The sequence below is a fragment of the Prinia subflava genome, chromosome W, assembly GCF_021018805.1.
Source record: "Prinia subflava isolate CZ2003 ecotype Zambia chromosome W, Cam_Psub_1.2, whole genome shotgun sequence".
In the NCBI taxonomy this organism is placed as follows: domain Eukaryota; kingdom Metazoa; phylum Chordata; class Aves; order Passeriformes; family Cisticolidae; genus Prinia; species Prinia subflava.
The window spans coordinates 5,011,894-5,156,072 of record NC_086282.1 but is presented as its reverse complement, the minus strand read 5'-3'; the positions used below and the strand labels follow the sequence as shown (position 1 = coordinate 5,156,072).

General features: G+C 42.6%; 1 protein-coding gene across 1 annotated transcript; it reads right to left on the bottom strand.

The window, feature by feature from the left end:
- Positions 1-134,991: 134,991 nt before the first annotated feature.
- On the bottom strand, positions 134,992-140,493 carry LOC134563468 (uncharacterized). The gene is made up of 2 exons (XM_063421387.1): positions 140,068-140,493; positions 134,992-136,722 (listed from the first exon to the last, which is right to left on the bottom strand). The coding sequence occupies exons 1-2, from the start codon at positions 140,132-140,134 to the stop codon at positions 135,353-135,355; spliced, it is 1,437 nt and encodes a 478-aa protein (XP_063277457.1). The 5' UTR covers positions 140,135-140,493; the 3' UTR covers positions 134,992-135,352.
- Between the last annotated feature and the right edge of the window lie 3,686 nt (positions 140,494-144,179).

Sequence of the window (144,179 nt, the reverse complement as noted above, 5' to 3'; positions counted from 1 at the left end):
CTCCTTTAATATGAACGCTCAGCAAACCAGGAAAATTCATGGCAACATCTCACCCTTTTAAGTATATTAAAAAGAAAACAAAAAAAGAAAAATGAACAATTCTATGACAGGAAAAAAGAAAGAAAAAAAACCTGTATAAAGTTCATCGACCTTCATTTAGGTAACGGTGTGAGGGCTACATGTTGGTCTGATTCTGCCTTTGCTACCCAGGGTTTCACCCTGAACCCCTTGCAATAACCTGCTCAAAATATCTCGAGCATAGTCTAACATAATTCAACCAACACCCTCATATTTTTAAATTTTTATAAGATACAAGGGAATATACGGTGCAAAAGGCAGGAGCATTCCAAGAAAAATCTTTCCACTCATTTGAAAATTCTGAACCTCAAAAGTTCTGTCCCAAAACCACAACCCCCAAAGAACGTGCACTTTCCCCACAGAGGTCACAATGGCTACCATACATAAAACTGAACCATAGCAATTCCTCTGAGTCCATGATTAACAGTTCGCTGGCTCTCAGCATCACACTGCTTCAGTCAGTCCTTGTCCAGCAGCTCCACAGGATCCAAAGTCTCTATGGAGGCCATATAGGAAATGAGAGGATGCCAGTCCGTGTCCATGTCAATCAGATCTCGAAGAGGCTTCTGTGATGGGTGGCACTAGGGTGGCACAGGGTGCACAAAGTTTCAGGATCAAACAGGATCAGTCCAATCCACCTGAGGCAGCTCAGCAGACTTTCAACGGCCACCTTCTTAGCATGGATCGCAGAACCTGAGGATAGAGAACTTAGAAAACACAAATTGAGCAATTGACTTTTTCTCAAAGAATGCATGCAACATAGGATGTGGACGTAGAAACCCACTGCAAGGTCCAAGGAAAACTGACCATAGCTATGTGGCAACATCAACACTTCCTACACTTGAGATGATGGCTGTACACCAGCCAGAGAATTTTGCTCTTGTTCTAGAGCTTGGGAAACTGTTTCGTCCCCCTGACGTCTTCGTCTTTTTCTTCGCCTCCGAGTTTTCGGGCTTGGCGTGGGCTCATCATGACCCACTGCTTTACAAGTTTCTGCAGTATGGTCTGGACCCCCACATTGTGCGCAGAAAAACAAGGGAGTCACTTTCTGTGCCTCCTTTTCCTGTTCTCCACTAGGCTGAATATCTGCCTGTGTCTCATGTCCATCATTCTGCCTCTTTTCTGCCGGCTGTGAAGCAGCTGTTGGGGTAATCACCATACAATCACAGGTGTTTAGAACTGCACAGGTCTGGACCATCTCCAGGACAGTAGAAGTCTCTGGAATGGTTTCCAGGAGCCTCTGGCAAGCAGAATTAGCATGGCTTCTTGCTAATTGCTCCAAAATTATCATTCTTATAGTGCTATCCTGGACTCTCATCTCTAAAAAATCCATCAGACGCACTATAAATTTAGGAAAAGCTTCCTCTGGCTTCTGTGCTATGTCTAAGAAGTCTTCCTTTGGGGAGAAGGATAACTTGGTTTTTATCAATGCAGATATCCCTATGTATCTGCACGAATCTAAAACCATGAAAGAAAGGCCAGCTTGCACATCAGGGCAAGCATATTGACTCCTCCCCATAAGTAGGTCAACTCCGACCCCAAACAAGGGATCATCTCGAGGCAGGTGGCTATTTTCGACAGCCATTTGTCCAGCTAGGAATTTCCAATTTCTTTCAAAGGTAAAAACCTGTTGAGGTTCAAGCATCATTGTTGCAAGACCTCTTATTACATAAGGAAAGATCAGATTCTCAAATTCTGCACTGATCCATTGAATTGCCTCAGTGAAGCTTGTATTATCTTCTGCCACGTCCCTTGATAAGGGAAGCGGGACTGCCCATGATGGGTCATCATGGCTATGATGCTGTGGACCCAAGCCCACAGGTCCCTGGACTGGCTCGGGCAAAGCTGCATCTTCAGGCAGCAGCTCTCTTAGGTCAGCAGCCTGGTTCACCTGGGATGCCGGACTAAAAGCCTCATCCGATTTCACGACAGGGAAAGCGTGCACATCAGACAACGCTTTTGCCCCGTTATCATCTCCCACAGCCGACCCGGCCCCGTAGGGGGGGCGGGCGGGGGACAGTGACTCGCTCTGACTCCTCTCTGAGCAGGGGGGCGATTGTCGCGCTGGGCAGGGGGGCGTGGCCGATCGGCCACAGCCTTCAGCTCCTGCCCGGCCAGACGATGGGTCGGTGGCCGGGGCCAGAGCCGGCGGCAGCTCTGCGGCGTCAGTGCTCGGCCCCGTCCCCTCTGAACGGAGGGGGCATGCGGCGGGGCCGCGCGGCGGCGCGGGGGGGCTGTCCAGTGCGGGGGGGCTGTCCAGCGCGGGTGGCCCCGCAGCAGCGGGCAGCGTTGCGCCCAGCCCTCCCCCCGCGGCGCCGGACCGGCACCGGACGCGTGGGGCGGGGCGCGGCGCGGTGGGCGGCGGCGGCGGCTCCGCTGCGGGCACCGCACGGACCGCCGGCGGCGGCGACCCCGCGCACAGCATTTGGCGCGGCGGGGGGACGGGGCAAGGAGGGGCCGTCCCCGCCGCTCTCGCCTGCCGAATCCTGCGCGGAGCAGGTCGCGGCTGGGCGGGGCGGGCCGGGGAGGCGGCGGCAGGGGGCGGCGCCGGCAGCGCCGGGGGCGGCGTGCACGGCGGCCCCCCCGGCTCCCCGCAGGGGGCCCGAGGCGGCGCGGCTCCGCGCGGCAGCTGCAGGGCGGACCCCGCAGCGGTGGCGGGCAGCGGGGGGGGTCGCCGCGGCACGGCGGCCCGGGGCGGCGCGGGCGATCCCCCGCGCTCGGCGTGGGACCCGAGGCCGAGCGCTCCGCCCCCTCGGCACCCCAGCTCCCCGCCCGGCAAACCGCGCGGGGAGCGGACCGAAAAAAGCTTCCCCGCGCTTCCAAAAACCCCGCTGGGCGCGCCCAACCCCCGACATGGGGGTGGGGGTCTCCTGCATCGGCTCTAACCTTGCATCAGAGCAATCCTCGTCAGAAGCGACGGAGCTCGCAGGGGAGCTTCTGCTCTGTGTCGAAAACCCAGAATCAACTTCAAAGTCCTCCCCAGCCTCTTTTAGAAGTGGGAAGACTGTTCCCCAGGTCCTTAAGAGAGCGCTAGCTCTCATATTTCCGTTCAGAACGGATAGAAAAAGTTTTTCCCCCAGGGTTTTCCATGGGTCGATTGAGAGTGCTTTTTCAGCACTATAAAAAATTCCAAGTTTCTTTCCCCAGCTAAATAGTTCTCTCACGTGTTTCCTGGTCAAGTCAGCGTCACAGGACAACAAAAAGGAGTGGAGCAGTTCCATCATCAATCGTTCCTCTGAGAACATCGTGGGTTTCTTCTTTTTGCAGCTGTAGAAGGCAGATTTTTTTTTTCTTTCTTCTTTTTTCTTTCCTCACTAGCTTGCAACTTGACCACGTATAGGCGCCAGTTATCACCGTGGAGGCCCAACCAGGAACACAGACCGGGGACACAGATCTGGATGCAACAACAGCAGCAGGGCAGAAGACCCTGCCCTTAGTTTATTTTTCCATTATATATCTGTGGCAAGGTGACCATGGATTGGAGAAGGGTATCGCCACCTCTCCTGTCACATTGGTCCAGGAGGCTGTCATTCAACCTCCCCTTGTCTTGGAGAAAGTATTCATAACATTGCCAATATTTACAAAACATGGTCCTGTGTTTACAATTCACCAGCGTGAGAAACTGCACGTTTCTCCTTTAATATGAACGCTCAGCAAACCAGGAAAATTCATGGCAACATTTGACCTACATGACCTACATATCAAATGTTTTGGTATTTTTTTAATGGCTGCCAAATTGTGGATTTTTTTTGAGACAGGAAGCACAGCCTGAAAGACTCGGCCAGATCCAGAGGGATTCATTGCAGCAAAAGGCTGCTCTGTGATCCTGAGTTACTTTCTTAGCAGCATGGCAGAAAAAGAAAACACACACATTCTTGTATGTGTCCAGATCTTCATGCAAAACAAATCCAGCAAGCAGAGGGAAAATTGAATCACCCTGATAAGGCATTTAGGAACATTCTTGTCAATATAAATGCTGATGGTGATGGTCTTTTCTTTTGGGCTTTAAAAACCAGGTGATTTTTATGAGACAAATCATCTATTTAACCGTAGTTTCTAATGACTGCACAGCAATTATGTTTTTCTACTTTAGCTTTTGGAAAAGCTTTATGTTCAAAGAGGAAATTAATACTTTTTGCATAAGTTAGAAGTTTAGAGGTAAGTTTTCACATAATTGAAGATGTGTTGAAAATGGATAGAACATATTTCTCTTTTTTTCTTTTCTTTTTCTTTTGTTTCATTTTCCTTGGTGGCCAGTGAAAGAAATTTGTTGAATGTGCAAAGACCTTAAACTTTTGTGCCTAGCTACTTAAGTGAAAAAAGGACGTCCTGATCCTCTCTTTTCTTTAACACCTGGTGTTTTTAGTGTTTTGTACCTCCTTATAATGAATATAGAGAAGCCCTTGGAGTTACCTTTAGATAATTTTCTATATGCACTAAAGAGTTAAAAAGATTCTAGGTTTATGTTCTTGCAGGTAAATGTTTCCTATCCAATTTATCTAAAATTTTAATAAGAATAGCAAAGAAAGACAAAAATTTTTAGAAGGTTGCTTTAGATGGCCAATGAAACACCTTTAAACAGAAGTATTTGGTTATTTTGGGGGATGGGGAGCACTACTGCTGTGCTGCTGTTGTTTTTTCCATTACTAAAAAAATAGAGAAGAATTTATTACATACTTTCAGTATGAAATGTGTCTTCTTTGTACTCTGCAAGTTATGGAGGTATGAAGGGAACATCCACAGAGGTTTCACAGTTAGCACTGGTTGTAAAAGCTTTGTTTCAAGCATCAAGCTGCCCAAATGTCACTCCTGGTAAAACCTGTAAAAATAAGACATGATTTGAAATCACCGATTCATGCAGAATATTAGCTAACTGGCTTTTTTGTTGAAGTTCTTTAACTGTCGTTGGCATAGACAAATGATTTTATTTCTTTTGTTTTCAAAGTCTAAATAAGGCATCTGCTATGTAAATACTTGTATATAAATACCATATATTTGTCTCAAATAATGATCTCGTATTCAGAGGTCTAATATTGAGGCCAACAGACTAAGATGGCACAGAGGCGCAGGGAAAATAATTTGCGATACACTGGAAGAATGTCGAAAGCCCCTTTCCCCTCCTCCTCCGCAAAAGGAAAGTGGTGGTTCGGTTTGGTTTGTTTCGTTGGGGTTTTTTTCCCGCTTGTGTAGGTCTGAAAACAAAAGGAACAGCAGAGGTCGCCCCTGCATGGCGTAACTCGCAGGGCTGGAGGAGCGCGCGGCAGCGATGGCAGAGGGTGACGCACCTTGGACGGAGCCTCCCGCCCCGCCAGGCGCCGGGCGGTGCTGCTGTGCCGGACACGCGGCAGCATCACCGCAGCTCGGGGCTCTTGCGCATCACCAGGTCACTTGTTTAATTAGCCTTCGAAACAGATTTGGAATTAGGAATGGGCTACCCGGGGAGCTGGTGGAGTCACTGACCATGGAGGTGTTTAAGACTGGATGTGGCACTTGGTGCAGTGGTCTGGTTGACAAGGTGATGTTTCAATCATAGGTTGGACTCAATGATCTCAGTGATCTTTTCCAACCTAATGGATTCTTTGACTTGAATGAGTCATATACTAAGCAAGTATTTCTCACAGATACCGTTATATATCTTTATATGTAACTTGCTAAGGAAGTATTACCCTATGCATATCAATACATAAAATCCTGTCTTTTAGATATCTGTCTCCTATCAGCATCTCTCAAGGTTATTGTTTCCCTGAGATTCTCCTTGGGGTTGCTGACCCCCAAGGTAATAAGGGTTCTCCCAAGGTTGCTGTTCCCTGGGAGTCTCCCCTGGGTTGCTGTTCCCAGAGGTAATAAGGTTTTCAGTCTTCTCTTTGCCCTAAGTGTTACACACCAGAGGTAGAGACGACAAGCTGAGTCTGCCGGTGCACATTTCCAAGGTTGTTTATTCTTCATTATCTCAGTCCTTTTTCAACTCTGCCAGGCCTCCCTGGCAAGGTACCTTATCTTAGTTCTTTCTCAGCTCTGTGAGGCATCCCCAGCAGAGCAGGACATGTGGCAGACCGGGCGGATCAGAGAGCCCCACACCTTAAGTACGGTACCCTTGACCCAACCACTGTCCGAGACGTATTTTTTATTTACAAAATTTTACCAATACCTACTACTTATACTAACATGTCAGTTCTGCTCTAAGCCAATCTCTAAAACCCAACTCAGCACAAAATGGGGGACGAGAGCAAGAACAAGGAAGACAGGGGCCACTCCCCAATTCCTCCATCTTGTCTCTTCAGCCCCATATGCTAAGAATCCTAATTTCTATATTTATATTCTATAATAAACCATCCACTACTTATTTTAAATTCTTAGGATTTGTGATTCTTCCTGCATGTGAGTGTTCACTCCCATGGACAGGAATCAGAGTCAGTGTCCTCCTGGGATCTGTGTGGGTCTAACTGACCCCCCTGTACAGATCCCAGACCCCCCTGTCCGGTCTCCAAACCCTCCAGGGCGGCCAGAGGAATATCCTGGACTCCAACAAGCATCAATTGCAGAGTTATTCAATATCTTCCACCAGTGTTATGTTGCACAGAATGCTCACCCTTGTTGCACAAGTTGCTTCACCTTTGGATGAATTTTGACATCCCAGAGTGTCAGTCTTTAAAGATGTGTTGGAACAGCCTTAATTTTTTAATTCCAGTTCATTAAAAAAAATACAGTGTACTGTTCAAAAGACCATGATACACTTGAGACTGGTCAGTTATTGATTGATAAAGCTTTTCTATACAGAATAGGTCATTAGTCTGTATACTCATCTGAATGTATTTATTTTGAGATGGTTTGATACATGTTCTGTTTAGTGTTGGACACCTGAAATAGCAAGTTTCTTAGCGGGGATTCCATATGTTTGTAACAGAAACAGAATCCAAATGTGCCAACAAATAACACTGGACTACTACTTTGGTCTTTACCTTTCCCCCTCCTAAAATTTTTGAAAATTTTTGACTTATTCTTGCTGTAGGGGAAATTGTTAAAGTATGAAAAATTTTCTAAGATGGGAATACTACTGCTTCTCCCATGAATATGTAATGATAATGAAAGATCATATGCAACCAGCCACCAGTATTGCCTCTCTTTAATCAGGATGATAAAACATGGGGGTCTCAAAGGCCATAAAAGAGTAGGTTCCAGAGTATGATGAGATTCCTACACTTGTACTTGCATTTGGTACCTGTTTGGACAGAAACATAGGAGAATTTTTTTGTGTGTACAGGTGAGCTTGTTATTTATGCAGAGGACTATGTGCAGATCAATCTCGAGGCTGTTCCCTGCAGGCAGGTGCATTCCTTCACCAAGCTCCACAAGTCTTACTACATCTTTCCATTTAACAATTTTCATTGCTGTGTGAGCACAGGATTTGCCAGGATCAGCGGTTACTAGCACACTGCCTTTACTGCTATTTCACTGTGGCCTGAGTGAGCCAGTCTTGAAATCTGTCTTTTATTTCTCTTTTGTGTTATTGTTGGTGGGAGATTTATTTCTATCCTGTTCCTGCTGTCATTATTTTATATAGGCTCTTGTTAGTCTTTTGTGTTTTTCATTTTCAGCCTCAGGTCAATTTTAGTCCTGTGACTTTAAATCCTCCTTGCTTCAAATGTAAGATTGTTCCCCTCTATGTCTGTCCTAAAACTGTAATTACATCAGAGAAATTGTGTAATAATGTAACTGGCATTGGTTGGAGACAGATGTATTCAATGTCCTTATTTTCTTTTAGTGTTACTAGCTTAATTTGGTAGTGTTCTAATCCCTTCTACCTCTTTTCCCTCTGATGGATTTAGTAGTAGAAATTTATTGTAAGAGTCCAAAATTATCTGCTCATCTTTACATTTCCATTAGTAATTTGTCTGGTTTTGCTTTGAAATTTGCCTGACTGTTGATTGATTTAGGGCGTCTCATCTCATTTATCTTTGTATGTTGTAATTTGTACTTTTTATTGAGTAATACAAATTATCTAAGGAATGCTGATTCCCAAACTGAGCTGATGGTCCATTCTTTAGTCTTATTTAATGCAAGAACCTGTGCCTTCAGCAGGTCTGGGAATTAACCTGTCTGAACTTGTTCCTGTGCTGTATCAGCACCCAGCAGGTCACAGCAGCTGTCAACTCTCAACTCCACCATGTAATAAGGCAGTCACTCTCTGTCTATCCTTATACCATGCAGTCACATGTCCTATAGAGATCTAAAGAAATAGGTTTCTGTATTTTGTATAATAGTATCTGATCCAATTCTAGCTCAGCCCTCTGATGTGCTACAGCCATGCTACATGAATCTAATGTACCATGCTTCTCTCCTTCATTGGAAAGCATCATCAGCTGGGAGCAAACCCACACAAAGATCTTGTGTTGATTTTGCACATTTGTAAAATGATAGGGATTTGTGCGTGTGCTTAGCTTTTGGTATATGAGTAGTTCCACTGAAGCCAGTGTAACTCTTTGTGTGTTTGACTTCAAGCAAGTTTGAAAGATTAGATCCCTGGTGGCCAATTCTGTTCCTGATGAACAAGCAGAAACAAAATACAGCCTTCCTGTCAGAGCTGCAGGACTAGTTAAATGCATATTATTTTCACTGAAGTTGGTATGCTTGATACCTTGGAGTGATTTTTTTAAAAAGTACCTTTTATGCAGACCAGCTTTATGAGTAAGTTTAAATATTAAGTTGATTTACACAACAATTGCAAACTTATTGGTGGAAATATTAAATAAAATTACAAGTCCTGAAACTTCTCAGCTATATGATTTAATTTCTGAAGCTTTGTCAATCAACTCACTTCTGTCTGTGGAAGCACTGAGAAGACCAAAAAAATTAAAAAGCCTGTGAATTAATATAATGCATTTTCATAGCTCATAAGAGAGAAGTTAACCAAATTGGTTTTCAGGTATGTATTTCCTTACAGTTAATTCCTTTTTGTTTGGTGAATTTCTACTATGCTTTAGATGTACTTTATGGTACTCAATGCTCTTAATTTCCTGGTGTCTTTTTTTTTTTTGTAATAGCCACTTCACTTTCAGTGTGAATGTGGCAGCTGTCAGAATTTCATTCATTCTATGAACTTTCTAGTAAAATGCTTCTGGTTTATCACAAAAAGTGTATATGAAGATCTATGAAGAGGTGCGTCTGTTCAAAAGAACCTGAATGGAGATTGTAGTGAGGTGGGAGTCATCTCCCAAGGAAAAAGCAGTAGGACAAGATGAAATGGCCTCGAGTTGTGCCATTAGTGACATTTAGATTGGATAGTAGGAAAAATTTCTTCACAGAAAAGGTTGTCAAGCATTTGAGCAGGCTGCCTGGGGAATTGGTGGCATGGCCATCTGTCACGAGCCAAAGGATGGTGGTGATGGTTCGTTTTGATTTCAAAGTGCAAAAAGAGGCAATGAGAACTTAGTTCAAGTAAAATCAATGTATCTTTATTGATACACACAATTATGCTATAGAAGAGAAGGGAGAGAGAGAGAGAGAAAAGAGGAAAAGGGGGTCATAGCTACCGACTAAACAGACGAGAGTCCTCGTGACACTGGAAACCAAGACCACCTTTGCAGTCCTCGTAGCGTGCGCCAATAGATCTGTCTTGTCCATTGGGGAGATCTCGAAGAGTCTCCTCTCTGGGGGTGATTATTATAGTTCTTTTTCAAGGTGAAGGGCAAGGTACCAGGAAGGGGGAGAGATCTCGTGGGCACTGCAGGTGTTCTCTCACAATGGAGGAGCACAGCAGGTACGGTCAGTACAGAACAGCAAACACGGCCTCCGCAAACATGGCTCAGGAACCGTAACAGCGTCCATTCTTCATCTCTGAGAAGGGCGTCTCGGTCTAAAGGGTGCACCTGCAGGGAGAGGCCCTGGATCCCACCTTAATCAGGCCAGAACTCCTGTGCTGCGGCCCAGGTCCCTGGGGTCTCTTCTGACAGTCATGAGGCAGATGAGGGACCTTTGGATCGACTGTTACACCATCCCTGAAAATTTTCAAAAGCCTTGTAGATATGTGCTTGGAAACATGGCTTAGTGGTGGACTTGGCAGTTCTGTGTTAATTATTGAACTTTCTGATCCTGGAGGTATTTTCCAATCTTAGGGATCTAAGATTTTATGAAAAAGATTATTTTAAAAACTTGTCTATTTCAACAACAATGGCATAGCTTGTCTTAAAGCTCAGACATCAGAACACAAATTATGCAAGTTTGCACTGGAAGCATATGAACTTGATATGTTGTCTTAATGAGTGAGATTTTTTTCCTTTTTAAATTTCCTAAAAATTCAAAGTGCATGTTACCCATAATGTTTTGATGCTAACATTCCTTTGCTATTTGATGACAGATTGGTGCAATTCTATGCACAATGTACCATGTAACATCTCCGATGATGAAATTAACATTTTTCTGATCATCTGCCATACAGAGAATGCATTGATGATGACTTGATAAATACACCTCATCATGTTATATTATTTTCATTTCCTTAACAGTAAGCTTTACAATTTACACGTCTCATCTGAACGTAAAGGACAAGCATATAAAATGCCAGTATCCTAGCTCAAGGGTAACATGGAAATGAGTTGTTCCAGCTACTGACCTGTTGGTTGTTGTGGCAGTGTGTTAATTTAATCGGTTAGGCTTTCTATACTTTTGTACTTGTTGGGTTCCCTGTATCCCACCCCTCGATTGTTCCTTTGTTTAACTCACATGACTCCGGCACCTGCCATGCGGCACACGGTTAGCTGCCTGTCATGTCTCCCGCCTTTGTAAACCCCTCCTATTTTTCCCCTGATTAGTCCAAGCGATGTTCTATTACACCTGTATCCCCTGGCAACCTGCCCCGGTTGGCTAGCAGCGGCTGGCCACCCCCTTTGTCCCCCCTCCAAATCCTTTGGACAAAAACCCCCCACACCCCTCTCCCCCCGAGCAGTTTCGGGCTGAGGAGGTGTTTGCAATAAACCCTCTGTTCGTCTGAAATTGTTTCCTCCTTTCTTCCCACTGCCCGTCGGATCTCCATCGCTCGCATAAGCCCCTGCCAGGCAAAGAACCCACGGGAGTCAGTACTGCTTGTGAGCCTGCAGACTGACCCCATACCACTCTGTCGCTGTGTCTGGGCCAGCGGTGACAGAGCCCGTTGGCTCTCTGTGAGCACACCGACGGAGGTTGTATGTCTCATTTCATGTCTTGTCTTGCTAGCTTTGTATTAATATGCGTATAAATTATGTATAATGTAAATTTATTCATAGTTATTCCTTGAGGATAACAAAACAATTACTTGTATTGATATTTCTGACATATATGCACTGGGAATGTGCAAAGTTCTGTTTCATGATGCAACACTGGAAGTTTTCTCTTAAATTGTAGCCAGCAAAAATGGGACTTGATGTGGAATGAATATGTGGAGATCCATGTTTCTCTCAAAGTATAATCCACAGTCAAAATACCAAGTTCATAAGCAAACCAGTATTTTTTTTTTCTAACTGTTGGTTTTAAGGGTTCAGTCACTTTTCTGTCCTGTAATATCACTAGTAACAATGATTCACCAGGAAAAACTTTCTTTGCTTGAATCCATGCAACCCTGATTTTATTCTGCATCCACCCTATAAGAGTCCATTTCTCTGCCACAATGGATGACAGATGAGATATAAAATATTAGAAATAAAGGCATGATTTTCTCAATACCCACCAGCTCTATAGTTTTCAGGAAATATTACTTAATACATCAGAAGAATTCCTGGGGCAAGTGTTCTGATCACAGTGTGGCACAAGAAGCCCCTTTAAGGTTGTTCTAACTCATATTTACTCATCTTTCTCCATCTTGTCACAATTCCAGAAACAAGAAAATTGCAACCAACACAAGCCTGTTTTGTTGTGTGCACTTTTGGTCACCACTATATAAGAAAGATATTAAACTATTAGAGAGCATCCAAAGGAGGCCAGTGAAGATGGTGAAGGGCCTTGAGGGGAAGCCGTATGAGGAGTGTCTGAGGTCACTTGATCTGTTCAGCCTGGAGGAGACTAAAGGGAAACTTCATTGCAGTCTACAACTTCCTTGTGAGGGGAAGAGGAGGGGAAGGCATTGATCTCTGTGATGACCAGTGACATTACCTGAGGGAAGGGAATGAAATTGTGACAAGGAGGTTTAGGCTGGAAAAATGTTTTTCACCTACAGAGTGGTTGGGGACTTGAACAGGCTCCCCAGGGAAGTGGTCACAGCAGCAAGTCTGAGAGACTTCAAGAAGCATTTGGAGAATGCTCTCAGGCACGTGGTGTGACTCTTGGAGCTGTCACGTGCAGGGACAGTGGGTGGACTCAATGATCCTTGTGGTTCCTTTCCAGCTTAGCATATTGTGTGATTCTGTACTGAATACACCCTTGGAAGGCAAGGCAAAATGAACCCACATGAGCTGGTCTCATAGGACTTAAAACCAGCACAGTTCTGAAAATATGTTTTTGTCCTAGCTGAGTGTGTAAAAATGTATTGGTACTCCCAAATAAAAGTTCCAAAGTGCTGCCATTTGTTTTGGGTACATTTCATATGCTATATATTTTTCCACAAATAAAAATCCCATTTAATTTTTTCCCACTAGTTTAGCTTTACTATGGAAAACATTCTATTTCATAAATATACTGATAATAATTTATTGAGCTGAGATTCAATTTTATCAAGCTAAACTACCCCTAAAAAATAATAAATAGTACTTAATCATTTAAGCTGAAGCCTTTGAACTACTACATTTGTGATAGAAGGTCCAATCTGATGTATTGAGTGAAAGTTTGAATTTCTACATCTTGTCTGCTAAATCAGGAAACATAATCTCAATCTTATGATTCAGAAAATCTGAAAATATGAAGCTTCAGAAAAACCACCCCCCCCACACAAAACATTAGAACAGGTCTTAGATATCTATTTTGCATTATAGCTACTTCTATTTGTTTGAGTTTTTCACTAGAAGAAAATGCTATTTGTTGTGGTGTGGGTTTTTGCTTTGAGTCTCCAGGCTAGCTTTCTATTTAATTTGTGTGTTGTTGTTGTTTAAATTTATGGGGGGGGCCCCGGGGAGTGCCCCCCGGAGACCCCCGGGGGTCCTTGGGTTCGTGGGTGTTCCCGTGCTGGCAGGCAAAGAGACTCAGATGCCGGTGGGATGCTGATGAGGTGAGGGTTTATTCACTGAGGGAGAGGGGAAGGGAAAGGGGGGGAAGGGAAGAGAGGGAAAAAGGGAGCATCAGGAGGCCTCCAGGGGTAGAGGGGCAAGAGGGGCAGAGCCTTCTGCCTTAGCATTCTTATCACAGAGGTTCAAAGGGGCGCGGTAACATTCTCCAGCCAATGAGGTTACAGATACAGGATACTGCAGGGAGGATACAGACTTGGGATAAACCATACATTTTCCAGGGGTGAACCAGAGCAAACCATTTCCATAAAATGCAATCCCACAGTGTGTTATGATTTAAATTATACATGCCGTTATGTGTCAATTCTCTGTATCCCTGCCTCTGTTTCTAGAACCTTCCTTGCCAATCTTCCCTTGCTCGATATATCATTTGCTGTTTTATATCATTACACTGCTTCTGCTATTCCCATTGGATCTAGTTCTGTATTCCCTGCCCTAGACTCCTCCCTGAGTGCATTCTCATTGGTTGTTTGCTTTGTATCGCCCTGTCTATAAAACCCACGGCGGGACATGTGCTCCCAGTCTTTGGGGTCCAGCTTTTAGTTGTTATGCTTCAGTTATACCTGTAATAAATCTCCTTAGTTTACCCCAAGACTCATCTCGCCTCTGATACATCTCTGCGCCCCAAAAGCAACTGCCGAGACCACCGAAGTCCAGAGAGGGGAGGAAAAGTCTCCCCCGGGGGGATGTGTCGCTCCCTGATGCTGCTGTGTGCATCCTGGGAAAAGCACACCGTAACAGCTATTCATATACACTTTGTAACCACTGTAAAATAAATACCACAGTTTGCAAGTACTTATATTTTCCTTCCTGGATCTAAGAACTGATGGGAACTTCTCCCAGGCTTTCTTGGCAAATGGTTACTTGGGCCCCAGTGTCAAAGATTAGATTGACAGCCAGAGAGCTAGGGCCAGTAAGCTGTGAAATTCTCAGAGCCCCTTGGTTTCATTTTGATTGCAAAAGATCTGTCCTCATGCCTACTGCAGTGCAAACTGGATCAGTGTATATGTTGTTTCTTACCATTTCCTGTGTAAACATAAACTACTTAGTCTGTTCAAAGATGCTTTGTAGAGTCATGAAAACCTCCCTATTCTGTATCTAGATAGGGCAACAAAATTCCTGGTTTACTCCAAATTTCAAGATTTTTTGTCTCTTATTCTAACTCATTTGCCATTTGACTCATTGTCATTTTCTAGGACAAGGTGTCATGGGTTAGCACTGGCCAGATGTTAGTGCACCCATGAATATATGTTTTTTCTCTAACAACTCCTGTGGGATGTGATCAGGAACAGAGCAGAGCAGGCTTAAATCTTGAAAACAAAAAAACCCACCAAAACTTTATTAATTACATAAGAACAGGGACAGAAATACTCTTAAACACACACAGAGACAGAAATAAAAACTTCTTAGAACATTTCTTCTCCCAGTTTCTACCTCCCCACCCATCACTCTTCAAAGACCAACTCTTGGGTTTTAGATCAAACAATCACCACTCAAAAACAAACTAATCTTCAATTCAGCAAGGGAGAGAGGAGTCTCTCTCGCACCACAGACTGTTCCTCAGAAAACACGGGTCCACCCCTTATGTGTTTCCATGTCACCCATAGCACCGCCCGGAGAAGTCTGCTAAGGTGACACTCTCTTTTTCCTATGTCCAGCGCTCTCACCGCTGTCTCATAGGCCACAACTACATACAGGGCTTTTTAAGGATGCTGCATGCCAAGCTCTCCCCTTTTCACCCAGGGGCCGGGGTTCCAGGAGCAGGTCTGCCCTGAGGGCAGAGGGCACCACCTCACCCTCCCCCTCTTTTCTCTGCTCGCTCCACTCTTCAAGTGCCAGTCACTGTAGCAAAAGCAAGGGGCAGCTGCATCCACCCAAAAATGCAGTTTATGTTCAAAAGAGACTCAAGTTCAGTCCATGGCTGACATTATGCAAGAAAAGTCCAGCTCCAAGGCTACTCCTCTCATTCTTCCATCGAGTTCCTTCCAATCATGCTTTATCATCTCGGTCCCAGGCCGCTTCCCTCTCTCCGAAAACCACCAGTCATGAGAATCAATGTCTAAGAAAAGTTTCTTTCTGCCAAGCAAGGGTTAACAGTTTCTTCTCGGCAGGGTGCAGGCTGAGGCACTCCCAGGCTCGGCAAACCCCCACATGGCTGGGCAACTTCTCCCGGAGTTTGGGGGGGAGGAGGGGGGTGAGCACACACAGAAGGCACTTCTACAGTTTTCCACCCCTCCATCCTGGACGGGGCAGCTCAGTTCCAGTCCTGTCCCCTCTCTTCTCCCCCCCCGGGGGCTCCGGCTTACCTGAGCCGACCACGTGTTTCCCCTCCCCCACCCAGCCTCGTGGCCCGGGCAGGGGAAGGAGGCCTGACACGTCCCTCTGCTAGAACCAGGATCCAAAAAAGAGGCCGAGCTCCCCAGACTCTTGCTTTTAACTCTTTGTGTCCTCAGAGGCGTGTCCAAACCTCCGAGTGACCAATCCAGGTGTTAGCAGAAAAGCTGATCACTGATTGGACTGCCCACATCTCCCTGGAAAATTTCACCTCCCCCCCAACCACGACACAAGGTCAGATAGATGACTTTGCCAGATGCTATAAATTGCTTAGATTCTAATATTAATTTTACTGCTTTGCAAAGTCTCTTCAGTATTGGCAGGAAAAAAACTGAAAACACCAGGTTGTAAATCTCATTTGTGCCTTTCTTTCCTGCCAGATACTCTAATGGAAGCCACAATTCTTCACATACTGATATTGAGATGTACTAAAAAACAAATCGATAATATTTTGTCCTATTGAATTTTGCCATTGATCTAGCTTATTCATACTTTGTCTGTATATTTTTATTCCATATTTCCCTTTCCCTCTCTGAATCACAGATGGTCTACCATCAGCTGTAGTGCTTCTGTAAATCACTGCAGCTCAGCAGATCTATTCCTGGGACAGGTGGTGTCAAAGCATTCTTCCTAATAGGCTGAATTTTAGTTTAATTCCATCATCATATATTTCCAAGTGATTTACTGTTTGGGTTGAATGTACATGAAACTCAGTTTAATTGTGTAGAGCCTGATTAGCAAGAGAGGTTAGCAAATGTGATACTGATCTACAAGAAGGGTTGGATGGACAATCTGGTAAATTACAGGTCTGTCAGTTTGACGAGGAAGGAACAGATCACCCTGAGAGCCATCACATGGCACATGCAGGACCACCAGGGGATCAGGCCCAGGCTACATGGATTCATGAAAGACAGGTCCTGCTTGAACAATCTGATCTGCTTTTATGGAAAGGTGTTGGTTGGTTGGTGGGTGAGGGAAAGTCTGTGGATGTGTCCACCTGGACAGTAGTAAAGGCTTTGATAGTTTCCCACAGCATTTTCCTGAAGAAAGTGTCTGCTCATGGCTTGGATGCCTACACTGCTGGGTAGAAAACTGGCTTGATGGGCAGGCCCAGAGTTGGTGAATGGAGTTACATCCAGTTGGTGGCCAGTCACTAGTGGGGTTCCCCTGGGGTTCTCTATGTTGGAGCCAGTTGTGTATATCTTGATTGATTATCTGGATGAGGGGATCAAGTGCACCTTTACTGAGTTCACAGATGGCCCTAAGTTGGTTGAGAGTGTTGACATGCTGAAGGGTAAGAAGGGTCAGCAGAGGGATCTGGACAGGCTAGATCTGTGGACCATGGATCCAGCCTTATGAGGTTCAATAAGGCAAAGTACCTTACGTTTGCTTAGGTGCTTTTAGAGTGCTGGCTGCCATGGTAGTAGTCAGTAACAGCCCAGTCCTCCCACATGGGCCAGTTTTTGGACAGAATAGCAAGGTGTCTGTCAGCCAGAATCTACATTTGCTTTGCCTTTTTGTAAAGGTATGATTTACAAATAAAATACTCCTCTCTGAGATGAGCTCATTTTGGTTTAGGAATGTACTACTCCTTTGAGGGTGGGTTTGTTCCCATTAAAATTTGATTATGGCCCTAATCCATCACTGTCAGATGCCATGCTCTCACTCAAATCCTATAAGGCTTTATTTTACAAGCTACTTCTGCAGACTTGCAGTTGTCCTCTTTTACAAATGAAAAAATAAGAGTTTAGAGAAAAGTGCCCTTTTTTTGTCTTTCTAAGAAGCAATTAAAAAGTCTAAAACAGAAAGTGAACTTCCCCCAATAGAGTGGTGAAATGCCTACCCTAAGTGACAGGGTAGTTGAACCTCCCAAAGAGCTTTTGAGACCCCGAGATAGGGGCTCCAGCTTCTGCGTGGGTTTCTAATTAGTCATAAAAACCTACGATGGGTACCAACTGAAATTATCCCCCTGCAGCCTCCCAGAGTTCCTAGGCTAGCTCAGATCTTAGAGGGCTCTGGAGGAATGTTTCAGGGACAAGGCAAAAGATTCCAAAAGAGGCTCTAACCCCCAGATGTAGTACAAGATGTTTATTCTCAATGGTTTCCAGGGGGGGAAAGAGGATGAATGAGGAAGAACAGGGCCTTATCTAGGCTCCTGCCAAGGAAGAGATAGTTGGAACTCAGCCAATAGGGTCAGAAAGGGGAGGAAGGGTTAAACTACATGGTTACAGACTCCAGGGGTCTCTGGGGAGGGAAAAACCATTCCCCAGAGAAATACAACAGAGGATTTATTTATTTATAGCTCTGTTGCTATGGTTTTCGGACGGCACAGAAATAACAACATGACTCTCCATGATGGTAAAGATGAGAGCAAACTTTATTCTTCTAAATTCTAGTTTTATAGAGTAGTTCGGTACAAAGAACAGGATTGGTTATTTCTCAAGGTTGCTTTTTCCCTGAGATTTTTCCTTGGGGTTGCTGTTCCCCAAGGTAATAAGGGTCGTCCCAGGGTTGCTGTTCCCTGGGAGTTTCCCCTGGGTTGCTGTTCCCAGAGGTAATACGGTTTTCTGTCTTCTCTTTGCCCTGGGTGTTACACACTGAAGCCAGAGGCAGAGACGACAAACTGAGTCCGCCGGTATCCATTTCCAAGGCTGTTTATTTTTCATTATCTCAGTCTTTTTACAGCTCTGCCAGTCCTCCCTGGCAGGGTACCTTATCTTAGTTCTTTCTCAGCTCTGCAAGGCATCTTCAGCAGAGCAGGACACGCGGCAGACTGGGCGGATCAGAGAGCCCCACACCTTATGTACAGTTCCCTTGACCCAACCACTGTCCGAGACGTATTTTTTATTTACAAAATTTTGCCAATGCCTATTACCTATACTAACATGTCAGTTCTACTCTAAACCAATCTCTAAAACCCAACTCAGCACAAGATGGGGGACGAGAACAAGAACAAGGAAGACAGGGGCCACTCCCCAATTCCTCCATCTTGTCTCTTCAGCCCCATATGCTAAGAATCCTAATTTCTATATTTACATTCTACAACAAACCATCCACTACTTATTTCAAATTCTTAGGATTTGTGATTCTTTCTTCATGTGAGCATTCACTTCCATGGATAGAAGCTCGAATCAGAGTCCTTCTGGGCTCTGTGGGAGGCTGGCTGACCCCCCTGTACAGATCCCAGACCCCCCTGTACAGCCCCCTTATTCTCCAGGGCTGTCAGAGGGATCCTCTGGACTCCAACATCTCCCCCTCCTGTTTGCACCAAAAACACCCTTCTGGCAGCTCCATCCATGGCGCGCCGCATGCACTGAAGCAAACACGGCACATACATCAGAAGAATCACAAGCTTCAATAGGGAATACACACATACTCTCAAAAGTTCCCTCTACCATGATAAAAGGTTAAACACATTGAACATTCCATCCATCCAAGGCTCAGTTCTCATAATAAGTTGGTTCACAGCCTTTTTCCAATTGTCTTATGTTCTCATAATATCTTTTCAAACTTATCTACTCGTGTCACAGCATCAGCAATAAATAATCAATTGCTGTTCTGTTTTCGTCTTACACTGTCAATATCAGTTAACAAATCATTCAGTGTAAGAGAAATGGCATGGGCATACTTGTTCTAACAACAGCCCCTTTGATCCAATAGTATTAAAATCATCCCTGATACTGTCTGCATTACCATCACAACTTGGATCATATTGTTCAACAGATCTTTCCTCTCTTGCTCTTTTATCAATGTCATGCTGGGTGTTAACAAAAAACATCTCTTGTTGCTGCATGGACCATCCTTGACATCTGCAGGGAGTACAGACCGAATCCTATCTTCACAAATGAAAAAGATTCATTTCGGGAATAACATTGAAACCTGGTTTGCTAGTTTATCTGACATCTCAGTGTAGTTACACCAAGGTGATGCACTTTTACAAATCATATGATTTGGAGTGACTTCTACGATATTATCTTTTTTGTGTCACTCCAGGAAGGACCAAATCTTTTGCAAAAATTCTCTTCTGCTGAGCCAAAAGTTTTCATTCCCGAGGTTCACAAAGAACCATAGAAAAGAATTTCATTTGAACATCCCATTTGTCCACTAGGTTGAAAATGAACTGTGAAATTGCTGGAGGGATGTTCTCTGGGATCGACTATTTGTTCAATCACCTGCCTACTAACAAACTCATAAAGCATGATGAAAAGAATTTCCCTGATCTTAAGTATATCAAATGAAAGATGTTCAACTCTGATGCATTGGCCAGAGTTTCCCAACCATTCTCCCCTGACTGAATCATGGGCAAAACTATCCCACTGCCCAAGACAATCGGTGAGAACACAAGGCACAGGTATAACACTTAATTGAACTGCTTGTTCAAAGGCCTCACTCTCTGTGGGAATCTCTGAAATGCAACACCACTCAAGTCCCAAGAGAAATCCCAAGTCCCAAAATCTTTTGCATTCCGAACGAAGAAATGTCCGCAGTCTTGACAGCCACGTCTGCGTGCCTGCTTTTCCATTTCTGGACCGACGCCTGATGCTGTTGACTTTGGCAGAGATTCTCATGCCTTGCTGATGCTCATTTTCGGCTCCTGTGAAAACACAAGCACAATCCCTGCCCCAAACCTTAAATTTAAATGATTTTCCAATCCATCCTGTCTCTGGATTTCTGCTCAAGACTAAAGGATTCTCTTCACATTTCTCTTCCCGTTCCACTTGCTGCTTGGTGAAGTAGACTCTACAAAAGAACTTATCAAAAGTTTAAAACGTACTATTTTTTTCCTCAACATTCTGCTTAAATTTACACTCAGCATTCCTCCCCTCTCCTTTTGCATCATGAAGGTTATTTCAATTTTTTGGAGATATAAAACATGACATGAGTACTATAAAGCATAACAAAAGACTTCTATAAAGAAATGCTCAACACAAAGGAAAAATTCGGTATACCAATGAAAATGAAAGTGATTATCAAATCATTTGTGCCATCACCTCAGAGACTGCAAACGGCTGAAACACTTTCCTTCAACGGAGATCCCGATGTTCTTTCCCGGGCAAGACATCAGGTCGCACGTCAAAGTTGATTCAGCTGTTATATTAATAAGATCAAATTGCCAAGTCAAAATAACTTGTATATTATTTTTTGGAGCAGAAATCTCTGGGCTTTGTTGGCAAACAGCATCCGTCCAAGTTAAAATCAGAGTTTGGCCAGAACTCAAACTTCAAGTTGGAGTGATGCTCTTTAGCACATTCTCCAAATAAATCCTCTAACAACAATGAGCATCAAATGCCTAAAATACAACAAACTGTTATAACATTTTTACATAAAAGAGACATTTAAAATTTAAGATTAAAAATTGATCAGATCACTCAGGAACTCATCTTTTCTGGAACTTTTCTTGAAAACGGTTGAATACCAATTGGAACAATTACAGGATCAACAGCTGATGGAAAAATCATCAATGATGCTTCAGGTATCTCTCTTCAAGACCTTCTGAAAAACACTTAAAGGTTTAACAAACTGAAATGCAATGTCTCTGCTCACACAAGAGGTACCAAAACAAGCCTAAAATTTCATTTCAAGCGAATGCATAACACAGTTAAAAGAATCAAATGAAACTTCAAAAGGACATGCTAAAATATTGCATAAAACATACAAAATCGATTACAAAAGAGACAAACTATATACTTAAAATGAAACTTAAGAAAAAATTCTGACTTGCACTTAATAATACAACTACATTTTTCAACAACAGCATTTACAAAATACTTAAATGTTTAAAAAACAAATGGAAAAAATTCAAAATTACAAATGTCTTTTGAAAAATCCTATAAATAAATGACAAAGCATAAAAGCTTAACTGTAATATCAACTTACAAGTACTATCAATTTTTATATATATTTTCATACTATATAATCAATGTATCAATACTTAACATGTTAAACCGCATTTCAAAGCTCTTATACCCTTGTTAATTTAAAATGAAACACAAAAGACTGAAACAATTCACAACCAACAATAAAATCAGGAATCTAACAAATTGTATCTTCTCCTCAAATCTTATTTATCAACGTTCCATCATCGTCATTTCAGTTGAAACTGTTTCTTTGTTGAAGAAAAACAAATAACTAAACTTTGCAAATTAAACAAACATGTCTTCTATAAACTGTAAATCACTTTTTAAATCAACCAACACTTGAATTCAACACAAATAAATCTTGATAAAAAATCTACAACTTGCAGTAACCTTATAAAATCCATATATAATAAATCAATAAAATATAAATTAATTACTAATTAAACCTCATGAAACTCAAATACAAACTTAATGTAAACTCATCAGGGCCCAAACCTGAAATAAACTTTAGAATTATATATTTAAAAATATGTAACTTAAACTCAAACCAAACTACACAAGAATTTCAACAACAGTGAAATGTGGAAACATAACTCAAATTAACACACAATGAATAATTCTGGCTAAAAGCTCATTTCCATTTCATTTTCTATTTTTCTTCTTTATGATAGGATGTCCCTTTCTCACATTTTGTCTTTCTCACACAATGACGGATTGCTTCACAACAAAGGGACAAATGATTGTATTTTCTTCTTCTGATCTTTTTTTACAATGTTCACATGCTGTTCTGTTGAATCACTTGTTGAAGTGCTGTGAGAATTCCTTCATCCCGGACTTGGAGGATCCTTTCAAGCTGGTTTCTTCAGATGCCTGCCTGCACTGATGTGCCGTGCTGAGGTGTGTCCACTTCACTGCATGCCTCTACCGTCTCTGCCTTCACTGTCTCTGCCTTCACCATCTCTGCCTGAGACGATCGACCAGGCATTGCATTGATGATGCATCTGCATTCTGCGTTGGCATTTCCAAACGCAAGGAATTGAAGCAGGTGTAGCTTTGCTATTTCATTGTTTACTTGCCTGTTCATTGTCTTGGTGAAACAACCAGGGAATGACATGAAAGACTCTGAAGGTCCTTGCTGGATTATTATATATGTATATATATATATATGTGTACAAATGTTTTCAGGTGTCTCAATCAATGGAACTTACAAAATTGTTTTTTGTGATGTATTTCTGATGTCTGCCTGCACCTGTTGTGGCAAATCCCTGGCTTGGATTTTGGCTCTGTCATGTGATATGTCCCCTGCCACCTGCAACATGGTGAGGGTTGCATTCACTCCTTGCTATTTGTTCTTTAGTTCATCAAGGGCTTTCCTCCATTTAGCATTCCTTCAAAAACTGTTTGAAGTACAGAAATTTCAAACTATTTTCTCGCATCTCTTTCTTTCAGTCTCTGAGCACCTCGTGATTCAATTGCCCCTATCTCGAGTTTGCATCCTGTAGATCATAAGTAGTTGGTAACACAATACTTTCCATGTCTCACTATATCACAGTTCTTCTCTTTCAATGTTCTCTTCTTGATTTCTTTACAGTCTGTTATAATTCTTTCATTCTGTAAATTTGCAGGAATGTGATTCAGCTGCTGTTACCATGATGCTCTTTCTTCCATTTTGGAGCTTGCTAACATTTCTAACTTTTCTCCTTCTCCTGGATGAGGAGTGGATATTGTGAATCATTTTCCCCCTCCTATATGAGGACTGGGGAATTACTTTCTCTGTACTGCACATTATACCTGTGTAGCACGGTGAAGGGAAATCACGGCTGAACTTGCCGCTGACCCAGCAGGTAGCCTTGATATAAATGTGTAGAAATTGTCTGCAGAGGATTCAGAAAGGGTGTGACTACCTTATGCTGGAAGGGGTAACTGAGGGAAATGCATTGCTAAATTCGGATAAAATTCCAGAGCACAGTCTTTCAACTGAAGAAATAATTGCTTTTTCTTATATAAAAAAAATCTTTTGAAAATAAAGATGATTGTGATTGAGTGGCAAAAGAAGCTTGAGCTACAGTCCAAAAATCATGTGGAGTTTGAACTGACTTGCTGTCACCAACGGTGAATATTTGCTGCTGTTTCTGAGCTAGCATATTTTGAACTTTGTTGTCTTCAGGAGTTAATGGAAGCTTCCTTTGCTACTATTTTTGTTGTTGAAGCTGTGCAATCTGCTTAGAAATTGTTGCAATGCTTCTGTTCCACCATGCATGGTGGTGATGCTGAACCGGCTGGGTTCAGTTTCAGCTTGTCCGGCTGGCCAGGCCGTTCTGACTGAGCTGAGGGATTTGGGCTTGATAAAAAAAAACATTGAGGGGTCCCTGGCACGGCCAATCCGTGCCAATGTTGTGATACAACGGGCATATTTATGAAAAATTCTTTGCCCTGATAACTGCAGCTTTTGCGTGTTGCTGCGTGTTTCTTATAAATCTTAAATGTGATACGTTGCCATCATGCAACATCATCTTCCCCCTCTCCTTTCTGAGGATGGGGACTTACAATTCTTGTGAAGCATGCTTTAAAAAGCTGCACTTTCACAATTTTGTCACTTGCGAAGCACCGGCTGGGTGCTGCCAGCATATTTGCTGTGTAGTTTTAATAATTTCAATGCCTTGGCATTGCTGCATAATTGCTTTTAATTTTGGTTGTGCACCGGGGTTGCTGCGAGAGCTCCCGCTGCCTGAGCACTGCTGCTGTGGGAGGGAATGGGCCGAACGCTGCTTGCAGTTGCTGCAAGGGGGTGGGGCAGGGGGAGGGTGCCTAGAGGGAAATCCCACCCTGGCCCCGCCTTGCCCCTGTCTGCACCGGCATGGGGGCGTGGAACGAAACGCCTCCGACGTGGCCATGCCCCTCCTCTGCCTGACTTGGCGTGGCAAAGCCCGAAAAGACGCACTCTTCCTGCTCTCTCCCGGGGTCCGCCCCGCCCTGATCTGCGCTGGCGGCCCTTACAAATGCCGCCGGCGCCCGTGCTTCCTGCATCCCCGCAGCTTGTGCTGGAGTGGTGCCCCCAGTCACTGCTCGATTTTCACCGTCCGCGACATCAGCGTGCGCCCTGCCCGCGTTTCCGCATCCCCGCGCTCGGTGACCGCTGCCTGCGATCTCTGTACTTTTTCCCCTTCGTCTCTCCCTGTTCCGCTGTGTGGGGGGGGAACGGGGGGGGGGGCAGTGCTTCGTCCCTCCGTGTTCGATGTTTGGAGGGAGGGAGCTTTGGGGACATGGAGGCGGGGTCTGTGTTGGACTCCCCGCGCCTCCTTCCCGGGGAACGCGGGTCGTGGCTGGGGGGGAGAGGGGACCAGCCTCCTTTTGCTCGCGCGGTGCCATGGGTCTGTTTCCGTCCCTCCACGCGCGCTGCCGCGGCACTGCCCCGTCTCCGCCTCCCTGCTGGGGAGGCAGCAGCTTCTGCCACCTGTCCCGTCTTCCCCCTGCACGGCGGCACCGCCCACCGCCACTTTCGCTCCAGCTCTGAGTTGTGCGAGCAAGCACGGCCACTAAACCTGCCCTGTTTCCAACCCCTCTTCTCGGCTGTTTCCTTCCCAGCGCGGGGCGTCTGCGGGCCGCCCTCCCCCGCGCGTTCTGTTCTCCCCCCGCCTTGGCGGCACGGCTGGCATTCCTTGTGCCCTTTCCCCTCTTTCCCGTGCTGTTTTGCAGTGGGGGATGGGGGAACTGCACCGCACGGCCGCGCGCCGCCCGCCTCAGTGTCCTTCCCGGGGTGCGGGGTAGGGTGCGGAGTGGGGGATGCCCGAGGAGCTGTTAGGGAATGCTTTTGAGCGTCCCCTCCCTTTCTGGGGTTGCGGTCGACATGTGGGCTTACTTGCTCAGAGGGCTGGGAATCTAATTCCCCTTTGCCTCTCTGTTGCCGTGGGAGTTTTAATTCTTCCCCGGAATTTTGTGTAATATCATTTGCAGCAGTGCTCTTGCCAATAATTTGAGAGCTTCTTTATCTCTCCTTATTGCTTTTTGATATAGTTTTTTTGTTCTTTGTTCACCTCTTTCCAAAATTCTGTCTGGAACTTTAGTTCCGATCTGCATTTGGGATCTCGAGGCAAACTGATTATTAGAGAGCTGCTGGCTCTTTGTTAATTAAAGCTGCAAGTTATGCAGCAGTGATGCTTTGCCAAGCTGATAAGATACGTAGCTATTTCTGGAATGCATTCCCCCCGTGTTCTGGGTTTTTGACCGGTCTCACCTAGGTGAAGTCTTTGCTGGCTGTGGAACTTGAACCGATGTTGTCCCTGCTGTCCTGCAGCTGTAGGGTGACGCTGGCCCTGGGCCCTGGGTCCTCGTCTGTCCGGCTGACGTTTCAAAGTCGGCAACTGCTGAGTCTGTTCTTATCTTCTAAGGGTAGAGTTTTTGTCTTCTTCTGAGGGTTCGTGGCTGTTCGGATAAGTTCGGGCGCCACTTCTCAAGGTTGCTTTTTCCCTGAGATTTTTCCTTGGGGTTGCTGTTCCCCAAGGTAATAAGGGTCGTCCCAGGGTTGCTGTTCCCTGGGAGTTTCCCCTGGGTTGCTGTTCCCAGAGGTAATACGGTTTTCTGTCTTCTCTTTGCCCTGGGTGTTACACACTGAAGCCAGAGGCAGAGACGACAAACTGAGTCCGCCGGTATCCATTTCCAAGGCTGTTTATTTTTCATTATCTCAGTCTTTTTACAGCTCTGCCAGTCCTCCCTGGCAGGGTACCTTATCTTAGTTCTTTCTCAGCTCTGCAAGGCATCTTCAGCAGAGCAGGACACGCGGCAGACTGGGCGGATCAGAGAGCCCCACACCTTATGTACAGTTCCCTTGACCCAACCACTGTCCGAGACGTATTTTTTATTTACAAAATTTTGCCAATGCCTATTACCTATACTAACATGTCAGTTCTACTCTAAACCAATCTCTAAAACCCAACTCAGCACAAGATGGGGGACGAGAACAAGAACAAGGAAGACAGGGGCCACTCCCCAATTCCTCCATCTTGTCTCTTCAGCCCCATATGCTAAGAATCCTAATTTCTATATTTACATTCTACAACAAACCATCCACTACTTATTTCAAATTCTTAGGATTTGTGATTCTTTCTTCATGTGAGCATTCACTTCCATGGATAGAAGCTCGAATCAGAGTCCTTCTGGGCTCTGTGGGAGGCTGGCTGACCCCCCTGTACAGATCCCAGACCCCCCTGTACAGCCCCCTTATTCTCCAGGGCTGTCAGAGGGATCCTCTGGACTCCAACAGTTATTCAGCATCTACACCCTTTAGTAAACATTTCTTTCCAGTAAACACGTTGGAAAAACACCACCTGCGGATGGTTTCTCACTTCCCAAGGTTTGTTTGAATTCCTCCTTTAGATTTCTCAGGCTAACATGAGAAAGTTGTTCGCCTGCCTTTCACACAGACACTGGAAGAGCCCGAAGCCTAAGTTCAGACCAATGTCAGGCCCACATCTCCCCCTTTTAGTTTTTGCTGAGGGTGGCGTCTGTGTCTGTGTCCTCTCCTGCAGGGCCCTTGCAAGAGAAAAAAAGACAAACATGACACCAGAAGTCCCATTAGTAATCAACCAATTACTAAATAGAACTTCCATTGGGCACCAACTTAAATGGTCAGGGAAGTTCTGTGGCATTTGGTGTTGACCCTTCATAACCATGTCCATGCACCAGCGTCAAGCTTAGCTATTTACTAATTCTAATACAGAAAAAAACAAAACATCATTAGCCTGCTCAAAAATGGCAGTCTAATTTGTCAAGATCCATCACTCTAGGAATCATCCTTTCAGATAACAAGGGCTTTTTCTGCCTTTTAGCAAAGGACAGTGGTCCTTGCATTACACCTGCAACAGCAAACTGATTTAATTTTCCAATTATTTGGACAACCTGAGTTGACCTTTTTTTTTTTTTTTTTTTTTTTTTTTTTTAATGCAAAAATGCATGCGATGTTTGAAAGGGCAGAGACCCATTGCAGGATGTGCAGTATTGGACCATCGTTCACTCAATCGGCCCATGATACCTGTAGGATGTCACCTAGAAAGAAAGAATAAGAATAATAAAATTAATAAAAATATCAATAAAAAGATATCTGACTCCAAAAATATCTATGTGATCCCAATGACCAGAAAGGCACAAACCACAAAGTGAAATAACAGCCCTTAATAATTATAAAACATACACCGAAGGCACGTGAAATATTACCTAAAATACAACTACATTTATGTAGGAAAACCTTAATAAAACAACATCTACTATAAAATTAAAACACATGAAAAGAAAAAGTCCATTGAGACAAGATGTTGATCCTTAGCATCACTGGATGTCTTCTTGAAGTCTGGAGCAGGGAGTGACTCGAGGATGATCGATGAAAACAGGACCATGCTGCTGACACAGGACTTCTGTTGTCTCCATAACTTCCAACCACATGGTCATCTTTGCAGTCTATGTGACAGCCACTAAGGCTATGCAATGTCCCTTTTCACTCCTCAAAGGTGATGGGTAACACGACTGCTGAACCTGCTAATGATAAAACACAGGCACATCTTCTCCTTAAGTTAACAAACTTGTCAGGCTCCATTGTCTAAATTCAACATCCAGGTTTCATAATTACTTTTTCTTCAGGTTCATAACATAAATGTTATATTGTTGCATGTTATCTTTTTGATAATAATTTAGATCAGCCCAGGAACTGCAAAAGCTGAAGTGCTTCTTTTCCAGTGACAACCTGTTCATCCTTCCCGGGCAGGAATTCCAGGTTCACCTCAAAGATCAATTCAACTATTATATTTAAAGGTCAAATTGTTGAGTCAAATAACTCATATGTAATTTTTTGCTAAAACATCTGGGCAAACAGGCAATTCCCATCCAGAGAGAGCCAAGGCATGGCCAGTGCCCAGCTCTAACTGCAGAGGAATCCCTTACACCAATTTTAAAAACAAGCTTCTTAAAAATCTTATAATAAGAAACTAATATGGTAATTGACACCTCCTAAATTTGTCAGGGTAGAGATGCTCTGAGCTCAGCAGGCTCCTGAGATGGTCTGTGACCAGGATTGGAACTGCATCCCAAACCGTCAGGACAGAGGAGGCATTCTTACAAACTCAGATAACCTTGTCTGGAAATCTGAAAATATTTAGAAAATCATGAATGCAAAACTAGCATAGACAGCTAGAAAACAAGGAAAAATTCTTGGGTGACACGTGTCTTACAGGCAATTATAGACAAATAGCAAAGTACATGAGAAGAAGAAGCAGAAGCAGCAGCAGTAGCAGCCGGCTGTAGAACTGTGATAACTTTATCATATCAATGAATTCACATCAAATATCTTAAAAACTGAGATAACACTTAAAACTCATAACTGATGGTTATACTGTAGAATTATTAATAATACTTGTGTTATCTGCGAAAGGCAACAGAGGTTGCTTATTTGTTTTTTGTATTTCTTGTCATTTTTCTTCTATTATGAACAGGCATTTAAGGCTCCAATTCTGTTCACAGAGACGCCTTGAGAAGAAATGTTTTGAGGGAGGGGGAGAGGGAAAAAACCCAAACAAAAATCAACCGTCCCTCTAAAAGGAAAAGCTTCTGCTCACCTCAAAGGCGGCGAAGCTATTTGGCCCTCCCTGACTGGGGCTTTGGGGGCTCAAGGGCCCCAGGGCCGCCCCGCGGAGCTGGGGGAAATGCAAACAAACGTGGCCCCCATTTCTATGTAAAAAAAAAAAAAAAAAAAAAAATTCAAGCGAAGCAACTCCTACAGCATTATAAGCTGTCTAGAGGAACGGCAAGTTCCTCATGCCCTATTCGCAGTCGCCGCTCGGCCCGCAGGGAAGGAGTGGGGGAGCGAACCCCGCCGCTCATGGCAGGGAGAAGGGGGGAAAGGAGCGAGGAGACCGCTCCTCCGTTCCTATGACGACTTGCTGTGCAAATTCACGCGGGAAGGAAATGAAAACAGCGATGAAGTGTGTGCCGGCGGGGCAGTGGCCGGTGGCCCCTGCTCTCATCGCCACTGCACACGGCGGGAGAAAACCTCCGCCGGGGGGGAAACGGGGAGGGGACAACGGAGATGTGCTCGGCGGAGCTCAGCCCGCCGCCGCCCTGCCGCCGCCTGTCTCAAGCGGAGAGCCGGTGGCCCCCCTCACCGCCCTGGGGGGAAGGGGGGGGGGGGACGAAGAGGCAAAGCTGCTCCAAGCCGCCCGTCTCAGCGGCACCGCGCGGGGAAGGGACCTGCGCGCCCGCCCGACCCGCGCGCCTGTGGGGAGGGGGGGAAACCGAGTACGGAAAAACGAGAGAGAGAGAGATTTTGCAGCCGCTGCAGCGCCCTGGAGCAGGGCGGGAGAAAAACCGAGCGAGAGAGAGAGAAGGCAGGGAGATCGCATCCGTGCTGCCATGCCTGTCTCACCGCACCCCCCACCCCCACACAAGGGAAAGAACAAAGTTAAAACACAGAGACACAAAGAAAGACAAGCCCTAAACTCACACAGGCAATCATAAAAACAAGCACAGGTAACGTTAAAAGCATAAAACACTCATAAAGTGAACTTTTCGCCCTGAACACACAGAAGGCTACAGAGGGATCAAAGGTTTTCGATCCCGGTCCCGTCCGCAGGCCAGATGCTGGGCCACGCCGATGAGGAAAGGATCGTTGTGTCACACTCCGGGTCGGAATCTGACCAGCTGTATCTTGGACGGGCTAGCATCTTTTAAAGTCACGGTACAGACTAGTCGCAGTGGATGATAACGCAGGAACCACTGCCAGCCATCCGTGGTATGAAGAAAGGAGAAGGAAAAGCCAAGGATGCGCCGTCTCTGCCGGCTGGGAGAGGCTTACAGACGCTCGCTTTGATCTCGGCCAGACAGAACCGAAAGAGGTCGGGGGAGTGCTGGGCAAGCTGTCGGCAGCGAAGAATTCCAGCTGCTCTTGTCAGGAAAGGCACAAGCTGTCCTCTCTCAGGAGAGGGGTTCCCCAGGTTTTTCTGGAACCTCTGCCCGGCTGTCTTTTCTAGAAATTAAAGTCCAGCTGTGCTGGGTGCCGTCCGACCTGCTGTCTTTTGGCAGGATTGATCTTTTTCCATGGTCAGCAGGAACAGCATTCTTTAGAAAAAACGTGGAGATACTTCGCTTACCTCTCTGAGGAGGCAGGTAGAATTTTCAAGCTTTGCTGCATGAATCAGTCCTGGCTGCGCTGAACTTCTTCGAAAACGTCAGGTCACCAGATGTTGCTATGGTTTTCGGACGGCACAGAAATAACAACATGACTCTCCATGATGGTAAAGATGAGAGCAAACTTTATTCTTCTAAATTCTAGTTTTATAGAGTAGTTCGGTACAAAGAACAGGATTGGTTATTCAGCATCTACACCCTTTAGTAAACATTTCTTTCCAGTAAACACGTTGGAAAAACACCACCTGCGGATGGTTTCTCACTTCCCAAGGTTTGTTTGAATTCCTCCTTTAGATTTCTCAGGCTAACATGAGAAAGTTGTTCGCCTGCCTTTCACACAGACACTGGAAGAGCCTGAAGCCTAAGTTCAGACCAATGTCAGGCCCACATCGCTCTATCCAAAGATCAACTGCTAGCAGCTTTTGGTGGATCTGTTGAGCTCTCACAGCACAAAGCTACTGCATACATGACACCAGACTTGACATTTCAGTTCTGGAAGAAAACCAAACAGTAAATTCACTGCAATAATCTTAGGTAAATGAGATGATCACTGGAAAAGCAGAGACAGTTAAGTGGTCTATCAGAAAAGTCCAAAGGATGATACTGAATTGTTGCCACATAGTAACCTCTCTCATGACAACATGGCACAAGATCACCATATCAGATGCCAGTATCTTTGCCTTAAAAAAGCACCATGACTTCAGATTATCTTGGAACACTTCACAATTATGTTCTGAGCTGAAAATTTTATACTCAGCATGATTATAATCAGATACATATCAATATCACAATATTTACCCATGCATTCCTTTTTTTGTTCTATTCAGTCAATAACACACTAATAACTGTATAATGCATTCAAGAAACAGATATTTATTTCAACCCTCCCAGCACAGGTAGGAGGTTTCTTGTGATGTTAGTGCTGTCCTCAAAATGTTCTTTTCACTGTATTTCAGTAGGGATAATTTTTTAATCTTTGGCACTGATAAAGTAGGGAAACCTACAAATGACTGGATAAGGACTGCAAGCAGGTTAGAGATGAACTGGTGAATTGCCTTGCCTTTTATACTCAGATGGCAGGGGCATGAGAGCATGCTTTGTTTCCACTAACTTTGACAAGGAGTGTTTAAAATGTCACTGTAAGAAGCCATGACATTTTTGCTGTGTCACACAAGAAGCTGAAAAAGTCAGTCAAAACATTACCTCAGTGTTATGATTTCATCAAGACATATCATTTCAGTAACTAACATCGTTCTAGTAATTTGTTAAATGTTTCACTTTTATCTGTCTGATTTCTCTGCACCAACTTTCCCTTATGAGAGTATTATTTTAAAGAACACATGGAGAAGAAACAGAAACAATGACATATAATGAGAATATTTGCTGCTGTTAAAGATTGCCTCATTTCTGTCTTCTCATACGACCTCAGTTCTCAAAAAAACCTTCCAAAAAAAAAACATCAGGAAAAAACCTGAACAGCATGTTATCGAGTTCAGATCTGAAAACCAATGCTTTGTTTTGTTTGCTCGAACTCTGTGAATTTCTAAATGTCCTTGCCACAAGGAGCACAAGTTCAATTAGGTTTTTGTCTGTAGAACAGTGTCTGCTTCACCAAGGGTAGAGGACTTTGGGCCAGCTCCAGGTGTCAATGAAAGAGGAACAAAATGTATTTCAAAATTAGCCTTGCATCAAAACAAACTCAATCTCTTTTGTTGTTTGGTTTTTTTTAAATATATCTTCCATTTTATCTGTATAAAAAATAAGGCAGACTTCTGAAGGCAGCGTTTATATGTTCAAATATACTTCAAATGCAGAAACTTATATTTATAAAATCAATTAAATTAAACAACTCAAAAGAAGTTTAAGAGGGTAACTTGAAATCTTTCCTGGGTAATCTCTGCTTGGTTAAATATCTTTAATGGGCTATTATTACTGCAGAGCCATCAAAAAGTTTTCTCTTCCAACAGCCTGTTTCATTCTTTTGGAAAAACAAAACAAAACAAAATGAAACTATATAACCATAAGTAAATAGTGTTAGGAGAGTCAGTTTTACATTGCCTGAAGCTTTCAGGCTATTTGTATCTGGAACACATGAAATGACACCAAATTCATATCCTGAGAAGTAAGAATCTTTTTCCTGTCATTCATATTCTCATAACATGGCTCTCTATAAACTACCTTCTAGGAACAGTGTCTACATTTGCAACATGATTTGGTAAAAACTTATTTTAAGTCACTAAATCTTTCAAGTTTTTCCACTACTAAATGAATTGAAAATAACAGAGTGTAATATAAGGAAAGCTTACATATAAAGATCATGTCAATAAATATTTCTGTAGTTTGTTGGGAGTATCTGTCAGAAGGAAAAATATCAGGAATATTTGCTTAACTCTGGTGTAGTACATAATGCTTTTACCTAACAATAATTCCTTTCTTCACTAACAATTCATAACACTTAACTGTCTGAAAAAGCTTGCACTGCTTATGGTTTGAATATAACTGCAAAATTTCAGGTGTGGTGAAACGCTATATTCTATCTTTTATCCTGACATGGTCCTTTTGACATCCTTACAGTAATTTCTGCCTCTGTAACTTGATGTACTATTTAATTTTAAAAGGTGTAAGCTCTTTCTTCTTCCTGACCTTCCCCTCAACCCTTTGCACTAAATTCCCAAACTGTTGCAAAATGCTCTCATTTAAAAATTATTTTATAGTGAGTTTTAAATTAACGTTTTTATTCTCCCCCCCTGCCTCCCCTGGATTTACTTACTCATCCTTAGATCACATCTAATTTGCATGCAGAAAATGAGAAAAACAAAGATGCCACAAAGCAATACTCGGTTGTGAAACAGAGACACTGGTCATCCTTGGAATAATCACCAACAAGGGTATGACCAAAGGCCAAACTCTTCTGCCAGGCTTCCACCAAGTCATGTGAAAAAGAACCTGTCCTGGTTTGAGGGGAAGTGAGTTTTTTCAAGAGGCTGTGGTCAAACCAATCAGTGGTCAGGTTTGAATGTTGGCACTTTTAGTGGCCACTGAGGGGTTGGACACGCCTCCAAGGACACAAGGGGTTAAAAGCAAGGCCTCCTAGAGGGACTTCCTCTTTTCTGGCTCCGCTTTCAGGAGAGGAGAACCTTTTTGCCTCCTCCCCTGCTCAGCTTTAGTCTGAGTGGGGGAGGGGAACCACGCGGCCGGGCTGAGGGGAACCATGCGGCCAGGCTGAAGTAAGGTGGGGCCCCAGGGGGGGAAGAGAGTGGACAGGACTGGAGCGGAGCTGGCCCCATCCAGGATGGAGGGGTGGAGAACTTTGGAGGTGCCTTCCGTCCCATCCCCTCCCCCCTCCCCCAAGGAGAGAGACTGCTGCTTCAGTGTTTCGAACACTGGCAGCAGGCAGCAGCAAAGAAAGAGCGGGGGGAGGGGAGAGGAGAAGAGGAGAAGTTCCCGGCTGTGTAAAGAGGTGCCGAGTCCGGAACCCTGCCGGGAGCCAGGAACTGTTAACCCTTTCTTGGCAGAAAGAAACTTTTTTCCCAGACATTGATTCTCATGGTTAGTGGTTTCAGAAGAGAAAGAGAAACAGCCTGGGTCCAAGATGATAAAGTATGATTGAAAAGAAGCCTGGATGGGCAAAGATCGAAGAGGAGTAGCTTCTGAGCTGGACTTTTCTTGCATAATGTTAGCCATAGACTAAACTCAAGTCTCTTTTGAACATAAACTGCATTTGGGTGGATGCCGCTGCCTCTGCTTTTGCTACAGTGACTGGCACTTTAAGAGTGGAGCGAACAGAGAAGAGAGGAAGAGGGTGTGGTGGCGCCCTCTGCCCTCAGGGAAGACCTGCCCTTAGAACCCTCGGCCCCAGGGGAAAAATGGGGAGAGTTCGGCATGCAAGCATCCTTAAAAGAGCCCTATAGCAGCTTTGGCCCATGGACAGTGGTGAGAGCACTGGACATGGAAAAGAGAGTGTCACCCAGGCAGACTTCTCCGGGCAGTGCCACGGGTGACATGGAAACACATAAGGGGTGGACCCGTGTTTTCTGAGGAGCAGTCTGTGGTGCGAGAGAGGCTCCTCTCTCCCTTGCTGAATTGAAGATTAGTTTTTTTGAGTGGTGATTGATTTATAAACCCAAGGGTTTGGTCTATGGAGGGTAACATGTAGGGGGTGGAAATTGGGGGAGGTGAAGAAATGTTCTGGGAAGGTTTCATTTCTGTTCTGTGTGTGTGTTTAGAGTTTTCCTTTCTATTTCTGTTCCTATATAATGTAATAAAGTTTTGTTCTCTGTTTTCAAATTTTAAGCCTGCTATGCTCTGTTCTTGACCACATCTCACAGTAGCTCATTAGGAAAAACATACACTCATGGGTGCATTAACATCTGACCAGTGCTAACCCATGACAGAACCTCAGTGAGCTATTTATAACAGTGCAACTTATTCAGGCAGCAGCATCTCTCAAATGTGCCATATTAACATGTAAATCACAGATACTTTTGCAAGTCATATTTCCATACAACAGAACATTTTCTGTTTTGGTAGCAAACAACAATTTATGTAACTTTATGTGCCAATTAGGAATTTTGTGAAATGTCAGTCTGTCCCATTCCATCTTCTCACCCCCAAGTACTCAGGTTTTAAAGAATGATCGTAATCCAAACAGCACTGTATGATGAACTCTGTGTAATACATTGTGCTGGTTTGAAAGCAAAACCAGTGAGAGACTCCAAGTCAGAAATACAATTTAATAGGAGAGAAAAAAAAGTAAAATAAAATAATAGCAATAGTACAAAAGACCACTGAAAGAGTCAGAATACAACCTGACACCCTGTTAGTTAGGGTGGTGGTAGCAGTCCAGATGAGGCGGTCTTGTTGAAGCAGTGATCCCATAGAAAGGTCTGGTAGCTCTTGTCCTCTGGGAATCCAGTGGGTAAGGGCTCCTTTGCTGTCCCAAATCCCAGATTATATCCAGGTGGGAATGCTTGGCTCCTCCCTCTGCATGGAGCATCTCAGAATGGAATGATGTAATTTTATGAGTCATGCAGTAGGTCCCTGATTGCCCATTAAACAGAGATATCTCTTGGAGGGAGTTACCTATGAGTCATGCGGCAAGGCATTGATGGCCCAGTAACAGAGGATAGTCCGGCGGGAGGGGACAAGGGAAACACTGCCCCACCTAGTTTCAACAGCTCGTAAAGATGGTGATAGAATACATACTTTGGGCACATCTTACATTGTAACCTAGGACATAATCCACCCCTTATTCTATTACCATCTACATCATACCTGAATCAATACACACTTACAGATATACATATATATATATCCAGAATGAAACCTTACACCCAGTTCTCACTCAAAATTAGGTCTCTTTGTGGTACGCAATGGGTTTCCCCATCTTTCTGCAATACCCACCAAGTGTAACCAGGTCCTTGAGCAAAAACAATCCCACGGATGGGTTTGCCTTTGCCTGAGGTGGAATTAATCCAAACAGCCTTTCCTAAAATACCTTTCATGTGTACCACCAGGACTTCATCCACTGTGTGCAAGGGTTCAGACTGGGCAGGACCAGCTTGGTTGATGGAGCCTTGAGTGTTCACCATCCAGGTGGCTTTGGCTAAGTTCACTTCCCAATTCTTGAAGGTCCCCCCACCAAGTGCCTTTAGGGTGGTCTTCAGTAGTCCATTGCACCGTTCAACTTTCCCGGCAGCTGGTGCATGATAAGGGATGTGATATATCCATTCTATGTTCTCCGGCCCAGGTGTTTATAAGGCCATTCTTGAAATGGGTCCCGTTGTCTGACTCGATTCTCTCAGGGGTGCCACGTCTCCACAGGACTTGCTTTTCCAGGCCCAGGATGGTGTTCCGGGCAGTAGCGTGAGGCACAGGGTAGGTCTCCAACCATCCAGTGGTGGCTTCTACCATGGTCAGCACATAGCGCTTGCCTTGGCGGGTTTGGGGAAGGGTGATGCAGTCAATTTGCCAGGCCTCCCCATACCTGTACTTCAACCATCGTCCACCGTACCACAGAGGCTTCACCCGCTTGTCTTGCTTCATTGCAATGCAGGTCTCACAGTTGTGCATGACCTGTGAGATGTTGTCTATAGTAAGGTCCACCCCTCGATCACGGGCCCATCGGTATGTTGCATCTCTCTCCTGATGACCAGAAGCATCATGGGCCAACGAGCCAGGAATAATTCTCCCTTGTGCTGCCAGTCTAGATCCACCTGTGATACTTTCACCTTGGCCACTTTGTCCACTTGCTCGTTGTTGCAATGCTCTTCATTAGCCCGACTCTTGGGTACGTGCGCATCCACATGTCGAACCTTCACGGTCAGTTTCTCTACCCGGGTGGAGATGTCCTGCCAAATCTCAGCGGCCCAGATGGGCTTCCCTCTGCGCTGCCAGCTGGCCTTTTTCCAGCGATTCAGCTATCCCCACAGGGCATTAGCTACCATCCAGGAGTCGGTGTAGAGATAGAGCCTCGGTCACTTCTCTCGTTTGGCAATATCCAAAGCCAGCTGGACAGCTTTAAGCTCTGCAACCTGACTCGATCCACCTTGTCCCTCGGTAGCTTGTGCAACTTGTCGTGCGGGGCTCCATACTGCAGCTTTCCATTTCTGGTTAGCGCCTACAATTCGACAGGAACCATCAGTGAAGAGGGCATATTGTCTTTCAGTCTGCGGTAGCTCATTATATGGTGGGGCTTCCTCAGCACATGTCACTTGCTACTCTTCTTCTTCAGAAGATAATCCAAAAGTCTCACCTTCAGGCCAGTTTATTATAATTTCTAGAATCCCAGGGCGAATCAGGTTTCCAATACAGGCACGCTGTGTAATGAGGGCAATCCATTTGCTCCATGTGGTGTCGGTGGCATGATGCACGGAAGGAACCTTTCCCTTGAACATCCACCCCGGCACTGCTAGTCGGGGTGCCAGAAGCAGCTGCGTTTCAGTGCCAATTACTTCTGAGGCCGCTTGAACTCCTTCATAGGCTGCCAAGATTTCCTTCTCTGGGGAAGTCTAGTTGGCTTCAGACCCTCTGTAGCTTTGGCTCCAGAATCCCAGTGGTCGACCCTGAGTCTCACCAGGCACCTTCTTCCAAAGGCTCCAGGACAGGCCATGGTTCCCGGCTGCAGAGTAGAGCACGTTCTTCACCTCTGGTCCCATCCTGACTGGGCCAAGGGCTACTGCATGAGCGATCTCCTGCTTGATCTGGGCAAAGGCTTGCTGCTGTTCAGGGCCCCAGTGGAAATTGTTCTTCTTGTGGGTTACCAGATAGAGTGGGCTCACAATCTGGCTATACTCGGGAATGTGCATTCTCCAAAAGCCTATGGCACCCAGGAAAGCTCGTGTTTCCTTCTTGTTGGTCGGTGGGGACATGGCGGTGATCTTGTTGATTACCTCTGTTGGGATCTGGTGACGTCGATCTCGCCACTTGACTCCTAGAAACTGAATTTCTTGAGCCGGTCCCTTAATCTTACTTCGCTTAATGGCAAAACCAGCTTTCAGCAGAATCTGGTTAATTTTCTCTCCTTTCTCAAAGACTTCTCCTGGTGTGTTCCCCCATACAATGATGTCATCGATATACTGTTCAGGAGCCTCACCCTTTTCCAGTGCAGCCTGGATCAGTCCATGGCAGATGGTGGGACTGTGCCTCCACCCCTGGGGCAGTCGGTTCCAGGTGTACTGCACGCCCCTCCCGGTGAAGGCAAACTGGGGCCTGCATTCTGCTGCCAAAGGAATGGAGAAGAAGGCATTGGCAATATCGATGGTCGCATACCACTTTGCTGCCTTGGACTCCAGCTCATACTGAAGCTCCAACATGTCTGGCACAGCAGCACTCAATGGTGATGTGACTTCATTCAGACCACAGTAATCCACCGTCAGTCTCCATTCTCCACTGGACTTACGCACTGGCCATATAGGGCTGTTGAAAGGAGAATGAGCCTTGCTGACCACTCCTTGGCTTTCCAGTTTACGAATCATCTCATGGATAGGAATCACAGAGTCTCTGTCGGTGCGGTATTGCTCACGGTGCACTATTGCTGTGGCGATTGGTACTTGTTGTTCTTCAACTCTCAGCAGTCCCACAGCAGAGGGGTCGTCTGAGAGACCAGGCAAGGTACTCAGTGGTCTGATATCTTCTGTCTACAGCATATCTTCTGTCTCTACAACAGCTATCCCAAAAGCCCAACGATATCCTTTTGAGTCTTTGAAATATCCATTTCTGAGATAGACTATGCCAAGGATGCATGGGGCCTTTGGGCCAGTTGCGATGGGGTGTTTCTTCCACTCGTTCCCGGTTAAACTCACTTCGGCCTCCAATACAGTCAGCTGCTGGGATCCTCTTGTCAGTCCAGAAATAGAAATGGATTCTGTTCCTACATAACTTATGGCATCAGGGTGCATTTGGAGCCAGTGTCAACCAAAGCCATATATTTTTGTGGGTCAGATGTGCCAGGCCATCGGATCCACACAGTCCAAACGATCTGATTGTCCCTTTCCTCTACTTGGCCAAAGGCCGGGCCCCTCTGTTCCTGGTCATGATGCATGTTGCTCTCTTCCTGTAAATATGTTTCTGAGGTCCCTTCAAGAGGATCATTCATTTCATCATTCCTTTACTGTCTGGAGTTCTGCTCACAAGAGACCGGAGCAGCGTTGACTCTAGATGAGCTCCTCGTGGTAGGTGTCCCTTTTTTCAGTTTGCGTACCTGGGCTGCTAAGGAGGAGGTGGGTTTTCCATCTCATTTACTCATGTCTTCTCCATGCTCCTAAAGAAAAGACCAAAGGTTACCTCGTGGAGTGGTAGCCTCTCTCTGGCTGGGGGGCGCCTGCTTCTAATGGCAGAGACTCTTGTTTCTGACAAGATGTAGTCAATTTCTTCCTTAAGTTCCTTTTTCAGTTTCTGATGGCCCTCTTCAATCAAGCTCCTGACTTGCTCAGCCGACAGCCTTGTTTCCACAGATGAGACATGGGTGCGAAAAGGGGCCGTGACAGTGTCCTCATAAATTCTTAGTTTATATACCAAGGCTCCCACCCTGTCCTCGCCTTCCCTCCATTGCAGTGTTGCCAGGTAATGGGAGTACATCTCTGGTCCAAGCCGTGCGAATCTCAATCACATCTGTGATGTGCACTGGATACCATCTGGGCTTTTAGGGAATCTCTCATCTTCTGAAAAAATGATCTCCAGAACAGCCAGTTCCCTCAGGCACCAGATACCTTGTTCCATTGTGTTCCATTTTCCTTGGTGCACCTGGAGGTCTTCTTTACAAAGGCATCTGTCCTTCACACTTGTTAGCAGTTGCTGTCAGAGGCTGAGAGTTTCTTTGGGTCCTCCCGATGCCCTGGTCAATGACCACATCTCAGGACAGAGATCCCAGTTGTCTGGCCTCACTTCCATCCAGAAGGGTGTCATTGGCTGCAGCGTCCCAGATGCGGAGCAGCCAGGTCAGGATGGACTCGTTTGTCTGGCGGGTGAATTCCCTCCACAAGTCATGCAGGTCACCCAGGGATAGAGAGTGAGTGATGATCTCCGGCTCTGTCTCTTCTGCTGGGTGCGAAGGTCCTGCCGCATCCTCGTCAGTCACTATGCAGACTGATTTGCTCTTTGATTTCTTCTTCTGAACAGGGGCAACTGCTACCGGTTTCGGTTGTTCCAGTTCGGCCATGGTTTGTGTGGAGATGCTGATGGCACCTTTGGTTCCTTCCTCCTCTGTGACAGTCTGTATACACATGGATGCTGTTGCTTTGCTTTCAGCTCATTTCTCTTCTGTGACAGCCTGCGTAGATACAGACACTGTTGCTTTGCATTTGGTTCCTTCCTCCTCTGTGACAGTCTGTGTAGACACTGACGCCGTTGCTTTGTGTTTGGTTCTCTTCTCTTTCGTGACAGCCTGGGTGCACATGGAAGCTGTTGCTTTCCTTCTTTTTTCCTCTTCCTCAAGAAGACGCTGCACCACACCATGTAGCATTTTGTTTCTAAGCACATTGCAGGCCGTGCAGAGAAGACAAAGCAGAACCAACGACAACACTATGCTGTCCTTGGCATCCAGAGAGAACTCAGTATTTTCAAGAACTGCTGTGTCAGGCCTGAAAGGCTGGAAAAAAAATCATTCTTTACCCCTCCCCACAGGGGCTGGGTGTGATTGTAGAGGCCCCAGACGTAGCATCCTAGACTAGGACAGGCAAACAAAATTGAGTATATATTCCAAATGATGTTCATTGCCTCGGAGGTTATCATGCAATAGACATAATAGACCAATAAAGCAAATTTGATACCATACCCTGGTCTAAACAGGAGCATTAAGACCAGCAGATAGTGCCCCATGTGCAGAAAAATATAGAGAGCTAGGTATAACACCCATGTAAGCATACTGAGTATCATAGTGAACAGGTGTCTCCTTCAAAAAAAAACAAAAATTGTAATTCTGACTTTTCTCAGTAGCTCTTGTGCCCCACCTTGGGCACCAAAAATATGTGCTGGTTTGAAAGCAAAACCAGTGAGACTCCAAGTCAGAAATACAATTTAATAGAGAGAGAAAAAACAACAGTAAAGATAAAAATAAAATAAAAATAAAATAAATGCAATAGTACAAAGGACCACTGACAGTCAGAATGCAAACCTGACACCCTGTTGGTCAGGGTGTTGGAAAACCCAAAGTAAGTCCTCCCAGAGTGACAGTTGAACTAGAAATGATCCTCAAGAAAGGGTCCAGTCGTCCTCTGGAAATCCAGTGGAAACAGGCATTCTTGGTGTTTGGGATTGCTGGTTTTATCCAGGTGGAAAGGCTTTGGCTCCTCCCGCTGGGTGGAGCATCTCACAATGGAATGAGGTAATGCTATCAGTCATGTGAGAGGCCTTAAATGGCCCATTCACAGGTGATGTCCCTCAGAGGAGGATGGGTGGAGGAAGACATAAGAAGGCACTGCCATATCTGGTTTTATCAGGTGTCCCATTAACAGAAGGCATCCGCCCTCTTTCCACCCCCAGAGTTACAAGAGATAAGGAACAATATCTCCCAAATGACTTCAACAGATGAAAATAGAATACACATTTTTGGTTACATTTTCCAACCCAAGACAACTAGAAAAGTCAGTCATGCAAGAACAATTTCTGTCCAGAAGATCAGTAGACAGAACAGACCTGTGGACAAGCTTTTTAAATTCATTAATTAATTCTTTTCTTATTTAAATTATTATATTTCATGGAATTATGACCTCATTTGTATTCCCAGAAAGAGTGATGTTTATTGCTGCCCTCAATCTCTGTGAAAAAAATAATTCTGTTTTAAATCAAACACTTGTTTATATGATCTAATAGAAAACACCAGGTTCTATATCAAATTCAAATGGAAAACAGATGTATTAAATTGACAGTAAGAATAAATTTGTCACAGCTATAAATGCTTATTGAGATATATGTTTATATACATATGTGTGTGTGCATATACAACTCACTCTTTTTTGAGGGTTGGTGGAGAGGACTGAAAAAGAACGTTCCTTTAGAGAACATCACCAGAGGGATGCAGTGTAATTGCTTCAGATTTAAAATGATCTGTTAAGAGAGTATGGAAACAGAAACTAGGCACATATGGAGTTTAAGAGTTTGAAGATTTCATTTCAGAGTTGGAGAGTTTTAATTTTTTTAAGTAGTCCAAAATGTATTTTGCAAATTTTTTCAACTTACAGAGAATGTGATAATCCCAGTGTACTTGTGGAAAAATATTGCGTTGAACTGATACAATTCATTCCATTTTGGGAAAGAAGCACCTCGCAACACTTCATAGTTAGCTGTTAGATAGTGAATTTTTGTTTCAGGTGACTCAAAACTTGCAATGGATTGACTTGAAAGTCTTCATTTCCACACCGACCTTTCCTTCATGAACACACTCTTAAAAACAGGTCTCAAATGGTTTACACACATCTAAATATAACAATCAAATCAATCCAGCCCTGAAGCGCAGATATGTCCTTTCCTGTCCTGTGTCAGGTTTCACCTCAGTCTTTTAGTATCAGCAGGCTTCATTTCACTGTACACTACCTGTGCAATGCAATTTGATCACATTTAAAAAAGCTGGACCATGCTATACATTTCTTCCACTCTTCCAAAAATTTAGATAGCTTCTCTTTGATTTGCCATGCCTAGAACTTTTTCTCTTCCTTTTAGAGCACATCTGACATTATGCAGCAGGTTGACTAAAGGTTTTAACACCTGTTTCATCCAACATGGTATACAACTCAGGTGACAGAGGGTGTGTGAATGGTGCCTCTCATGTCCAAGCCCCCACAATGCAGTGCAGTAGGAATCCTGGAACAAGTGAAGCTTCCTGATGTGGGACTCTTCACTATGGGAGCTACCCAGCAGCATCTGAACCTTAGAGGTGCTTCTGCACCCATCTTTACTCAGCCATAAATCCAGCTTGTTCTGCTGCAGTGCCAATAAAGATTCAGCTACTGATTTTCACCCACTGCCACCCATATGGATTTATAGAGCAACATCTGTTGGTCATGGGTGGTCATCTGTTATATGTATCATCAAAACCACATTTCCCTGATGCTGACTTTCATCATCTAGTCTTTTCCTGGATGATTATGAACTGCAATACAGGCTCTTGTGTTAAGAAACCTAAAATTATGACCTAAATTTCATGTCCTTTTTAATGTTTAAAATTTTGAGAGGCAGGGGATTATGCATAGTGTAAGTGAGCACTGCGGGATTTACGAAACACATATTGGAGAATAAGGTTCACTCTAAGATTATTGATTATATAGCTGGACGATCTTAATATTTTAGTGGTACATGAAGAGAGATTGTGCAGTGGCAGTTCTGCAATCAGTTCTAAAACCCCTGAATTTCCATCTTTTTAGGGGACAACTACCTTTTTAGAATGCATCTGCATATTCAATGCTAATCATGGGTCTGTGCATACTGGAATAATCAAGAAGAAATTTCAGAATGCTGTCTTCTTAACTACATATGGAGCATTTTTTTTTTTTCTTGAGGATGGCCTAGTGGAAAAGTAGTGACATGCTCTCTTGAATTGGAAAAGAACAGAGACACCCCTGCACAAATGGATCTGTCAGCAGCTTCCTGGTTTGTCCAGGGTATTTTCCCCTATTTCTTGATGGAGTTCAGCTCAGATGAGAAGTGGGTGGTTTGAAGAAATCTTGAACATTCTGGTTGCATGTTCAGTACTTTTTGGTTCTGAAATCTGAATCATTAGTCCTAAATCCAAATGCTGCATACTGTTCTTGTAATGTATCTTTCATGAGGAAATGAAGGTGTGCAAAGTGGTGTACCCAAGGATGCAGACAGGGTCATGAAGGAAGTGCAGGAGACCGATTCCTGACCTCTCATGTTGAAATACAAGTAGCAGACAATGATTTACAAACACTTGAGCCACTATACAGTATCCTTTTAGATTGATATTTAAAATAATGCAAAAGAAAAATTCCAGACATCTTTCCTGTCTGCCGATTATACTCCCTCATTTCCTCTAAATCCTAGCACTCTCTTCTTGTTGATTTTATTTCAGTATATACTATCTGTTTCTCTAACCTGATCTTCTTTCTTGATTAGCTTTATTTCATCACCACTAGCGTCAGTGTACTATATCCTGTTACAGCTTTCTCACTGCTTTCCTTCATGATCCCAGTTACACTGGGATGTCAATGACCCTTTGGCATATTTAAAAATTTTACATTTGAGGAAGAGGCAAATTAGGAGTGGGGAGGAGGAGAGGTGAGACCATCACAGCACCAGCCTGCCAGAGTTCAAGAAATGTTTGGACAATGCTCTCAGGCACGTGGTGTGATTCTTGGTTTTTTTCTGTGTTGGGCCAGGAACTGAACTTTGATGATCCTTGTGGGTCCCTTCCAACTCAGGATATTCCAATATTCTATTATTCTAATACTAGGAACTTTAATATCTTATAAAAAATCCTGTCGTACATTATAAACCAGCTAACAGATTATTGTCACCTTGGACTTTGTTTCCTTGCCTCCTTGATCTACACCATTCTGTTATCTTTAACTGAGATTAGCCCTCTATATTTGTTCCAGGTTAAGGCTCCCAGTGCATTTAACAGTAATTAATAAATAACACTAGTCACTCATAAATAACACTAGTCACTCATAACTAGTGCTAAGCATAGTAATGATATCACGACTACATGCAGATGGATCAGGAGCACAGAGTTTGTGAACTTCTCTTGATTTTTAGCCTGGCTCTTATTTCCAGCTGGAAGCAGGCAGAAGAAGATACTCTCAACACAAATTCAGATGTGCACAGACAGAACATCTGTTTCAAGTCTGCATAACATGCATGCCCTTTTTAAGGGCAATTGACCACTCAAGCTTTCTGTCTGTGACTTATGTTTTATCAGTTCTCATATAGATTTTGCAGGTAGCAAGCCTCTTCAAAGAAAAGAATTTTTATATAGGAGGGAAATCATTCACAGAAAACAAAAACATGGAGAAATTTATGAAAGTGAGGGAAGTCTTTCCGTAGCGGAACCAATAAAAGCCAGCATGACTTTGAGTTGGAGCTTCTTTTCAAGACGAGTGTCCCCCATGATGTGTCAGTCCTAATCTGTGTTGTACTTGAACCTAAGGACACTTGTTAAAAAATTTCATGGAATAAAAGAGATATTCTGTCTGTCAGAAGCTCAACCATATTGTCTCTATAGACAAAATTGTTATTTAAAAGCAATAGCATTAAACAAACTGGGTGGAAGTTGATAACCAAGATCAATAATAATTTTCTGAAGTTGTATATCTAGAAACCATTGATCCCATTACACTATTGTTGCAAAAATCACTGAATAACTTTTATTAATGGCATCAGCGTGTGTAAAGTTTAGCTGGCTCATTTATGTTCAACTCGTACACTGTCATAAAGTCACTGTCCTTGCCCTCATATCAACAAGTTTGTTATCAGAGCATACCTTTTTCTTAATAGTGCTAGTTGCACTATTTGCTGCAGTTATTTTAATTTTTATTACTCCTTTATCTGTTACACTGGAAAACAGAGGCATATTGCTACTCAGGAGAAGCTTCTGTATGAGTCATATTGTTTCAAAGGTGCACACATAACACAGCAGGTGTAGAGGAGTTGATTGTTATCCTCCTTGGCTGCGCCATAATATTAAAAAAAAACCCCCCAAAAAACAAAGTAAAAAAACCCCACCCATCAAATAAGTACGTCTAGGTTTGAAAAGTTGCTAAAGCAGTGGATTTAGTTATAATATGTAGTGTTTTAATTCCAAGAAAACCATAAATGGTTTTTCCAGTATATTCATAATTTTTTCCCCTGCTAACGTTATAGAAAAACTTTCAAAGCAATTTCTCAAGAAAGGAAACAGATATTGCTAACTATTGGGCCAGCTCATGAATTTGATGATGTATGAGCACAGAACTTTGAAATATTAACAGGATATTATAGTTTAATTTCTGTTTACATCATTAAATTCAAAACACGGGAAAACTGTGGGAAAAAAATAAAGATGGCTTTGTATTTCTCTTGTCATATTTTTAGCATGTTAACACTAAATTAGGTGATTCTAAATTACAATGTGTATTGAATTTGTAGTTATGTAGTTGTACTTTAGCTATTGTCTATCTCTTAGATATATTTTATATTTGGTTTTCAACAAGGTGAAAATTATAGAAATCATTTGCTTAAACTCAGGTTTTTACTTAATTTTGAGTTGTGCCTATACCATTTTCTTCTTCAGTATTCAGTAAAATATAGTATTCATACAATTAGTATGCTGCAGAGTACAAGAGAATGTCTCTTAAAGATGACAGGTGATTCATGTTCTGCTTCTCAAAGACAAGCTGAACAAGAGACAAAGATTAATCCTAATGTTTCCATTGTTAAACCTCACTTTTCAGATTATGCTACTTTAGCAATAGAGTACTCAGCATTATTTCATATCCAAAAACTGCATTAACTCATGTTTTAGCAAAGAAACAGGAGTTCAAAATAAAATCCTCTAGGATCTTTTGTTGTTTTGAAACCTGAAAGGCTTAATAATACTTTAAATCTGTAAACACTAACAAAGACACCATTGACACTAAATAAAATTCATCTTTGTAGAAACAGCATGCTGCAGAGTTCCTCATGGATAAGAAATGCTATTTAGTGAACCAGCTTTACCTCTGGTATAGCTGCAGTGCCCTAGTATTCCCATCAGTAATCAATGTAGCTATTATCTTGAAAATTATTAAATGTTCATGAAACAGTGAGTTGAACACTTCCCAGCTTCTTGCTCTAATAGTTTTTCTTTATCATTTCTCTAGACTGTTGCTTTGTTTAACATTTAAGGTTATGTTAGGTCAATTCTTAATACAATAGTGTATTTGGCAAGAGTAGATGAGGATTAATTAGAATGACTTCTTTGGTCTACGAATAGGTGGTGCCTGCCAAATGCTATTCTCATGCTTGAAAAGCATTAGCTTTTCATGGATCTTATCATATGTAAATTCTGAGTTTTAAAGTTAAATGCTTTTAATCAGTGATTCATAACTTTTCTGAGGCTATTTTTAGGTGGCCTCCAAAAACATTCAAATAAGTACTTGTCATGGGTTAGCACTGGCCAGATGTTAATGCACCCATGAGTGTATGTTTTTCCTAATGAGCTACTGTGAGATGTGGTCAAGAACAAAGCAGAGCAGGCCTAAAACTTGAAAACAGAGAACAAAACTTTATTACATTATATAGGAACAGAAATAGAAAGGAAAACTCTAAACACACACACAAAACAGAAATGAAACCTTCCCAGAACATTTCTTCACCTCCCCCAATTTCCACCCCCTACATGTTACCCTCCATAGACCAAACCCTTGGGTTTTAAATCAATCATCACTCAAAAAAACTAATCTTCAATTCAGCAAGGGAGAGAGGAGCCTCTCTCGCACCACAGACTGCTCCTCAGAAAACACGGGTCCACCCCTTATGTGTTTCCATGTCACCCGTGGCACTGCCCGGAGAAGTCTGCCTGGGTGACACTCTCTTTTCCATGTCCAGTGCTCTCACCACTGTCCATGGGCCAAAGCTGCTATAGGGCTCTTTTAAGGATGCTTGCATGCCGAACTCTCCCCATTTTTCCCCTGGGGCCGAGGGTTCTAAGGGCAGGTCTTCCCTGAGGGCAGAGGGCGCCACCACACCCTCTTCCTCTCTTCTCTGTTCGCTCCACTCTTAAAGTGCCAGTCACTGTAGCAAAAGCAGAGGCAGCCGCATCCACCCAAATGCAGTTTATGTTCAAAAGAGACTTGAGTTCAGTCTATGGCTAACATTATGCAAGAAAAGTCCAGCTCAGAAGCTACTCCTCTTCGATCTTTGCCCATCCAGGCTTCTTTTCAATCATACTTTATCATCTTGGACCCAGGCTGTTTCTCTTTCTCTTCTGAAACCACTAACCATGAGAATCAATGTCTGGGAAAAAAGTTTCCTTCTGCCAAGAAAGGGTTAACAGTTCCTGGCTCCCGGCAGGGTTCCGGACTCGGCACCTCTTTACACAGCCGGGAACTTCTCCTCTTCTCCTCTCCCCTCCCCCCGCTCTTTCTTTGCTGCTGCCTGCTGCCAGTGTTCGAAACTCTGAAGCAGCAGTCTCTCTCCTTGGGGGAGGGGGGAGGGGACGGGACGGAAGGCACCTCCAAAGTTCTCCACCCCTCCATCCTGGATGGGGCCAGCTCCGCTCCAGTCCTGTCCACTCTCTTCCCCCCCTGGGGCCCCACCTTACTTCATCCCGGCTGCGTGGCTCCCCTCCCCCACCCAGCCTGGGTAGGGGAGGAGGGAAACCGTGCTCCTCTCTTGAAAGCAGAGCCAGAAAAGAGGAAGTCCCTCTGGGAGGCCTTGCTTTTAACCCCTTGTGTCCTTGGAGGCGTGTCCAACCCCTCAGTGGCCACTAAAAGTGCCAACATTCAAACCTGACCACTGATTGGTTTGACCACAGCCTCTTGAAAAAACTCACTTCCCCTCATACCAGGACAGTAGTTGGTTTACAGCAAGCTACACATGTGAAATTCATAAAGGGGCTCAAACAGCCTGCAGAAATATGGTAAGGAGTCCTGAAATAAATATCTGTGAATCCACTGGATATATTTATAACAGGGGATTTGACATTTGTCAGAGGACATACAGGTCTTCAGAAGTACCAGATTATTTATGACGCAGATGTCCTGCAATTTATGAGTTTTCTCACACTAACTTGCAAATGTTGCATCTTCCCGGAAGAGGAGGCTTCCTGCTGCTCCTTCCTCCATATGCGGTTTTTTGTGAGCTATAACCAGCTGAGGAGTTGGTAAGGTTGGGGTAGGTGTCAGAATTGATATCCAAGGGAGCTACAGAAAAGGTGTGAAAACATCATCTCTAGTACTTTAAGTGAACTAGACTTGCACTGATGTTTCAAGGTGAAAGGTGATTGTCCCCAACTCTCTCTTGGAAACTTCTGATCCCCCACACTTTTACCTTTTCCAAAATTTAGAATATATGTTGATATTTTCAGCAGTACTTTCCTATATAAGATAGTAAGTTTTCACATCTAAACACTCCTAAAAATCAAATTATGCATTTCACAGTGGACATTTCCCCATCTTCTTTTACACTAGCTTCAATAATTCTGCTTGTAATGCTTGGACATGAGATATGAGACCTCAACTGACAGCAACAGACAAAAATTTAGAGGCAGAGAAATTCCTTCAAACAGATGTTTCCCAGAACAACTGATAACACTTCAACTTTTGTCCTGGTTTAGGACAAATTAGGGGAAAATCTCCAAGGGAGCCAGCCCCTTAAAGGAAACAAACCTCCACAACTCCTCCCCCCCCCAACGGGTTCCAGAGGAATTTCCTCGGAGGAAAAGTGGAAAAAAACTTGTTTATTAAGAAACAACAAAAAACACTCCCCAACACAAGAAAAACAGCCCAAGATGACAAGAAATGTTTTCACCAGTCCAAGAGAGGATGAGAAGTCTCTGCTGGGGAGGGTGCCGAGCTTCTCTCAGATGCAGACTCCGGGGGGAGTTCCTTCGGGAGGTCCGAAGCTGGTTCCGATGTCTTCAGGGAAGGGGAGGAAGGAAAGAAGGGGAAAAACAAAAGCAGAAAAATGGCAAAAAGCAAGCAAAAAGCAAAAAGCAAGAGAGCAAAGCCAGCAGCTAGCAAAGCCTAAAGCTAGCAGCAGCAAGCGAGAGCCAGCAGCTGGGGGCCGGGCGCTGCTATAGACAAAACAAACCGAGAGCACAGGAACAGAAACACATCATTGGGATACAAAGCATGAAAATGTCATGTCACCCCAGGACAACTTTTAAGTGACACCTCTTCTTAAAATCTCTCTAATTATGAGAAAAAAGGATACAATGTCATACAGTGTTGGGTGAGAAGTAAAGCTTGATTCATCTTTAGCATTTGATTATTTCTCATTTACAGCCTGTGTTTACAAAATTAGTATTTTTCAAACTCCTTCTGTTTTGGCAAAATGTATGAATGTCTCTTATGTCTTCTCTGTTTTCTTTTTTGTTTACTAACCCAACCATTTCCTAGCAATTTTGGATTTTCCTTCCTAACATCTTTTGACATCTTACTATCTTCTGCATTCTTTAGAAGAAAATATGCCCTATTTTTGGGCTAGGGCACAATTAAAATTTGCAGCTCAGATTATATTATGAACAAATTAGGTATTTTTTTATTTTTCAGATTTTTTTAAAGCACAAAACAATTGTAGGGTGAGAGAAATCTAGGGCACTTCACCCTCCTGATATTTTGCAGTTTAAAAAAAAAGTCCAAACAGCTAAGGTGGAAATCATAACTTTAAACCTCTTATGGATTTCTCAGAACAAGGAACTCTGATCATACCTGTATATCCAATATTTTGTTGCTGTATGCAACAAATATCCTGGTAGTGGCAAAAGAGCTAATTTGATGTTTCTTTCCCCTTTCTAATTTAATTCTAAAGAAATCTCCAATAATTTGTTGTTCATTTTTCTCTTGCATTTTTCATTTCTCCTCACCCATAATGAAAATTCTTTTTGACCCACAAGTTGTTTTTTCCCTCTAAGCTCAGTGATGGAAATATTGATAACTGTGAGGACCAAGTATGAATGTTCAACGGGGTGAATCTCTTTTCATAAGCATTAAAAAATTAAAGTTTTTTCTATAAGGGCAGTAGCTCAGAAGTTCCACTGTTCCTTGAAAACTGAAAAACATTCACTACGCAATAACATTGAATTAACCTAGAAAAGATTAGCAGAACACAGCTAGAACTGATTCTCTCTTCTACTGTATAATTGCCTCTTCTGGTCTTTGAGAAACTGCAAGTGAAGTTTTTTCTATCTGTATACAACATCCTATTTAACATAATACCCAGAATACCTAGCCATAATATAATTTTTTTTTTTTTTAATATTAATTACAACCCCCACAGTTGTGCTAAAAGGTCTCATAACTATCCCTGATATTTTTTGGTTTTACCTGGAGTTTTATATATAGAAACTTGACCTAGATTTGACAGATGTGTGTTCAACTCTTAAAAAATTTTGGCAGAGGTTTCTACAAATATTGATGAGTTCCAAAAAGTAGTAAAAATTATTGAATGGAAGTATTTTTAAGATTTTTCTCTTTTTTAGATCCCTTTGAGATAGAATCCATGCTGCTCTTGAATAGGAGATTGAATAAGGAAGTTGATGTCAAGCTCAAGCATTAGTTATGCTCAACAGTGATCTGTCCTGGAGGCATGGGGAGTGAGGGCCGCAACAAAACCAAAGTAGGAGTATTCCCAGTTCTTAGCTTTCTCAATTTTGTAAACCCAGTATCATTCTCTATTAAGGGCTTAGACACCAATATAGTTATTACTATAAAGCTCATCCCACTTTAATCTTTCATGTAGTTTGTGGTCTTTTCTGTCCCAAAGTTTTAGATGATGTACTTTTCTAGGTGAACTGTTTTCTGAATTCAGTCTTCCCTGTGCCTTTTTGCAATTGCTATCTTTAACACCAGAGCTGTTTGCTTATCTCTGCCTGTGTTTAATGCTAAACCTGTACTTTTGTTGTCTTTAAGCACTATGCTCCAATATATTTATGCTAAACTGATGTAAAGGTGGTAAACTTTTCCAAGCCCACTTGGAGGATAAATGTTGATCTAAGGTTTTCACTCTCACTTTGCTAAAGGGTACACCTAACAAGGGAATCTGATTTTCACAATCCTACCACTTCTGTAGTCTCTTTCCTATAACCATATCATAGCCTGTCTATTCCTGCTTTTGTGGGTGTTACTTTGCACTAGTATTTGTTTGTTACCGTGTTCAGCCTTTGTTAGCTGTATGTTGGCATTTTAAAGAGATGATTGTGGATCAGAAAAATACATTTTTTCCTAATCTCCGGTTATTTTCTGACAGTTAGGAGGATCAGTGTTTAGATTATTTCCAGAGAGGGCACAGCCCTTTCTGCAATGAGTGGAAAATGTCAAGGGGTCATCTGAGAGTGAATTCACTGTTTGAGCCAAGCAGGAATGTGTTGAGTGTTTTTTTCTGGCTTTTGGTTTAGTTCTTTAAAACTTTTCTTCCATCAAGTTCATCACAACCTGTGAAAAACTGAGGTGTTGCAGAATGGTTAAAAATGGTTATGAGCCTTAATACTAAAATGTTTATGAAGCTTAGTACTGGATAAACTGGGAGATACTTCACTTGATTCTTAAACTGAAATACCCCTGTTATAAATGCCAATACAATATTCCAATTAAAATAATTTGGTTTATTAACAAAAGATCGAATTACAGAATTTTGGTAAACCCACCAACAGCAGAGATACTTGACAGTCTTTTTCCCTGGAAAATGCCAAGGGTGAACCTTGAGACATAGAACCTGGCCGACTGCTGTCTCCCCCTAGGTTCACAAATTTACCCGGTTCGGGGCTTGGTTTTTATACACTTTATTCTGCCCTTGGCAATATTTCCTCATTTTCCCCTTTGTGTCCAAGCTAGCTATTCAAATTCATGGGTGTCTCCGGCTCAGCTGAAAAGAGTCCCCTCTCTCCGGTAAGGTGTTAATTTCTGGTTTCGGCAGATTTCCTGGCTGATTAATGGTCTGAGATATGGATGATGCTTGATGCTCGGTGAGGGTGTTGGCTGGTGGTGCTGATGGCCCTGCCGCCTTATCTTGATGGGTCTCCTCCTGGTGATTGAGGAGACTGCCGGTTTTCCAGTAAACCTTTTGTCTATTTCTGAATGTGAGCTTCTGGGGTGGTGCCTGCCTTTTCATAATTTGGTTTAACAAAATGTTACAAGGTATCCTGAAACTTATACTTTCATACAACATACATATATATAGTTTTTTATAGTTTTCAATTTATCATTAACCATAAGAACATGAATTAATCATTTCACATTTTTCACACCCCCAAGGCAAATAGGAAGCTTTTCCAAATTGCAGTCACTGTTCCTTTCTGATCTTGTATCTGATACAACAACTGGCCCTACTGGTCAACTGCCTTTATCACTGAAGTGGCAATCAGTATTTAAGAGAAGAGACGCTGAGTAAAGGAGGTTGAGGCTGTTTTTTCAGTGATACTGCCTAAAAATTCATTTTTCCCCCTTTCATTCCAATTGATTATTCTTCAGTGAGGGAATGGCACCATGGCAGTATTACACTTCATCCATAGCCTGACTGGTGTGGCAAAAGAGTGAAAATATATTTTCTTTCCAAAGCAAAGAGAGAACAGAGGAAGGAAAGCTGTGAACTTGACTGATGCTTTTGCTGCCTACATACTTTAAAAACTGGAAGAGCCAGTGTTTTCTGTGTAGTTTTAGATCCCTGAAGCAGACAAGTATATTTTGATTCTTGTTCAATAAAGGGGAGGTCTCAAAAGCTGAGAAATGTAAAGTCAGTCAGCTGCAAATGCAGAACTGGCATCTTGTGCCCAGCTTTCTGGTGTGCCCAGGAAGTTTCAGGATCTCCCTGTGTACAAAGAGGTGGTGATTAAAACTGAAAGCCTGAATGAAGAATGCTGCTGCATGCTGCTTTCTCTTCATAAAAGTCTTTGAATGCATATATATGCACATACAGGGCTTGAATTGCCATAGAGACTGTAAAGCTAGTAGAGAAGACCACAGATATCCAGATCATAGAAACTGGTGTAATTACATTGATATTTTTATTCTAATATTTATCTCAATAGAGATAATTTCATACTACCTGGCAATTTGATCACAAATCACTGTTACAGAATCCTGACAGGGTCACTTCTATATTTTAAGATGTGTAATAAATTACCTTTACAATTACCTTGTTTATGGAGTATAAAAAGGGAAGAAGTCTATTCTAGCTTACACTTTGCACTGTCCTGATGAAATTTGTGGGAAAACAGGTCGTGTAGAAAAATGTCATCTATAGCAAATCATATTTTACTATCATTTTGCTTTTACTTTTTCTCTCCAACCAGCAGTAATTTGTCTAAATGAAAGGCTATCCAGGAGATTCCAGGAACCAATTTACATAGCCCTGTTGGAAATCATGGTCAACACTACTAGCTGTTAGTAATGTGACTTGTATCTCAGTGGGATGTCCTAGGAAGTGGATTAGCATTGCTCTAAACATCAGCAGGGATAAAAACCAGGAAATTCAGTCTAGAAGAGAGTGCCAGTAGCTTACTATAAACTCCCATTAAGAGCTTCAGGCAAGACTTGCTCTTAATAAATATACCAGTATTGAATTTGAGGGACTCTAAATTCAGTTTGCAAGATTGCTAACACATGTTGAAGTTCTTCCCAGGGCCTGGCACTGCTCTAACTTCCCTCTAAAGCAACCAAACAGTGGTGGGCTGGAGAAAAGCTTTAAATCTGGATTTAATTTCTGGCAAATGAAATGAATATGTCTTTTTGAAAGCCTTCTCCCCTTACACCAAAGGACAAAGAAATAAAAGTCTGATTGTTTCTCAATTAACCTGGAGATTTTCTTGGTTAGAATAAGGAAATGTGCTGTCCTTTATTTAAGAGGCTTCTTCAAAAGAAGAGAAAAATTGTCCAAGGGACCTCATACTTTGAAAAAGCACACATTTTTGACAGTCAAAAATCTCCATACTTCTACATTACTAGGGCCAGTTTTGGTTCAAGTACACCAGGGAAGCATCCCCAAATGAGTAATTTCATTGTACTGCAGTGTTGTTTACCTGCTTATCCAGTGCATGCTTCATTGTGGCTTCCAGACTATAATTTCAAATTGCATTTTTCATAGGGAAACCACAATTCATGCTTTATTTCATATGGATTTTTGATTTCAGCATAATATTTGTGGGTGGTGAATTAGATAAGGCATGTGCAAGCTAATAAAACCATAGCCTTAAATCAGACCACCATGTATTTTGTTTTTTCAGCATAGGGAAACTATATTAAGAATGACTTTTAAAAAGTAAAATATTTGTGATTATTTTGCATATCTTTCCATCTTAAGTAAGACGTCCTAGCTGCTCTGGCTCCAACAAGGCAGAAAATCCCCATTTTGAAGTCCTAGGTCTTGAGGTCTTGAGACATTGAAGAGTTAATGGCAATGCTCTGTGTCCATTTAGGAAGCTCTCACATTCCCAGAATTTGGTAGCATTTAGGTATGTATAAATGGAAGTAATTACTGTAGGTCAGTAATTAATTTTGCTCCACAGTGAATTGCATAAAGATTGCTTTAAATTTGATGAAAGACATCTTAAGTAATCTCTGATCTTTTTGCTGATCATCCCCAGCCCTACCTGTCAGTGTGGAATGGCAAGCTGTCCCCTTGACAGAAATCCTGTGAAAGGACATCTGTGCTGTGTGACAATGTCATATTGAAGGATTACTGATTTAATAGAGTTGAGTTTTGTTCTTGCTCAAACAGATGCATCTGTCAGTCAGGCTAAAAAAAAAAAAAAAGAGATATGTTTTATGGCAACAATTTTCACTTTGAAATTTCCATGCAAATACAGTAATAAAAGGAACAAAAAATTATAAACAATTTTGGCCAAAAATATAGTTCATGTAGCTGTTGAAGAACAAACAGCAGTAGCTGCACTTGGAGTATCACATGCATGATATTAACCAAGTATGACAAGGAAACATTAGTACTACAGATATATTCTAGGCTGTGTCTTGGACAGCTTCTAAGCACAGTTTCTTGAAAAACTGTGTTTAAAAGATTGCTTTCCAATATGGCATCTCCCCATTTTTAAAAGCTATTTTTTCCCCTTTTACTTTTCTATTTCCTTTTCCTGATTGCCAAACCAGTACTGTCTGTGGATCCTTCCTCTTTATATCTATGTGTGTGTACATATGTGTGTGTATACACATTTTATTTTTAATGAGCTGAAGAGAAAAAAAATAGTTTTACCACTGAAGAATTGTGTGACCTCTTAAGGTTTTTGTCTATGCTAAATATTGCATTTTGATAGTTACAGTATCATATGTCCACAGGTGTGGCAGTGAGCAAATTAAGTTTATTGTAATAGTTAGTTTTATATACCCTGTTCAGCCTCATGGGCATTCCTTTGTCTCCCTCAGTTGTGTTAATGCATGCACCTGCAGTCTGTTATTTGTCCATCATCTTTCCCGCCGTTGTAAAACCCACCCCAGTTATCCCTTGTTGGTCCAATTTGATTTTCCCACCTGTGTAACTGCCCCGAAGACACTTTCCATTGGTTGCTGTACTTCACCACTCCCTTTCTCCTATCCGGATAAAATCCCTGGTCGCTGAGTTCTCCTGCCGGATTTGGGAGTCAGTGACCAGGTGCAATAAACCCTGTCACTACCTCAACAATCTCCTTCCTCCCTGTCTCTGTCTGCGTCACGTTATCCATCGCTGCTAAGAAGATTCTCTCAGAAACCAAGAACCCCCTACAAGAATCAGCCCAGCCTGCGCTGCTCGCTAGCTGATCTTCCATCACTGTACACGGTGTCTGGGCTAGTCCGAGGTGCAAAGAAGCAGAGGTCTCGAGCGGCACAGTGACACACAGGGGAAGATATGATGACTGTCTCATGCATATGAAGACCTTGTGTGTGGTAAAAGCCTGGTTTGTAGCCAGGTCTTTTGCTCAACTGAACTTACTACCAAGACCATAATATCAAGGAGCTGGATTCTTAGAAACATACGTATAAACACAGTAATAGTGGAAAACAGATGCCTCACCATCTACTGCAGCTGAGAATGTTCTCTTTTTTTGCAGGGGGATGAAAAAGAAAGTTTCCATGGTTTTAAGATAGGCATTTTTTGGTGAAGTATATCAAAGTTTACCTCCAATAATCTGTAGCTGTTATTCATATCTGAAATGAGAGCTATAAGTTCAGCCTTGACATGGTTTCAATAGTGTGAACCTCCAGATGTGCTCTAATCCCAAGATTAGATACTGAAGTGCTGCTTCAATTGTGCAGTATTATCACGTACTAACATTTGGCCCTATTTCAAACTGCAGTTTTATTGACAATACTTTCAAAGCTGTTGCTAAATTGTGAGCACTCTCCATTATCTAATGCTGCTTTTACAACTCCTGATACGTATACTTTCTTGCAGGAGGCACTATGCTAATAATAATCACCAGACAAAATGATGATCTGTATTTAACCTTTTTCATACAGGAAACTGTTATATTCACTGAGCTTATTGCATCCTTAACAATTTAGACTGATTTTTCCTTATGCCCTCTTGTTACTGTCTGTTCTACCTCGACAGATCTTCAAAGCAATCCTAAAAATCTCTATATTTGTATCATAGAAATCATCAGTCTAAATTTAACTCATGTTCTTGGGTTGCTGTTTTCCTTTCCCAAATTACCTTTCTGTTACCTTCAGTAACAGAACTTTTCCACAAAGTGTTCTTAAATGGGTCTGTTTCAATTCTTGGGAGTTGTGTAAGGATTACATGCAAAATGCAGATGAATAAAAGAGCAGATGCATTCACTAACCAAGTCAGATCAGAGGGCAAGCTCACATTATATGTGCCTCCTCTCAAAAATTAAGGGGGCACATTAATAATTCCTGTGCCATCTCTAGAGCAGAAAACTGTGATTGGCTGAATCCTTTGGGATCCAAAGGGACTAAGATGGATTTTGAGAACCTGCCTGGAAGAGACACTGTAAGAAAGAAACTGCCCATCCTAATGTGTGGTGGTGGGTTTTGATTAAGCTGTTTAGAGTTCTGTATTTCAATGATTCCTCCCTGTTTCCCCCTGCTCGAAGAGTCGGGTGCTGCCCAGGCATGTCCCCCTCTTTGTCTATCTCTCCTACCCCTGCCCTGTCCCTAGAAGCTTCGGTCAACTGTCCATCTTTCCCCTGACCCTGCCCTATGTTATGGAAAAAGCCCTGTCCATCTGTCCTGGGACCAATCACCTGCTTGTTTCACACCCCTCACCTCTCGGTTTTAAAAGCGGGCGCAGGCTTTGTTCTTTGCTCCTTTTCGTACCCCCATCTCGGGGAATAAAGGTCTCTGAGGAACTGTATGAAAAGGAGTCTTCTCTAGTTCTTGCTCTGAAGTCTAGGCACCGCAACACCTGTTGCTGTGGAGGAACCGCCTTGATCTGCACCGTTACCTAAACCTGCTAGCAGATTCTGGAACAGTTCTTGGCACAGCCGGGAAGCAGAGCTAGCGGGAACTTTACTGGCCATGTCACTAATGTCCATTGTGAATGGCTACCAAAACAGCTGCTGACAAAGCTGTGTTTATTTTGGGAAGGTCTGTTAGCTGTTGTGCAGCCAGTGTGCTTAATAGGTTACAGGGAAAAGCAGTGCTGCTCGGTGTGGGGGATATGACACATATGATCACTTCAAAAGAGAAATGTGGCTAAACAACTGTTCCTTTGAAGCCTTGGTGGCAGGTCCATTTCTTTCTCTGTCACACACCTACATGGTTAACCTGGAGGAGGTCAGTAGTCACCTCTGCTGCTGCTCAATTGCATTTTTTTTCCTTTCTTCTATATCTGCTCTACACGACTTCAAGGTAGGGACCACTTCCCCTCTTTCATTTGTAGAGACTGTAATATGCTTGGTTTTGTGCTTTACGCACACACTGTGAATTAACAGCATGAAAATGGAGTAGAATACTGGGAAATCTTGAACCATCGCTGCTGTTCTTATAACTCATCAGTAGTGTTAGCGTAGGAAAACATATAACCACACAAAGGCGATCATATGCGGTTCTTTATTCCAGCGCGCGGGACACAGGGGTGATAATACACCCAAATCTGATGTCCAAAGGATACAGAGTCGGTTCGTGATTTTTATAGTTTAAATTATACACATGTTAACTAACCCCCACCCCTAGATACTGATTATCCTATTCCTTAGTTACTACCTTAAATCATACCTACGCTTCTACCCTGATCCACACTTGATTTGGTTAAAACAATGCTTCTCAATTATCCCCTGAGTTGCAGTCACACTTGATTCGGTCATTACAATAGCATGGAGCTGTTTGCAGAAGCTGACGCTTGTTCCGAGCTAGCTGCGTCAAGTTCCAGTTGTACGTTCTCTACTTTCCTCCCCCTACACATACCTCAACCCAGAAATTATATTTTTAACCCTCCACCAACATTCCCCCCTTTGAAAGTATTTTCACTCTAATATACTAAGTGTAAATGCTTTCACTTAATACAGTCTATTAGGCTTCAGAGTTCATACTGGATGTTCATCTTCAAATCCTCTGTTGTCATAGGCTTTGTCCGGGATGTTGTTGCGGATTGAAGGTGCTGGGTTCCGTGCCAATGCCTTCATTATGGTCCTGTTCCAAGATGCCTTTTTCTGTATCTCTCTCTTCAGGATTCTGTAAACTAACCAAATTACTAAAAATATAATCAGTAAAATTATCAAATTTTCAAGGATAGACTTTATCCATGAACTCACATTCCATCCTAATCCTTCAAAGATTTTACCCAACCAGCTAGTAGCTAAATCCTTTTGTTCCTTTTGTGCCTCATGCTCTATTTGTTTTAACTGACTGATGTCATGTTCTACATCTGCAGTTACATTTGGGATGTGGATGCAGCAATGGTCGATTTGTCCCTTTAAATATCCACACACTCCGTGTTCTTTCAAAAGTAACATATCTAAAGCCAAACGATTTTGCAGGGTCATTTTGGTGGTGGCCTGTAATTGCACATTGAGTTCCCTAAATCCCTCTCGTGTGATTCTTGCTAATCTGTCTACCTGACCTGTGAGTCTATATAGCATTTCTCTATTTCGATAATTTGCAATGGGACCAAACAAGGATTCTAGGGCCCACCCAATCTTTACTCCACTAGAGGGTTCCTTCCAAGTGTCATCTGGGTTCTTGTCTTCTGAGACGTCTCGCTTTGCTTTTATTTGCAAGGCTTCACTGCTCCTGTTAAATGGGGATTTCTTCCAAATTGGACATAAAGTGGGAAGGCCCAGGGTGATTTCTCTTACCTCCCCGTCCATAGGCAAGTGTGTTGTCCATGTGCCATCACTCATTGCCCATACAAATGGTCCTGGACTTCGAATTGTACTCCTGCTACATCCTACTATAATCTTAGAATCTATTTTGCCTTGTTTGTGTTTAATTTTCCTGCAGGCACAACCAATTCGTAAGGCTATTGCCAATGGTGACCACTGTTTCATTTCCAGATTATCAGAGGTGCAATCATAAATTTTCTTACATACCCACCAACTTACCTTATTTGCCTCTTTCTGACTGCTAGTATCAGTATTCGTCACTGTAGGATCTGTCTCATTTTCAGAGCCTTTCCATTTAATGCACCAGGGTGTGCTTTCCATATATTGGAATTTCTGGAGGATGCTCACAGACCATGCACTGTCCCAAGGTTCCAGTCCTTTCCAATCCTTCTCTTCACATTTCCACACCACAACACTTTCTGTAGCGTTGTCCCTGATCTTTTGATAGTGTAGAAACCAACATTGCCATTTTGCAAGGTCTTGGTCCTTAACCCACCACTCTATGATTTGTCCCAATTTGCCATTACTAAGAATGCACTCTGACTTTCTCATGGGTTGCATATAGGAATCCTCTGTTATCTTCCAGTATTCTCTGACCACCACCCTTGACTCTGGTACTTGTTTACAGTTAATTGTTTTGTTCCCTCCTATTTCAGGTAATTTTGACGTTATTATTCCCCAGCTTACTGGGTCCCCTGCTGCCTTTGGTATTGGCAGACAGGCCGTTATTCTGCTGGTATTATGCATTTTGGCAAAGTCTCTGACCAATCCAATCATTACATTCTCAGCCCGAATTTCATTAGAAATTTCTATTACTTGTGTTTTTGCCTGTATCTCTCTCTTCATTCTAGAATGAAGAGTTGTTAGTTGACCCTTCTGTATCCCATATCCCAGAGTAACAGCAATCCCTACTGGTGACATTAGTATCCATGAAATTAACATTACCCACAGGAAGAGCATGAGCACAGTTACCAATACCATTTGAACAGTTACAGACGTTTCAGCCTCAGCTTTGTTGGTCCAAAAGTTTCTACAGCCCACGACTGGACTCCACGAGGGACCTTCTTCACACGCGTGTAGTGTATCCAGGGTTCCACTCCAGCCACTTTGACTGCTGTAAAGGTGGTTAGCAGTACCTGATGGGGACCAGTCCACTTCTCTTTTAGTGGTTCTTCGTTCCAGGTTTTGATGTATACCTCATCTCCTGGTTCGATATTGTGGACTGGATTCTCCAGGGCCAGTGGTCTGATCCACACGAGAACACTTCGAAGCCGAGCTAGAGTTTTCCCGAGGGACAGAACATAATTATACACATCTTGTTTCCCTGTGACATGAACATTTGGATTGGGGTTAGGAGATTCATATGGTTTTCCATACAATATTTCATAAGGACTAACTGACATCCCACTCCTAGGCTTTATCCGAACCCTCAGCAATGCGATCGGCAAAGCCTGTGGCCACTGCAGTTTGGCTTCCTGGCATATTTTACTGATCTGCCTCTTCAGTGTCTGGTTCATTCTTTCTACTTGCTTACTTGACTGGGGTCTCCATGGTGTGTGGAGGTCCCAAGATAATCCCAATAACTTGCTTACCTCTTGTACCACCGTGGCTATGAAGTGTGGGCCTCTGTCTGATGATATCCCTAGGGGCACCCCAAACCTGGGAATGATTTCCTGTAATAACCACTTAACTGTTTCCTTTGCTTGGTTTGTGCAACAGGGAAGGGCTTCTGGCCATCCAGAAAACGTGTCAACCCCTACTAACAGGTATTTGTATCCCCGAGTTTTTAGCAGTTCTGCAAAATCCACTTGCCAATAGTCTCCTGGTTCTATTCCTATCCGGATTCTGCCTAACTGTGCCTGTCGTCTAGCTACGGGATTGTTTTTCAGACAGATTTCACATTTAGACATTACTGACTTGGCCATTGTTTGCATCCGTACTGAGATTAGGTATTGTCTTAACCACTTTACCAACGCCTCTGCACCCCAGTGACACTCATTATGTTTTACCTGTAAAATTTCTCTCATTACCAAAGGAGGTACCACTATTTGCCCTTGTGCGGTTACATACCACCCTTCTGCGTTCTTCTGTGCCTTCAGCAGTTGTGCTAGTCTGTCATCTTTGATTGTATAGTTTGGCTTCGGAGGCAAATTAAATTGAGAGATATTAAGTCTTGATGGTATCAACGCCATTGTTTTCTGCACCTCTCGCGCTACCTGACGGGCTGCCCAATCTGCTTTTCGATTTCCTTCACAAATTTTGGAGTTGCCTGATTGATGTGCCTTGCAGTGCATGATTGCTACTTGTTCAGGTTTTTGTACTGCATCTATCAATTGTAGGACTGCATCTTGATGTTTAATATTTGTCCCTTGGGAGGACAGCAGTCCTCTTTCTTTCCATAAAGCTCCGTGTACATGCACTACTCCGAAGGCATATTTGGAGTCAGTCCAAATATTCACTGTCTTCCCTTCACTCAGCTCGAGTTCTCTGGTTAATGCGATTAGTTCTGCCCTTTGTGCAGACGTGTTAGGTGGTAGTGATTTTGCCTCTATTACTACATCAATTGTAGTTACCGCATATCCCGTGTATCTGGCTCCGTTCTCCATGAAGCTGCTTCCATCTGTAAAGAGTTCCCACTCTGGTTGCTCCAGGGGGACATCCTGCAGATCTGTTCTTGCTGAGTAAGTGTGCTCGATGACTTCTAGACAGTCATGCTCTAATGGACCTTCCTCAGCTGTGGTACCTAGAAATAGAGCTGGATTCAAGAGGTTAGTTGTTTTTAGTGCAACATCATCCTGCTCAGTCAGGGTTACCTGAAACTTCATCATGCGGCTTGGAGAGAGCCAATGGCCCCCCTTTTGTTCCAGGACTGTAGTTACCATGTGTGGCACATAGACATCTATGTGTCTTCCCATTGTGAGCTTCCTGGCTTCCTGTATCAGCAGCACGGTAGCTGCCACTGCCCGCAGACATGAAGGCCATCCGGCACTTACGTTGTCGAGTTGTTTGGAAAAGTAACCCACCGGCCTTTTCCAGCTTCCCAGTCGTTGGGTCAGGACTCCCAGTGCCAGTCGCTGCCTTTCATGCACGTACAGCTGAAAGTCTTTAGACAGATCAGGTAACCCCAAAGCAGGAGCAGTTGTCAGTGCTTCCTTTAATTTCTGGAAGGCCTCTTTCTGTGGTTTGCCCCAGGTGAACGGCTGCGTCTTCTGAGCCTCGTACAAGGGTTTTGCAATCAGTCCATAGTCCATGATCCACAGGCTACACCACCCTGTCATTCCGAGGAAGATCCACAGCTCGTGTAGATTCTGGGGCTCTGGAATAGCACAGATAGCTTGAATACGATTAGTACCCAGTTTTCTCTGCCCTTGTGAGATTTCACATCCCAGGTAAATCACAGTCTGTTGGGCAATTTGTGCTTTTTCTCTGGATACCTTATACCCTCCCATTCCTAATGAATTTAAGATCTCAATGGTTACCTTTATGCAGGTCATTTCTTCCTCTGTTGCAATCAAAATGTCATCTACATACTGGAGTAATAAATATTGGTCTCTTGGTACTTGCTCTTCTCTGGTCCAGATTTCCAGTTCTTTTGCCAGTTGACTTCCAAAGAGAGTGGGGGACCCCTTGTACCCCATCGGTAATCGAGTCCAGGTGAGCTGAGTTTTTCTTCCACTTTCTGGATGTTCCCACTCAAAGGCAAATAGTTTCCTACTTTCTTGGTCAAGGGGTATACAGAAGAAAGCATCTTTTAAGTCAATTACAGTAAACCATTTATATATCTCTTTTACGGATGCTAACAATGTATAGGGATTGGCAACCACTGGATGAATGTCTTTTGTTATTTCATTTATACCTCTTAAATCCTGTACAAGTCTATACTCACCATTGGGTTTCTTCACTGGGAAAATTGGGGTGTTGTATTCCGATTTACATTCCTCTAGAATTCGATATTTTAAAAATTTATCAATGGTCTTTGCTATTCCCTGTCGTGCTTCTGGTTTTATAGGGTATTGTTTGATTCGTACAGCCTTTGCTCCTTCTTTTAACTCTACATGTACCGGTTGTGCCAATTTAGATTTTCCAGGTACATCTGTTTCCCAGACAGAGGGAATTACTGCATCTTCTACTTCTTTAGGAATATTAGAAATTGGTTTTTCTTTTATCATCAAAATCTTTCCTGTCTTAGACTCCGGAATTTTCATTACGAGTTCACCATTCTCAAAAGTAATTACTGCCTCCAGTGCTGCCAGTAGATCGCGCCCTAAGAGCGGAGTTGGGCAGTCTGGCATGTATAAGAATTCATGGGTCAAGATCTTATCTTCAAAGCTCAATTCTAGGGGTTGCAAGAATGGCCGTACCTCCTCCTTCCCTGTGGCTCCAATGACTGCTGCTGACTTGTTCCCGATTTGCCCCTCAAGATAATTTAGTACAGAATGTGTCGCCCCCTTGTCAATGAGAAAATCTACGTCTTTTCCTTCTAAATGCAAAGTCACCATGGGCTCCCTTGATCCTGGCTCTCTCTCATGTAAAACCATGACCCTGGCTACACCATCCAGCTGATGCTCACTACTTTGATTAAACATACTGTCTAACTGAGGCTGACCATTCTGGCTAAACCGGTTTGGACACTCCCTTTTCCAGTGTCCCTCCATCCGACAATATGCACACTGATTCAGACCTAATCTACCATGACCAGAACCTCTGCCAAAGCCACCTCTATTAACGCCACGACCACCTCTACCACGTCCCCGCCCCTGTCTCTGTAAGACTGCCAAAAGGCTTTGCCCCTGTTTCTTGACAATTTCTCTGTCCCTGTTATTATAAACTTTCCAGGCAACCTCTAGGAGTTTATCCAAGTTTCTTAACTCTTCACCTTCCAGTTTCTGTAGCTTTTTCCTAATATCTTCCTGTGCCTGACCCAGAAAAATAAAGGCAAGCTGAGTTCTTCCTTGCTCACTGTCTACTTGAAGATCAGTATATCTTCTAGCTGCTTCCTTAAGTCTTTCTAGAAAGGCAGTGGGAGATTCTTTCTTTTCCTGTCGAATTTCATACAACTTAGACCAGTTCATACTCTTAGGTATTGCCTGTTGAACACCAACTGAAATCCACTCCTGATATCTCTTTAGCCTTAACATATCCACTCCAGAGGGGTCATTAGCATCCCACTCTGGGTCTGCAGTGGGAAAATTATAATCCAGTGTCCCTGTCACCAAACCATTTCGTATGTCTTCTCTAGCTCTTTCTCTTGCTGCTCGAAGAACCATATCTCTCTCTGTCTCATCCATCAGAGTGTCTAATATGACATGAATATCTTCCCAATCAGGGTTCTGAGTTTTCATTATCATCTTAACCACACGAGCTACCTTATCTGGGTTTTCTCTATACGTTCCGGCTGATTGTTTCCATATAACTAAATCAGCAGGTGAAAAGGGTACCTTTACAAAGACGGGTCCATTAGTTCCCACCCCTTGCCTTAGTGGTGCAATAATCGTTCTCTTTTGTTTGCCTGATTTTAATATACCCTTTCCTGCCTGAGGCCACTCCAGGGCCAGTTTTCCTCGTGTTCGGTGAGCTACTGGGGCGTCTAGTTCATTTGCTTCACTGTCACTACTTTCCATTCTATCTGTCTTCTTCACATTCCCCCTTTGCTTCCGCCTCACAATCACATCCTGGATAGGTGAATCTGTAAGGGGGGGGTACAGGGGGGCAGACGGGCCAGAAGCTGGTGAAGGAGGTGTAGGTGGGAGCGGAGGGTACCCTTGAGCTGGTGTTAGAGGGGGGATAAATCTTTCAGCGGGTGTGGGCGGGGGAGCAGGATAGCTTTGGGCAGGTGTATGTGGAGAAGGGGGGGGTTCTCTGAGCAGGCGGAGGAGGGACAGGCACCTGGGCAGGCGGAGGAGGGGCAAGCGGAGGAGCGGCTGGCACAGGCAGAGGAGGATAATTACCTTCAGCAGACAAAGGTGGGGGTGAAACATATTGTGCTGGCGCGAGCGAGGGGGGTGTAAGAGAATCAGGTGGGGTCAGGGTGAGCGGGGTAGAACTTGGTGTTGAGGGGGCCGTGGTGGTTCCGGGAGCCATGGGAGATACCAATAATTCCGATTCCAGTTCATCTCTTTTTTCCCCTAAAATTTCACTTAAAACTGCATGTTCCATACAATGCTTATTTTGGACGCAAGCCAGACACTTATTATTCTCAAGCTTCATTGCTTTCATTTTGTCAAGCCACAAAACTGGTTTCTCAAGCAAGCACAGAAATAAGTCAATATATGGTAATTGTTCTACCCTTCCATCTTGTGTACAAAGCGATCTAAGTTGCATAATAACCTTCACATCAAAAGACCCGTTTTTCGGCCACCTCTGATTTTCAGGCAAAGCGTATTTTGGCCAGTGAACATTACAATATTCAATCAACTTATCTTTTCGTAATTCCTGACCGAAGTTCCCCTCTTTCCAATGTGCCAACAAACAACCCAACGGAGAAGAACTTGGTATAGAGGCATTATTGCTGCCCAAAACCTCTTTTAACCCTTTTAGTTTCTCCATATTACAGATACATAAAAACCACAGATGCCGAACCTGCAACGCTTTCGCGATGTCTGACGGACGGCTGCCTAGGCAATACCACCAGGAATTCCTTTTGCCCAACCAAGCGTAGCTTTCGCTGCATCTTAATGGCAGGCCCCCAGACCAGAGAATAAAGAACCTTACCTCTCACCAGGGGTCGTTGTGAGCGGCGAGGGTCGCGGCTCCGATGGGCTCCCCGAGAAATCACCCAGTGCCGGCTGGAGCGTGATCGGGTCGCGGGGTCCTGGCTGCACCCACAAGGTCCCGTCCTGGGTCGCCAAAAATGTTAGCGTAGGAAAACATATAACCACACAAAGGCGATCATATGCGGTTCTTTATTCCAGCGCGCGGGACACAGGGGTGATAATACACCCAAATCTGATGTCCAAAGGATACAGAGTCGGTTCGTGATTTTTATAGTTTAAATTATACACATGTTAACTAACCCCCACCCCTAGATACTGATTATCCTATTCCTTAGTTACTACCTTAAATCATACCTACGCTTCTACCCTGATCCACACTTGATTTGGTTAAAACAATGCTTCTCAATTATCCCCTGAGTTGCAGTCACACTTGATTCGGTCATTACAATAGCATGGAGCTGTTTGCAGAAGCTGACGCTTGTTCCGAGCTAGCTGCGTCAAGTTCCAGTTGTACGTTCTCTACTTTCCTCCCCCTACACATACCTCAACTTAACCCAGAAATTATATTTTTAACCCTCCACCAACAGTAGGACAGAATACTGCTCTTAGACTTCATTCTGCATGCTGCAGTCTGCACAGATGTATAGTTTGACAACAACAAAAGATTTTGACTGAAATGAATAATACTTATTGTAGGTATACAGCTAGAGAGCAGATCTGGGAGCACTGCTCAACTCATGACAGAAGTGGATATGTTAGCATTAGTAGGCCGCAAGCCTTGGCAGCAGAAAGCAGAACTTTGTGAAAGAAATGCAGAAGATAACGGCGTGCCTGGTACGATACGTGCTTAGCTAGCAGAACTTGTGTAAGACAGAAAGTACCTGTAACGGTTAGTGTGAGGTATGAATTAAGCAATACTACTTCGCAATGTTACTTGTTATATAATGAAAAGGTATATAAACTCAGCTAGGTGTATCAATAAACAGCTTCATGTGTGCAACCCATGGAGTCCACGTCTCTTTTGTCAATCGCCGTCAAATGGTGTCCCTTGTGTGAGGAATGATGATCACCTAGCTGAGCGACGGACGATGAGCCCTGCAGAACAAAGTGCTGCTGAAAGAAGCAGGAACGCCAGCTGGCAAAGAATCCCTCCGGGATATAGGAGGTGAGCTAACTCTCTGGGATATTGGAGGTTAGCCGCTTCAGGGGACAATGAGTCAGGGAATATCTGCCCAGGAAAAAAGCATTTTTGATCTTATGTATAGGCTGTTGCGACAGCATGGTAAAACTTTACCCTCTCATGACTTAAAAATTTTATTACGACAGGTATCAGCTGAGGTCCCTGAAGTCACTGAATCCACGATCTTTACCTCAGATCTGTGGGACAAAGCAGGAGTTAAGCTATGGGATCTTGCCACCAAGTGAAATAAAGCGGCTGCAGAAATGCTGCCCTCGTGGAGGGTGACTTTTGAGACCTTAAAGGCTCAAGAGAATTCCCGGGAAATAAAGACTGCCTGCTCTTCCTCCACGGCAGAATCTCAGTGTGTTTTGAAACCTGAAGAAATTGCTGCTAAAGTTAAACAAACTGCCCCTTGTCCCCCCTTTACGGTGGAATGTAATAAATCCTTACATACTGAACAGGCTGCATCTCCGTCTCCCCTGCTGCTCCCTCCACCACAGCCAACACAGCCCACAGCCCAAGCACTGTCTCCAGAGAGGGGAAAGGAGGGGGGCCCTTCACACTTGATTGAAACTTTCGCTGCTGGCTGTGGTCCAGAAGACAGCAAGGAAAGCTACCTGGACCCTCCTGAGGAGGATCCCTTTGATCCTGGACTCATTGATTCTGACAAAGAACCTTATCCATATCCCTCCGACCCTCATGACAACTGTGTGCATTTAAAAGAACAAGCATTAAGAGAGGGAGCTCTTGACATTGCGGAAAGAATTGTAGCACCGGTAATCTATACAGGGACCAGAAAGCGAGTTGCCCATTGGGAACAGCTGCCTTTCTCGGAAATTAAAGAGCTCTGGCGAGCAGCTATAGAGCACGGTATCGGCTTACCGCATTTTGTAAGCTTGCTAGATTCTGTGTTTGCTGCCCACACAATGACTCTGTATGATTTGAAAACTCTTGCTCGGCTGCTGGTGTCTCCCATGCAATACAACTTATGGGAGAAAGAGTGGGAGAAGGGTCTGCAAAATCTGCTTTTGACTTATGTGGGTCACGCTAATTAGACCCTGGCAGCCCTTACAATAAGGCATCTTATGGAAACGGGACCGTATGCAGATCCTGCTGCCCAGGCGTGAGACTGCCCAAAAGAAGCCCTTGATGGAGCTCGGGATGCAGCTCGCCAAGCCTTTCTTAAGGTCCCAGATGCCAAAACACCTCAGAAAGCATTTACAACCATTGTCCAGGGGCCCCAAGAACCCTACATGCAATTTATTGACCACCTTCAACAAGCATTAGAATGCCAGATTGATAATGCAGATGCCTGTAAAATTTTGCTTCTAAAACTTGCTGTCGAAAATGCAAATGCAGACTGTAAAAAACTCCTTAAGCCCCTGCCTAACCAAGAACCAAATATTATTGAAATGGCTGAAGCATGCAACCGTATTGGGACAATTGAACATCAATATGAGGCAATGGCTGCAGCTTTTGCAGCAGCCAAAGGCACTTTCGGAACCCAAGCAGTTTGCTACGGCTGTGGTAAGCCTGGCCACCTTAAAAAAGATTGTTTTGCTCAGAAGGGAGCTAAGCCAAAAATCCCTGATGTATGTCCACGATGTCGAAAGGGTGGTCATTTTGCTAATCAGTGTCATTCTAATTATGATTCTGAAGGTTGCCCAATCCAGGGAAACCGGAGCCAGAGCGCGGGCCTGCACAGTGCTCCAACACAAATGCCGCTGCCACCGCAGATGCCAACTCCACAAGTGCAGCCACGGAGAATGCCCAGTGGAGGACCATCTCAAGTCTTTGCCCAGCAACTGCAGGGAGCATCAGACTGGACCTGGCAACCTCAATCACAGTAACGTTGCTTGACTCTTCTGTTCATTTACTCCCTACAGGAATTTTTGGCCCACCAGGACCCTGTCGGAGTCTAGAACATCCCTCTGGCCATCCTGGAGGGTTTGGAGACCGGACAGGGGGGTCTGGGATCTGTACAAGGGGGTCAACCAGCCTCACACAGAGCCCAGGAGGACATTGCCTCTGATCCCTGTCCATGGGAGTGGATGCCCACATTGTATGAAGAATCACAAGCTGAGAGAATTCAAAATAAGTAGTATTTAGTTTATCCTAGAATGTAAATGTAGAATCTAGGATTTTTAGTATATGGGGTAGAAGAGACAAGATGGAGGAATTGGGGAGTGGCCCCTGTGCTCCTTGTTCTTGCTCTCGTCCCCCATCTTTTGCTAAGTTGGATTTTAGAGATTGGTTTAGAGTAGAAATGACATGTTAGCATAGGTAGTAGGCATTGGTACAATTTTGTAAATAAAAAGTACGTTGTGGACAGTGGTTGGGTCAGGGGTAGTGTACACAAGGTGCGGGGCTCTCTGATCCGCCCAGTCCGCCGCGTGTCCTGCTCTGCTGGGGATGCCTTGCAGAGCTGAGAAAGAACTAAGATATTGTACCCTGCCAGGGAGGCCTGGCAGAGCTGAAAAAGAACTGAGATAATGAAGAATAAACAACCTTGGAAACATGCACTGGCGGACTCAGCTTGTCGTCTACTACTTCTGGTGTGAAACACTTAGGGCAAAGAGAAGACAGAAAACCTTATTACCTCGGGGAACAGCAACCCCGAGGAAACTCCCAGGGAACAGCAACCCTGGGGGAAAACCTTATTACCTTGGGGAACAGCAACCCCAAGGAGAATCTCAGGGAAAAGATAACCCTGAGAGGACCCCAGACAAGTGCTTTACTAGTGGGAAGGTATTCAACTACCCTATTAGGGCTTTTTGTTTTACCAGGAGTTATAGACTCAGACTCTATAGGGGAAATAAAAATCATGGCTTGGACTCCATTTCCACCCTGCACTGTTACACGCATTGCACAATTGATTCCCTTTTCTCACAACTTGCCACCCCCTTCTACAGAGTGTAACACAAGGGTGGGAGGATTTGGCTCCACAGGAACCCCACAAATATTATGGATACAAGAAATTTCTGAAAAACGTCCCACTTGCAAATGTACCCTGTCACTACAGGGACAGCAAGTGACACTCACTGGCATTTTAGATACAGGGGCAGATGTAAGCATTGTCTCTCAAGCCAAGTGGCCCTCCAATTGGCCCCTCACAGAAGTACCCCAAACCCTCACTGGGATTGGAGGAAGCAGTAGTAGCTATCAAAGTGTACACCTAATTCAGGTGACAGGACCTGAAGGTCACACAGCCTCTGTAAAGCCCTTTGTTTTGCCAGTACCCATGGTGTTATGGGGACGAGATGTACTTTTTCAATGGGGACTCAAAATTCAGTCTGATTTTTAATAGGAGCCATTGTAGCACTTAACACCCTGAAATTAACCTGGAAACTGAGACACCTTGCTGGGTGGATCAATGGCCCCTTCCTCTCCCTAAATTACACGAGCTTATTGACCTTGCTCAGGAACAACTTCAAAAGGGACGCATAGTCCCCTCCACTAGTCCCTGGAATTCACCTGTGTTTGTTGTTAAAAAAACAAACTGGCAAGTGGTGCTTGCTCCAAGATCTCCGCAAAATTAATGACACCATAGAGGATATGGGAGCCCTTCAGCCTGGTCTCCCGTCCCCAACCATGATCCCTCGAGATTGGCATTTGACAGTCATTGACTTGAAAGACTGCTTTTCTGACATTCCTTTACATCCTGATGATGCACCTAAATTTACCTTCTCTGTTCCTAGCATTAACATGCAGGAGCCATTGCAGAGGTATCACTGGGTAGTGTTACCCCAGGGGATGAAATGCTCCCCCTCTATTTGTCAGTGGTTTGTTGCGAGGGTCCTCAGTCCTATCCGCCAAAAAATGCCCGCTGCCTTGTTATATCACTACATGAATGACATCCTTATTGCAGCAGAAAAACAGGAGATCATGGAGGAAGCCCTAGCCCTTGTCACTGCTGCTGTAACCCAAGCAGGGCTTTGTGTTTCCTCTGAAAAAATTCAGTCTCAAGCTCCTTGGAAATATCTTGGTTGGCGCATTAGAACCCAGAGCATTTCTCCTCAGCCTTTGCAAATTCACACAGACATTCGCACTTTGCATGATGCTCAAAAACTTTTGGGTTCAATTCATTGGGTTCGTCCCTTGTTAGGAATTTCAAACGCTGACCTGAGCCCTTTGTTTGAGCTGCTAAAATGAGAACCAGACCTCCTGTCACCTCGCCAACTCACACCAGAAGCCTGCCAGGCATTGCAACTGGTAGCTGATGCTATCTCGAATCGGCAGGTGGCCCGATGGGCCCCTGAGTTGCCCTTTTCTTTAATAATTCTGAATCCAGCTAGGCAACCTCATGCTTTGATATTTCAGTGGTATCCTAAAGCGCGTGACCCCTTGCTGATTATTGAGTGGATTTTTTTGCCACATCAGATGTCTAAAACTATAAGCACACAACATGAAATGTTTGCTTTGCTCATTGTTAAAGCTAGACAGAGACTAACCACACTTGCAGGTGTGGATTTTTGTTTGATTTGTTTGCCTGTTAATACCTTTTATTTACAGTGGCTTTTGCAGCAATCTGAAGTTTTCCAAATGGCCCTCCCTGACTTTTCTGGACAGCTTTCTACATATCCTGCGAAGCACAAGCTTGTGGCAACGAGCTTTAATCTCCTAAAGTGACTCAAGAGAAGTGAGGTCCTATTACATGCTCTGACTGGTTTTACAGATGGATCCAGTCGCACCCACAAGTCGGTACTGCTTTGGTGGAACACCGATCTCAACTGATGGGACTCAGATGTTGCTACTGTATCAGGTTCCCCCCAATTTGCTGAATTGGCTGCTGTTGTCCTAGCCTTTCAGTGATTTGTTACCTCTTTTATCTTAATAACAGATTCTGCTTATGTTGCAGGACTTGTGGAAAGAGCTGAAGCTGCTGTACTGAAGGATGTGCCCAACAAAGAGCTGTTTCAGTGGTTACAACAGCTTGTTTTTCTTTTAGATACTAGGCAACGCCCTTATTTTGTTATGCATGTTAGGTCTCACACGACTCTACCTGGTTTTATTGCAGAGGGGAATAGCCATGCCAATTTGCTTGCATTATCTGTTCAACTCCCAGACAGCTTTTCCCAGGCTAAACTTAGCCATTCATTTTTTCAGCAGAATGCTGCTGCTCTCACGTGCACCTTTGACTTGACCACACGCCAAGCTGCTAGTATTGTGGCTGTGTGCCCAGACTGTCAAAGACACTCCTTCCCCTCCCTAGCAGGAGGTATTAACCCTAGAGGACTCGAAAGCCTTCAAATTTGGCAGATGTTACTCACTTCCCCAAGTTTGGCAGACTAAAGTACATTCATTCCTCTACTGACACCTTTTCAGGTGCTTTGTTTGCATCCTGTCATACAGGAGAATCAGCAAAGGATGTTTGCCGTCACTTTGCAAGTGCCTTTGCAGTTCTGGGAATCCCCTTGCAAATCAAAACAGATAATGGCCCAGCATATATGTCCCAGAGGGTTGCAAATTTCCTTCTCTCTGGGGAGTCACACACAAAACGGGGATTCCTCACTCCCCCACAGGGCAAGCCATAATAGAATGAGCTCACGCTTCACTGAAGCATCTTTTGTTGAAACAGAAAGGGGGAATGGGGAATGCAACCCCGGCAGAAAGGTTACAGAAAGCACTGTATGTTTTTAACTTATTAAATTACTCACTTATGGATCCTAACCCTCCAATTGTAAGGTATTTTGGTAACAACTCTAAGTTAGAAGTTAAACAGAAAGCCCCAGTCCTTATTAAGGATCCAGAAATGGGTAAAATTATGGGACCTTTTCCCCTTGTCACATGGGGAAGAGGATTTGCTTGTGTCTCAACAGAAATTGGCCCGAGGTGGATCCCAGCCAAGAAGGTGACACCATTCAGAGAACCCTTAAACACCTCTCCTGAGGATCCTGGCCAGCCTAGCACTTTGCTCTCATCTCTGCTCTCTCAGACTGCTGAGTCCAGAACCACTGAGAGCCCGCAACCACCCGAGCCAGCTTCTGCCTGACCAGTAGGACTCATCAACCTCTCGCCGCTTCATGAGCTGCAAGATTGGACTCGTTCCAGAGATAGCTGATTTGGCCTTTTTTACAGCAGGCTGGAAGACCCAGAAGCAACCCAGAGACAGAATCAGAGGATTTGCAGAGTGTTTAACTGATTGTTACCACTATATAGCAGTAGTAATGTTTATGATATAACGCAGGCATTGTATTATGCTCGTATTCAAGCAGAAGGGCATGTAGAAAGTATAGCTTGGTATCAGGTACATAATTTTGGCTGTCACCCAGAAGTGACAACTGTTTGCTTAGGTTGTAAGGTGCAAACTATTTCTAGAATCACATATATTGCTAGCATTTTGTGTTATTATTGCTATCACCAGATTACTACTTCATTTACTCCATTTGCATTTATTAAAGAACAACTAGGACCTGTGGTTCTTCGACAGCACCTCTCTGGTCCTACGCATTTACGTGCATTTGATTTAAGGGGATTTTTGCAGAGAATAGAATCTATAGATCAACATGCTTTAGCTATTACTGTGTATGATCAAACAAGGGATAAATTGATTGTTGAATTGTGGGATCAGCAAGCTGTAATTAGAACGAGATGTGGAGAATTTGGACATTAGTATTTTCATGTTCGTGGATTTTTCACAAAGGAGAGGTGGCCGCAATGCCACCCCTTCCAGAACGTAATGTGTGGCTTACACAAGCCCAAGCCTTAAATGAATCCACATTGTGCCTGTCTATGACTTCTCCGGGTGATCCTTTCCAGACTTGTTTAATAGCCATACCTTTGGGGAAAAGTGAATGGGATTCTTTGTATAATGAAACAATGCACAGGGATTGTACCACCCCGGGTCGAATTGAGCCAGTGTGGTGGTGCAATGATGAGTATCACAAAAAGAATAATAGGCCAGCTGAGTGGTATTTTGCTAATGATAGATGGTTAGGGGTAAACAAGGTTTCCAACATTTTTTCTCTTTCCCTACCACCCCAAGAATTGGATGTTTTTGGATCCATGCAGGCTTTTGCATGTTTCTTTTTAAATCATACCACTGGACCTTTTGCTGACAAAAAAATTTAGCCTTGATATTTCAGGCACGGGAATTTATGCCAATGCCTCTGCCTGGTGTAACCATACCTTGCCTCAGCCAATTACACCTGGAGTTGTTTTTACTGGTTTGATAGACAATATATTTTTGATATGTGGAAATAGAGCCTGGAAGGGAATACCAGGAAGACCTGTAGGAAGTCCTTGCACTTTTGGCCAACTAACCATCTTTCACTCTTTTCAGGACAACTTGCCATCTTTACATAGATTAATGCGAGCAAAACGTAGCACACACACATATAGCCTAGACTGTGATGATAATGTTGAATCCTGGAACCTTGGAGCCCAAGTATTTGCTTCAATTATTCCAGCTATAGACACAGCACATGCATTACAAACTTTAAATAATCTTGGCTGTTGGCTTGCTAAACAAACTAACGCTACTAGCTCTGCTTTAACAGGCTTATTAACAGACATTGATAGCGTGAGACATGCTATACTTCAAAACAGGGCGGCAATAGATTTTTGCTTTTAGCTCATGGGCACAGTTGCGAGGACTTTGAAGGCTTGTGCTGCATGAACCTCTCTGACAACTCTTTGTCTATTCATGCTAACATACAAGCCCTTCAGGACAGTGTAAATAAATTAAAGGTAGATGATAGCAATTGGCTTGAGCATATACTTGGAGGATGGGGGCTTACTGGATGGCTTAAACATTTAGCTAAAACAGGAATTTATATTTTAGCCATATTATTGCTTATGGTGATTTGTCATGTGTTTTGCAATGTGTACAGAGACTGACTGATAAATCTACAAAGAAAATCCTGCTGGTAGAACAGAAAGGGGGAGATGTAGGAATACAGCTAGAGAGCCGAGCTGGGAGCACTGCTCAACTCATGACAGAAGTGGATATGTTAGCATTAGTAGGCCGCAAGCCTTGGCAGCAGAAAGCAGAACTTTGTGAAAGAAATGCAGAAGATAACGGCGTGCCTGGTACGATACGTGCTTAGCTAGCAGAACTTGTGTAAGACGGAAAGTACCTGTAACGGTTAGTGTGAGGTATGAATTAAGCAATACTACTTCGCAATGTTACTTGTTATATAATGAAAAGGTATATAAACTCAGCTAGGTGTATCAATAAATGGCTTAATGTGTGCAACCCACGCATTCCACGTCTCTTTTGTCAATGCTGTCAACTGATGCCACATCTTCCTACTTCAAATGCTTTAGTCTGGTGTCTTTGGCAGCTTAGAAAAGTAAATACTGATTCAGAAAAATCATATTTAGTCCTGAACCTCTCCCATGTTTTTAAAGGCCAGAAGTCTTAAACCATACAATGTTAAGTAGCATTCTTGTGCCTCTCTTCTACTCAGGGTCAATTTGCATAATGTGATATTCTTTTATTACAAGCTTTAGTTATGAGTAAATGCTTAGGAACTCAGCTTTTAAAATCATTATGTTTTCACTCTAGGTTAGCACTCATTTACATACATGGTATTGTTCTATGAGACATTAAGAAAGTAGATTTCTCCTTAAACATAATAGCTAGAAATATTTATTTTTAATAATAGCCTAAACCCTCAGCAGCAGACCTCTTAGAAGTCTACTGTGTTCCTAAATTTATCCTCTGTACTCTCCTACTTTTTGAGAACATTGTCAATAAGTATAACCTCATATGATGCACACTGGATTGGTTGATACACTCAAGGCAAAAGCAGTTTTACTTACCTGATTTCCTTTTCTTGTGAATAATTGAATTTGTCATATATTTTAGTGAATCTTGCTGTATCCTTGAGTTTGCAATCCTATTGCTATGCTACTGCACCACAAAAACAATTTAGCTCAGTATCCTGTAAAAGCTTTTCAGAGTAATTGATTCTGTTTAGATAGTCTATTCTATATTTTTATAGTTTCTTTAAAGCAAAGTAACACAAAAAGACTATGTAAAATTACATTACTTATAAATGAACAACATTCTTTTGTATTTTCAGCTTATATAGTATAAATTCTGTGAACAGTTGTTTATATATTTACACCCAAATAAATATAGAGATGTCTTATCTTAGAGTCTTGAGAAGCCTGTTTTTATACATATCACAATATCAAAGCACTCTTTCTCTTCTGGGAAACATGGATCATAGCCAATAGCACAGCTTTGCTTCAGTTCATCTCATGGTTAGGGCATACAGTTATACTGCCTTACACCCATACTGGGATAAAGATGTTTTTTATGAAGAATGAGAATTTCTCTCTGAAAATAAAGCCTGAATTTCATGAGGAGTATAGGTGCCTTTTGGATCTGAGAGACAGCCATCTATGAGGTATATATTGAGATTCATATATATATATATGTGTGTGTGTGTGTGTTTAAGTGAGCCTATGCATGTGGTTTTCCTTTATGCATGTTTTCCTTTATGCATGTGGCATGTGTTTAATTATACCCTTCAAATAGATGATTTTGCTCTTTGCTTACATTGTGCTGTGCTTTAACCAGGCTTTCTGTGGGCTGGTCAAGATTGCCAGCTATGATATTCATCTGGTTTCAAGCTGATCCAGTATACAGGTTTGAATTTACAGGACCTGACTGTCTAAGGATGTTACGCCATGTGAAACAAGTCACTGGATTTTTTTAGTAGTTGGAAGGATAACAAAAGATAACTGCATGACTGATACATGCAGTGCAGGGACCTCAGGTTCAAAAATTTCTGCAGAACACTGGCTGGCAGACTCAGATACTCCTGGCAACCCAGACCATCTGATAGAGGTAGAGGTGCAACCTAATATCATTCCATTGTGGACTTTGACATTGAAAAGTAGAGTTTGATGAGAAAAGGCTTTGTCTGTGTTCTGCAGAACACTTCTGCTGTAATCTGATTTGGGGCTGAAAAGGCTGCAAACAAAAATATTATTTTCACAGGTAGAGCAGATGAGCTATGACTGCCCAGGAAATGACCTGTGCATAACCTGAATGGCCTATATGATTGTAGTGACAGCTATAGATGGCGGCAGTTACCTCAGAAAAGTTTATAACTCTATCTCTGCTTTCCTGTAGTATGACAAGCATCTATAGACTAGCTCTCTTGTGATTCCAATAAGTTATACTGTAAAGGTGTAGAAGTACTAGGACCTAGGGCAAAATTATTTTGGAGTTAGTGGGACTAAAGCATGTGTCTAAACCTAACCCCCCTCTTGGTTTCCTGAGCTGGTCTGTTATTATTAATGGGGTTGTGGGGATTTTGTTGTTGCTGCAAGAACTCGAGATGCAGTGTCTGTTTGAATGTGTCAATTTAAACTGTGGTAGGTGTAAAAGTGTCATGGAGGGAGCAGAACAGCTGAGAACTCCTGAGAAATTTTCTCAAATACTCAAGTCTACTAAGAGTTTAAAAAGGTAACATTGCTAGTTGAGTAAAATAATAAAGCTGAAGAGTCTTACAGCAAAAATTGTTACTATATCGAATGAAAAAATAGGAGTTTGCATCAGTTTTCCAAGTGGAAAACAGGAACACTGGGGTCTTTACTGGTATGATGAAAAGGATTGTCTAGGAGAAGTTGTTTGCTACAGTGGAAAAGGCAGGAATTAAGTCAGACTTGCAATAGGATGTTTTCCTGAGAGACTTGGGGAAGTGGCCTCAAGTGGGGATTATGAGCCAAAGCTGAAAGACAGGTAAGGAAAGGATAAAAGAGTATATGTGTGTGTGTATGTGTGTGTGTTCATGTAGTACAGAAGACTGGAAGGAGAACTGAGCACCAATTTCCTGCTCACAGTCCTTGGCTGGAACTTACAAGCAGGTACAAAGTCTCGTTTCAAGAAAACCCGGTTCAGAGGTTCCAGCATAGTAAAACAATGTAAAGCTGCAATGTCTAAAGGGAACAAGCAATTGCTAAAGCAAGTCTTTCCTGTTTATCAGTTAGAGTCACTGAAAAATAAGAGGTTTTATAGCTGGATGTAGTGCAAATGACTTAATATAGGGCCCATATGACTGAATTTCACAAAGTAACATAGGTATGGAAAGCACTCCCTGTAATAGGGACTCATTAAAGAAAGGCCTTTGGCTTAAAAAACACATTTTGAGAAGGGATGCTGGAAATTTCTAGTTACACCCTGAAACAATAGAAATAACAGCGACATAAGGTACTGAGAAGGGAAGTAATGAGCTTCACCATAATTCCATGCATGCGAGCACTGCAGGCTATGCAGCCAACCTTTGTAGGATTGTTCTTAATTAGAGAAGAGCTCACTTCCAGCCAGATCAGTGTATCCCAAAAGAACACAACACTGTAAAATAAGGACCTGCTCCTGTGAACACTTCCCAAGAGACTAGTCATACCTGTTTTCCTGACACAAAATAAATGTTGCATTTGCTATGTCACAAAATAGAAATCTCAGTATCTCCCCATCATCATTCAAGGTGTCAGTAGATGGGTTTTTTTAGAGGCCATTGCTCTAGATATTCTTTAATTATAAATAATTACCAATGTAATTAGACCACTGAACACAAAAGGAAAGCAACTATTTGCAAGATATTTTGAAACCCGTAACAACGGGTTTACAACACAACACAACACAACAGTCCTAGAAGAATGGATCTGTATGGTTTGAAAAGCAATATTAGCCCAACCAGTCATTAGATATATCATATGGATAAGAATAGCTCCACCATTATGATTCTGTCAGCATGTGAAGGGATAGGATTTCACAAGGTCACACAAGGATTTCAGTAAAAATAAAAGTAAAAGCAGTTTAAGCAAGAAAAGCCGATGCAGAAACTTCTGAAGCACTTGGCAAGTTTCCTGCTTTCAGGGGAAATTTCCTTTTTATTACATTGTTATAGTCCATGAATACAGTATACAGTTAGCAATTACCGTGAGCCTGTGGTGTAAGGGTTGTCTACAGGAAAGATGCTTTCTTGGCTTTTTAAAGACATATTAGGATGACATCCTTGTAGCATGCAGCTCTTCTGCAGGCCACCTCCCTTTCTGCTAGATCTCCTTTTGACCTCTTTTCAAGGACATGCCCTGACACAGCACAGATGCATCATTTTCATTTGCTACTATTGCACATCCACTTCCTGCACATGCAAGGATATGTGCCTGGATATGATGAAGGCACAGGAATCCTGGATTCCATGCATACAGTTAAGTTAATTTGGGGAGAGACTGTGCATTTGTTGTAGGCCAATTTTAGATTGAATACCAACATTAAATTTTGTATGAAACTGAAACAAGGAATGGCTGTTGTGGAGTTGCAGTGGTTTTTAACTCTTTCTCGTGTCACCAGACTGGAGCATCTTTTGCCAAATCCCTCATTAGACACATTCCTCCTTCTGCTTACCCTTCCACAATAACAAAGATACTGAAGAGAAAAGAGATCAGAGCTGATTTGCTCTGGCTTATGTCTTGTCTCCATTGAAAGGGAACTTTCTAACTTACCTTCCTCTTATTCCTGCCTCTGAGTATCCTGGGAACTTAAAATTACATTTATCAATTCCCTCAATTTAAAAAATATTATGAAACAATACTTGAGAGGAAAAGGTGTTTGGTTTGGGGGTTTTTTTTGTTACTCTGAATTTATCCTAACAGTAAAAGTAGTAAACTAAAAGAAGTTTGATCGTGGTGAAGTAGAATGTAGTTTTGAGTATCCTATAGCTGTTCAGGTGTCCCTTACCTATAATTCCTCTAAAAAATATGATATGAACTTCATGTTACAGTTATATCTTTAGAATCCAACTATGACTTTTAATGGCATTTCTTCTTCACAGATAAAATTATATAATGATACCTCTTCTGTTTTACTTTTCAAAGTTTCTGCCAGGCTACATGGCTTTTTAGACTTTGGTCTCTAAATTCAGTTCAGAAATTACAAATTGATTTAGAGACTCCAATATCCATCTGTACATTTTTAAGTGTTTACTAGCTGAAGCCTGAGTGCTGTAACATAATAAGTAACCAACTTACCCTTTAACTTTATTGCTTCAAAAAATGGCTAGTGCTCCAGTTTGTGGGATGTTGCATAACACAAGACTCCCATGTATGATTTATAACATTGACATCACAGTCTATGCTGGTTAATGTCAGTCCTGGACTGCTGCTTTATATCAGCAGCTATCAAGCTTATTCCTTATCAACAAATAAGAAATGCCTAATAGTTTCATTTAGCTTTTTTGAAAAATATTGTATTGCTTTTAATTTTGAACTATAGGTATGAATATGAGTATTTATTATACTAATCAGGGAAGGAAGAAAAAAGAAGTGACTGTTCTCATAGTGTTTATTCTCACTGGCAAGATATCTTTTGCCTTTCTGCCCCCACATACCTTCAATTGAGGCTGAATTCATTCCCACACATGTGAAGACTCATTGATGGTGACTTGTATTTTTCCAGTTCATGAAGTTATCTTGTGTCTGTCTGACCTTCTGCACTAGTTAAAGCAGTTATTGAAGCCTTGCAGAGTCAGGGTTTGGGGTGAAAGATAGTCCATTTTCCTCCCATCTTAGTTCTTCCTGCAGCCAACTTTGCACCTGCAAATATGCCCTGGTTCCTTTGGAGGCAAGCAGGGGAAAGGCTTCCTTGTAGCCAGATGCTGGGTCAGTACATCATCAATTCAGCTTCAATTCATGACAAACAGAGGTGCAAGATGAGCTGTGCTGGAAGGAGTCCCTTTTAGCCCAGTCATGGAAGTGACTACGGGGTGGCATCCTGACATCTGGTATCAGCCCATGTGCTTGCAGGAGCTTACTGATACTATACGTGCTCCAGCCCTCCGATGTCAGCAGAGCTCTTCTCATAATACAGTTTCATGGACTGGGTCTTTGCTTCTCTGTTATCTATCTGTGTGTTTATCTAAAGACTTGCTGGTATTGGAAGAGAAGTTGTCACTTTAGGGATGAAGGAAAGATTCTTGTAAAAATTAAAAATTGGACTTGGGCTTCCTAAAGTTCTCAAAAGTTTTATTTTTATATTAAAAAAATTATATTTATTTAGTTAAATTATGCTGGAACTTTTCACTGTTGGCCAAGTACTTAATAGTCCTTTCCTAATTTTTAATTGCCTTGGTTTACTGCAAGAATATTATACATTAAAGCAATGGCATGGTAATCATGGTGTCATTTCAATTGCTATTCTAATTTGGACTAAGATCATTACACTGGACTATAGTCAAAGATCCTCCTCTAAGTTCTGTTAAATCTTGAACCTCATTTTGTCTTTTTTTACTTGAAGTTCTCTGAAGGAACTTCTCTCTGAGGCTTCTTTTTGAGAAAATTCTGTTTTTCAAACAAAATTTGCTGGTCCAACAAAGATTATCCTGTTGTCAAATATAAGGAAATAAAATGTGTTATTGTAAGTGGGAGCTGTTGGTAGTGCTTTGCAGAACAAGTTATCCCCAAACCCTAACAGCATCCACTGAATCTTTTTCTTGACTTCATGCCACCCAGTTTGTAACTGCAGCTTTTTTTCTGAAATTCAGTATGAAATTATATGATGAAAAGTAATAGTTTTTCTCAGTCTCTTGGATTCAGTGAGGTGTAACATAAAGCATAGGACTTGAAAGACTGACTTTAGTCACATAAAGTAGACCACTGGAACTATGCAAATTTTTCATCTATTTGCACTGTATTGTAAGGCCACTTTTTGTAGTTATATTGTAACTCTCATAGTATCTTTTATTTACATAGGCCTTGACCTTGTAAATGTGAGTTTATAAGAATCGTAGTTACCAGGTCTTTCTAGTGAGCTTCTGTGGTTCAAATGTGATTTTTGTTCAGCACCAGAACATGGTTGAATATTTCATAACAAGAGAAGGGAAATCCAAAGAACTCAAAATACTGAGAGGATGGGAAAGAAAAGAAGGGGGAAAAAAAATAACAAGATTTGATTGGGGGAGGTGGGCCCTGAGCCATCTGTCCTGGCTGAGCCTACTTTGGGCTGGGGAATTAGACTACAGACCTCCAGAATCACTTTTCAGCCTCAGATACTCTGTGATTTGCTGTCCAATTCTGCCCGATGTGAAGGCAGGGTGTCAAAAACTGCTAAGTGTTTCCATTGTGCTTTGTTTTCCATTGGTGTTTTCATCAGTCAATCAGTCACTGCCAAACTATTAACAGAATTAATCCAACAGTTTGGATGAGGGTATAGGAATGATTCCTAGAGGTCTATATATTGTTTCTGCTGTTATTGTTCTGCTGCATTAGCTGACTGTACTGCATTGTGCCCTGCTACCTTCTGATCATGCATGTTCCTTCAGATTAATGATTAGAGAGGTTTATTGATACTGTAAAGGATCAGTAGTCATGTGTGTTCAAATAGGTAACATGGTTCTTGAGTAAAGGACAGAATGAATCTGCCCTTGTATTCACAGGTATTCACTGTTTATTATTTGACCAACTTCAATGTGAGAGGTTTTTATAATGTAATGGACTACATCACTAGTTAGATTATAATATAAAAGACTAGATCATGGCAATACATTATGCATCTGGATATATTTATGCTAGACCATACATCTATTAATGTGAACTCAGATACTTGAAGAAGCCTCTTCAGAACAGCAGTTACATCGAATTTTCTTCCTGGATTAGAGTCTTGTAATTTATTCAGCTAACTAAAAGCATGGAGATGGTGTGAGTAAAACATGTTAAACTAATGGTCTTGAAGCCTATAGGTTAGTACAGAAAAACAGGAATTAAATTAGAATAGAAAATCTTTTCTATGTCTTCTTCCACAGTATTACAGTTTCTCTACACGGAGGAGGTTACTACATAGTTAGGTAAGCTGTGAATGTATGAAGTATCAGTTACGGTATGTTAGCTTCCCCACTTAGACACATAATAATGAAATTAGTTCCAGGATGGGGGGGTCTATCCCACTTTCAAAAAAAAAAAGTACAAGAGTGCTGTAGAGAGCTGCCTACAGGAGATGTGTATGTATTGCTGACAACATGGGAAAGTCACACTGAATTCCTGCAGTTCCCCATAGAAACAATGGCTTAGAGAATAGGCCCTTTGCAGCAAAAAACTATTTTTGCCTGTGAATTAAAGGGAGTATGTAGCAAAGATTTGCATACTATTGATTGCTTACCTTTTCCTTTTACTTTACCTAAGTTATGCTTCTGTGATTTTTGCCGTGTATATACAACTATTGTATTTCACATACGTATCAGCAGTAAAACTATTTCATTCAGAAGCCCTTCACGGGGCAAGATTACTGGAGTTGCCTGTGAGATTAGAGCATTACCTATAAATGTGTGCTTTACTGTCACTGGTAATAATATGCAAGCATGGCTTAAAACTGAAAGCAAACATCGGAAATTATCCAGTAGATACAGACTAAAGCTAGTTACTCAAGTTGCTCTTCATTTATTTGTATGAAAAAGATTTCTTAGAGCTTCAGTTTTCAGCAATAAAGAAGGGAAATATATGTGTGTGTAGCTAAATACATATTTAAAACATACATTTAGGTCTTGTGTATCTATTTATAGCATTCTTATTTATGAAAACCATGTATCTAGTTAACAGTATATGTATCATTCAAATATGAAGAAGGTGAAAACAAATGTAAATATAAATCTGAGCTGCTTGTCCACCCTTGAGTATGAGAGATTAGTGTAAAATCAGGGTAAAAACCTGTCTAAATTTCATACTGGCTTTGTAAGGATATCTGTGACTGGGAGATGCTGTGAAGCAATGTAGAATCAGGCTCCTGGTAGGATTTCATTCAACTGGTTTTGAGTCTTTTCATGATACTCCTTGTCATTACTGTTGTCATTCACAGTTTCCACCTTCAAAGCACAGATTATTTAGACTGGTTGTGACTTGTTGCCTAAAAGCCATATTTTAGTAATGCCATAGCAGTCTCTCTCTCTGATGAGTGTGAAATACTCATTTAGAGATTTCACCATATCTGTTTGATTCATGGGGGGATGTGACCTGGCAGTGAAATGTTTGACAAAGGACATAATTCATTCAATTCCCATGTAGCTTTTATTTAGAAATGCTTGGTTTTGAAAGGAACTAAAAGGAGCAAACTTCCTAAATAATTTTTAAAGTACCCCATGATGCAATGCTTTTTTAACATACAGAAAAAAAAATCTTGATTTTTGTTTGCATGCTAACATCATCAGTTTGTCCAGAAAATGTTGGGCTCTTTCTCTGAATTTGATATATTGGCTACTTCCAGCACAAATAGAATTCATCAATTTTTTTCAGCCCAAACTGAAACATGATAATTTTCTTGTATTCTTTATTGACTAGATTTTTAAAATAATGTGTTCAAATTTAAATAATAAATTCTAAGTATTATACAGTTTACTGGCACAGATACACTAAAGCCATTGGCAGAACTTGTTTCTGTGAGATAGTTCACATGATACAAGCAATTTGCCTTATCAGGATACTTTATGAAGCTAGCCAGACTCTCAGAGTAAAATCAGCAAAAATGAGAAGTCTGCACAAAGATACTCTTACCACTCCCATATGTGGCATTTGAATAGATGCATAAGTTGGGAAGTAAAAAAACCCTACACCCAGAAATAAATTCATTCACCTAAAAAAATTAGTTGTAAAAAACACTTAGCAATGAAAGAGAAAGAGAGGTTGTGCATCACCTCACTAAGAGTAATATCACTTATTTAGGTCAGATCTCAATTGCATTATAGAAAATAGATTGCCAGTAAGATAAGTTAAATTGGCAGGTCTGAATCAGTTGATCTTTTACATTTATGGACGTTTCACAACAGACTTAACAAAGCTGTATTTCACAGCAGTTCTTTTTCAAATATGAACAAAAACCTGTGCAGAGGAAGGATGACCTTTTTATCTTTGTAGTGAAAAAGCTCACAGATTTATTTTTAGACGTGATGCATATGGTTAAGTTGCCGAAAATTTTCCCCATGTGCCAGGTTGTGCATGGTTCTGAGGCAGAAGGAAGAATTTTGTTAAAGGAAATACTGTGTTGAATACATTAAACACTTTACTATAATAAAGACGAGGGGGAGGGTAAAGGGAGGAGAGAGAAATGTACAGCTAAATGTCTGTCTCCTAAACACTCATAGAAGTGCTGTTTGAAATTGAGCAGGAATGGGCAAGCCCCACATTCCTCCTGTGGTCATAGAGCTTCCCACTCTTCTAATGCACTCCAGTAGATTTGCAGAGTTCAGCTGCCACTGCAGAGCTCACATCTGGTATGGAGAGCATGCTTTAATAATCCTAGAAATAATTTAGAAATACCTACTTGTCTTGGAAGCAGTTCTCCTTTGAAACAGGAGGCCACAGTGACCTACAATGAGGCCCTGCAGTACTCCACGATCGATTTTCAGTGCACAAGTGCCGTGTCAGATATGTTGCAGCTACTGTGCATCCCCTGTGTGCTTGTGGGGGAGTTCTGAATTCCAGTTCTTAAACCTGTAGGTTGCCAAGCAGTATTGTTCTCCAGAGTCCTGGTGGTGCTGGGTCCTACGTTTGTACAGAAAGATGATCTGCAGTGAACCCAGTCTCCACCTACCACATTCAACAATTTGCACGCCCATGTGTTCATATGCTAATTTGAGGATGTATCATAGAATTATAGAATGGATTGGGTTAGAAGGGTCGTTAAAGCTCATCTGGACACGGCATTGCAGGTGGGGTCACATGAGAGCTGAGTAGAGGGGGAGCCTCTGCCCTGCTCCCCACACTACTCGGGAGGCAGACTAGGACACATTTGGCTTTCTGGGCCACGGCTGCACACTGCCGTGGCAGGTTGAGCTTCTTGTCAAACAACACCCTCAGGTCTTCACCCAAGAGTATGTGTAAGGTCTAATTTATGCTTGAGTATTGTGGGCAATAAGATTCTTTCAGCTACCTAATTTCTCGCTGAAGTCAGTGAAGGTCTCATTTTCCCCATGCTGAACAAATACTTCAGGTTAGCTCAAAACCATATTAGGAGGTTTGATTTCTAGGAGGGGAAGTAAAACCACATTCTAAGTTCCCTGGAGTTCCTCTATCACCAGCTGAGGCCTGGACTTTTGCAAATCAAAATGATATGATTATTAGTATTTTCATATTTATTTTTTTGGTTTATGCACTTCAGTTGAAAGTGAAATCCTGAATAAAGATATTAATCCATGCATAGCTGAGAACCAATTATTAATATATTTGTTTTCTGTTTATTATTAATTCCTGCTCAAGTCACAAAATATCTGATTCAAAGATAGATTCAGTTTTTTCTGGACTAGATCTGGGGAGTTTTGAGGTATATGTTTTGTATCAGTTTATTCCTGCCTATGATAAAAATGGAGATTTTAGTAGGCATCCAAAGTCAATGAATAATAGATTTTAGCAGAAGAATAGTGTATCATGCAATCTAAAATTACTGTCCCATATATATTCTTCCACAGGTCTTCCACCAGAATCAGTGGAATTTTTTAAGTACAATTGAAGTAGAAGGAACTGATTCTTAATTTATAAAATAAGAAATCTTAATATATTCTGTCAGATTTAGCAAGTAGGTTAAAAAAAAATACAGTTTCAGGACTGTCCTTTTCAGGTTTGATAAATAACTTCTGGCTACTGAGCCAGAGCATTTTTTCAAAAATCTTCTGACAGTCTTCTGGTTCTTATGATGAAAATAAACAAAAAATTTTTGCAAGGCCAAAAAGGCAGGGTGGCAAATTTTTATGGGATTAGACCCTAAATTAGAATGATTCCAAATTTAAGAAAGAATACATCTGGTAGATAGAAGCAAAATTTGCATATATATTTACCCAGGAAGACATAAACTGAGTTTCAGATTAATTTTAGGCCAGTGACAGAGAGTTGGAAGTATGAAGGTTTGGCTTTTCTTTATACTTAGAATAAGACAGTTCAGAATGGACTGCTGAATTGAGCTAGTGATAAGTATGCATTCAAACCTCCCATGTGTTGAGGGGAAGAAGGAATTTTGTTGTCTGACTTGCTGAACAGCAGGGCCAGAGCTGCACCTGTGGGATGCTTTTGTGAGAGGTGCCAAGAATGGCTGTGGTATGTACATCACAGCTCAGGACACATGGAAGCAGCACGCCGAAAGGATGGCTTTGCACTTGTTTAGTGAAATTAGATCTGTCTCTACCTCTCTGAGGGTAATTTAGGAGAAATGGTGATCCTTCATAACCTGTGGGTTTGGATTTCCACTGGAATCTTGTCTGGTAAAGATTTGAACTTGATGAGGAGCCAGAGTACAGTCCTTAAACTTTCCTCTTTTTCCATATCAGTGTGGAGACTTGGCTTTGTTACATACCAAGGTCATTTTTCTACTGCTAATGTGTAGTGATGTGAGAACTGCTCAGTCAGATCATTGCCCACTGCTTGGCCTTTGTGCAGTGGAATTTTCCTCCAAAACAGTTTTACAGAAAAGCAGATGATGCCTCTCTAGAAGCTCTTTCTGTGTGATTCTTTCTACTATTAAATGTCACCTGTAGCTTGGTATTTGTAGTTGTAACTGGCCTAGAGAGGACTGCTGGAGAAAGGGTCAGCCTGATAGTTCATGTTACTCATAGGTAGTTAAATTGTTACATGTGTTTACCATTCTTACCTTTCCAGATATTAAAAAAATAAACCAACCTAAAATGCCTCAGTCTCCTCCAAATTAAATTGAATAAAGGCAAATTTCACTGAGTTGTATAAAAAGAGGGAAAGATATGGGGTTTTGTAAACCTTCAGTCAACCAGTACTGGTTGAGAAATTATTCCCTTATTCCTCTCAGGTTTTCTTTATCTATTACCTTTAAATCAATGACCTATAGCTACAGAAATTGCTTGTATCCTCTATATAACAGGATAACAAGACTGTTTCTTTATTGTATTGCATCAAATCACAATTATTTAAATTCTTACCACAAGTCTCTCATGTCTAACTTGATTAAAAATTTGTTACCAGAACAACCCAAAAATTCTCAAGAAATCTCTTTGCAACAGATAACTTCTGACAGATGAGCTCAATCAGTTATTGTAGTTCAAAACTGTGTGAAAAATCACAATTTATGATTGTCCATGACATAAACCAGAATAGAAATTTTTATTTTTCAGCCATTTGGCATTAAAAGTTATTACACTTCTTATATTTTTCATGCGGAAAGAACATTATGCGTCTGCCTCCATTAATTGTGGCAAACAGCCCTCAGCTTCAGTTGTTTGGGGAGAATGGTAGCACCTGAAATTCAATATGATAGATTAGTCTCATCTTAAGGACTCTTTCTAATGATCCAGTTTCTTAGAGGTGCATTATGCAATTTCAGGAAAATTTTAGAGCTTTTTGTTCTAAGAGAGAAAAATTCTGGAAGTAAAGACTAAATTGACATCAGATGATGAGAGCTCAAGTCCATGAGTAAATATTATACATACACATGCTTTTTTTTGTAACTTGCATTCTACTACAGGATACAGAACTATTTAATATCCATTTGGGGGGAAAGCTGATTATTTTAATAAAGAGAATGCTTTATGTGTTACATTGACAGATCTGAAATTCTTCTGTTTGTATTCTGAATTATTAATGTGAGTATATAGAAACTAATCCCACATCCTTGCTCATGTAGAAGAGCTCTTTCTGTGTTATGCTGCTGTGTTTAAATGACTTCTCGTTAAGGAAGTTTTATTTCGATTACCAATTCTGTTAGATGATTTTGTCCCTTATTTTTCTATGCTTCAGTGCTTTCTGTGCTGCTGTTTTGTAGCTTTCAATTGTCCTTTCTGGACAACTGCCTTTGCAGCCACCATTCTGCAGTTACAAAATCCATCATAAAAGCCAATATGGATTTAAAATATAAACATACAATGCTAGATGAAAGGACTGTGAAACAGATAAACAGAGGCAGATGGTGCAGATTTAATTAATAAAAATAAAAACAGGAAAATAAATCTGCTGCACTGATTTAATGCTTAATTTAATTAAGAAAAAAATCTTGGAGTTTAGTTATTGCCAGGAAATTATATACTATGTTGTTTCTGTTTGGGGAGAAATGTTTTGTATAAAATTGATATCATTTTTTTTCATGAAGAACCTGACATGTTCTGATTGAATTCCAAGAAATTTTGCCCATTGCAAGGGCCAGCATTCAAGAGAAAGCAAGCAATGATGCTCAGATTTGCTAGGTTAGATGTACAGAGCTGGGGTTCGAGGCTGAGCTCTCGAATACCAGGTTAATGCTTTAGCTGTCATGCTGCTGGCTCTTTATCTAGTGGATCTTATGGCCCGATTTGACCAGAAGTTTAGCATCATACTAAGGAACCCTCTCCACTGAAAATGTTGTTGAAGTTAGTGGATAAATATATGGAGCACAGGGTTGTTTATTAGCTATATTCACAAATGACTAGAACTGGTTAAAAGATATTAAAAATAAAAAATTTGGAAAGGCACCAAGCAAAAAAAAAAAAAAAAAGTGTGGAGTTCTTGACTCATTGCTTTGGATTTTATTATTTATTGCTGCTTTCTTTTTGCAAGTAAAAATTTGAGGACTGTATATGCATAAAGCAATGATACGGCATCAGCAATTATATGACATACAAATTCAAAATTACGTAATCCATACAGAGTAGTTTGATTTTGAAATTTTATCAATTCTCTAAGCTGATAAATAAAAATCCTGTTCTACAAGTGATATATTCTCTGGAGACAGTGTACTGTTGGTTATATTACAATGTTGGAGTTTATCTCATGAGATTTTTCTCCATTGCTCATACATGCACAGTGTCATAAGAGACCAGGAACTGAGTCAAATTTTGTTTCATGAAGGACTTCACTGACCAGAAAACAAAAATAAACCAGAGAACATTTGGAGATCACACAGGAGATGAGTCTGTGGAATGGAAACTGCAATAAAATCAGGTTGCATTTGTTGGGAAGTTCTGAACTATTCATTTGGAGAAAGACTAGTAAGGACATAAGTGTGTGACTACACTTGTGGTTTCAGAATTATTCCACTGTTTAGGGTGTTTTAGCTTGCTGAAAAAGAGCTTAACAGTCACAGTCCCAAACAGAAGAAAACAAGGAGAAATAGTTTCCCTGCCAATCGTAAGTGTCTGTCATTGTGGAATCAAATAAATTTTACTGCTTTTCCTCAATAAATTGAAAAATTCTTTTAAGTCAAGCTAAGATTAATTTCCTTTTTATTGCCTCTTTTAGGCAGAGAAACAAAAAACTCAACTGTTATTAGACTGTCTTCAGTGTGTCACACAGGCCATTGGAGACTGCAAAAATCTGCTAAAACAGCCCCTCTGGACACTCTCAAGGGCCTGGGAGTGACATGGGGACATCAGCCCTGTCTGACCCAGGTTGCAGGCAAGCTCCACTTGCAGGATGCTCTGCAGACAGTGTGGGGTCACAGGGGGATGGAGGGATGAAGGTGTGGAGGGGTGGCATCTCCAGCCTCCAGTTCATCCAGCTTCCCATGGTTTTTCAAGCACTGCTTATGTTGATTGAGAGCAGCCCCAGGGTGACAGCCCCATTCTCATCAATCTGCTTTCTGCTTCCATTTGCCACACAGAAAGGGCTGTGGCTGCTTTCCCTGAGTTGCTGATGTCTCACCACCACTGTCAGTCTGTCTTCCTGGCTGAGTGAAAGCAGATTCCTGGCTCTGGGAGCATTTTTAGGAGGGCATGTGTTCCTTGCTGCTTCCTCCTTCAACTATACATCCTCTGGCTCTGTGTGTAAGAGGGTGAGATCTTCTCCTTGGCTTATGTACAGGTACTCTATGATTTGATAGGTAAATAATTTTGTAAAATACTATTAAAAAGTTCAATAGTCCTCTCAGAACTTTTTCTAAATAATTTTATCATTATCAGAAAACCATTCTGGTCCAATCTACAGCCATCAGGAAACTAAAACTTTTTTCTAACAGCCACTATGAATTGGTATTTTAGAACAGGCCAAGTAACTCAAAATATTTCAAATATTCTAGAAAGTGCTTTTCTCTACTAATGTTCCATATGGGTTGTCTGTTGCTTTTATATTCCTTTCTAATGTTTTATTCATTGTCTGTTACTCATTCTGTATAAAAAGAAAAACAAATATAAAAATTCCCTTTTCATCTGCCACATTTAAAGCCATATTTGAAGAAAATCTCCTTTGTGGTGTTCTACTGATTTATATTGGCATCATAGTCCCCTAGTATAGGTACTGATTATTATCAGGTTATGGAACAAAATTTAAAGTAGAAGAATAATTTGGTTTTTCTGATGAGCTGAAAGATGTGGTATTAATATCCTCCACCCCAGGATTTGTTCTTGTTTACCAAAGCAAAATAAATTTCAGAAATGGAACTAAAAATCTAAATTAGAATGACTTAAAGAGAACTAAAAGAGATGCTAAAATAACACTGAAAATATTTTATTCTGATATTTTCTATATTTTTTATTGCATTTAAATGAAATAGTACTTTGTCATTTGTCATATAGGAGATGAATGCAATGTGGTCATTTATGCAGATGTTTATGGGACAGTATACATAGGGGAGTGAACCTTACTTGCCACATTCTCCATAAGCTAATGTTTGTTTAGCAATCTCTGTAGTATAAACCACTCACAGGAACGCTGTCACATTCCTCATCTATAGCATTCTTAAAATTTGTCTTGCTGTCAGACTGTTTTAGGTTTTTAATAGATGTACAAAATCTCACAGACTTGTAAGCTTCCTAAAACATTTACATGAATAATGCAGAAGTTAAAATTCACATGGGTGAGAAGTTGCACAGATAAGAGACTATCTACTAAAAAAGCATGTGGTTGCCCTGTGAGTGCAATTGGAGTTGTAAACATTATCTGGTAAAAGTGAGGTTTCCTGGGGCTGCAGTAAGTAAAGCCTGTTACATCTTCTGGTATTAATCATAAGTGTTTTATCTTTGGCTGTCATGTTTTGTTTCTGCATGCAATTTACCTCTCAGGCAAGCTGTTCATGGTATCAGCCAAGCTTATCTCTGAACTTATGGTCTTCAAGTACCTAAATGTATTTCCACCAGAGATCCCACAGTTAATGTGACAAAAGCCAACATAAGTGCTATTTTAAAACCATACTGCTTCCCTCTACAGAAAAAATAGTGTTGCTTGTATTCTGATCACTCCTATTGAATAAAGCTTAGCTGCCTTTACTAGACCTACACTCTACTGCAATTTTTTTATGACCTATTTTCAGTTTGACTTTCTATACACACATATTTTATCTTGACTCCAATGTCCCTCACACGTTATCTCCTATCCTCCAAAGTGCCTTCACTGCCACAGGACTTCCACATACAAAACATGTTATGTCTGACTCCAGGGGTATGTTTAGCAGGATGCAAAAGCATGAAGGAAACACATGGTCCCTGTCAAAAAAAGCCTACCAGCAAAACAATCAGATTGCTTCAGGAGATCCATCAATCAACCTCTGAGAGGAAGGCAGAAGAAAATGCCTTGAACAGTTTTATGAGTAGCTCTATTTGCATGATGATTCCAAAATGATACGGAGAAGGTGGTCAAAGATTAGACAGCAGCTCTTAATATTCTACTCTGCATGACCCTATCTCACTGGAATACTCCCATGATCTGCTAATAATCCTTTATAATTAAGCTTCCAGCCTAATATTAAAATGCAATCCACATGAACACTAGTCAGAGCATACAGCAAGAAGTGATGTGGTCACCACTTTGAGTTGTGCATGGCAGGCAGTATGCAGTTTTAATTTAAAAGCTTTAAAACATTTGGCCTTTGATGTAAAGACAAATTAAGTTTCACTTCTGGTACACACAAATACAGTACAACACATCTAGTCCAGACCTGCTGCAGTGACACTTTGCCAGCACAATGCTTGCCAAAAGAATATGGAAATATTGCTTATGTGAAAATGGAGACTGTTCTTGGTAACTGTCTTGGCATTTACACAGAGCACGAATGCCAAACATTTTGTAGCAGCCCATGAAATAAATAACCCAGCTTCATAGTTGGTAAAATTTGAAGTTGGCCTTCTGGATTGGGTTTTATATACAACCTATAGGAGTGTGTCATATTAATTACACTGTTTTCTCTTTTCACTGTAAGTCTGAGAACTCAGCTGAAGTTACAATGTTACAACATATGTAACAAGATGCAGTGATTTACTCTATTCCATTTCCACTTGTTATGGCAGATCCTATGGTTTCTTATACCCTTAAAACTCTTTGTAATTAGTTTTCACTGGTGTGACTGAAATATTTTGCATATTAAAATCAATGGTTCCCTTTCTTCCTCTTTTTCACTTACACCCTTACATTAGAAATCTCCCTATAAAGATGTTTTTATTCTGAACAATTATTCTGAACAATTTACTTTTTGCTCTGAAAAAGAAAAAAAGAAAGAAAAGAAAAACACAAAAAACCTCAGTCCAACATACTTGACTAATATAAGAGAAGCAACTTCTTCAGAATGGAGATAAATATTTGCCTGTCACTGCCTTTAGTCTAAAGCATTTTTAAGCTAACTATTTCCATGAGACTGGAGAACATAAAATGGAAACTCGCCTGCAGAATTAAGCACCCAGAGGAGTTCAAGGAAAAATGCAATGGGAAAATTAGTTCTTACTAATTTTTTATTGGCTTTTTCGAATAGAAAAGGGCAGTTTTAGCTTTTATGAGTTAAGCTAGTGTAAGCCTATTGTGAACCATGCAACATACAGTTTTTCCATTTGAATAATACAGGAAAAGACTGTAGTGGAAAACTTTGATAGTATTTCTCATTTCTTTCATGAAGCTTTGCTGACAAGCTACAAATGTTTTCCACTGATTGCATATGGTGGAATGTTAAACTGTTGTAGTTTAAATTTTGGGGGGGATCCCTGGGGAGGGTTCCCCAGGAGCCCCCGGGCTCTAGGGTCGTAGGAGTGTTTGCGTGCTGGCAGGCAAAGAGACTTCAGATGGCTGCTGAGGTGCTGATGAGATGAGGGTTTATTCACTGAGGGAGAGGGGAAGGGAAGGGGGGAGGGGGAGAAGGAGAGAGGGATGGGGAGGGAGCAGTCCCCGGAGACCACCAGGGCAAAAGAGGAGGAGCCCTCTCCGTTTGCACCCTTAACACAGAGGTTCAAAGTGGGCGCGGTAACATTCTCCAGCCAATGAGGTTACAGATACACTATACTTCAGGGAGGGTACAGACTTGGGATAAACCATACATTTTCCAGGGGTGAACCAGAGTATACCATTTCCATAAAATGCAGTTCCACACTAAACATCTAATTAGTGTCCAGAGAGCTAAGAGCTGCCAGTGATATTAGTATCTAATATATATTGCTTTAATTAGCCAAATCCATAGGTCAACATTAACACCAATTTTCCAGTCCTGGAATACTTCATTACAGAATTTAACATCCAGTTTCTAGAGCTGCCAGGCAACCTCCATGAATGGCCAGGGCAAACTGAAGCAAGAGGGTGAAGGGCATTAAAGCATTCCCCCGTGGTACCTCCGTACCCCAGGGGTGCTTTAGGTGAGGTGGCACTGAACGGGGTGCGACATATCCTCTTAATAGCTCTGTGGGTCCTGGTTATCAATGCTTTCGGCGCAGGGACAGATGGAACGGCAGCACGGGTCTTGGGGGTTGAACTGAGGTGGTTTATTCAACGCATGGTGGAATCCAAGATCCTCTTGCCACGTGGAGGGGGCTTTTATGTACACAGAAAGTGGAAGGGGTAGTAGGGGTCAGGGTGATTACACAATGAGGGCAAAGCATGAGAGGGGAATTAAGGGAAACAACGTGGGTATATGCTAATGAATTGGACAAGGGAAGGATTGCAACACCTGGGTTGGACCAAAAACTGGGGAAAATACAGGTGTATGCTGGGTTGAACCATTAAAAAAAAAAAAAAAAAGATAAATATGACTTAAAAAGCATGCTGCAACAGGCATGAGAATGGATATTGCTTTGAGCAGAAAGATGGGTTGCCAAACATTGTCCATCTGTCATTGTAGAGTGGAATAGCTTTCCACTTTTTGAAGGATCAAGTTGTGACAAGAGAAGCTTTATGTCATCTATGGTGAGATTGCCAAAAAGGGTGGAAAGGACATTTCAGAATTGAAAGGCATAACAAAGACCACTTGCAGCAGCTATTGAGGCCAGTTTTAGTGCTTTAAAGTCACTGTTACATTTCTTATAATACAGTTTCCTTTGACTTCCAGGAAAAATGGTATTGATTACTCTTTTAGCACTGTCTTTTTTCTTTTTTCTTCTTCTTTTTCTTTCTTTCTTTTCTTTTTTTTTTTTTTTTTTTTTTTTTAATATTTATTATTTTCCTAGCAAGATGAAGAGAAAAAAGGCCCACGGAAGGAAAGAGCAAGTAGACAAAAGACCAGATTACTTCCTTAAGCATGTTACATTAAGATTTAATATTGTTTCCTGCTTCTTCCTTTGTTTTAAAATCTAGATGAAACTGTAGGAAACAGCAGGAAACAAAGCTAAAGCCGTATTTTCAGAAGGGGGTTTGAACTAAGCATGAGAAGTAGCCCAGCCATGATTTTTCAGTGCACTGCATAATAGCATGGTAGATAGACTGTTCATCCTTTGTGGGTAGAAATAAACCAAAGGTTTTCTTTGTTTTAAATGCTTGATATCTTTGCAAAGCAATACAATTAAATATGTGTAGTATATTTCAATACCAGTTGTCATGGTAGAACCGCAACCAGCAAGTCAGCTTCACACAGCTGCTCACACACTCCCCCTCCTCCTCTGTAGCACAGAGAGGAGAACTGGAAAATATAGGTAAAACTCATGGGTTGAGATAAGAAGAGTTTAATTATTGAAAAAAAAGTACAATATATAATAATAATAATTCTGATTTAAAAAGACGGGGGGCGGGGAGGGGAGCCCAAGAAATACAAGTGATGTTCAGTACAGTTGCTCACCATCCACTGACTGATGCCCAGCCTGTCCCCAAGCAGCGATCAGCCCCTCTGGGCCAATATCCTTCCAGTTCATAGACTGAGAATGAGGTTATATGATGTGGAATATCCCTATTCAGTTTGGTCAGTTCAGGTCAGCTGTCCTGGCCATGCTCCCTCCCAGCTTTCTGTGCACCTTCTCACTGGCAGAGTATGGGAAACTAAAAAGTCCTTGATTTAGAGTAAGCAATACTGAGCAACAACTAAAATATCAGCATGTTATCAACATTAATCTCACACCCTAAACCAACACTGCCACCAGCTATTAGGAATAAAATTAACTCTCCTCCACAAAAAAAAAGGTCACCAGGAAAGTATTTGTTATTGGTTTCTAGCTAATTAGAATTAAGCAGCTTGAAAAATGTGGAGAGTCATATATCCAAGAACATGTATAGATCTACTACATAATTTCAAAGTAGCACAATAGAAAAAAAATTGGATATACATAAAATATAAATGAATTTAAATAATTATAATAATAATCTTTATTTGCTTAATAAGTGCCATCTTTGTAGTTCTCATGAAGTATCACTTGATGTAACCTTTTCACTGCAGTAATTGAAAACTTGATCAAAATAAGTTTAGAGACCATGGCTAGTATATGTGTTGGGGCAGTTAATAAAAGTATAAGCATTTCCTTAAATTGTAAATAACCTCTGGCTAGGATGCTAACTTGCTCTGAATGTATTATTTATGTAAATCATTTTAATGGAAAAGGTTGGATTAGTAGCTAGATTAGGGAATAAAACAATAAATGCTTGATGCAGTAATTTTATTTACCTGCCATTAAGTCTGATCTTAAATCATGTGTGATTATACCTTGTAGCACAGTCAAAAATAAGGAGGTAGCAATCAAAAGGTTTGTAGTGGAGAAGGCACTTGGGGTTAGTAACAGTGAGGTTAGCTACAAGTGGTCTGGAAGATGATTTTGTTTCGGAGTAGTACTCGTGTACTGGATTACACTGCAATGTACCAGAGGGAGCAGACTCTGGTGATTCTTAAGCCCTATGCAAGTATGAAGTGATAAAAGAAAAGAGAACAAGGAAAGTGTTTCTGTGTTTTCCCCACAGTAACTAGTGGATCTACCTTGCCATAGTAACTGAGAAACCTGTAGCTGTGCCTACAATGTCTCTGATGAGACAGAGGTGAAAGCATTGGGAGTTTGCTAGAATAAGGACTGGGTAATTAGTATACAGAGATCTAAATATCAGACTTAATTCTGACAAGCCAAAATGACTGCTTTTATGGCCCTTATTTCTAGAGTGATTCTTAGTTATAGGCCATGATTGTCCTGGCTTTGTGTTTAGCTTAGGCTGACAGAGCAGCCAGGGAGATGGCACTGACAGTGGAAATAGTTCAGGTTTTAGATTAAACTTTACAAATCAGGTGTGTTTCTTTTCCTTTTTTATTGACACTATGGCTTTTCTGCCATACAGATTCTCCACACATAAAAATGTTTAATGCAAATGACTGGTTTTTTCCTCTTGCAAAAACATTAGAAATTTCAGGATAAAAAGACGTCTGAGCACTGGTTCATACTGGGATGAAGAGCTCAAGTTACTGGGAGGGGGGTGTGGCTAAGCAGATGAGGAATGACAGAGATTGTAGGAGATCAGATCATTATGAACTGCCTCCTAGATAAAAAGCTTGAACTGAAAAGTGTTAGTGTTATGCTTGATTCTTCAACTTTAGCTACTTTTTCTGATCAGTTTACTTGCTGATGTAAACATATTTGTATGTAGAGTCCTATCAGAGTCATCTGACAAGTACACTTAAATCTAAATTTCAGTCTGACTCTGCACTTGGTAAATTATATTAAAAATGTGCTGGGGACTATATGTGAATACATACTGAGGACTGAAATTTTTGTAGGTCTCTTTAAGTATTCTAAAGTATTACTTCATAGTTTCTGAATACCTGTGCTGAGATTTGGTGCATAATTTCTCTTTTGATTTTCACACTACAAGACACATTCTGTCTGCTTTCTACAGATTTTGTTGCCAACTCTTTGTCGAGCTCTCCTTCCAATCTGTCTTCAGGGAAACCACTCTAACATAGGGATGTTGTTTATTTTTAAGCTTTTGAAACTTACCTTTTGCTCACTATTTGAACTAGTGAAAATTGAATCAGCAGGTCTTCCTCTTACTTCTAGAGATTTCATACCAGGCTCTAAGTGCTATTCCAGTCCTATAAAGTTTGTGCCCTTTTCCCCTTTAGATGTCTTGACCAAAATGAAAATCGAAATAAAAATGAAATTACTTTTAGTGCTTCTCCTCTCCCTGTCTTACTCCCCCTTTTGCCCAATATCAAAAGGTTAATGAACCAAGTCCACACTGTTTAGATTTTGTACCAAGTACAAAGAAATATGTTGTATATAGCTAATAAGTGGCATGATCAATAATAGGGAAACACTTTCCAGCTGGTGTTATATAAGGAAAAAATATCAACAAAGAACCTGGCATTGTCAACGTTGGTTTGTAATATATTGATAAGTTACAGATTAGTCACTGCATTTTAAACAGTTGCAATGCTGCCCACTGAACTGTGTATATTTGGATCATCAAACACTAAAACTCCATTTCTGAGTGCAATGGCAGACCTTTAAGTTGTGCCTAATTGTTGGGAAAGATGAAGTAGAAAGACCTTGCAAATATGGTGGTTTAGATTCTGGGAGTCTGAGTTCAACAAGTGAGATAGAAATGAAAGCATGCTTTGAGATTTAGGGTGTGGGGTACAGGGCCATCAGCTTGTGAACAACGATGTGCTAAGCTGAGGGCCAGCTCCCTTGATTAAACAATATGCTTCTGCTAAGCTGAGGGCCAGCTCCCTTGATTAAACAATACCCTTCTGCTTGCCTTAGGTGATGGGACAGTTCTATTGGCTGTAAGTAAATGTTGCTATCTTGTATCCAGCCCTGATTAGAACAGTTAGCCTGTTAACGTCCTATGTATTTACAGTGAATTATTTGAAGGGAAGCAGGGGTTAAGTCAGCAGGTGTCTCGACTTCCCCAGGGGTTAACCTGGCAGCCTGTTTGGCACACACAGGAGGGCTGACAGGTAGCAAGATTTGTCTAAGCAGTGTGCATGAGAGCCAACAAGGAAAACTGAATGCTCTGGATTAGTTTTGGATTATGTTGTCAGAGTGAAGCCGGATGGACAAACTGCAGAGGAGTAAAATGCAGTCTGTTTGGGAAAAGAGACAGCATGCATAGCTTTTATCTTTTAAGAAACGACAAGAAAAATCATTAATAATTTATAAATCCATTAAGTTTTCTCTTTGTTATTCCAAGACAGTCTTTTTAACATGATTTTGCCACTGTTCTATATCTGTTCTTTCTTGTGACAAATGGCACAATAAATATAAAATTGCAATAGTGTAGTACAAACCAAAGAGAAAATTATCTAGAAATCATAGCACTTGAAATTGCTTTATGTGGAATACTGGGGGTGGGGAGAGGTTGTGTTTTTTCTCTGTCTTTTTGTGCTGAAGGATGAATTTGAATATAATTTACATATTTTCCTATGCTATGGTTTCCTTACTGTGAGCATAATTTACTTCAAAATATTGCAAGCAGCATTCCATTTTTTTTCCCCCTTAAAAAAATTAAATTACCAATATTACTAACACAGTAGATTACCTGGTTTTCTTCACCTGGTTATTCCATTCTTTTACTGCTTGTGAAAAATATAGGATATTAATTCATGTTCTTATAGGTTATGACATATTAAAACTATGAAAATCACTGTATATATGTGTTATATGAGAATATAAGTTTCAGTCTGTCTTGAAAATTTGTTAAAACAAAAAGCAGGCACCACCCAGGAATTTAACATTCAGAAAGGAGACAAAGGATTTACGGGAAACCCGGCCATCTCCTCAGCATCAAGAGAAGACTCATTAAGATAAGCTATCAGTCTTCTCCTCCCTAGATGGCAGTCATCATCATCAGCCAACACCCTCATCCGAACATCCAACATCGGAACACCACCATTAGAGGACTATCATCACCCACATCTCCGGAGATGAACTTTTACTATTCATCAAACTGGGCGTCAATACACTCACGAGAAACCAGAAATTGACACCTCACCGGAGAGAAGGAACGCTTTTCAGCTAAGCCGGAGACAACTATGAATTTGAATAGCTAGCTTGGACACAAAGAGACTATGATGAAATTTTTGCCAGAGGATGAATAAAGTGTATAAAAACTAAGCCCAGAACAACGCCAATTCATGAACCTAGGGGGGACGGCAGTCAGCCAAGTACTGCGTCCCAGTTCACCCTTAGCATTTTCCAGGGTAAAAATAGTCAAGTATCTCCGCTGTGGGTGGTTTTGCAGAAATTCTGTAATTTGATTTTTTTGTTAATAAACCAAAATTATAATTTTAATTGGAATATTGTATTGACATTTATAACACTGGTCAAGTACTTTAAGTACCTGTCCTAGTTTAGGACAAAATTCCACCACTCCCTCCCCCACCACCGGGTTCGGGAGGAATTTCCTCAGAGGAGAAAGTGGAAAAAACTTGTTTATTGAGAAACAACAAAAAAAAAAACACTCCCCAACACAAGGAAAACAGTCCGAGATGACAAGAAATGTTTTCACCAGTCCAAGAGAGGGTGAGCAGTCTCTGCTGGGGAGGGTGCCAAAGCTTCTTTGAGGTGCAGACTCCGGGGGGTGTTCCCTTGATGTTCCCGAAATCAGGGCCCGAAGCAGGTCCGATGTCTTCAGGGAAGGGAGGAAGGAAAGAAGGGGAAACACAAAAAGCAGAAAAATGGCAAAAAAAAAAAAGCAAGCAAAAAGCAGAAAGCAAGAGAGCAAAGCCAGCAAAGCAGCCTAAAGCTAGCAGCAAGCAAGCCAAAAGCAAGCAGCCGGGGGAGGGGCTCAGCTATAGACAAAACAAACTGGGCACATGGGAACAGGAAAAAAAAAAAACCCCACGATTTGGGATACAAAGCACGAAAATGTCCTGTCACCCCAGGACATTCCACCCCTTATCCCATATCGTGAACATGTTACTGAACACAAAAAAACCAACTTACCAACTTTCTTCTCACTTGCTCAAACCTTCCACACTTAACACATTTCCTTCCATCTTACTTGCTCAGACCTTTGACACTTTCACGTTTCCTTCTGTCTCATATCTGTATGATCTAAGGTACAGACAATGGTGGTAATGCTCAGCAAACAATGATATCATCCCACAATCAGATCTCCCTGAGGTACACAACGGGTTGTCCCATCTTTCTGCATTATCCACCAGGTATAACCTGGTCCTTGAGCAAAGACAATCCCACGAATGGGTTTGCCTGTACTCAAGGCAGGATTAATCCATACTGTCTTCCCCAACAAACCTCTGACATGGGCCGCTGGGACTTTATCTCCATCTACTATATTAAGGGGCTCCGACTGGGCAGGACCTGCTCGGTTGGTGGAACCTCGAGTGTTAACTAACCAGGTAGCTCTTGCTAAATGCTGCTCCCAGTTCTTGAAAGACCCCCCACCCAGTGTTTTCAAAGTGGTTTTTAACAATCCATTGTACCTCTCCACTTTACCTGCAGCTGGTGCATGGTAGGGGATGTGGTACACCCACTCGATGCCATGTTCCCTAGCCCAGTTGTTAATAAGATTATTTTAAAAATGAGTCCCATTGTCTGACTCAATCCTCTCAGGAGTACCATGCCTCCAAAGGACCTGCTTTTCAAGGCCCAGGATGGTGTTGCGGGCTGTAGCATGAGACACAGGGTAGGTTTCCAACCATCCCGTACTGGCTTCTACCATGGTTAGCAGATGGCGCTTGCCTTGGCGGGTTTGAGGCAGCGTGATGTAATCAATCTGCCAGGCCTCCCCATACTTGTACTTGGACCACCGCCCCCCATACCAGAGGGGCTTCACCCGCTTAGCCTGTTTAATGGCAGCACATGTCTCACAATCATGAATAACCTGAGAAATGCTATCCATGGTTAGATCCACCCCTCGGTCTCGTGCCCACTTATAGGTGGCATCTCTACCCTGGTGGCCTGAGGCATCATGGGCCCATCGTGCTAGGAACAGCTCTCCTTTGTGCTCCCAGTCAAGATCTATCTTCAACTCCCCTATCTTTGCAGCCTGATCTACCTGCTGATTGTTCTGCTGCTCCTCATTAGCTCTGCTTCTAGGGACATGGGCATCTACATGGCGAACCTTCACAGGCAGTTTCTCTAACCGGGTAGCGATGTCTTTCCATTCTTCAGCAGCCCAAATTGGTTTTCCTCTGCGCTGCCAGTTCGCCTCCTTCCATCTCTTCAGCCATCCCCACAAAGCATTGGCTACCATCCATGAATCAGTGTAGAGGTAGAGCTTTGGCCACTTCTCTGCTTCAGCAATGTCCAGGGCCAATTGAACGGCTTTGAGCTCCGCGAGTTGACTCGATCCACCTTCTCCTTCGATAGCTTGTGCAACTTGTCGTGTGGGGCTCCATACGGCTGCTTTCCACTTCCAGTTCATCCCCACAAGGTGACAGGAACCATCAGTAAAAAGAGCGTAGCGTGTGTCTTCTGCCGGCAGTTGGTTATATGGTGGAGCTTCTTCAGCACGGGTCACTTGCTCTTCTCCCTCTTCACCGGTGAGACTGAAGCTTTCACCCTCAGGCCAATTGGTAATTACCTCCAGAATCCCAGGACGATTTAGTTTCCCAATTTGGGTGCGCTGTGTAATGAGGGCAATCCACTTGCTCCATGTAGCATTGGTAGCATGGTGGGTAGAGGGAACCTTTCCTCTAAACATCCACCCCAGCACGGGTAGTCGAGGTGCCAGGAAGAGTTGTGCCTCGGTACCAGTCACTTCTGAAGCAGCCTGGACTCTTTCATACGCGGCCAGGATTTCTTTCTCTGTTGGGGTGTAGTTGGCTTCAGACCCTCTGTAGCTCCGACTCCAGAATCCCAGTGGTCGGCCTCGGGTCTCACCAGGCACCTTCTGCCAAAGGCTCCAGGACAGGCCATGGTTCCCGGCTGCAGAGTAGAGCACGTTCTTCACCTCTGGTCCTGTCCTGACTGGGCCAAGGGCTACCGCATGAGCGATCTCCTGCTTGATCTGGGCAAAGGCTTGCTGCTGTTCAGGGCCCCAATAGAAATCATTCTTCTTACGGGTAACCAAATAAAGAGGGCTCACAATCTGACTATATTCAGGAATGTGCATCCTCCAGAAACCTATAGCACCTAAGAAAGCTTGTGTTTCCTTCTTGTTGGTTGGTGGGGACATAGCTGTGATTTTGTTGATGACATCAGTAGGAATCTGGCGCCGTCCATCTTGCCACTTCACTCCGAGGAACTGGATCTCCCGAGCAGGTCCCTTAACTTTACTTTTCTTAATGGCAAAGCCAGCTTCCAGGAGAATTTGGATGATTTTCTCTCCTTTCTCAAACACTTCTGCTGCTGTGTTTCCCCACACAATGATATCATCAATGTATTGTAAATGTTCTGGAGCTTCACCCTTTTCTAGCATAATCTGGATCAGTCCATGACAGATGGTAGGACTGTGCTTCCACCCCTGGGGCAGTCGGTTCCAGGTGTACTGCACGCCCCTCCAGGTGAAAGCAAACTGAGGCCTGCAATCTGCAGCCAGAGGAATGGAGAAAAACGCATTAGCGATGTCGATTGTGGCATACCACTTTGCTGCCTTGGACTCCAGCTCGTGCTGGAGTTCCAGCATGTCCGGCACAGCGGCGCTCAGCGGTGGAGTCACTTCATTCAAAGCACGGTAATCCACGGTCAATCTCCATTCTCCTTCAGATTTACGCACAGGCCAGATGGGACTGTTGAAGGGTGAGTGGGTTTTACAAACCACCCCTTGGCTCTCTAACTCTCGAATCATCTTGTGAATGGGAATCACAGCATCTCGATTTGTTCGATACTGCCGGCGATGCACTGTCGAGGTGGCAACAGGTACTCATTGCTCTTCTACCTTCAGGAGTCCTACTGCAGATGGGTTCTCTGACAGTCCAGGCAAGGTGTTTAATTTCTTAATGCCCTCTGCCTCCACGGCAGCTATTCCAAAAGCCCATCTGAACCCCTTAGGGTCTTTGTAATAGCCATTCCTGAGATAGTCTATGCCCAGAATACTCGGAGCCTCTGGGCCAGTCACAATCGGATGTTCCTGCCACTCCTTCCCGGTCAGGCTCACCTTGGCTTCCAACAGGGTCAATTCTTGTGATCCCCCTGTCACCCCGACAATAGAAATAGGTTCTGTTCCCTCATGTTCTGATGGCATTAGGGTACACTGAGAACCGGTGTCAACCAAAGCTTTATATTTTTGTGGCTCTGATGTGCCAGGCCATAGAACCCATACTGTCCAAAAAACTCGGTTTTCCCTAACCTCTACCTGGCTAGAGGCAGGGCCCCTCTAAGCCTGGTTATCCTTCTTTCCTGAGACATATGTCTTGGAAGTTCCTTCAAGGGGATCGGACAAGTCATCGTCATCATTATGCCTGACAGTTCGAGTACGGGCAACTGGAGCTGCTTCCCTTTTCTTACCTTCCTTCAATTCACGCACCCGTTGTGCCAGAGCAGCAGTAGGCTTCCCATCCCATCTCCTCATGTTTTCTCCAGACTCATGTAGGAAGAACCACAACTCAGCTCGTGGGGTGTACCTTCTCTCCCCAACAAGGGAAAGTCTGCGTTGGATACTAGGGCCTCTAATTTGTACAGCTGAGATTTGGAGGAGGTCTTCCTTAATCTCTTCCCTGAGTTTCTTACCACTTTCCTCTATTTTATCTTCTAATTTCTGCAGTCGTGTTTCCACAGCTGCAATTCTGGCATGAGTCGGGCCATGTACAGCATCTGCATATGCCCGAAGCTTCTTTGCCATATCAAGCACAGTCTCATATACCTCATCCCGCTTCATTATTGCTAGAGCAGAAGCGTATTCAGGTGGCCCAAGGCGCACAAGTTTCCTCCACATTACAGGTGTGCACGGTACGAAGTCCGGATTCCTAGTTGTTATATCATCTGAAAAAATGATCTCTACCACTGCCATCTCCCTCAGGCGTTGGATCCCCTGTTCTATGGTCTTCCACCGTGTCTGCTGAATATAGAGGTCATCTGCACACAGGTATCTTTGTGCTACCCTGTCCAGGACCCGTTCCCAGAGGCTGTGAGGGCTAGCCCTCCTCATCATGCCTTGGTCGATGACAGGATCATGTGACAGGGATCCTAAATGCCTCGCTTCAGTGCCATCCAGAATGGTAGCCTCCCCTGCCGCATCCCAAAGGCGGACTAGCCAACTAATTATAGACTCATCGGGCTGTCGCCTATAATCCTTCCTTAGGCCTCGAAGGTCCTTCAGGGAGAAGGAATCAATATTGGCTCCGGAATCTATGCCACTTGCTGTGGTCTCTGATTTTGGTGATGGTCCTTCTCTTGGATCATCATCATCCTCCACCCTTCGGTCAGTCTTGCTTTTACACTTTCCACCTTTTGTATTTGCAGCAACAGCCATTGGTTGGGGCTTACTGTCTGGTTTAACTACTGGCCTGGAGCCTGGGATGTTGGCTGCAGCCTGAGTGACTGGGACAGTAACTAATTTATCTCCCTGTTCCCTTTCCTCTGTCTGCTGCCCCACAGTATCTAGCAGGGTGCGATAAGCATGTGCCAGGGCCCAGCTCACTGCAATGATCCTTTCCTCCTTAGTGTTACCATGGCACCTCTCTTTCAGATACTTTACCACCTCAGCTGGGTTCTGAATTTGTTCAGATGGAAAGTCCCAGACTACAGGGTCAGAAAACTCCTTTAAAATTTGGCCCATATCCTCCCATTTCCCACGCCACTCAGAATTCTTCACCCTTGGTTTCACTCCTAAATCAGGAGTCACACCAGCCCCTCTAGAAATCTCAGCCTTCATCTTATATAAACTGCAGACAGTATAAAGAAAGCTTACTAAATTAAATGCCAGAAAGATGGTGTCCTTGGCAGTCAGAGAGGACCAAACATTTTCTAATAGAGATGTAAACAATTCAGAGGAGAAGAAGGAAAGCAAAGGCTGAAAAGCCTCCTCCCCTGCTTCTCCCCTAACAAACTGAGTACACAACCATAACCATGAACCATCCATTCCTGGAAATGATAGCAACATTTTTATAAACCTCTTACAAATCATCACAACCAATCCCAGCCCGATAAATATTCTGGTTAGCACCCCACGGTTACAAAAGCTATGCATCAGGGACAATATCGGAGCTATTGATGGATAAGAGAATAAACCTAATGACCAAAAAGGTATTAAAACTTCAAAGAACCCTAATGACCAGAAATAAAGGCAGGCTTTCACTCCAAATGACATTATACCTTCAAAAAGAGACATACCAATATGCCCACAAAACAACAGAAACCAAAATATTAGAATAAAGTTTTTTCCACTTTGTATGATTGCCTCCCCGTACGGGCCACCAAATATGTTTGTCCTAGTTTAGGACAAAATTCCACAAACTCTCCCCCACCACCGTGTTCGGGAGGAATTTCCTCAGAGGAGAAAGTGGAAAAAACTTGTTTATTGAGAAACAACGAGAAAAACCACTCCCCAACACAAGGAAAACAGTCCGAGATGACAAGAAATGTTTTCACCAGTCCAAGAGAGGGTGAGCAGTCTCTGCTGGGGAGGGTGCCAAAGCTTCTTTGAGGTGCAGACTCCGGGGGGTGTTCCCTTGATGTTCCCGAAATCAGGGCCCGAAGCAGGTCCGATGTCTTCAGGGAAGGGAGGAAGGAAAGAAGGGGAAACACAAAAAGCAGAAAAATGGCAAAAAAAAAAAGCAAGCAAAAAGCAGAAAGCAAGAGAGCAAAGCCAACAAAGCAGCCTAAAGCTAGCAGCAAGCAAGCCAAAAGCAAGCAGCCGGGGGAGGGGCTCAGCTATAGACAAAACAAACTGGGCACATGGGAACAGGAAAAAAAAAAAACCCCACGATTTGGGATACAAAGCATGAAAATGTCCTGTCACCCCAGGACATTGTACCTAATATCTTAGAGGAGAGCAAAAACATTTTAAAAACCAACCAAACTACAAAACAACATAACCCAACTGTTTTTTCCCCACTAGACAGAATTCCATCATTTTTCATTAAAGTAGTGTTTGTCCTTGCAAATGTCACTTAATTTTTTAAAAAATAGTTTTTTGGCAATAGAATAGTTCTTGTCAATGAACTTCAGTCAGATTTGATTTTCAGAAGGTTACTTGGAGGGGAGATGGGGGTGGGATCTTCCTCAATTCCTCTTTTACAATAAAAAAAAGAAGACTCCAAAAGAAAGCTAACAAATAGCACTTGAAGACCAAATAGAGTAAGGGAAAGACTATAAAAAGTATTGCAGACTTACTTTTTCTTAGTCAAGTATACAGAGTTGTTCAGGGTTTTTGCACAATGTCTTTATTTTTTACTAAAATACCAAAAGCACTTTATTTTATCTTTAATACAAGAAAAAGTGGTTCATCAGTTACAACTGTTCGGATTATGCTCTGGCTGAGGTGTTAACAGAATAAAACTATTTCATAAATGTATTAATATTAGGATATTAATATTACAGCAAAATAACTTTTATTAATATGATTTTTTTCTTCTGGTGATGGATTATCCAAATGTAGTATCGATGCATTTGGTTTAGAAAGAATGGTCTGTGAATTTACCTTGGTCTATTTATATCTCCATGCAGATTTTGTGGCTATTCAGTATATCAAATGTGAAGTCAGATTCATTTTTGATGAGCATATGAAATGTAAATTAAGTTTCTGTCTCCTAACTAGTGATGTAAGAAAAATTTTAATGCAAGCCTTTCCAGATCCGTTATATTTTGTTAAAATGTGTTCTATATATGAAAGCAGTCTTATTAGCTGTTTTATTTACTCAATTCTTGAAAAGTAGGTAGAAAAAGTATATGAGCAACTGCTGTAGATGACTTTTACTTATCACTGTAGAATTTGCTTTTATGTTATTAAATCAGCTTTGGCTATAAGTAATGTATTTTCCCTTGCTGCAGTGAAGTCATCTGCCCACATGACATCACAGCATCTCCATTAAATTATAAAGTGTAAATTTCATAGGAAGTTGTTCTGATTAAAATGAATATAATTGTTGTTATTTGCAAGTTAAATTATAATTTCCAGTTGGCTGGTAGCAGCCTTCTTTAATAAGGGAAAAATAGAGGAATATTTTTGGGTTCACAATAAACCCTTTGTAGAAAATTTCTGGAGACTACCTCTCGGCTGAAGGAATGGAAAAGAAGGAACTTCTGTGCATTGGCTCCCATGCCGCAGTCTTATCCCCTCAGTTTAAAATAGTGCAATGGATGATGTAACAGAATATCGCTGTTTTAATGTTAGATGTTACATAAGTGTTTGTTCATAGGTACATCAGCCTATCCATAAAATAATCTCAGGGTATTTATTTTCCATATAATGCTTTCCGAGCTGAGAGTCTGAGTAAGCAAGTGGTAAAAATACCTCTATGAGGGAAAATGTTTATGCAAACTTATGCTGAGTCCCTCCATCTCCTATATGCTGTTGGCTGACTCTCTAGGTCTTTAGAACTGCTTCCCTAATAGGAAACACCAGCACAGAGCAGAATTCAGGCTGGATTAATTTAGGCCATATTGCATGTCAAATTTCAACCCATTAAATATTCTTTTAATATTAAGCATGCACTTCATTGCTTGTCTGGCTCAGCATGGCTGGATTTGGTCTTGGAAGCAATGTTATGGCTATATTTTATTCTGAATGGATAAAAGTCTTGTAGAATCCATGTAATCTCTCTGGGCTTCTCTTTGCCCTTGAAAATAGTATTACACAGAAGTTTTATAGATTGAAAAATATGATTTGGTATTTTTATTCTGGATAAAAGTTAAATTATTTAATTCTACGTAATTGTCAGTGCTTATAACTAATCAAACTTTTCAAAAGTAGTTGTATTGTATTTCCACCTATAAACTTTTAAACCAGATGAAGGTTTTAGTGGCATTACAAACCTTTGTTCTATTTATGGCTCTTCATCAAGAAGGCTTCTGCAAATACTTATTAACTATTTTGAAATAACCAAACATTAAGATTGGGATGGCAGTGTCATTTTGTTTGTTTTACCTTAAAAGTGTCTGGGGAAGAGTCCTAGAGTCGCAAAGAATGTGTGTAAAAGAACAAAAAAATTGTAAATTGCTTTTTAACCAGTTGCCCACAATGAGGCACTTGAATTTCTTGCCTCCTTTTTCCCCAAGTACTGCAAGTTCAAATTTTTCAATAACATATATTGTTTATATTTATTTATTATTATTTCATTGTTTAAGTTTATTTATATACAGAACAGCTAAGATAATTCACTTGTTTATTATTCTGTTTCTGTGGACACTCAAAATATCCATATTCACATTCTGTCATATTTGAACTAGTGAATATGCCTGTGACATTTGTCATGCTGCATATTTCAAAAATATCTTACAAATCTGTCCATAATCTGTAGTTGTCAAGAGGTTATTTCATTTACTGCTGAAGTAGAGTGAAAACTCATCAAATGAGCAGATTAATTTGGACCAAATATCAAATAAAACTGCAGAAATATATACATATATATATAATTTCTAGAAGAATTTCATTAGCAGCTGCTCACAATAATGTAAAGCAACATCTAATGGTGAATGATAGTCAAGACTTCAGTCAAGTCAAGACTCAGCAGTTTACTGAGAAAAGACATCATTTTCACTAGCACAGCATTTTGCAGTATATTTTAAATTAATCAGTAAAGAATACTACCTAAGTGATGACCACCAGGAACTGCATGTTACTACAGTTTGTCCTTCCTGAAGACAGGTCTATTCCAGGCTTGCATAAAACTTCTCAGAACTGATGGGAATTACATTAGATTTTGCTATGGCTGCAAATCAACATTCCATGGGAATCCAGACAAGAGGAATACTGTTAATTCTGTTACTCAGCTTTTAAGCCTGTACACTTTGTCCAACTGTCTGACCAAACTTGGGTTAGTCATTTCTTCCTTCGTCATGAATTTATGGGAAGTGACAGAGTACAATAAAAAAAAATCCAGAATGCTCTTCTTTGTGACATTAGTAATAGCAGCTTTAGGAAAGCTTTAATATCCTGTTCCCTTTTCATGCAGGAAAAGTTAGACAATAACATAGAAATAACGGAAATAATAAATTATCAAGGAGTATACAGTTTTAATGGAAATAAACCCATAAAACTATTGCATATATCTTCCTGTTCTAAGGGAATAAAACTCTGCATGACTTTAGGAGTACACACAAAAAACCCCTTCCAAGCTACTGAAAAATATAACCACAATATTGTTAGCTTTGCTGTAACACGTAGTGATGCAAGGACTAAGTAAAACACCTTTTTTCTTTAGCTGATTCATTGTATATCACATTTTAAGCTGCAGTGTTCATCCTTGATTTTGAGGTTTAAATTCATTGTTGGTTCCAAACCTCACCTCAAAAGGACATCTCCCAGCATTCAGTTCACATTGTCTGTAACTCAGTGTCCTGCTGGCTACTGGGATGTCCCTTTAGGCAATTCTTAGGCATAAGAGCTACAAGTATAGTCCTGTTCTGCTGTGGTGCAGGTTGCATGCAAAGGGTCTTTTTATCTCTACTTTCATATCATAAATAGGGTGACGAAATATTCTGGTTTTCCTAGCAATGCAGCTTCTGTGCTGGTATTTCAAGGACTGCTCTCTGGATGCGTTTTTATTCTGAGTTATTATTATTAGGGATGTTGATTTTTAAGATCTAGTTGTACTTGCAGTACAAACATGAGCTGATGCATTCCCAGGGCTTGGTAAGGAGAGGAACTTACATAAGCAGACAAGAGCTGTGCACTCACACATGAAGCAGTGCAAAGTGTCCCCTCTTGTGCTCTCCCTATTAGGTTCCATGGCCTGCTGAGAGATGAGTTTTCAACGCATATGCTACAGCCTTTCTTATAAATTTATTTTAAATCTGACTTTCCAAGCAAAAGCCAGAGACACTCCCTCAACAGCTACCTCAGAACTGGGTAGTCCCAGAACTAGTGCTGAGAACCATCGAGGAAGTAGATCATTTTGTGTGTATTTGATGCCAGCAAAGGTTCTGAGTAAAAGTTCTGGGGAAAACCACAGCCCTAAGGATGGTGCAAGCTGAAAAGAGTTCATCTTTGAGACTCCAGTGCTTTCCAAGGTGGTAAGTGAGAGATAGCACAGTTTTATCTATGAAAAGAGCAGATATGAAATTGTAGGGAGACAAAAATAGCATGCCCTAAAAAAACAATTTATTACAAAAGTGAAAGAGTTCTTGTCTCATTCCTTGTTCTCCTTTCATTGTATTCTTTGAAAGGAGGAAAGTGATCACCAAAATACTTTACACAAGGTCACAGTTTTTTTTCAACTCAGCTCAGAAAAAACCCCCTGTAGAATAAAATTTTTAAATATCACTTTGAAACATGTTACACGAAAGAGGTCTCCATTGTTCATGCACAAATTGGTGCTGCAAGGTTCCTCTGGGCTACAACTGGAATTTCTTTTCTGGTTTTGATTTTTCCTTTGAATTTTAAGTGTTAAATCTCACATATTTCCCAAACATTTCCATCTTTATTATTTCCTTCCTGATACTGAGTCCATAATGTGCTTTCTTCCAATCTCTGCCTTTAAACATAAACACACAGTATATATCTAGTTTATAGAAGTTTGCGAGTTGTAAGGGTGTATGGATGATGCATCTCTACTTTCTCCCTTAGCCTTGTGATATTTCTCAGTATATGCAGGCTTGGGAGATACTGAGAGAGATCAGTGTTTCAGTATTAGCCTTTTTATACATATAGGAATCTTCCTAAATTTACAGGTCACCCAAACTCTACTTAAGCAGTGACATCCAGTGCACAGGTTTAGGAGGGCTTGCAGGGTTAATTCTGTCATTACTGTGTTGACATGAGGCATGTTACAGCTTTCATCTGAAAATGTTACTTGGAATCTTTTAATCCCAAATTAGGTCAACATTTTATCAAGTTAATCTAACATGAAGATTAATTAGGCTAGTAAACACACGCACAGAGGTTATTTCTTTTGAGTCTACATTTAATCAAGGAGTTAGTCCTTAATACAATAGACAACCTCTCCCCTGCCCCCTAACCCGAGCTACAACTCATTCTATCATTTTGATATCATGCACAGTTTAGGACACAAAATCAGGAAAAGGAAAAATTTGATTTCTTATTGACTCCACCTACAATCCTTTGTAATATGAGAGAGATGAATTTTCAAAAATCATAATGTTTCGCAAAGCTAAATCCATCATGGATGGGGTTTTTTCAGAAAAAAAATGGCATTAATATTAGAATGTTCTGATTTTTTTTACATAGCTTCAGAGCATTCTGAGATAATTCTTCATCTAATTATCAGCATTTGAAATACAGAAGATGCATGATGTTTTCTAAAGCAAGATTGATGCTACCATTAAATCCTTAAGGCTACAAAATGCAGAATGGTGGAAAAAAGAAATTTAAGATAAACGCACCAGGCAAAATGGAAATTTTATCAAGAGAGTTTCTTGGGTCTACATTGGAGTTTCTCTCAAAATCAGACTATCTCAATAGCTAAAACTATGTCTGCTAGCACACTCACCTGAGACATAAGAACCCCAGTTTGGAGTACAGCTACTGTTTTGCAGCAGATTTTTGACACAGTGTCTCAGTCTCAGGTAAATTTTAGTCAACAGCAGACAAGTAAAAACTAGAAGAAAAAGGAACTTTGTCCATTTTGTAAAGTATTTACCATTCTTAAAATTGTTTCCCAGCACCTTTCAGTTTTGTGGGTGCATCTCTACAGTTAAGAAGAACTGTCCTTGACAGTAGTGAAAGTAGTATTTTCCCTAGGGCAGGATGTCTTTTAATAATAAATTTTATTTTTACTAGGAGCCTTGTAATTATCTTCTGCATTCATGCAGTCTTTTTTTTTTTTTTGGTACCCAAAAAACTTGTTGCTCTTGTAGTCTTTTAAAAAGTAAGAACAATGACATAAGTAGAATGGAATAAAGAATTTGGCTCCTTCCTTTCTTTAACATTTACATGCTATATGCCTTCTATTATCCCTTGTTATATCCTTTATAACTTTATCTCTTAGTTTAGTTACTCTCAAATTAAATATCAAAAAGGAGGAAAGAGAAGGCAGTTTGTATAGAGGGAGGTAGCATAAATCTGCTAACAGGGGTCATTAGACCGGACAAATACCTTTCTCCCCTAAGTTTCCTAGATAAGGAGAACCTATCTAGTAGTTAAAAATTCCAAGAGTCATTCTGGATAGCATTACCGACCCCCCTGGGTGTTGCTGCAGAGTTCATGCCCTGTTTTATCAAATACTCAGTGACATTCACCAGGGGCCATGCTAATTATAGGGATTTAGCAGACAATGTCTGAGAACATTTCATCACAAAATAGCATGTCTTTGTCTACAGGTATTGGTTTGTTGATGTGCTAAGTTAGCAAAAAACTGGAGGTAAAATGATTCTGCAGTTTGTTAGTGTATCTTTATGGCAACATTAATCAACATATTGAAATGTTAAGTTACAATCTCCCCTGCATTTAGTGCCAGCAATACAGTGCTGTTTTGCAATTACATGGAGGAGAAAGGATCAAGGTAGCTTAAAAATTCATGGATTATACATTAGTTCAATGTCTTCTAACCCAATTGTTTTAATGAGCTACATGGTTGATTAACTACAAAACATTTGTCTTTTACTTATGCCAGACCACTTCAGTACTCTCTTGACTGAAATCAGGTGGGAGGGTGTAAAATAAGGCATGCAAATCAAACTTCCATTTTGCTTCACTGTAAGTTGAATTGCTGATTGATTCTCAGAGAGCAAAGCTTGTGATTACAGAGTGAAGTCCCTTATTCGAGGCTAAGTGCAAAAAGACATAAGCAAAGGCACAAGTTAGCTTTACCTGAGTGCAAGGCATAGGCTTTCCTTGTACAGTACGGAGGGGCAGTGTCAGAAAGCTGTAAAACAGCCAGCTTCTGAACAGCCTACTCTATTCACCTCAAAAGACTGTGAATAAAAATACATTTTATAACCCTCCTGGCAGAGAGGGGCTTAGTCCCAGAGGTCACATTGCCATTGTCACTGAAAGCCTCTCTGGGATGTAGGTACATGACTCACTTGCAGAATGTTGGCAGTGATAGTGTGGTATCTTCAGTGTTTGGGTTCTACTCTGGCCCAGTCATTACAGCACAGTCCATATACATGTTTTACCTCTATTTTTGAAAGGGAAAAATTCCAACAGAAAATATTCATTGTCCCACTCACAGTAGCTTATGGGGTTGTGCCCTGTACTATCCAGGTAGCTGATGGACAGGAGGGTCACACCTGTAGCGCTCTGATTCTAAGAATACCCCAAGTAGGGTGTTCTGTAGAAAACATGTATCACAAATTTATTTCTTCATCAGATCCATAAGGAGATTTATAGAAGAAGATATATTTACATAATTTGAAGGATTCTGGGGATTATACAAAACCTAATCTAATTTTCTGTTTCCTGTATATCATACAGTTTGTACATAGTGCACTTAGTTTCTATATTGTGGAATAACTTGAAATTAGCAGTCAATATCTCTCTCTGAAACATATATTTCTATTTTTACATTAAAATGCATTAAAATTTATTCATCAGTTTACTGTAGTTATTATTGGTTTATTAAGCATTTATGTACGGAGGTGTCCTGTCAAGATGGACTCAGTTGCAGAGGCACAGTACAGTACAGACATAAAATGACTGTTTCTGCCTTTTAATGGCAGCAGCAATCATAATTACTTGGTTAATTAAAATTTTGGAGAGGACTTCAGTGTCCTTTAAGACATAAAATTGGGAAATAAAATTAGCTTCTATGAAAATGTGTGGATGTTCAAGTCTACCAGAAATTAACTCAATCACCTCCCAATCACCTTGGGAGAAGAACTTCAGGTTGGCAAAAATCCATCAGATATATTAATGATGATGCAAATAGTAGTGAGATAAATAGGAACAAATTATGAAGCAGAAGAATTTAAATTAAGAAACAGTTAGTGAGACAACCACCAAAACCTGGTGCACAACATAGAAATCAACTCTCTTTGAATTTCAGGAATGTTTGACTTTGCTAGTAGTTATCTTGATAGCCAGGCTGATATTGCTGTTTCCTCTTACTCCCCACACCCCTCTCTTTCTTCACTTTTCTTTCTCCTGTTATTAACATCTTTTCTGCACTGAGGTTCATCTCATTTGCCTATTTATTCTTTTCTGAGAGTGGTTTGTAAGAGGCATTTATCTCATGCTCTATGTTGTAGCATTTGTTTGCAGAGCTACAAGGGCACAAGCAACACTGATCTCCAAGATATGACTCTGCACTGGGGTGCACAAAGTGTTTCAAGCCATTGTGACAATATATGATCATTGCAGCTTCCCTAAAGGATTTTAGTGAGAAGAGTCTATATGTCCTCTCATTCTCCAAAGCAAGGAACCTGTCATTCTTACATGGTAAGATATATAAGTGGTAAAGGATTTGGTAATGGAAAGGAAGGAGAGCTTCTGGAGCCAGTTCTCATCCTTCTGCATTCACACAGAATATAACAGCTTTTATTTACTGAAATAATCCCCCTGTAACCCCCCAATGTTCCAGTGCTAGCTCAGATCTCAGAAGGCTTTGGAGGAATATTTCAGGGACAGGACAAAGGATTCCAAAAGAGGCTCTGACCCCCAGATGTAGTTCAAGACGTTTATTCCAGGTGGTTTCCACGGGGGAAAGAGGCCGAGTGCGGAAGAAGAGGGCCTTATCTAGGCTTCTGCTAAGGAGAGATAATTGGAACACAGCCAATAGGATCAGAAAGGGGAGGAAGGGTTAAACTACATGGTTACAGGCTCTAGGGGTCTTGAGGGAGGGAGAAACCATTTCCCAGGGAAATGCAAAATCTCCCTCTTTTTTGTTAAACAAGGTTACAAGAAAAACATTAGGTTCATTTTGACACGGAGTGTGGGTTTTCCCACCACTTACATTTGATAGGGAAATCAGACTGCTTTAGGTTTGCCAACTCTATGTGGCTGACTTCTGAGGTAGAAGGTATGAGGCTATTGATAGCCTTGAAAATCAAACAACATAGGATCCTGAACACTATTGTTACAAGGAAAAGAAAAACAAGAAATAACAAAATTGTTTTAACTATAGAGATCCACCACCCTGTGAATCCCCAGCCCTTGAACAGTTCTTTGATCCAATCTTCAGACTCTTGCTTCACTTGTCCGATCATGTTGTTTATGCTTTGAAGGGAAGCATGGATGTTTGGAGCTTTTGAGGTCAGGTTCATGCAACAGAGTCCTTCAAATTCCTGGCATTCATGTCCATGCAGTAACAAAAGAAAATCTATCGCGGAACGGTTCTGAAGTGTGGCCTATCTGGCAATTTCCTCGTCTTCTAGGAGAGAGCTGATAGCGATGGACGTCAAGTTTGCCTGTTTGACCACCCAGCACTCTAGATGGCCCAATTCACCTAGAGCTTTGGCTGCTGCGACCCATGGAAGGAACAGGGATACAGCCCAACAAAACATTTCTGAATTACAATATGGGTCTAAATTGTCAGCGCTCCTCTTTTGAATTTTGTTTGCCAATTTGTTTTTGTGAGTCCATTCACCAATTAAAGTTTGGTTGGGTGTCAATACGGACAATCGCCCTATGGTACATGGCCCTCCTAAAAGCCGAGACGGAATTCCTGCCCATGCCCAATCCCCACAAATGAAAAACAATCCCTTAGGGAGGCTTCTGGGTGAGATGGGTTGTCTGCTGCAATGTGGCTTATATTATGACACCACCTTTTTGCAGTAAACTCTCCACGATATTGTCTTATGGTGTGGTACTCGTAAGTGCTAGAAGGTTTTGGGAGGACAAAAAAATATATGCAGTATGTTGCAGGGGAAGACCCCAATAACTCTAACTCTTGGGGTTCCTGAGCTATCTTGGGCAAACTCAGCAACCACTCCTCTAAGGGGTTCACCGCAGCTTGCTTCTGATGATCTTTGTGTGGTCGGGGGTGTGCGACTCTAAAATTTCATTGGACCTATATTTGTTCAAACCTGCTGGAAATTCTCCAGCCTGCAATGGAATTCCTACCAGACAGGTGGACATAGGATTCTTTGTTGCTGCAGTGGACAAACATATGTTTTCCTGCTGAAGTGTCTGTGCCAGGGTCACCCATACGTTCTGACGTGGCTGAGGGACGATCCATGCAGCTGCCAGACTGTTCAGCATTTACAGGATGACAACTTGGATGGGGTTCATCACAGGGTTGAGTGGGAGGTAGGTTTTCTCTAAAAGGGAAAAACAAACATTTTTAAAACATGTTAAAAAGTTTCTGTTTCTGCCAGAAGGAATCCACACCTTGGAAGATTCTTTTTCCTTCATCCGGTGGTGTCTTCTCTTTGAAGCATCGGTAACTTGCTTCTCATCCCCTTCTGCCTGAGATGGATTTTTGGGGACAAATGGTTTCACCCACTTCTGGGGAATCCACCGAGGGCCTGAGGGAGTAGCCACACATGCATGGTCACGACCCCAGGTAACGAGCTCATAGGGACCCTTGGTTTCCCAAGTTTCTGGATCCCTAATTGTCCTAGGGTGACAGGACATTTTCATGCTTTGTATCCCAATCGTGTTTTTTCTGTTCCCGTGCTCTCAGTTTGTTTTGTCTATAGCCGTGCCCCTCCCCCGGCTGCTTGCTCTTGCTTGCTGCTAGCTGCTAGCTTTAGGCTCGCTTTGCTGGCTTTGCTCTCTCGCTTTTTGCTTTTTGCTTGTTTTTTGCCATTTTTCTGCTTTTGTTTTTTCCCCTTCTTTCCTTCCTCCCCTTCCCTGAAGACATCGGACCTGCTTCGGACCTTGATTCATGAACGTCAAGGAAACCCCCCAGAGTCTGCATTACAGAGAACTTTGGCACCCTCCCCAGCAGACTGCCCAAGCCGTTCGGCCTCTCTTGGACGGGTGAAAACCTCTGTTGTCATCTCAGGCTGTTTTTCTTGTGTTGGGGAGTGGTTTTTGTTGTTTCTTAATAAACAAGTTTTTTCCACTTTTCCTCTGAGGAAATTCCTCCCGAACCCGGTGGTGGGGGTGGGGGAGGAGTTCTGGAGGTTTGTTTCTTTTAAGGGGCTCCTTTGGAGATTTTTCCCTAATTTGTCCTAAACCAGGACACTAATCAAGACTGGTGGACGCTGAGACAATTTGAACTGATTGCCACTGTTAAAATGACGTACCACTGCTGGACTCATGTTTCCAAATGAACAGTTCAGAAAAGTGATGATAAACATGGCTTTGCAGAGCTTCTGCTGTGGAAACATCCATACAGTTGAGCTGCTCTGTTTAGCCAAAACCTGCTTGAGAATCTGGTGTGCATGCTCAATCACAGCTTGACCTGTGAGGGAGTGGGGGATGCCAGTTTTATGTTCCACTTCCCACTGCAGGACAAATTCTAGGAACTCCTTGGACACATAAGCTGGGCCGTTATCAGTTTTGATTGTTTTTGCAATCCCCAGCACTGAAAAAGCTTGCACCGGGTGCTGCTTGGCATGTACAGACTTTTCTCCTGCGTGGGCGGAGGCATAGACTGCACCTGAATATGTGTCAATGCTCACATGAACATATTTGAGGAGACCAAAACTAGGAACGTGTGTGATGTCTATCTGCCACACTTCACAGCTGCCAAGGCCCCTGGGCTTAATGCCCATGCCCATCGATGGCATGGCTTGGACCTGGCAGTTGGGACAGGTGGCCACAATGGCTTGAGCCTGACTCCGCATTAACTGGAATTGTCAGATCAGACCTGGTGCATTTTGATGGTAATGTTGGTGACTCAGTTTTGCCTGTTGGAAGAGGTCAGGGAGACATGCTTTTTCAACTGGTGCAGCAAGGGAGTCTGCCTGACAATTCCCATCTGCAATCTCACATGGCAAATCAGTGTGTGACCTCACATGCATGACGTAGAACAGATGCTCTCGATGAGAAACTAAATAAATTAGCCTTGAAAGCAATCTGAAGAGATGCTCATTCTCTATTTCTTTGAGCACAGCCTGCTCCGCTCTGGACACTACTCCCGCCATGTAGGCAGAGTTGGTTACCAAATTAATTGGTTCGGAGAACTTCTCAAAAGCTCTTACCACTGCGGCCAGTTCAGCCACTTGAGGGGATCCCTCAACAAACTCAACGTCAGCTTCCCAATGCTGAGTCCATGGGTTCCTCCAAGTCATCACAGACTTGTTGGAAGCCCCAGATGCGTGCATGAAAACTGTTAGAGCTTTGAGTGGTCTTCGACTCCTCTTCCCATGAGGAATGAGGTGGAATTCCTCACTGAACAACTTGTGGGATGGGGCATGGACTGATATTTGTGCCCCTCTAGCTGTCCAGAGATAATTGGAGACTGGCATTGCTCTGGAGAAAATGCTCAAACATCTCTTTGGTCAATGTCTCAGGAGAGTTCTTTCCCTCCTCAGAAAGTCTGACCGGAAGGTGAATACATGCAAAGTCAGAACCCGCCAATTCACACAATCTCAACCTGGCCTTCCGAATCAGATGAGCCATCAACTCCTGTGGCTCAGTGATGGTCTTGGATCTGTGGTGAGAGAGGAAGACCCACTCTATGATCAAGAGTGACTCTCTCTGCTCCTCGATCCATTGGAAAATCAATCCATGCAAATGTGGCAGCTTTCCTAGAAATGGAAATGGAAAAGCACGTTTGGCTCACACTGATGAGCCTGCTATCACCGTGGAGGCCTAACCAGGAAGAACAGACTGGGGACACAGATCTGGGTGCAACAACAGCAGCAGAGCAGAAGCCCCGGTTTATTTACAAAAACCTACTTCTATACTTTTACTATGAGGCCTGTGGATTGGAGGAAGGAATTCCCACCTCCACATCACATTGGTGAAGGGGACTGTCACACAGTCTTGTTTGTCCCGGCAAGAAATGTAAAAACAATGGCTATGTTTATAGAACATAGCTGATGTTTACATTAAAAGAGCGTGAGAAGGTACAAACTTCTCCTTTAATATGAGCGCTCAGCAAAACCGGGAAAAACTCATGGCAACATCTCACCCTTTTAAGTATATTAAAAAAGAAAACAGAAAAAGAAAAATGAACAATTCTATGACAGGAAAAAAGAAAGAAAAAAAAAAACCTGTATAAAGTTCACCGACCTTCATTTAGGTGACGGTGTGAGGGCTACATGTTGGTCTGATTCTGCCTTTGCTACCCAGGGTTTCACCCTGAACCCCTTGCAATAACTTGCTCAAAATATCTCGAGCATAGTCTAACATAATTCAACCAACACTCTCATATTTTTAAATTTTTATAAGATACAAGGGAATATACGGTGCAAAAGGCAGGAGCATTCCAAGAAAAATTTAACCACTCAATTGAAAATTCTGAACCCCAAAAGTTCTGTCCCAAAACCACAATCCCCAAACAACGTGCACTTTCCCCACAGAGGTCACAATGGCTACCATACATAAAACTGAACCATAGCAAACTTCCTCTGAGTCCATGATTAACAGTCCGTTGGCTCTCAGCATCACACTGCTACAATCATTCCTTGTCCAGCAGCTCCACAGGATCCAAAGTCTCTATGGAGGCCATATAGGAAAAGAGAGGATGCCAGTCCGTGTCCATGTCAATCAGATCTCGAAGAGGCTTCTCTGATGGGTGGCACTAGGGTGGCACCGGGTGCACAAGGTTTCAGGATCAGTCCAATGCACCTGAGGCAGCTCAGCAGACTTTCAGTGGCCGCCTTCTTAGCATGGATCGCAGAACCTGAGGATAGAGAACTTAGAAAACACAAATTGAGCAATTGACTTTTTCTCAAAGAATGCATGCAACATAGGATGTGGACGTAAAAACCCACTGCAAGGTCCAAGGAAAAACTGACCATAGCTATGTGGCAACATCAACACTTCCTACACTTGAGATGATGGCTGTACACCAGCCAGAGAATTTTGCTCTTGTTCTAGAGCTTGGGAAACTGTTTCGTCCCCCTGACGTCTTCTTCTTTTTCTTCGCCTCTGAGTTTTCGGGCTTGGCGTGGGCTCAGCATGACCCACTGCTTTGCATGTTTCTGCAGTATGGTCTGGACCCCCACATTGTGCGCAGAAAAACAAGGGAGTCACTTTCTGTGCCTCCTTTTCCTGTTCTCCACTAGGCTGAATATCTGCCTGTGTCTCATGTCCAGCATTCTGCCTCTTTTCTGCCGGCTGTGAAGCAGCCGTTGGGGTCATCACCATAGAATCACAGGTGTTTAGAACTGCACAGGTCTGCATCATTTCCATGACATCAGAAGTCTCTGGAATGGTTTCCAGGAGGTTCTGGCAAGCAGAATTAGCATGGCTCCATGCTAATTGCTCCAGCAGTATCATTTTCAAAGTTCTATCCTTGACTCTCGTCTTTAAAAAACACAGCAGACGCAATATAAATTCATGAAAAGCTTCCTCTGGCTTCTGTGCTATGTCTGAGAAGTCTTGCTTTGGGGAGAAGGATAACTTGGTTTTTATCAATGCAGATATCCCTATGTATCTGCACGAATCTAAGACAGTGCGAGAAAGGCCAGCTTGCACATCAGGGCAAGCATATTGACTCCTCCCCATAAGTAGATCAGCTCCGACCCCAAACAAGGGATCGTCTCGAGGCAGGTGGCTATTTCTGACAGCCATTTGTCCAGCTAGGAATTTCCAAATTCTCTCAAAGATAAAAACCTGTTGAGGTTCAAACATCGCTGTTGCAAAGCCTCTTATTACATAAGGAAAGATCAGATTCTCAAATTCTGCACTGATCCATTGAATTGCCTCAGTGAAGCTTGTATTATTTTCTGTCACGTCCCTTGATAAGGGAAGTGGGACTGCCCATGATGGGTCATCATGGCTATGATGTCGTGGACCCAAACTCACAGGTCCCTGAACTGGCTCGGGCAAAGCTGCATCTTCAGGCAGCAGCTCTGTTAGGTCAGCAGCCTGGTTTGGCTGGGATGCAGGACTAAAAACCTCATCCGATTTCACGACAGGAAAAGCGTGCACCTGAGAAAACGCTTTTGCCCCGTTATCATCTCCCACAGCCGACCCGGCCCCGTAGGGGGGGCGGGCGGGGGACAGTGACTCGCTCTGAGTCCTCTCTGAGCGGGGGGGCGATTGTCGCGCTGGGCAGGGGGGTATGGCCGATGGGCCACAGCTTTCAGCTCCTGCTCGGCCAGCCGATGGGTTGGTGGCCGGGGCCAGAGCCGGCGGCAGCTCTGCGGCGTCAGCGCTCGGCTCCGTCCCCTCTGAACGGAGGGGGCGCGCGGCGGGGCCGGGCGGCAGCGCGGGGGGGCTCCCCGGAGCAGGGAGGCTGTCCTGCGCGGGGGTCTGTCCAGCGCGGGGGGGCTGCCCGACGCGGGACGCGGCGGGACAGGACCCGCTCGTAGCAGCCGGCATGGGGCGGGAACCGGTCGGGCGGGACTCGGTCGAGCCGGTGGCCCGCCCTCGGCGGGTCGCGCAGGAGGGAAAGGGGGGGCGGCCCGGCGGAAACTGCAGCGCGGGCGGGCGGCGCGGGCGTCCCCGCGGCGGCCGGGGCCCGGGGCGGCGCGGGGGCCGCCCCTGCCGGGTTCCTCCGCTGGAGTGCGCGCGGCGCGGCGGGGGGCAGGGCGGGGCCGGGCGGCGGCGGCTCCGCCGCGAGCGGCGGGGGGGGCCCAGCAGCCCCCGCGGGCGGCGGCGGGGACCTGGCGGGCGGCCGGGATTGCGAGGGGCGGGGCAAGGCGCCGGCGGAGCGGCGGCCCGGGGCGGTGCGGCCGATCCCCCGCGCTCGGCGTGGGACCCGATGCCGAGCGCTCCGCCCCCTCGGCACCCCAGCTCCCCGCCCACCGAACCGTGAAGTGTCCTGGTTTCTTGCAGCAGAGGCAGATGATGTGCTGCAGCTGGTCTGGTGACATTGTTTGCCTCCTTGGATTTGGTACCGCAGCTGCCGTGGGCTGTGGGTGTGCAGGTCCTGGATTCCTTTCAGGTGCACAGAACAATTCTGCCTTCTTTTAACAAGCTTCTATCATCTGTGACAGACTTGGGGATGGTTCGAGGGGAAGGCTAAGAATAATTCTATGACAGGTCTCATTAGCATTTCTCTGAGCCATCTCCTTAATCAATTCTGCCTGCACCACCGGATCTGGTACTTGTCATTCCACCTGTGTTCTCAGACGGTCCACAAACTGCAAGAAATTCTCTGAAGCAAATTGCCTTATGTTAACATAACTGCCCTTCCCTTCTATTGTTGGTATCTGATAAAACATTTTCTCTGCAACAGTACAGATCCTAAGTAATATTGGCTTGGATAACACTCGAGTTTGTTTTTCTGGACAATGCCAGACACCTTCACCACACAGGTGATCAAGTGTGATATCATGTCCATCATTGTCTTTTGCTGCACCAGGAGTTTGTTGAATTACATGTAATACTGTTTTTAAAGCTCTTTTCCACATGCTTTCCCACAGATCATACTCTGAGGGAGATAACAGACATCTAATTAAGTCTTTTTTTTCACTGGGCACCATCTCATTGGAATTAAAACTGGCTCCAATCATGCCGTTAAATCTTGCACTAGATCTGTCAAATTCTCGCTGTATTTTAGAGATCTCCTTTTTATCTTGATAGGATAACGACTGATAAGCCCTTGTGCCATTTCTCCAACCAAGATAAATGATAGGTGCTACAGAGAAAATATTTTCATCAACATTTGCCTGAGATCTTAAAAATTCTGCTGGTCTCCCAGTGTCTGAAGAAATAGGAGGTACAGCCTTTGCAAATCCTTGGGGGTTGGCAAGAGGCAGCCCTCTCCCTGTGTCCTGGGTCCCCGGGAAAGGCTGCTCCGGTCTCCATGCTGTGAGAAAATCGCCCCCCCACTGCAGCTGTGAGTTGAGGCAGGCCCCCCCCTCTTCACTGCTGCCGCGGCAGCCCGGGGGGAGGTAGGGGGAGGAGGGGTGGGGCGGGACTGCCAAAGGCACAAAGGGATTGGGTAAGGGGTATGGAGGAGGGGCAGAGATTGGGGAGAAGAAAGAGTTATGGGAAGAAGGAGCAAGCACATGGCTTACGCCTTTACTCTCCATCACATGTGGTGTAGGTCCCAGGGTACCTGCGACTTACTCAGAGCCCTGGGAGGGCATTTCACCCTTGGAGGAGTCAGAACTGTGTTCTTGAGAAAAACTCGGTGTGTTAGAAGGGTATGGGGGGGATGGTGCAATATAAGGATATAAGGGAGGGTTGGGGGAATCAGGAAAGGGGTTATGTGGGGAAATTATCTGTGGCTGAGATGTTTTTTGTAAGTCTAATAGCTGCTTGCAAGCTTGTAAAAATATTGGAATAGAGACGCTATTTTTGCACCATTCTCGACTCTAGTAGTTACTAACTGTCCAATTTCATCCCAAAATGAAACAGAATCTATGTTTTGAACGTCAGATTCTGGTATTTCTGTTGATAGCCAGCAGACAAATTTTTTTAGCAACTGTTTTGAGATTCTAACAATAATTAAAACATCTTTAAGCTGTTTTAATACACTCTTTTGATGAACAGATAGCTGTGCACCCATATTTCTGATGTTTTTAAAAGCCATTTGTCCAATATCCACCCTCAGGTGCAGTAACCTGCACTGCAGTCCTGTATCGCTGTGTTACAGTGAGAGTAAAGGAGGAGGCGAACTGTGGCACCAGGCAGCCCTGTTTATGCTGCCTTTTGCCGACTCACTGGGCACGGGGAGGTGTCCTGCCGCCTTAGCCTGGCAGCTGGGACCGGCCCTCGACTGTGTTCACCCCCAGAAACGTGGCTCTGCTGGCGGGGACAGCCCCTGCACTGACAGGGCTCCGGCCAGCAGAAAAAAAAACCCAAAAACCGCAATTTACACAAACTCAGCAGCAGGGTCTTAAAGCCTGCCCACTCACCGGATTGCCACAATTCCAATGGCAAAAACTGTTCCCCCCCAGTTAGAAAGTTATACCTGGGGTAACAGCAAAACAGGGGCACTTACCTGTCCTTTGGGACTGTGGTGCCGTGCCAGTAGCATCCAAAGTTGCTGTTGTGAGTCCACTTGCAATTCAGACGCTAAGCAAGCTATGTACAATTCCCTAAACTCTTATAGCCACAGAATTTAGCTGAAAATGCGATAGGGTAGTTGATCATCCCAAAGAGCTCTTGAGACCCCAATTAAGGGTCTCCAGCTTCTACGTGGGTTTCTAATAATTCATAAAAACCTACGATGGGTGCCAACTGAAATAATCCCCCTGTAGTCCCCCAATGTTCCAATGCTAGCTCAGATCTTAGAAGGCTTTGGAGGAATATTTCAGGGACAGGACAAAAGATTCCAAAAGAGGCTCTGACCCCCAGTTGTAGTTCAAGACGTTTATTCCAGGTGGTTTCCAGGTGGTTTCCAGGGGGGAAAGAGGCTGAGTGCGTAAGAAGAGGGCCTTATCTAGGCTTCTGCTAAGGAGAGATAATTGGAACACAGCCAATAGGATCAGAAAGGGGAGGAAGGGTTAAACTACATGGTTACAGGCTCTAGGGGTCTTGGAGGAGGGAGAAACCATTTCCCAAGGAAATGCAACAGTTTACTTTGTCTGTTTTATGGTGCCTGACACATGTAATTTTGAATAATATAACCATATATTTTTTGTAAGTATCTTCTACATTTGTATCCTTTTGATTAGATGGTTGGAAATAGGAGATATTTAGTTTGATGACAATTGAACTCCCCACTGCATTTATTTCTCTTGCATCCTTTTGAAAAATCTTGCAATATCCTATTACTGCAATTTCTTTTCTTTTTAACTATGGGGGAAAGGCAGAACACTTTTAGTTCACTCACTGAAAGCTATCAATAAAATGCATTGGCAGACACGTTGATTTTAATGGCTCCATGAAATGTTGCTGACAATTCCAATCATATAAGTTTTTGCAGATACACTCAAACCCAGAATACGCAAGGTGAGATCACATAATCACACCAGGTTTCACTTTCCAAAGTTGTTTGTTGTTTGGGATTTGGTTGGGGGTTTTGTTTGTTTTTGTTTGTTTGGGGGTTTCTTTGTGCTTTTTTTTTTTAAATTTTATTTTTCAATTTAAAACTCTCCTAATGAGTGTATTTGGAGATGTGAGAGCTTATTACAGTTTAATGTGATTTTTAGGTTTTTAATGCAAAAGACCATGCAGTAAAAATGCTAAGAGTCCCTGGGATGTGGAACTGATTTATAAATTATCGTGTTGAGAAGTCATTGCTTTAGTTAATAAATCAGAGAATGGTTTGAAGACATACAGATTTATATTACTTATATTTCCTCCTAAAATATTTCATTATTGTTGTTTACAGAAGCAGAGACTTTGATCACTTTGTAAGTCACTATTTTCCTCTGGTGAGAAATGAACATTGTTTATGAAGTTTTCTTCCTGGAGATGGTCCTAAAGAGAACACTCCTCTTTTTTTAAGAGAGTCCTAGGGAGGCTGCATTCAGTTATACTCTTGTACAAATAGCCTGGCACACAAAACCCTGTGCAAAGGGAATGTATACAGTTTTGACACAATCGGACACGCAAGAACCACGTGGACTCAGAGATGTCCCAGCAAGAAAGAAGGGGCAGAATTTTACTTTCTTTCATATTTATACATTTTTGGCACCAGTTGTGGATTGGAGGATGGGATCATGACCCCTCCAACCACACTGGTCAAACAGACAGTCAGTCAACTTCTCCTCCAGAAAGGAATGTAAACAAGAAAAAACCATTAGGTAAACAGAGATATATTTGCATTAAGAGACTGTTAGAAGCATGAGAATCTGACTCAAATAAGGTAAACAATCAGAAGGCTAAGAAAATTCCTAAAGAACAGGGCAACACAGCTTTATGAATGGGATTTTTCTAAAACCTTCTGAAGTTAAAAGGAGTACAAAACATGTGTTTAAAAACCAAGGCAAGGAAAAATAATGGAAAAAAAGGGTTAATCTCCAAAGCCTTTTTCCTGTGGGTATTTGTAAAGGGTAGAACCATTTCAAATGTTCACTCACCTATAGGGTATAGATTTCTTTTTTCCAAACTAACTTATTGCTTCAGTATATGTGTGCTTAATGGGCTTCTGCTACATGAAAGTGCTACTTTCATGGCACTCATTGTCTTCATCTCTTCCTGCTCTCTTTTAAATCAATATTAGTTTATAGAGAAGTGCCACAGAGCAATTAATTTGTCCTTCAAAGAATTCAGATTAATAAATAAGTCTCTTTCTGTTGCCGGAGATCAGCCGGAGTCAAGACAGCGCTCAATATGAGTTAGAAATCTTGGTCGTTTGTTCAGCTATTTGGCATACATTTATACTGTGCTAAGCATATCATGCACCTAACTCTGAACATCATTGGTTAAACCACAGTGTTCACGCGTCCTTGCAGTATACATAATTGGCTTAGAAGCTCTGTCCACGTGGCTGGATGCTGTGAGCCTTCCCCAACTTATGGTCAGCGCATCCTGTCTAGCATCTTGTTTATTGCTCCAAACTTTACTTCATCCTTATCCCATCTAAAGAACAGTTCAAGGATATTTCATCTTCTACTCATTCTTTAGGCTAAAAGCAGGATTGTGCATGTCCCTGCTTTTCCAGCCATGCATCCACATCTTTCTCCCTCTCTTCCTCTCTTTTTCTGCATGCTTCATGGTGAGGTAAACATTTGTGTCAGCCAAATCTCAAAAGGCTGAAAGATCTCATTCAGAAAGGGCTCCCCAAACAGGATGCTTATCTTAAACATACAAATTTATCGAAACCTTTGCAAGTTCACCTTTTTCCATGTGCCATTATTTTCTTTCCACCTCATTCAGACCATGCTCCTTACCCTCATGCTTTTTTTTTTTTTTTAAATAGTTCTTTTTGTTTAATATGGGTGAAATCATTCTTTTCAAAACTCTTTCAGTCTTCACTGTACTGAGCAAAATGCAAAAAATTTCTGGATTCATTAAATCTCAGATAAATACTTTCCTTCCTCTCTGTGACTTCCAGTAGCCCTTTTTAACGCTCTGTTTTGCTGAAACCTTTCCCCACATATCAGAGAGGCTAACAGTCTCCTCTGCACTGGCTACTGCCTTCAGATCTTGTTAGTTCTTGGGAGCCCCAGGGAGACACCACGTGTTGGGTTGTGAATGAAGTAGGCTGCAAGAGAAGGTGACAGGGAGGAGGCATGCACCTCATTCATCACATCGCACTTTTAGATCAGGGCATACATCAGGTCATGTAACTCACTAGGTCAGGTTGAGGGCTATGGATTCTCTTGAGGTTTATAAGGTAGAAAGGAGAAGAATGGAATGGAAGTCTTGAAGTAAAAATTAGAAGCTGGGAAAAAAGAACAGATGCATCTCAAAGGACAGAGGCAAAAGATCTTAAAAAAGGAAGAAACCAAGTTTCTCAGAACTTTTTCAGAAAAATCCTTGACTCTTTCACTGATCTCTACTTTCATCTGTATTCCCTTATTTTTCAGACTCCCTCGGCTTTCTCCTATGACTTCAGAGAAACTTGCATCCTCTTTTAAATCTGATTCTCATTCTGCAATATGAGAAGCTAACAGTAGGGGGGAGGCGTTACCATCACTTCCTCTCTCCTTTATTTAGAAATGAAGTAGTTTTTTGCATACCTTTTGTTTTTCTTGTCCCTTCTACCATGAGTGCAAACAAAATTTTCTTCAGATAGTAGCAAATAAGGCATAAGGAACATACTACTGTGTTAAATTTCTAAGTTTCAGTGTTCCCAGGTTTGCTTTGCTTTAATCTGGGAGGGGAAGGGAGGGTGTTGTTTTGAGGACTAGATGACCAGCATTTCTGAAGGCAAAGATGGAAGTTATTCCAGTTTGAATCCAGTCCTTCGACTATTACTGTGGAATAAGTAGTAAGTGATAATAGCAGCAAGTCTTATGAATGCTCTGCACTTGGTGCTGCATCATGATGAAATATGCTTTGTGAAACCTACCACTCCATCAAATGAATTTTTGACATGTGTGATTATTACCAGACTGGAATAATTTTCAGCCTTTCATACAGACTCACAGAATATTCTGCTTTGGAAGAGACCCCTAAGGAGCACTGAGTCCATCTCTGAAGTGAATGCCCTGTTAGGGGTTCAAACCCTCAACCATGGTGTTATTAGTACTATGCTCTGACCAACTGAGCTCATCTCAGGTGCCTCTATTTGTACTGGAAGGAGAATAAAACATCTCTCTAAATGAAATATTGCATGCTCATTACAGCAGTGTCTTGACAATAGAGATTCAGAACTCTTTAGGAAGAGGGGAAACCAAGTTCAAGTTACCACATCCTAAATGTTTTACCAAAAGCTCTAGAGAAAACCTAGAAGCACAAAGGTTCTGCTATCTAAGTACAAATAGAGCTCATCCCCTTGAAAAGAAGCACTTACTACACGATCAGATCTGCAACTTTTGGAAGTTTTTGATTTTTGTAGAGATTTTGCACCCAAAATGGAAGGATTATATTTCAGTGATTGCTTACAAAACAAAAGACGTGAACAATCCAAAAGCCCCAAACAATGTTAATCAGTTTCCTCTATGGCAGTACTCAGGAAACATAAACTTAGATCTTCAAAGAGTTCTTGGAGATTTCAACTTCAAGTGGTTGTGTTCAAGCACAATAGCACCCTATTCAGTGCTTAAAGAAACTAACATTCATTATTCACAGAATCTCAGAATCCCTTTGCTTGGAAAAAAAATCTAGACCATGAAGTCCGACTGTTAACCCAGCACTGCCAAGCCCACCACTAAACCATGACCCCAAGAGCCACATCTGCACATCTTTAAATACCTGCAGGGTTGATGACTATGACTTCCCTGGGCAGCCTGTTCCAGTGCTTAACAACAGTTTTGGTGAAGAAATAATTCCTGATATGAAATTCATTCATCCTAAACTCAGAGATTACATCCTTGAACATAGGCCTCTTCTAAAGTGCTGCGCTTGTAACCTCATGCTTTTTGTGCTCTTCTTGCTATAACAGGGATGGGGAAATTACTAAGAAAAAGGAGAATATTATTAATCTAGAGGTTAACATGGGAACTCACACTGCACAGAATCACAGAATCACAGAATCACAGAATCACAGAATCACAGAATGGGTCAGAATCAAAGGGGCCACCATGGTGCAACCTCATCTGGTGCAACCTCCCTGCTCAAGCAAGGTTATCCTAGAGCACATGGCACATGCGTCCAGTTTCTTTTTGCTAAAAAACAAAAGATACATAACATAGAAAATGTAAAAATGAAGATGTAAGCAGGTTCTCTTTCCAAAGTTCTGCAAAAATGTAATCATTAAAAAGAGAACATTATGTATTTACTAAGAATTTTTTCTCTTGTAAATGCAAAACCAGTTAATGGCCTCAGTCAGAGTGCCAAAGTCCTAATTATTTTTACAATATCTGCTCAAACTGAATAGAAAATTTCAGGACATAGAACTCAATAAAACAACATCCATATCCCTTTACATATGTGTAAGCCCTTAAAACAAAAATGCAGTAATAGTTATCAGACTATTTCCTACAGGTATTAACATTCATATATATCAAGTGAGTAAAGCTTCTATAAATCATGAGTGAGCATCTCAGTCCCACCGTCATGGTTTAATCCAGGTCTTAAGCTTCTGAGGGAAGAGAAATATTCTCTCAAAGGTTATTTCCATATCTGTCAGTCTCCTTGTACTGGTTTGAAAGCAAAACCAGTGAGACTCTGTCCTGGTTTGAAAGACAGGTATCTGCTAGGAAGGGGGCAGGACCTCCCTAGAGATGGAGAATTAGAATCCTCTCCCTCCAAATTATTCTAATTTAGAAAATTAAGGGGGCTTTCAGACAGAGGTATGGGGATAGGAATAACAGTTCTTTACTAGTATATATAACAAAACAACAAACAAACAACAACTACAGCATTAATAATAAACAGAACCAAGAACCTTGAGGGCTTTCTTTCACAAAAAGCCCAGGGCAGTTTGATCTCGGTGCCCCTGCAGGACTGCGAGAGGCTGAGCTGGAAGAGTGGAAAGTCCCAGGCTGGTGGATGAGATGAGGAGCTCTGCACTGGTAGCTGGAATGGCAGGGGGTGTCCCAGCAGGGCTGGGCAGTGCAGGGCTACAGAGTAGCAGGAAAGCCTCAAAGCTCTGAAGAAGCAGCGGCGGTGGGGGGAGGGCCGGAGAAAACAAGCTCAGGATTCCTGGGTACACAAGCAGATGATGGTAGATTTCCCAGGATGAGGCAGAGGCAGAATGATGGCCGTGAACTCTTCCTGCAGCGAGGGGCAGCTTGACTGTCTTCCTCGATGCTGAGAGCAAGAGTGAGCCCCCCTCCCCCAGCTGTCTTTTACCTTTCCCAAAGGTCCCGTTATCTCTCCCCTCTGAGGGACACGCCCAGAGACTCAAAAACAATAGGTGTAGTCTTGTGCTGCCATGTCCTCCAACTACTCTCTTTGTTCTGTCTAAGTACTGTCATCAAGGTTTCTTAGAAACTTATGGGAAAAAAATTCTGTAAGTGAAAAAAAAGGCAAATCTAACCCCCAACAGACTCTAAGTCAGAAATACAATTTAATAGAGAAAGAAGAAACAAACAACAAAAAGGGTAAAAATAAAATAAGATAAATGCAATAGTACAAAGGACCACCGACAGAGTCAGAATGCAAACCTGACACTCTTTTGGTCAGGGTGTTGGAAGCAGCTCTAAATAAGTCCTCTCAGAGTGACAGTTGTGGCTCCATTGGAGTAGAGATGATCCTCAAGAAAGGGTCCAGTCTTCCTCTGGGAATCCAGTGGAAACAGGCTTCCTTGGTGTTTGGGATTGCTGGTTTTATCCAGGTGGAAAGGCTTTGGCTCTTCCCTCTGGGTGGAGCATCTCACAATGGAACGAAGTAGTGTTATCAGTCATGTGAGAGGCCTTAAATGCCCCATTCACAGGTGATATCCCTCGGAGGAGGATGGGTGGAGGAAGAGATGAGAAGGCACTGCCTTATCTGGTGTTATCAGTTGTCCCTTAAAAGGAAGACATTTGCCCTCTTTCCACTCCTAGAATTATAAGGGATAAAGAACAATATCTCCCAACTGACTTCAACAGAAGAAAATAGAATACACATTTTTGGTTACGTTTTTCAACCCAAGACACTCCTACATAGATGACATTACAGATGGTAAAATATGCTCTTCTGAGCAGACAAAATAAAGGGAGGTCCTGTTAGAAAGTTAGCTGGTAAAGTTTCAAAAATTACTCGACATTTGCTGCAGAACAAACTTGTGTGCAAACATTGTTGAGCAGCATAAAAATTCTCTGCAAGTTCACACTCATTTTATGGTAACTTATTTATTAATACATAAATATTATATAAACATGTGAAATATCAGTTACTGAAAGTGCCAAATTTTTTAAATTATCCTTAATAATGGAATGAATGATTCAGAAACTCTTCCCTATTGTTAGACCTATGATGGAGACAAAAAAGAAATTGCTGTGAAAGAGGAAGTAGGGAAGGAAATGTAATGCAAGTTCAAAGTGAACTTGTGGCAAGCCATCAGTTGGGGATTTAGGAAAACGAAAAGTGGTAACTAAGCTTGCTACTAGGGCTGGATGAAAGCTGAATTTTCATTCTTTGATAATATTACTATTATGTTGTTGTTTTTTCCTGAGGTAAGATGAAAAAGCGAAATAGCAAGCATCTTTTTCACAAAAAAAAATTCAAAAAACAATTTAAAATATTCTTTTTAGTGAATCTATCATTATAATTTATCACAATGAATTATTGCAGTCTCCCCCTCTTTTTCTAGCTAAAGTGTTTTATAATTGTCAAAAATATCTTGACAAAAAGTTCTACAACCAGCCTTCAGAACTGAATCCCCTTTTTGTGGGATTGTCTCTCTCTTCAAAATTTAAGACATTTTAGAGGGAAAATATTAGTAGGAAGATTTATTGATCCATTGTATGTAAATGAGAAAGAAAAATATACAACTCTGCTTGTCTCATACTATTTGCTATTAATTGTACCATGTAAATTAGTTCTAAAGTATAGACATCTGATCATCAAATAGAGAATTTATTTACTCGTGTTTAAAAACTAGGTCTTCCCCTAATTAATCCAACATCATTTAAAAACAAGTTAAAGGGAATTTTCTGCCTGGAAGTTTTTAGCCTTACTGATGAGACATAGTACTACAATTCCTGCAGCAAACAGCAATTTTTTTTCCTAGCTGCATATTCCAGTCAAGCTGAGATCAAACATCCTGATTATTTTTGGCAAAAGAATCTCTGAAGCTTATTGAATTATTCTGCAGTATTACTTACTGTTTGTCTTCTTGGGACTTTGCACTGTTTCTATTCAGTACCCAGCTGGAACCACTTTCCAGGAATTTTGCTAGAAGATTTTATTGCCAATTTAATTTCTATTTCGTTCATTTTTCTTGTTTTCCTGTGATCCTATTTGCCACAATAAATTATTTATTTTTTAATTTATAATTTGTGTAGCAGAGATTCTATGACCAGTCAGAACCACCACAATTGTTCTTTGTATAGGGATCTACCTGTCTCTTAGGGGTGGATATTAATGCCTTGTCTGGGAATAAATTTAAGTTTAGATTTGCTGCTTTATGAATTTGGCTGTATTATACAAAAGGAGAAATTATTGGGTCCCCTTATACACAGCCTTACCTAATGCTTAATGTTTAAAGCAAATGTCTTCCTTTTTGTTTCCTTTTGCCATTCGTTTTCTTGTGTTTTCAAATCCACAGTATCTGTCAGATAGATTTTTATGGCGGAAGATAATGAGTTTAGGGCCGAGGAGTGGTCTGAGTTAACTACTCCTTAAGGTTCTTGTCCTTAAATTTGGCTTTTTCCATTATGAAGTCATGATGTGAGAAAATCACAAAAAAAGTATGCCCCTAATTAGGCATGACCTTTTGCTGCCATGCTTATATAGATGATTTTAGTGATACTATATACAGTGTTGCTTAATGTGCTTGTTAAATATTATCTCAACCTTTAAACAGAAGATGACTAGTTCTATTGCATCCTCTATCTGCAAAGTGGAAAGTTTGTGTAGGCAGAGAATTTGGTCCTAAACCAGAATATTATTTTACTTCTAAAACTATCAGGAAACGATACAATCCTGTATCCCTCCAAGGGTCTCAGCTAGCTCAGCCCTTCTCAGGCCTAATAGGATTATATCAAGAAAGACAGGAAAAGGATTCAAAAGAGGCTCTCTTACCCTTTTAGCTGCAAGTCCTTTATTCCAGGTTGATGTCCCGGGAGAGAGAGCTCCCGGGGGACAGGGGTCCCTTTTTCTCAGGGTCTCTGAGGGAGGGGCTAGCTGGCACACAGCCAATGGGGTCAGAAGGGGAAGGAAGGGTCAAACTACATGACAGGAGTTCCAGGGGTCCCTGAGGGAGAAGAGACCATTTCCCCAGGGGGATGTAACATCTCCTCCTTTTTTTGTTTAAAAAGATACAGAGAGAAATTCTCAAATTCTGTTTAACACGGAGTGTGGGTTTCCCACCACTTATGGTTGGTAGGGAGACCGGACCGCTTTAGATTTGCCAACTCGATATGGTTGACTTCTGAGGTAGAAGATATGAGGCCATTAATAGCCTTGAAAATCAAACAGCGTAGGATTCCGAATGCTATGGTTACAAGGAAAAGGATAACAAAAAGTAACAAAATTGTTTTGACTACAGAAGTCCACCACCCAGTGAATCCCCAGCCCTTGAACAGTTCCTTGATCCAATCTTCTGATTCTTGCTTCACTTGTCCGATCATGTTGTTCATGCTTCGGAGGGCAGCATGGATGTTTGGAGCCTTTGAGGACAAATTCATGCAACAGAGTCCTTCAAATTCCTGGCATTCATGTCCATGTAATAGCAAGAGATAATCAATAGCGGCACGGTTCTGGATGGTAGCCTGTCTGGTAATCTCCTCGTCTTCTAGGAGGGAGCTGATGGCGATAGATGTTAAATTAGCCTGCTTGACCACCCAGCACTCTAGGTGGCCCAATTCACCTAGAGCTTTGGCTGCTGCTACCCACGGAAGAAACAGGGATACAGCAACTCTTTTTGACTTTGCCCAATGAAAAATGTCTGAATTACAATTTGGGTCCAAATTGTCAGCACTCCTTTTTTGAATTTTGTCAGCCGATTTGTTTTTGTGTGTCCATTCACGAATTAAAGTTTGGTTGGGTGTCAACACGGACAATCGCCCTATGGTACATGGCCCTCCGAAAAGCCGGGATGGAATTCCTGCCCATGCCCGATCCCCACAAACCAAGAACAATCCTCTAGGGAGGCTTCTGGGTTTGGAGTGGGATGGGTTGTCTGATGCAATGTGGCTTATATTATGACACCACCTCTTTGCAGTAAATTCTCCCCGGAACTGCTTTATAAGGTGGTACTCGTCAGTGCTAGAGGGTTTTGGGATGACAGAGAAATGGATGCAGTATGTGGCAGGGGAGGAACCCAATAGTTCTAACTCCTGGGGTTCATGAGCTACCCTGGGCAAACCCTGCACCCATTCCGCTAAGGGGTTCATGGTGAACACACCTTGCTTTTGCTGATCTTGGTGTGGTTGTGGAGTGTGTGCCTCTGGAATTTCGTTGGACCTGTATTTGTCCAAGCCTGCTGGAAATTCTCCAGCCTGCAAAGGAATTCCTACCAGACAGGTAGACATAGGATTCTTAGCTGCTGCAGTGGACAAACATATGTTTTCTTGCTGAAGTGTCTGTGCCAGGGTTACCCAGACGTTCTGACGTGGCTGAGGGATGATCCATGCAGCTGCCAGACTGTTCAGCATTAGCAGGATGACAACTTGGATGGGGTTCATCATAGGGTTGAGTGGGAGGTAGGTTTTCTCTGGAAGGGAAAAATAAACATTTTTTAAAACATGTTAAAAAGTTCCTGTTTCTGCCAGAAGGAATCCACCTCTAAGGAGGATCTTTCTCTTCCATCCGGCGGCGTCTTCTCTTCGAAGCATCAGTCACTTGCTTCTCGTCCCCTTCTGCTGGAGCTGGATTTTTGGGGACAAAAGGTTTCACCCACTTCTGGGGAATCCACCGAGGGCCTGAGGGAGTAGCCACACATGCATAGCCACGACCCCAGGTCACAAGCTCATAGGGACCTCTGGTTTCCCAAGTTTCAGGATCCCTAATCAAAACCGGTGGACGCTGAGACAATTTAAACTGATCACCACTGTTAAAATGACGTACCACAGGTGGACTCATGTTTTCAAATGAACAGTTTAGAAAATTGATGGTGAACATGGCTTTGCAGAGCTTCTGCTGTGGTGTCCTCCACGAAGCCGAGCAGTTCTGCCTAGCCAGAACCTGTTTGAGCGTTTGGTGTGCACGCTCGATCACAGCTTGACCTGTGGGGGAGTGAGGGATGCCAGTTTTATGCTCCACTCCCCACTGCTGGACAAATTCTAGGAACTCCTTGGACACATACCCTGGGCCATTATCAGTTTTGATTGTTTTTGGAATTCCCAATACTGCAAAGGCTTGCACTAGGTGCTGCTTGGCATGTATGGATTTTTCTCCTGCGTGGGCAGAGGCATACACTGCACCTGAATATGTGTCAATGCTCACATGAACATATTTGAGGCGACCAAAACTAGGAATGTGTGTGATGTCTGTTTGCCATACCTCACAGCTGCCCAGGCCCCTGGGGTTAACCCCCATGCCCATTGATGGCATGACCTGGAGCTGGCAGTTCGGACAGGTACCTACAATGGCTCGAGCCTGGCTCCGTGTTAGTTGGAATTGTCGGATCAGGGCTGGCACATTTTGATGGTAATGTTGGTGACTCAGTTTTGCCTGCTGGAAGACATCAGGGAGATGTGCCTTTTCAACTGGGGCAGCAAGGGAGTCTGCCTGGCGATTCCCCTCTGCGATCTCACCTGGCAAATCAGTGTGTGACCTCACATGCATCACGTAAAACGGGTGCTGTCGATGAGAAACCAAATAGATTAGCTTTGAAAGCAACCTGAAGAGATGTTCGTTCTCTATTTCTTTGAGCACAGCCTGCTCCGCTCTGGACACTACTCCCGCCACATAGGCAGAGTCGGTTACCAAATTGATTGGTTCTGAGAACTTCTCAAAAGCTCTTACCACTGCGGCCAGTTCAGCCACTTGGGGGGATCCCTCCACAAACTCAACATCAGCTTCCCAATGCTGAGTCCGTGGGTTCCTCCAAGTCACGACGGACTTGTTGGAAGTACCCGATGCGTCTGTGAAGACTGTGAGAGCTTTGAGTGGTCTCCGACTCCTTTTCTCATGAGGAATAAGGTGGAATTCCTCATTGAACAACTTGTGGGACGGGGCATGGACTGATATTTGTCCCCTGTAGCTGTCCAGAGATAATTGGAGACTGGCATTGCTCTGCAGCAAATGCTCAAACATCTCTTTGGTCAATCTCTCAGGAGAGTTCTTTCCCTCCTCTGAAAGTCTGACCGGGAGGTGAATGCATGCAAAGTCACAACCTGCCAATTCACACAATCTTACCCTGGCCTTCCGAATCAGCTGTGCTATCAGCTCCTGTGGCTCTGTGATGGTCTTGGATCTTTGGTGGGAGAGGAAAACCCACTCTATTATCAACAGTGAATCTCTCTCTTCCTCGATCCACTGAAAGATCAAGCCATGCAGGTGTGGCAGTTTTCCTAGAACAATAAACTGAAAAGGCACCTTTGGCTCACACCGGTGAGCCTGTCTCTCTGACAAGGCTTTTTGTACCTTTTCGATTGCTGTCTTCGCCTCTGGGGTCAGCTCCCTGGGAGACGTCAGCTCCTTCTCCCCCTTCAATAAATTGAAGAGGGGTTCTAGATCTTGATTTGTGAGGCCTAGCCAGGGTCTTACCCAATTCAAAGACCCACACAGGGAGTGGAGATCTGCTAGAGTTTTTGGATTGCAACCAATTTCTAAGCTCTGTGGAACAACAGTCCTTGCACTGATTTGCAAGCCCAGGTATTTCCAAGGTGGCATCCTTTGAACCTTGTCCTCCTGTAATTGAAATCCAGCAGAGGTTAAAACTTTAACCACTAGGTCAAGCGTGTGTTGGAGTATAGAGTCATTGGGGCCACACACTAGCACATCATCCATGTAGTGAAGGATGATGGCTTCTTTCCTCTGTGCGCGTATTGGAGACAGTAATGAGGCTACATATTGTTGGCATATGAAAGGACTCGATTTGAGACCCTGGGGAAGGACCCTCCAGTGATAACGCTTCATTGGGGCCTGTCTATTGACAGTGGGAACTGAGAAGGCAAACCTAGGGGCATCTTCAGGGTGCAATGGGATTTGGAAAAAACAGTCCTTGATGTCTAAGACAGCCAATTTCCAATCTCGGGGGAGCATTGTTGGAGTGGGCATCCCTGGTTGGAGGGGTCCCATGTCTTCTACTATTTTGTTAATTTCTCTTAGATCATGGAGCAACCTCCACTTGTCCTTTCCCGGTTTCTTTATCACAAAGATCGGGAAATTCCAGGGGCTTGTTGTCTCCACAATGTGTCCCTGAGCCAATTGCTCTTCCACGAGTTTTTCCAGCGCCTTGAGCTTTTCTTTACTCAAAGGCCACTGTGCTACCCATCTGGGGGTGTTTTCCAACCACTTTAACTTCTGGGTAGGGCGCTCCACAGTGGCTACTTGCAAAAATCCTGGGGTGTTTTAGGAATGACCAATCGGACTCCCCACTGAGACATGGTGTCCCTCCCCCACAGTGGGGCGTTATAATCTGCTACGAAAGGACGGACATTCGCCACCTTTCCATCAGGTCCCTCAATTTGCACCACGTTTTTCGAAATCCTTGCCATTGAGATTCCTCCTATGCCCTGAAGTTTGCCTGCCACCGGCTCTAATTCCCAGTTTGAAGGCCACATGCTTTGTGGCAATACGGTGACCTGAGCTCCCGTGTCGAGTACTCCCGCCACTTGGAGGCGCTCTGATCCACAAGTAATGTTGCACATCATAGAGGGTTTAGGTTCCCCCACCACCTCTGTCCAGTAGACCTCTGGTGATTTACCATCTGCTGTGATCTCTGCTGGAACCGGAATGGCTTGGGCAAGAATTTGCCCCGCTATCAGATAAAAGGGTGGGTGCAAACAACGAGCCAACAACATGAGGCCTATTATTTTTCCCTTTATGGTCATGGGAGCTATCTCAATTTCCAAGGGTGTGTGTGCTGTGTCCCCAATAACAAAATACTCACTGTCCAATCCCACGTGGTAAACCGTCAGGTCCTGTGAGATGTTAGACAGGTCAACTGTTATAACCATCCACTCAGTAGATCTGAAATGGAAACCTTTGGTAGTTACAAGTCTAAAACGGCCAAGTGGCTGCCAAACCTTGTTAGTTGAGCATTTAACATTTACATTTTTCTGCACCCCCACACCCCGTGACCTGCCCTCCCCCCCCTTTTTCTTTAAGAGAGAAGCTTTTGCCAATGTGAGTCCCGCTACATTTATATCTTTGCGCGTTGTAGTATCAACCGCGGGCACGCGCTGTAAATTCAGTTTTTTTGTTTGTTGGATTTCTTCTGCTTCTGCGTCTGGGGGCAGGATCTGGCGAAGTGTCCTGGTTTCTTGCAGCGGAGGCAGATGATGCGCTGCAGCTGGTCTGGTGGCATCTGTTGCCTGCTGGGGTGTGGTCTAGCAGGGGCTGTATGCTGTGGGTGTGTTGTTCCAGGGTGTCTTTCAGAAGTGCAGAACAGTTCTGCCCGTCTGGAACAAGCTTCTATCATCTGGGACAGAGTAGGTGGTGGGTCCAAGGGGAGAGTGAGGATAATTCTACGACAGGTCTCATTAGCATTTCTTTGAGCCATCTCTTTGATCAGCTCTGCCTGCACCACGGGATCTGGTATTTGGTGTTCCACCTGTGTCCTCAGACGATCAACAAACTGTAAGAAATTCTCCGTAGGAAATTGTTTAACATTGACATAACTTCCTTTCCCTTCCCTTGATGGTAGCTGATAAAACATTTTCTCTGCAACATTGCTAATCCTAAGTAAAATTTGTTTGGATAATACTCGGGTTTGTTTTTCGGGGCAAGCCCAGACACCTTCACCACAAAGATGTTCAAATGTAATATCATTATTCTCAGTGTCTTTAGCCATATTAGGGTTTTGCTGAATCTCCTGTAAAAGTGTTCTTAAAGCTCTTTTCCACATATTGTCCCACAGATCATACTCTGAGGGAGATAACAGACACCTGAATAAGTCCTTAATATCATTAGGGACCATTTCATTAGAATCAAATGTGGCTCTAAACATCCCTTTAAAGATGGGGGTGTCCCTGCCAAACTCACGTTGTACTTTGCATAGTTCTTTCTTGTCTTGGTAGGAGAGTGGCTGGTATTGCCGAGAACCCTGCCTTCTGCCTACATATGCTACTGGAGCTACAGAGAAAATGGGTTCATCTGCATTTGCCAAGGGTCTGGAAGCTGCTGCCGGACCCCCCGTGTCTGGGGATACCGGGGTTACAGTGTTATCAGTCCCTTGTGGGTGGGGAAGGAAAAGCGTGCTCTGTCCGTGCTGGCTGGGCAGCCCAGGCTGTCCCCCTCCCCCCGCCGTGTGGCAATCATACCCCCCGCTGTGGCCGTGCAGGGTGAGGGGGGCGGCCCTCTCCCTGCTGCCGGGGAGGCAGGAGGAGGAGGAGCCGGCCCCCCCTGAGCCGCCGCAGCAGCCGGGAAGGAGGCAGGGGGAGGAGGGGTGGGGTGGGGCTGCCGGAGGCCAGCAGGGGTTGGCACAGGGGTATGGGATGGGGGCGGGGGCAGAGGGAGGGGGTTGGGAGGGGAAGGGGTCGTGGGGGGAGGGTCGGGGCACATGGCAGCCACCATTGTTATCAGCCACGTGGAGGGGGTCCCTAAGGGACCCTGCCGCCTCGCAGAAGTCCCGGGCCGCCCCTGCCCCCCCGCCGTGATCCTGAGGAGAGAAACTGGCTTTGTTAAAAGGATCCCGGGACAAAGGTAAACCCGGGTATAAAGGTGGATCAGAGGGGGGATTACATGGGGTAAGTTTTTGCTCCTGGCTGGGTTTGTTTAACTCTAACAGATGGTTACGAGCTTGCAAAAATATTGGGATAAATACAGAAGCGGCGTGATCATTATTTTGGACTTTATCTGTGATTACCGTACCCACGTAATCCCAAAAAGAAACAGTATCTATCTGCAGCAATTCAGCTTCAGTAAATTCATGTTCTAACCAGCGAACAAAACGTTTTTGCAGCCTTTTGGAAATTTTAACGTTAATTAAAAGGTCCTGGAGTTGTTTTAATATACTCTTTTGAGGAGCTGATAGCTGCATGCCCATGATTCGATATTATTGAAAGCTATTAGCTCAAAATCCAGCCTCCAGCTGCTAAAGTCAGCTGTATGTAACTCCTGTGTCTCCTATAACCAGAGAGAACAGGCGGGGAAAACTCGGGGGCTGCGGTCACGCGTCCGCGCCGTTTCTCCAGCCCCGGTGGCACCGGGGGGGTCCCCGCCGCCTTGCTTGGCCGATGGGATACGTACCCGGGCCGGGGTTTCCCCGAAAAGCAGGGCTCCTTGTGCGGAGCCGCCCCACGGGTCCGCGGGCTGCGGCAATCAGAAACGAAAGAAAAAAAAAGAAAAAAAAATCGCCGCAGCAGGGTCCTAAAACCCACCCGCTGCTACTAGCAAAGGTAAAATTCCGCCCTCCCAGTTTGCGGTACCGATCAAACGGAGGACTTTACCTGGTCCGTGGTATCATATGCTGAGTCAGAAGCAACTGAAGGTCCTGTCTTTAGCTCACTTGTGACTGGGCAACCACAAGCTACGAGCTTATCCCTACCCACCTATAGCAACAACATGTGGCCAAAGTGCCTAGGGTAATTGAACTTCCCAAAGAGCTTTCAAGACTATGAAAGGTCTCCAGCTCCGCATGGGTTTCTAGAATTAAACCCACTTTGGGGGCCAACCGATACAATCCTGTATCCCTCCAAGGGTCTCAGCTAGCTCAGCCCTTCTCAGGCCTAATAGGATTATATCAAGAAAGACAGGAAAAGGATTCAAAAGAGGCTCTCTTACCCTTTTAGCTGCAAGTCCTTTATTCCAGGTTGATGTCCCGGGAGAGAGAGCTCCCGGGGGACAGGGGTCCCTTTTTCTCAGGGTCTCTGAGGGAGGGGCTAGCTGGCACACAGCCAATGGGGTCAGAAGGGGAAGGAAGGGTCAAACTACATGACAGGAGTTCCAGGGGTCCCTGAGGGAGAAGAGACCATTTCCCCAGGGGGATGTAACAAGGAAACTGTTTGCATTTTTTGTTGTTGTTGTTTGCACAATGTCCAGGACAGTGAAATCCCCTTTTCCTTAAGGCAGTGTCTTGATGGAAATATTAAATAGCAAAAAGTACAAGATTTTTCAAAAATTGTATGACCAGTACAAGCACCCTCTCTGCCTGAAAACATTCAGTCACTTGCAGCTAACTGCCTTGACTTTGAAAATATAATGGGAAAATAGCCTTGTTTTCTGGTTGCTCCATGAGCTGTTGTACTCCAGTGGCCCTTTCTCACCTTAATTTCATCCCTCTCCTAGTATAAATCAAATTTTCTTGCTCAGGCACCATCTTATCTTTGGCTTGAAAATTCAATTCATACAAGAGACTTTGCATAGCTTATATCATAAAGGCCTCTCACAGCTACATACTGAAGATATAGTAAGATTGGAAAAGTAGAAAAACATTCCTGCTTGACGTAGATTTTTTATATTGTCATATTTTTATCCTCCATCATGTTTTTATGAAGTGACAAGTTATTTTTTTCTTTCTCTCCTCTGCATGGCAAAACTATTTAGAAATTTTCAAGACATGGACACAATATTTTCCCCTTTTTTCCAAAGAAGAATGATCAAAGAATGTAGTAATAGCTTTTATGTTCCATATTAATGCTCTTGCTAGAGTGAATTTTAATAATTTCCATGCCTGTAGAGGCCAGGTTTAGAATACCAATCAAGAAAACAATTTCTCCTTACTTTGAGAAAAACCAAGGGTGATGTTTTCCCCTTGTGAATGGGCATTTCCTTGAAGATGTCTCAGTGCACCCAAAAGTCTGCAGTTCCCTGGTGGAACATGTAGCAGAGAAATATGGATACAAGGAAAGGGATAAATAAAAGAGTGAAGACCAGCACAGGAGCAGGGAGTGATCAGAGAGCTTCTCTGTTGACATATTTAGTACCTCATAGAGGTAACTCCACAACTTCCAGATACCTGTGCTGGAAAATAGGCCATTGTCACCAGCTCTACGTAGAAAAGATCATATATAATTTTTAAAGCTCAATTTTTCCACTCTACTGGGCTTTTGGAAACCACTA

Bases quoted from the DNA above. Each gene is read 5' to 3' on its own strand.
- LOC134563468 (XM_063421387.1), bottom strand. From the start codon at position 140,134: ATGGTTATAACAGTTGACCTGTCTAACATCTCACAGGACCTGACGGTT. The intron at 136,723-140,067 runs GTGAGTATTTTG...TTTCCCTTCCAG, and splicing joins TTACCACGTGGGATTGGACA to AGAAAACCTACCTCCCACTC.